The sequence below is a fragment of the Pholcus phalangioides genome, unplaced genomic scaffold (genome assembly GCF_987345545.1).
Source record: "Pholcus phalangioides strain wild (caught in Gottingen) unplaced genomic scaffold, Ppha-v1.0 ptg000010l_1, whole genome shotgun sequence".
Lineage (NCBI taxonomy): Eukaryota > Metazoa > Arthropoda > Arachnida > Araneae > Pholcidae > Pholcus > Pholcus phalangioides.
Genome location: NW_028301603.1, coordinates 32,342,303 through 32,486,481, shown reverse-complemented (window position 1 = coordinate 32,486,481; position 144,179 = coordinate 32,342,303). Strand labels below are relative to the sequence as shown.

Sequence of the window (144,179 nt, the reverse complement as noted above, 5' to 3'; positions counted from 1 at the left end):
ACTCAACATTAGTATAAAGGCATTCGTGGAAAATGTGTGTCGAGTGAATTTTGAGAAGTTCTCTAAATAATGATATTCACATGTAATTTTCATTTATCTTTGCCACATAATTTTGTGTATGATTACTTTCAAAATTAGTACTTTTTTATGATTTTGGATTTGTATTTCATAAGTTTTTCGTTCAGTAATCAGTTAATACATTCTTTTTCATTAAAGTTGTGTTTAAGTGTCTGGAAAACTATCAGGACTTGATTACACCAAGTAAAAAACTTTTTTTTAAATGTAGGAGGATAAGGGATAGGAAAATCATTTTATGCTGTAAAACCTTGATAAAGAAGCCGTCACTTGCGTTATTGAGAAATGAGACGGATTAAGCGGAGTGTCGTCAGTTTCAATGTGCAATACTGCAAAAATCATATAAATTTAAATTAATATAACATTTATTAAAATATGAATAAAAATTACAATATTAACAAAATTTACAGATTACAAAAGAAAAAAGAAACAAAATTTCTCTACCCTTTTAGAGCTTTCAGTATTTTACTTACTATTGCAAAATACATTTTTGCACTTATGATTTATACCAGTAATTTTTAATTTAGACTACTGTGAGAAACTGTTAGAATTTCAACAGAACTATTACTCATTAATTTTACACGACATTTAATTTCAGTTCTTTGAATTCTTTATCAGTAGTTCATGGTACAAATACAAGTTAATCTCGAACACAGGGATCAAATTTTTACTTGAGGGGTTCTTTGGCTAGGCAAAGAAGATATCAAAAAGTCACAACTTGAGAAAGAAATGTCTGGGTTTTCAACAAAGATATTGTTTTTTACATTTGAAGCTCCCAAATTTGTGAGGGCTCATGCAAAAATCCAGTCTAGCTCGAACAGCCCCCTAACATTTCAAAAACTTTTGTTTTTTTAGTAGGCAAATTTTCTCACTAAAAAAGTTCATTAATGTATTCCTCAATGCAATTTTTGTGACTTTACTGTTTTGTTTCTGTGCGTAAGGCTTTTATGGGTCACTTTTGAACAAATAGCAATGCCTTTTTGAAGCTCTTTCTTCAAAGGGAGTCATAGAAATCACCTGTTCTTCTCTCTCAAACTTTTCCATAGTGATGAGTTAACCAAAATTAGCAACGAGTAAACGAGGATTTTACAGCATTGTTATCTATGAAAGCTGAACTGGACTAAAGAAAAATGATGGCTTAACCATAGTGACGACTTATTAGGGTTAGATGACTTACTGAGGTTTTACTGTATATTGTGAACATCAACAACAGTGCATATTGCTCATTTTGATCTAGAGATCAAAAACCTTATATGATGTGACTGGGTTTATATTTGAGCTTATTAGTATCAGTTTTTTAATACAGTAAGAATGGTATGCTGTCATCAAATTAATGATTTTTTAATCAGAAACATGATTTCTTAGGGCTTACTTCGAATGGACATTCTGCCTCGATTCAAGTACATTTTGAGAGTCATGTGCCCACCAACATCAGTTTGTCAGATACTTGTTGAGATTTGCATCCGTATAGCTAGGCATTCTTATGAGTCTGCCAAGAAGGTAAATGATGTGTGTGTTGTTCAAATGGTAGATAATTTTCTTACGTTAAAATTGATTTTGTATATTTGAAATTTTCAATTGTGTCATCTTTGTGTAAAAAAAAATATGGGCATTTTCAGTTATTTTTTTCTTTTGAATTTCTTGAATACATTTTTCTAAATGAAAGTGTTGAAAAACTGTTGCTGTAAGAAATATTGTCTGATTAATAATTAATTTTGAGATACCTTATCATAAATTTTTATTAAATATTAAATGTGTTTTAATTACTTAAAAATTATTGATTTCGTAACTTGTATGTTGTCCAAAAAAATATGTTTTTCAGATTTAATCTGATATTTTTATATTCTATCTATTCTTGAATTTGAATTTTTATAAAAATATTCTACTCATAAAATTTCAGTATGACTAAGCAAACAATGGAAAATCTGCATTAGTTGAAGCTTCAAATCCTAATATTAAAAATTCATGATTTATACATGTCGTTTTTTTCCCTCTAGATAATGGAATTTCCGGGATTAGTGGAAGCAGTTTTTCTGAAATTTCTACCAGTTCAGTGGAACTGTGAGTAATAAGTATCATCATGAATCTCTGTTATTTTCTTATATTTATTCTTCTATTATGTTTACAAATCTGTAAATGCCATCATTGTCTAATCAGGGTTAGGCTGGATCTGTCTGAGAAAAGCAGAACCTCTGAAGCTTGAAACTTTTTTTCTTGAATAATTTCTGTAGCTTATTGTATGAGCCGCTGTGCTGTTCTGTGGTAATAGTGACAGACTTGTATTGTGAGAATCCAGAATCGAACCCCACCGGGGGTTGGCTAAAGTGAATTTTTTTTGGTTCTCAACTTTGAGGCGGGAGAGTGAGCTGATCTTGTTAAAAATGTCTCACCACAGAAAGCAACAGACCTACAACGATACTAATGTTCAATCATTGTACTTCACTTTAAATTTAAAAAATAGATGGCAGTAATGAACGATTCATGCAAAACGCTAGATGTGCATTCCAATTATTAGGTGTGTATAGTCCTCCTACCACGAGAAGAGATTTGGCTATGGCACGTCATGTCACGTCAAACGATTCTATTTCATTCTAGAAGGACAATAGCAACTTATTCTGTAATAAGTTACCCCATGGTAATAGACTGGATGCTCAGTTTGAAAGAAAGAAAAATTTATCATATGAATTACACGTTTCTGAAATTGTCATACAGTGGAACTTTGGTTTATAAGCATTATTTGTTCTGTAAATATGCTCGTAATCCATTTCAGTCAACTATCAAAACTTTTGAGACAAATCAAGACAAATCTTTTCTTCCAGTGCATTTTAATGTATGAAATGTAATGAAAAATTTTCATTATGTATGAAATGTAGTTAAATTTAATACATTCAATGGTGATACAATTTATTTGATATTATTGTTACAATATTCGCATAAAATATTTTTAAATTTCTTGTATATCTTACTAGTTTACTTCTGAACAGTTGTACTATTGAAAGGTGAATTTATTCATATTTTTATTTTGATATTTTGCCTGACAGGTAACTATCAAAGTACAAACACTGCTGACTATTATTGTCCGATGCCACCAGCTCTGAAATTGATGAGAATTATAGCTTCAGCTGACAGAGACCTAGCATTAGCATTTGTATGTATAATTTATTTTCTTATTAGGTGAAAATTATTTTATATTAAGGTGAATAACAATTTTGGAATTTTTGTCCCTGCTTAGAAAAATCTACTTTGTAGCTTGAGTTTTGATAATATGAAAACTAAGTGAATTAGCATAACACTTTTTCAAAGTCTGCAGATTCGCTTGAAATTCTGATGTTAAGACATGGGTGCACAAAAATTCTTTCTTCCAGTTTAGGTTTTGCCCAGAGTTACTCTTGCTGGCTGTATAAGCATTGAATTACTCCTTCATGGACCAGATATGAATGAAAAATACAGATGGAATTATTATGCTCATACTTGTTTTGATTGGTGCAGAGTTCTGTTATTTTACAGTGGTTAAATTAATATTTCTTTTTTCATAGGTAAAATGTCATCATTTAGGGGAATCTTTAAAATGCTACCTCACTATTGATCCTAGGTAAATCTTTATTTAAATTTCATTTCAGAAATTTTTGTCTTACCTTTAATGCATCAGTATTTATTTTTGTAAAATATAATCATAAAATTTTCGAAACATAAAAATACAAACAGAATGCATATATAAACTTTCAGTTGGTAGTATGTACAATTCTTGAACATGAACTTATATATACGTACTAAGACATTGGTTTTTCAATACAGTAAAACTCGGTTGTAATGACATCAACGATTCAGCAAAATTTTGTCGTTATAACAAAATTTGTTATTCAATTTTGTCATGCTGTTGTTGCAACTTTTTATTTCTTTTTTTCTTTCAACTGAGTTTTTTTTCAATACAGTCAAACAGTTGTAATGACATATGTTGATACAACTGAGTTTGAGGTTTTTCAAGAACCTTATGTAAAATGTAATCTGATACAATCAAATAGTGTGCATGAAGTTGTTTTATTATGATTACCATATTTGATCAGGAAAAATACGGGAAATTGGGATTCTTGCTAAAAATGTTGCCAATTGTCAGCGATATTACCAATTATTCCTTATACATAACTTTCAGTGAGAAATCGAGTGTTACAGCAAGTCTGCAGTGGTTTAAAGTGTATTTCATGGAGAAAAAATGAAAACACTGCAAATATGTGTGATTAATATTCATAGTCATAATTACCATAATATAATTTATAAATTGCGCAAATTATTATTTATTCCAGATTTAAGTAAAGCTTGTGAATTAAAGTTAGCTTCATTGAAACAGGGGGGGGGGGGTAAAGTGGAAAATTACAAAATGTTCTGTACATGTGCCATATTATCACCCTGATTATGATGAATAGTATGGAAAAACAGCAAAAAATGGGTCGTTATATCCAAGGTTGTTGCATTTTAATTGATGTTATAAGCAAGGTTCATTAACATAATTTTTTATGAGTATCAATTGGAACCTCCAATTATTGACGTTATAACTGAGGCGTCATTACAACCAAGGTCATTGTAACTGAGTTCAACTGTAATTTACTTCCACAGCTCCTTTGTCTTGTGATAATATATGCCTGTGGTGCACTCATAAAAATAGTAATTGCATAAATTGAAGGAACTCTGTTTCCTTCTAACCACAGTATAAAACAATTGAAAAGTATATCAATGCTCATGTGTGTGTGTGGAACCTAATTGGGAAGCATTATTCACAGTAGCCACTGTGTGCTGAGATATTGATATATATATCTACAACTGGATAGTTGTATGTTTTCAGATAATTTAATGAATTCAAATTTGATTCTTTAATTCCTTATGTAACAATTCTTTTGCTTTAGAAATTTATACATTTGTGATCCAAATTTGTACAATCTGTACATTCTTAAACTTTTCAGTGATAAAAAATTGCCTCCTGTAGAAGTACAGAAACTGATGATTGAAAGCCTTCGCATGTGGCATGTGTTACTTAATTATGGTTTTTGTGCAGATATATATTTGTAAGTTCTTTTTATTTCTTTTTTATGTAGTGAGTATTTGAGAAATAGAAACTATTGAAGTATGAAAGCTGAATAAAAAGGGATATTTCAGGTGCTTAACATGCAAGTTGTTTCAGTTATAACTTTTGGCATAATCACTATCAGCATTTTTCATGTCTTAAAATTTATGCAAATTCCGCAGATTATCACATCATAGCATTTAAAAGTAAATATCAGGAAACAGCATTTTTAATGTTGATGAGGAATGTATTGCAGAGTTGTGAAACTATTAAAAAATGTATACAGTGAAATCTGTCTAAGATGGACACTGTATGAGATAGAAACCTGTCTTGAACAGAATATAATCCCATTCAATGGTTAGTGCTATCATGCGCATCCTTATAAAACAGAAAACTGTCTAAAATGGAATAATATTGTTTCGTACAAGTTTCACTGCATATTTAATGAATATTTGAAATGCCCTTTATAAATTCTTTATAATTAAATATAGTTGACACTTGTTTTTATAAACCTGTGTGGATGTGAAAAATAGTTCATAAAATCAAATGTTTGTAAATGGGAAAGACATTCAAAGGTATGATGTTATTTGGGATCAGAAGATTAGTTCATAAAAACGTGCAGTTCATAAAATCGAGCGTCAACTGTATAATACATCCATTAATGCAATATAATTTGAAATAACTTGTAAATCATGAGATGCTGATTTTTAGTGATTTTTTTTAGAGATCTGTTCCCACTCCTCTTGAAGCATTTCCAATTTTGTCAGTCTCTGAGCATTAGCAATAATCCAGATGACAATATTCACAATTACCAATATGCTGCACATTTTTTGAGAACAATGACAGCTGTTGTTTCGATGGTAGGAATCGAGTTGTCCTACTCAGGGTAAGTATATTTTGTTATTACTCTGTTGTACGAGAGTTTAATGGGAAGTGGGAATTAAAAAATTTTAAGTGCTGTGAAACCTCACTATACAACGATACTTGATATAATGATATATCCCGCTACAATGATATTTTTTTCAAGGCTTGCTTGGGAATGCCTGTTAAATTACCAGCTTTCGATATAACGATCATCCCTTTACAGCGATATTTTTTCTTGGTCCTGAGAGTATCATCATATCAAGTTTTTACTGTAAATGCAATCCTTGTTTAGCATGTATGACTTCCACTGATAGCGGGAATGCAACAAGAGCGACGTGAACCTAAGATGGGTGATGTGTATGCAAGATGGGTGTCATGAGCATAACATTTCAATATTAACATGCTTAGTGTGGACTCCAGGGGTGGGGGGCAGATATCCTCTTCCTTGATGTCATTCCAAACGTCCTAAGTTTTGAAAAATTTGGCCCTTTTCAGCTCTTTCCATAATTATTTTCTTTTTTTTTCACTTTGAAACAACATGATATATCTTCATCGACATGAGTGTTTTGGGGTTTTTTTTTCCATTGACCAATAGTCATCAAAATTCCCAGAATTTGTTTTTTGTGGTTTTATTTTAGTCGGGAAAAACCTTTCTTATCGGTCAGAATAGTGGCACCATCTGTTCTGAAAATTAGAGAAATTGATATTACTAAGGGTCTGCACCAGGCATCCTCCTTTTTCAGTTTTCGAATATGGTAACCCTATGGGGGGTCTTGAAATCTTATGTAAACAGTGACCTTCTTCTTGTTTTGTGTGTGAAGTGTGCAAAATTTCATAAAGATCAGAATAAAACTGTAGATTTGTATGAATTTTATATACACACACATACTCTTCTTTATATATATAGAGAGATGTACAATGTTTACAGCATAGAAATAACAACCATGCTTTTATTCTTTCATAATGCCAATTTTTTTTTATGACAATTATTGAGATCATTAAAATTTTGACTTTTTCTTTCCTTTATTTCTCATTAGTAGTGGCTCCGATACTATTACACTGTCATATGATGATGTTGCACCTCTCCTTGGTCTAGCAGAGGCATGTCTGAGCAAATGGCTTTGGGAATTTGCCAATAGTGGGTCTAATCAGGTAATTTATTATATTTTAATATACAGTGTACTCTCAATAATCTTGTGGTGCGCTAGTCTGACCCAGCCAGAAATCCTGTGTTTTTAGGCTGGTTTTATTTGAGGATAAAAAAGGAAAACATTTCACTGCATGTGTGTGTGCACTGAAGTTTATATTATTTAAGTGAGCTTTCTCAATTAACTTTCAGTAATCTAACGATTTCTGTAATCCAGCACATCCTGGTCTGATATGTGCCAGATTAGCAAATCTAAAGCACTAATGGATGTACAGTTGAATTTCGTTATAATATACTCCAAAAGACCAGAGAAATCACTTCATTACTACAAAATTTTGTTACAAAAGATTTATAGATTTTTACATTGTTCTTATGTTGACATATCTGAGGGATTAGAAATTTTTTTGTTAAAACAAGATTTTTGCTATAACTGTATTCGTTAAAACATGATTCAGCTGTATTCGAGACTCGACTTGCTTTTTCCTATCTGAAATTTCTTTTTTATATCAAATTTCTGATGTACTGTATTTTAATTATTAATAAGAGAATTTTTGTATTTTATCAACATTTTCCTTTTCAATGAAAGATAATCAAATCTTTTCATGTTCTTCATATTAAATTCATATGATTCATGTTCTCATAATTTTCTTTCTCAGAGTGGTAGAATACTACTTGCAAGTTGTTTCGATTTTGTTTCGTCATGTTTCAAGAAAATTTCTACCCTGGTAAGACTTGCATATATTGTTCGTATCATTGTGCATATGATTGACCTGATGGAAAATTTTTCTTTCACAACTCTTGATTTGACTACATAAAACCAGATAATGTACAGTACAGTAAAATCTCCTCTAATGCTCACCTCTGTAGAATGGTAATCTCCAAACAACAGCTGCATTTTTTTGGGACCGAATGTGTTTCATAAATTTAACATTACAGTTAACCTCTGAACAACAGCCATTTTGGACATGGAGTTGGGAAAGAAAGTGCACATATCACTATGAGAAAAATAATTTCAATCTGATTTTCAGGGGAGTTCCCCCCTCCACTCCAAACTCTATGGGGGAAAAAATATGTATGCTTTCTTTTCCTGGGTATAAATGCTAGATGGGTACATTGACTGTACTGGAGAGGGAAAAAGGGCCACTTAAGTGATCTGTAGTTGTGTGACCTGTAGTACATTTAAAGATCACTTAAGTGATCTGAAAATATGCTACGGATCACTTCATTGAAATGGGAATGTGCCGCAAGTCACTTAAGTGATCTATAAATGTGCTGCAAGTCGCTTAAGTGATTTGTAAATGTGCTACAGGTACCTGAAGTGATCTGTAAAAATGTGCCACTTAGTTTGTTCCTACAAAATTAGGTTTGAGATCACAGACCACTTCAGATAACTCTAGGGGGCCACATTTGTCCCGCACATCATGGGTTGAGCGTGCATGGTCAGTTGATTGTGGATAGGAACAAAGAATTATTTGGGAGGTTGCTAGTACACCATCATGGTCCATATCAGTGTTTCTCTTCAAGTTGTTTCTGTTGGGTTCCTCCTCAGCACTGCAAGCCTAAATTTTAGGATGCCAAAATAGCACTGTAGATCGATTAGCCAATTATTATAATATAATCATTTTAATCCCATATAATTATTGTAATAAATTACAGAATCGATTACCATTTTCTGTGCTATATAAATTGCAGATTTTAGGTTTTTTTTCAGAAATAAAATGACCAATCGCAATAATGACTACTTTCCAATAGTGGCCACATATCCTCAGTCCTGTTAGTGGCAGGTTTCACTATATATAACATTCTGTGTTGTGTAGTTCAAGTCCAGGTTTTGAGATATAACACATTATTACGTTTTTGTTTGATTGTAATCAACAATCATGTGCCTACATTCCCCACTCTTTTAATACAGGAAAATAAATAAATAATCTTTAGATGAGCAGGGGTTGTAACAAAAATATCCTTTGTCTTAAGTGGTGCTAATGCTTCCCTGAGGTGAGTGATGAATAGTTGAACAATGGGATAAACACGTTCTGTTCTATCACAGGAAACAGGATAAGAGCGTGAAGAGACTTTTTTGAACAAAACAGTTACTCAAATTATGGTTAAGTGATAGAATGAAAAATTATCTGTCTAGTTGTATGGCAAGAAATCAGATTTATGCCAGCTCTTATGCACAGCTACCTATGTTAATTTATTAATAGATGAAAATGTAAAAATTAAAAAAAAAACAAAGTGTGCCAATATTCAGAAAGTCATTTCAAGAACTTGAAAATCTCAAACTTGAGACTGTTCTCTACCACTGATTCAAACAAGTTCATTAAAAAAATTTCATAATTATATGAGCCAATTTTAAAGGCATTGTTTGTTATTGCATTTCAGCTATAAATGACATAGTTTAGTATAGACTTCAGGATGTGTGAACAAAAAAATCGGCTTTCTTTAGGGATTTGCAATAATGAGATTTCATTGTATTAAAATAATACTTACAAATATATTATATCACAGACCATAATCAGCATACCTTTTCATGAAAAATTACATTAGAAATGTTCTGATCTTAAATGAAGTTAAATAATACCATATGTTTTGTTTCCTGTTCCAGCCAATGCAATTATCTTCTATTCAACACTCTGTTGAAAAAATGTTGTCATCATATCTTCATCCATTTTTGACATCTCAGAGTTTTGATTCCTGTTTATCTCATCTAAGGTGAGTTTAATGCATATAAAAAGTGCCTCTATATAAAAGAGTGCTCATATTATTACATAATGTGAACAAATGTTCATTTTGCTATTTAATTGCATGAATGCATTTTTCATGCATTTTAGAAGCAAAAGTTTTGTTAATACTCGAGAAAATGTTTTCTGACTTTATGCAAATAAATTTTTCTTTTTTTATAAAATTTAACAGCCAAAGAAAATCCTGTATACCAATACCCTTATTGAGTTAATTGAGAAAAGTGCAAAAAGTATGGACCTTGTACAATTTCATGAAGGACTCCTATGACACCTGTCCAATCAGAAAATTCCTTTCTCATCATGACCCATTGAGACCTATCTTGCAAATACAAATCTATCCAATTCAACAATATTATGCAAACGGCTCAAAAACTTGCTATGCTGGACCCACATTTTGTGCTTTATGTTTAGTCACATTTTTGCTTTACCCTAAAGTACTGTCACATGATTGTAAAAGCATGAGAAGTTGGTTATGCACTACTTTTCCTTCCTGATCCCATGCTGGTTATCAGACAGTGCATTATTGTTCTCCATTTACTCAACCAGTTACAATCCTATGACAATTTTCAGTATTTTTGAAATTGAGGTCAGAGACAATATTTTTACAACACTTTTTGACAATTGGAAACACCTTAGCAAGTTTGAATGGTTTTACTTATCAGTTTTGTATTTTTTCATTTTTTTATTGCAAATATAACAAAAGATGGTTTATAAGCACAATAGATATTTTCTCCACTGCTGATATTAACCGAGTTTGAATGTATTTTTTTCCACAGTGCCTCCTCAGTTTTACTGAGTCCTGAAACATCTGGTTGTAGACGAGATGCTAAAGTATTGACTTCTGTTGGCAGCATATTGTGGCAAGATGATCTTGTTTCTATTCTCAAAGATGATTCCAGTTTTCCGCTTGTTATTTCAGTTTCCTCGTTTATTGAACAAATAGTCAATCTCAAGCCAAAACTAGGAAAGGAAGTTAGTTTTACCTTTTTTTTTAAGACTAAAAATTGAAAAATATTTTCTCATTATATCCATGAAATCTGATACAGTAGATTCTCATTTATCCAAACATAATCTGGTATAGCTGAAAAAGTACTCCATAAAAATTTTGATTACAGATTTTTCCTTTAAATTTATGTTTTATTTTTACTCATTCCAATATAGTTATTTGCAGTCGTAACAAATTTCAAGCAATTGAAAATTTGTATTGTAGGAAAGAAAGATCCAGAGCCATATGCAGGGGGGTGTTCAGGGGCCCCATCCCCAAGCTGAATAAAAATTAGAAAAAAAATTGATGTTTCGTTGAAAAATCAAAAAGAAATACCTTTCATATGCTTACATATTAAGCAATTTTTGTTAATTTAAATGCTTTTTTGAAGGGTGGTGAACTCAAAATTTCTCAGGAAAAAACATTTTGTGCCCACCTCCAAAGGCGATCCTACATAAGATCCGATCTAATGAGAGAACATCGTGTAGTAATAAGAATAAAAATTTAGCTCCTTATGCCCCTCGGTCCTGTGAGTGTTGCATTATTGGGAGTTTATTGTGTTTCTTTGCTAGTGCAGTTTGTAAATTTGTGGTTTTATTTTAAACTGAGTAATTATTTTTTTTATGGATTCTATTCTTTTTGGTTGGAGATAAAAATCAAATGATTTGACATTAAAGTGAATGCCATCACATTTCATTTCTTTGCACATACTTATGGTTTGCTTTAAATCTTTCTTACAGCTTTCTCAAACCCTTTTAGGCCATGATAAGTTGCAGAGTTACCTGAATCTCATTACAAAACAGCAAAAAATATTGCATCACTGGTTTGACCATTTTGAAACTTACTTCTTGTGCACTTTGGTAGATCTCTCAACACATATTGTAAGCATAACTGTTTTTCCTCTCCTATTCATTATAACATTTTTTTAGCTGTACATCACAAGGTTTTTTTTCTTACAAGTTGCAAGTTAGTGATATCAACTAAGGCTAAGATATTACAAATAACAAAAATACAGTCAATTTTCAATAAGTAGAATATCTGTTTAAGTCAGTAGTTTGTAACCAGGGGCTCACAGTTCCCTGGAGGGGCTTTGGGAGGGGGGGGGGGAGAGCTCTGTGAGCTTGGATTTAATTTACTCATAAAGGAAAGAGATTTTCTGGATATTAATGCTGAGAGGAACTCTGGAATGAAAAGTTGTCTCCACCTGGAATCAAATTCAGGTTCTCTTGCAATCTGGGCTAGTGCACTAAACAATGTTCCATAAAGATATGACACTTCTTTCTTTATAACATATATAACAACATCATGCGGTGAACTTATTCATTTGTTGTTTTTACATTGCTTTGTGCTGAATATTCTTTAAAGGGGTCCCTGACCTTTATTTTATTGACGAAAGGACATTACCGGTCTTACTCACATTAGTGCCCAAGTGGCATGGTGATAAGATGCTCGTCTACCACCATGAAGGTTGCTGTCATGGTCTCAGGTTCAAACCCAAGGGGGGATATAGATAAGATATTTTCCCTAATGAGCTTGAGGTGACCACCGATCGACAGCACCTTCATTTCCAACCCATCTCATTAATGGCCGTAAATAGCAATGTAGCAATATGGCCAGAGTCTGAACTGGGTATGGATAGTTAAAAGTCCTTGGTTTAAATTGAAGTTTTGGTCAAGTTTATTCATGTGGCTCCAGAACCTTCCATGTTGTAGAGTAGTTCTGTGAGTCGAACTAACAATAACTCAAAGTTTTTTGACTGCATTTGATAATAATGTTTTTTGATGGTACATATATGTACATTAGTTGATTATGCTGAAGTTGAAAACTTGCCTCAAAATATGAGGAACTTAAGTACTTTGTGACAGCAAATATTGTTGCAGCTTCATTTACATTAAATCCTTAAGATAAATGATTTTTTTTTGGGGGGGGGGGGGATTTCATAAAATCACCAGTAGCAGCTTCAAATATTTGAAACCTGTGAAACTGTTGTGAATTTTTGGAGAAAAATAGTTGAAGGTATGTAACGAATTTTGCAGCTGTACCTTTAGTAAAATCTCAATATACTTTATATATGGCTGAAAATGTCATGGTTATGAGATATAGCTGTGTAAAATCTTTACAGAACATACATCGTGGGGGGGGGGGGGTGAATACCTGTACTAGATCAGTGATTTTGTTCACACAAAACATAATCACGTATAAGTTTCTACTAGATCTGTTGTTTGAAATAGATCGAAGAGGTAACTAATCTAGGAAAATTTGAAGTAGGAGTTCTTGCTCGGATGAATCATGATCTTATTAAAAGGCTGTTTATTTATTGCCAGTTTCAGTCAGAATCCATGTCAAGAGTGTTTTGGTATGATGTCTCCATTTACTTGCTGTGCTGCTTAAAGAAGCCTCATGGATGGTATATGAGGCAAATAATGCAGAAAGTCATATTCAATAATCAGTTCCTTGAGTGAGTGAATTGTGATTTTTCCTCTTTTTTTTCACTTTTGTGAAAGCTTTTCTTCATTTTATCAATGGTCTTTAAATTTTGTGACTGTCTCGTATCGAATTAATACTGAAATCTTGTAAATTAAGTTTGCTTTATGATATTCATTGTAAAAGATTCATTCTACCCCATTCAATTTTTATTATAGTGCAGTAGAATCAACTAGAGAAAGTATTGGTGACTCAAAGCATTTAATGAGTAGATCGGCAGTGATGAAAAGTGTTTCTGATTTTTATGCTGCTTATTTTGTATCGTCTAATGATTTAAGAGCTTCGTGGTACGTTTTATTGTTTTTTCATTAAAATTTGGAGACTTGTGGAAGCTCTAACGAACTTCTATCTCAAATTAATTTGAAGTAAAATAAGGTATTGTATTTATGGAGCTGAAAATTATGAAGTTAATACTCTTATTTATTTTGCAGTTGTTTTCTCAGAGAGACGAAACCAGATGCTGTGCTAACCCAGGCTTACGATTCTTCTGAAAGCCCTATTTGTGACCGATTTTGGCCATTCATTCCAATATATGAGTTATACCAGCAGAGTAAATTCAAGTAAGTTGGTCTGTAGTTATCTTTAATGGCATTGTGCTTGTGTAATCTGTTTTATTCTAATGTGCATTTTATATAAAAATGTGATGCTCAGAATACAGTATTGTTAATAATTCATAGTTTTTCATTGTGAAAAAATAATGTTTACTAACTGATCATTGTTGATGCTAATTTTGGTAATGGTGTTATCATTAACTAATAGTTAGTTAATAATAATCGAAATAATTGTATCAACAATTATTGTTGATACAACAAATAATTTGAGCATTGAAAAAAATTCTTGCAGTTTTATGAAGACTTCTGTTAATCACATATTTACAGTAGAGCATCGATTATCCAAAATAATTGGGGACTGGGGGTGTTCGGATGACTGATTCTTTAGATAACTGATCATTCATGGAAAAAAATTGTTCCAATGTCATAGGAGCAATATAAAACAAAGAAATAGTGACATTAAACACAAAACTGTATATATTTTATATCACGTCTTACAAATAACACAGAGAACTGACTAGCCTAGTTTGACAAGTTTAGCGTGGCCATTAAAGTAGGCCCACAGTTTAGAAAAAGTCCAAAACTTTCTTTTGCTTCACTAAATGCTCTAGCGGCTGCTAGAAGGAACTTCTACATGGCGCACAAATTTGAATTTGCCCACTGGGACGCTTTCAGTTAAACAGTGTTTCAGTTGATTGGTATTCAGATAATTGATGCTCTACTGCATTTTTATTTACATACGTTATGATAGTAATGTTTTGTTTTACAATCAATAAAAATCTTGAACATCCTCTATTAGTCAGATAATTATTACAAGAATCAATATTTTCAGGAGTATTGACAAAGCCCAACACCTTGATACAGCAGCTGCTGTGGAATCATGCTTGGAATGGATTCATTGTAGTATGATGCATCACATCCCTGTCATAAAATGCATAAAACCCGAAATCATATTTTGTCATTTGTGCTTGGTATTTCTGATAGGTACATATATTTATGTTCTTAATAGTTTTTATACCTGATGCATATAAAAATATAAAATAAATTATCTTCTGTCTGTGTATTTGTTCCCAATTCAAATCTAAACTTTCGGACTGATCTCTGCCAAATTTTGTACTTGTGTAATGTTTGAAATTAGAAATCTAGCATCTTTACAAAATATCCTACCACATTGCTCAATATTATAGGTATAACCCACTTTATGAAGTAATGAACCAGTTTCGGGCCACTTTGCAAAGAGTGTACCACTCTTCAGGTTTATTTACCGTAAAACAAGAGCAAATGAAAAAAAAATAGAAATATGTATTGGCATTTTACTTAAAGGGAGAGGAAATTCAGAAGAGAGAGGTGAAGATAGACACACAACTAATTGGTGTTTAAATTTTTACTAAACCAGTATGAGGAAAATTTGTTTGTAGTCATTATTAGAGACATTAGCTTGCGTTATACAGAACATTCTTCAGGAACGGTTTGCTGTGTGCATATTTGCTTGCAGTAATATATTCAGTTTACTTTTTTGTAATCTAAGTAATTTTTTTTCTTCACCCAAATGTAGATGGAGAACTTTTTGTGGTTCCCAAAATAAGAGATTTGCTTTCGAATTGCTTCCAAAATATCGTAGATAATCATCGATTCTTGAATTTAGTTAACTTCCATTGGAAAGACATCAGCTCTTTCGAAATAATGTAAGTTTTATTTCTTCCTCTTTTTATGACAGACTAAAATAGTGTCATGACAATAATTAAACTTAAAGGCTATTAGATAAGTTGGAAAACAGCTGTTTTTAAGCTTTCAGAACTGCAAATTTTCAGAAATTTTTAAAATTTTCGTTATCCTCTCAACAAGCTTGCATTTGTAAGAAATATGCAGATTAAAGGAGATCGTGTATCCATACATACACCTGCTAGAAGGTTAGGACTTCTGAAATAGATTGCAGAAATATGAATTACTCTTGAAAAATACAATAGTTTCCAATTTTATCCCTACATGAACGGGATGCAGGGAACATGAGCGGGAACAAAGAAAAAGAATCCTGTAATTGATTACTTCAGTTAGGTTCTAATGATCACTTAATTTTATCAGTGGTTCTAACAAAAAGTGCAAAAAATAAGAATATGCATTATAACAAGGGGCTATTACATTTCAAAATTTTTGACATGAATACGTCTTTTAAATCATCTGACAATACTGGGAGCATTCACAAACGGTTGTGTGACAAAAATCCTAAAACGCTCATATCTCAGGAAGTATTCAGAATATATCAGTGTTTTGTATGTCTGCGGGTAGATCTCATTAAGGCAAATCCAATGAGAGCAATCTGATTTTAATACCTCTCCCACTCTAAGCACCAGACTTGTGGTCAACCTTAGTAACAAAATTGTGGCACACTGTATCTTGAGAGGTTCGCACCACAAGTGAAAGCCATAGGTGTCGTCTGATAGACATTTTTGAGACACATCTAATTATACCACTTCATAGTAAATACCTCTTAGTTTTAATACCTCTTTCAGTCTTGGCACCATTCTCATAGCCCCCCTTTCATAAAAAAATTGTTTTAAACTACACTATATGTCAGGAGGTTCGCAACAAAAATAGAAGCCAATGGTATCATCTATTGGATATCCCAAAGACAAATTCGATGATACAAATTTCATTATGTCAGAACCTACCAATGCACAAAGAATGTATTCATGTCAAAACCTGCAGCCATGCCTATAACTTAATCTCCCCCAATTTTTTTTACTAGAAATTTCTTATTACTAGAAGTCTCGAGATTGTCATATCCAGGGCTGACACATTAGTTCAATCATAAACTATACAACAATGAAAAGAAATTTATGTTGATCACAGAAATATCTTTCTTATTGTGTGCAATTCAAAGGTACAAACAAGAGCAAAAAGAGTGTAAACTCTTCTTTTGATGGTGTAGTAGCTCAAAAAAAATTCATTCTTGCAAAAGCACATTCAAAAATATAATAATAATGACTTTTTCGAGCGAAAAAAAATAAAAGTATTTCATCTGTTTTTATTTGTCTTAATTTCATACATCGTAGATTTACAGAACTGGTGGAACAGTTTGAAGCGGTGTCTTACGGAGACAGTATATTTGCTGCCTTTGTAACATTCTTTTTGCAACAACAGTATCCTAGCAAATGGAAGGTGATGATTCTGGCTGATCATCCGCAGGCTACCCATTTCCTTGCTGTTCCTATGAAAAAGGTAGCTAAATATCAGGAGTATTTCAGTTCCAACATCTTTTCTTTTTTTTGCATGAACAGCATTTTTGATGAAAGAGATTTTCTGGATATTGTGCCAAGATGAAATTTGGAAAGAAAAGCTTGCTGGAATCTCTGCTGGCAATTAAACCCTGATCTTCTTGCTATCTGGGTGAGCACACTAACCGATACACCATGGAGACAATTTTTTGTTTATAACATGCACAGTAACGTGACACACTGAGTAGAGACATTGCAGCCTCTCTTAACCTCAGCAATTACCCGATTTTGCAAGGGAATTGGGTTTCAGTTCCCAACTTGTCTTTTCAGAGTCTCTGTCGGGATAATATTTCTCTCTGCTGTTATCACCTATAGGCCAATTTTCTGAAGTAAAGATAAATGGCAGTGTCTCTACTCTACATGTCTCATTAGTGTGTGTGTTATAATTAAATTTTTATCTTTGGGGTATATTGGCTAGCACGATTGCCCAGATCACAAGAGCACTGTGTTCAATTCCCAGCAGTGACTACTAACTTTTCTTTCCAAAGTTTGTCACGGCATAATAACCAGAAAATCTCTTCCTTATCGCATTTTTGTTAACACATGTGCTACTGCATATACTACTATGTTCAAAAAGTCCAGAGACTTTTTCTTATTAAGAAAGGATGAGTGCAGATAGAACCTGTTTATTTGGTGTTTCCTTCAAAGTAATTATCCTGTGCAATTATGAATTTTTTTGCATTGTTAATACAAAAATATAAATGTGGGTTTCAACCTTTTTTTATCACATCCTCCAGCTTCTAATCACATCCTGTGCTGCTCATATGGTTTCAGTGAATCTGAGAATCATTGCTCTTTAAGCAAATTCTTTATCCTAGGAACATAGGGCAAGATCAGAGGGAAAAGCTGGTTGTGGAAGTGTTGGAATGTGATGTTTCTTAACAGGTAATCTGACACCAGGGGAACTTGTGAGCCAACGTAGTGTCGTTAAAGCACCCATAACTTCAAAAGATCTGGTCGCTAGCATCCTACAGAATCATGCAAACGTTTAAAGACTCACAGGTCCCTCCTGGTGTCAGATTACCTGTCACAACATTGCACTTCGATACTTCTACAACCAGCTTATTCCCCTGATCTTGCATCACCTTTTTCTTTTTTTCTTGGACAAAGAATTTGCATAAGGGGCAATGATTCTCAGGCTCTGAAGAAGTGCAACGAGCAGTGACGAAATCACTGAAAGGCATGACAAAAAACTTTTTAATTTGCATTTACATCTTTGTATGAACAGTAGTAAAATTTCAGGGTAGTTACTTTGAAGGAAATGCCAAATAACAATTTCTATCTATATTCATTCTTCTGTAATAAAATTAGTCTTGGAACTTTTTGAACATAGTAGTGCAGTCAAATCTCATCATAACGAACTCCAAGAGACTGGAAAATTCACTTGATAGTTTCCCGTAGTCTTTTCTCCATTTCAATTTCATGAAATATAAACAATTTTCCTCTTTTTAGCTCCCTGTGCCATTGGAAAGTTATTTAGAACCAGTAGAGAAAGATGCAGAGCTTCTCCGCCAATACTTTCTAGCTTTGTCAACAGGTGTCGTTTTTTTTCCTCTTTTAATTTTGGATCCATATCATAAAGGGTGCATAGAAAAGTACATTCAACCTTAGAATAACTTGTGAACAGAAAGAGCTAGCTGCAACTCGGATAAGAACAGTATTTTTACAAAAAAACTGTCTGATCAGATGCATCAGTCTATAGAATAATAGAGAGAGGGAATGTGAAAAACAAAACTTGAATTTCAAAAATGAAGGCTGGTATTACACTATTTAAAGTTTTATAAAACTTGACAAATGCAACCAAAAAAAGCTTATATCGATTGCCTTTGCTCGAATGTAACCAATAAGCTTACGAGTTGAAATTTTCAAGTTTTGCAGATGAACATCCATAAAACTTATAGTGTAATCCCAGCCTTAGTAAAATTTCTGCCTGTTTCAATTACACTGAAAGAAATTCGCCCTATAACATTTGGATAAAAATTTCCCAAGATGTTGATGATTGAAATTTTTGATGTTCTGTATTTTTTAAGTGCTTGAATAATCGTCTTGAACATGGAGTCAAGGTCTAGAAATACAGTAAAACTTTGATTAACCATCCCCGTCCGGACCAGGGCTGTGACGGATAACAGAAATAGCTTAATATGGTACGTGATTAAAATACAAATACAACGCTACAACAGGCAAAATGCCCAACAAGGTGGCTGAGTAAAAGATGCCCATAAAAATATGGATGTCATATATTTAAAAAATACAGCAACCCAATTAAAAATGCAATTAACAAAAATTACAAACAATATATACACATGATAAAATATTATACAATGCCCATAAAGAATACTTATGGTTGTCTTAATCTAAGTATGGATAGCTTCTCGATTCACGTACAGAAACGTGATTTCACTGTGAGCTTGGGAAAAAAATGAAAATAAAATACTTTAAAAGTGAATAATACATACATATTTCATTTAATTTTACACAAAACGATCAATATAAACTTCAATATAGGGTCAGCCCAGGCAGTGGCGATATTGGAAATAGCATCCTTTATGTCGTATATCTTCCGAAATTCTTTGGCAGTCATGGCATCATCAGATGAAAGCAAGCCTTTGATAAAAGCTTTTCTGTAACATCGCTTCATATCTATTTTGAATTATACTCTGGTCCATAAGCTGGATAAGTGGAGTTGTATTTGCTGGGAGAAAGAGCATGTTATTTTACCATCATCACTTTTGAGTTTACAAAAGGGGTATGTCGGGGCATTGTCCCTTGACAGCAGTGCTTCCTGTGGGCTACTGCTTTTTGGGCATATGAGCTTTTACTTGAGGCATGAAAATGTTGTGGAACCATTCTGAAAAATTTTTTTGGTCCATCCACACACTTTCTTGGGCATAATTAGATCACACGCAATGCGTTCATATTTAAATTTTCGAAAGCACATGGCTTTTTGGATTTACCAATAACAAGCAGGGGTCATCTATGATTGCCAGTGGCATTTGCACAGACCATAGTACTAATCCGATCTTTTTGGGCCTTAAAACCTGGGGTGTTTTTTCCATATTTTTATTTATTTATTTTTGGTCATGATGCATAACAGAAACTGATGGTTAAACGAGTGAGGGTTAATCAAAGTTTCACTGTATGTAGTGGGTCTTAAAAGTCAAGGTAACTAAGAACCATTATATCTGATATCTCAGTGGATTTTTATTCAAATGTTACAAGATTAATTTTTCATTATATAAAGCCCTGTTTAATTGTAGCAAGATTGCCGACAGGAGCTACTCTAGACAAAATTTTCACCAGTGCAAAAGACCATTTCAGCACCCCTCCAGCATATAAGCTGCTCCAGTAAACGACCATGGATACTAGCAGCTGTGTTCCCAACCAGATGAAATGCATCAAAAACTATTTTTCTGTATGAATCATTCCATGTATTCGAAGTTGCTATTTTAACAGGCAAAACATTTCTTTCTAAATTTTTCTGCAATTATTTTTTCTTTTACCCCTGGGGTTACCAGATTCAAAACAGGAAAAAGGATGCCTGTGTGTGCACCCTTAGTAATGCCACTTTTCATAATTTTCACTAGGTGGCACCACTATTTTGACTAATAAAAACAACCATGTCAATGATTTTTCCCAACTGAAACAGAACCACTAAAAAAAGCAAAAACAGAAAAAATTCCGGGATTTCAATGAAAAAACCACAAAAAGCTTCTATCAATGAAAAGGCATGTTTCATAGTGGGGAAAAAATAATTCTGTAAACCTGAAAAGAAGCACAAAAGGACAAATTTTCTAATATGCAGGAAGATGCTTGAAATGACATTAAAAAAGAGGATGTCTGGCAACCCTATTTACCACTGATTTGGTTCTTTTCTTATAGCATCGCCCCATGCAACCCTAGAGCCTCCCTCGATTGCTGATGCAATGCAGGGAATAGTTCAGTTCTTGATATTAAACCCACTGTACAACTTGTTTTCTCTCCTAATAGCAAAAACAAATACAAAAATTGTACCTTGTTTTTGGGGAATATATCGGAGAAGTCTGTACTTTTTCTCTCTCATAATCCTTTGCACTGGGAAATGGAAGAAAACAAAAACTGTATGACTTTTTTAAATGGATTTTAGTAATTTCTCTCTCATTACAGGCAAAATTCCAGATTCAGTTTTCCCCCATATAAACTGATCTGTAGAAAGAGTTTTGAAAATTTCACCAATCAACATTTTTTGGTTTTGAAGTGGGGGGAAGATTCCAGATATGAATTTGAATTTTTATATTTCTCTAGAATTATTATTTTACAGACTACTATTCGTTGCATAAAAAAGGCTGCCATTAAGAATCGGCAATAAACTGTAGATCCTGGTCTAATTAGCCCTTGTGTGCGGAAAATGACCATGGTGCAACAAAAATTATCAATGATCAGTTATTTCAGTTGCGCATAGCTGTATAGCTCTCTTCATTCACAAGTCATTTCAGATCAAAGGAATTTTTTATGCAACCTTGTATTGTTTTAATGTTAAGATTCTAAGATAAAATATCCAAAGACTTTTATTAAAATGAACAAAAATTATAATTTTTCATACACAGTAGTAGACTCTCTATAATCTGGCCATGCGCTAGTCCATCATATCTAGTAATCCTGTATTTTCAGGCTGGCTTCTTTCTTGTGTGTGGAAGAGAAAAATACATTACTGTATGTTTGTGTCCAGGTCGTAACTTTGATGGGGGGGGGGGGGGGGACTCTGGGCAAAGCAGAAATTGTAAGAATTCTGACAACTAAGGCCAAATATTCTTTTTTTAGTCAGTGAATATAAGTTTCTCAAATTTTGGGGTTCAGTGTGAATGCCCCATTTGCCTATGATGGAATCGGGCATTGAATGTCTGTGCACAGAAGTTTAAGTTATTCAAATGAGGTTTTTTTTAACTGCCTACAAATAATCTGGTTATTTTGGTTATCTGGCGTAACTGCGGTCTGATACATGCCAGATTAATGAGAGTTTACTGCATGTGAGATTTCATGATGAGTCACTATTTCCATTCATCAACACGCACCTGATGTATGCTTACAAGTTTCATGTATTCTCTCATATTTCCTCAATATAGGGTTATTGAATAGCCACAGGAATCCATTATTATTCCTCATGAGTGTCCACCATCTTCATCACTTTATGTATTCTGAGCCAGATGGAAATGAATTCCAGAAAGTTCTTTCCAATACTTTAAGGAAATCAAAGCAAAAGGTATGACAAGTTTTTTTTCCTTCAATGGCAGGACATTCTCAAATACAGTTGTCTCTCCATATAATGATGAAGCCACTTCTTTGTATCAGAAAATTTGTTAAAGAGAAATAAATGTCGATGTAGAGTAAAGTAACGAAAATGTGAATGTTTTAGACAAATATTTTGTCATGCAGAAAAACCTGTTGTGTAGAACTTTGTTACTTGGAGACTACCACGGAGATTGGCAATGAAACTTAATTGGAGAGCTACTTAATGCCCTTACCGTTTTCCTAAGATAGACTTTGACGTGTGGTGGGAGCTCTTAATATTTCCATCAGAATCACTGGGTAATTAAAAACTTGTGGACAAGAGAGTTAAGCTAAGCTTTTTAAAGAGTGATAGAATGCATCTGAACAAGCGATTTTCAAACGTACAATGCCTGGTCAAAACGAAAGAGGTACTGCTACACTGTGCAATCATTGGATTCATAAATCTCTAGTTTTGCCAATTATCGTCATTTCTATGATGAATTATAGAAGGGATGGTTGCTTTCACAAACCTGGACAAGGCAGACATGCATTTCATGTATGAGTGGTGAGTTGGTGCTGCCAACTCTGGAAACTTGAAGACTGCACTGAAAGTGTTTTCTTTGACAAGATGTATGCCAGACTCACCTCATTAGAGACCAAGTGAGTATGGTCACTCATAAAGTCACATACTGTTACTCATATGGTCACCCACCCATTCACTTGTTCACTCATATGATCCCTCATCTTTTTAACTGGTCAGTCATACATTCAGGGCAGATGAAATGCCTGAAATGAAACGTTGGGGGACAAAATTTCTAGATCCCCCTTGTCAGCATCATAGAGGATACGGGGCATGCTAGGAGTGTGAGGATGCCACAAGAAATTTTTTTTTTGCACAGACAGCATTCCAATTGCTCAAAAGTTTTTCAATCTGGCATGCATCTTGTCAGAAAACATTTTCAATGCAGTCTTTAAGCTTTCAGAGTCTGCAGGACCATACATGAAATGCATGTTCGCCTTGCACTGCTTTGTGAAATCAGTCATCTCTTCTGTAATTCATGATAGAAATTCTGTGTGTATGAAAATGCTCTTACGGTTTTAGTTTTAAGTAGAGGTTGTGATCTACCGGTCGATCATGAATGACAGGTTGCCAATCGCTGCTCTATTGCATTTAAAATAGACTTATGATTATAAAAATGGGAATACCATACATATGTCACAAGAATAGTTTTGAGCCAAAAACTTGTTTTATGGTCGTCATCTCTTCCCTTCATAGAAATTTTTCAAATCTCTTATAAAGTGTTTTTTGTTTGGTGTGACATTGATAATTTTTGCTTTTTACAGGAGGTGGTGTGCTACATAACAAATTATTCACAACCGAATTTGAACTCTGAGCTTGGCTTTGATATGAACAACGAACTTAAAGTGGCCTCCAGATAGCTCTGAATAGTTGTGATCAGGTGTAAATATACATATGTACTTTTGTAAATCATTGTAAAAAAAAGGAGAGAAACTCCATTTCTGTCATATAAATATCTGTTTCATGGATACTACTAACCCACACATGCTCCTCTGAGAAATTGGTAATGAGATAATGCATTCTAAAAAAAGATTTGTTGATATGTGTGTGTGTCCCTAACATATCTTTTAATGTTTGAGGTACAGTGAAATCTCGATAATCTGCAGTGAACGGGGGAGAGAAGTACCTCGAATTACTGAAAACTTGAATTATCCAAAAAATAATAGAAAACAACATTTTAAGTGGGAGGGGGAGATACCTATTCTTGGCTGTTTCGCCCTTAATTTAATGGCTCAATTCATTAAATTGCCAAGAACCATAGCCACTTTTAAGAGAGGCTGACAGAAACTCCAACCCTGGGGGTTGGGGGATATATATGAATGTTATTTTTCCTTTTCTTCTTGTTATACATTTAGGCTTTCTTTCTTTCAATCCGAGCACAACTCAAGTCTATCACCATCTATGGGCGATTTACTACCTAGTGAGTTGTGCCGGAAGTGTAACTGTGTGTGTACCTAACAGTCTGAGTGCATATGTAGCTGTGTTTGATTCTTCAGTGCTGCCATCTATATTTCAATAGCAAAGTGAGTGATGTGTTATGATTGAAGTAGATTTGTACTGTTTGTAGGTCTGTTGCTCTCTGTGGCGAGATTTTTTAAAGGGTAGATCGGCTTGCATTCGCACCTCGAAGTTGGGAACCATAAAAAACCAACTTCAGCCGACCACCACTGTGGTGACGGTGGGGTTCGAACTCGGGACTTCACGACGTGAGTTCATCGCTATGACCACTCGACCACCACATTTAGGCCTGTAAAACATTCTGGCCTAGCGAATCACAGAAGACCCTAGTTTAGGAATCAAGATCCCCTTCAAACTGAAATTGCTGATACTGGCGGCCTTTGACTTTCGCACATAATTGGTTCCTGAAAATGTGTACAAATGTTAGATGTTCGAAAGTAGAGGGATGTAAAAAAACATCAAGAGTTGTACATGTATTTTAAAATAATTATTGCTCAGTATACATAATTAAGTTAATGAGGTGTGTTTGATTTCAGGTGTTTTCTTTATAAACTTGTCAAGAGTTAGTTGAATACACCCTTTTTTTTCTTTTCTTGATAAAGTGTTCTAGGCATGCTGTATCTTTCTTAATCGCTTTACGTACTTGAGATATACTTTCTCCATTCCGATCACATTCCTCCATGGTAGTCAAAATTTATCAAGATGCATGAAGTCTTCATTCATATTTTTGATTGTCAAAGTCTTGACAATTTTATCAGCTGCTTCTTCATCACTTCCATTTGTTTTCATTATTTTCATCGTTGTCTCGATCGTATAATATTTATGACTCTTTCATTTATTTTTGTTCGTATCCACACTGCAGTTTCTCCATTTCTCATACGTGTTTATAAATTCATAAGAGCAAAATATTTAAGCTTCAACACATAAATTGACGAAACACACTCTAATGAAAGACTGAATAAGACTGACTAATGTAAGACTGAATCTGTTAAACACTTGGACCCGCCACTGCGGCTTGGAACCCTATTGACATCACAATGATTCCGAGAAGTCTGCTACTCTAGGAAGCAGCGTGTGAATGAGCACGAGCAACTGCATGCAAGCGAACAATTTTTGCATTATCGACAAAAATCTTTAAAAAAATTGAATTTTTAAAATGTGTGAAATGTACGAAAGTCAAGAGCTGCCTGTATTCATGGGGGGAAATGAGACAAAATGAAGAATAAGCTCTTAGTGAAAAACAGATTTTGTGAAGGAATTCTGTAAAATTCCAGGACCTCAGATTATCCAGAATTTCTAAATTTCGAAACTCTACTGTACATGTATTATGTGTTTGAATTGCTACAATGTACTTTTAAAATTATAAAAAGTGGCAAATGTTCATTTGTGGGCCTACTTGCTTTATGTAGAAAGAATGATAGAGAAATGAAAGTAGCTCACATTTTTACCTTGAAATTGGGGAAAAATACAGAATCCAACTTCACAGCTAATGATCACTGTGCTGTCAATGTGGATCTAACCCAAGGGCAATGGGGGGGGGGGGGGCTATTACGATAATCGCCTAAGTCATGATAACACTATGGCTTAGGTTCATTATGAGCAGGAATTTTAAGAAAATTCAAATAGACCAAGCAGCCAATCAGAATGGTTCTTTAGACTCATGTGCAGACGCTCAGCTTCATTCTGGCCCCATTTGACAAACTTTTTTTTTCCTCTGAGCAGCCTGGAGTGAAGATTTTGTAACCAATCCAAGTGGGATTCTCGGTCAGCATAATAGTGATTATATTTATCCTTGAAGACAGTTCCCATTTTGTCCAAAACGTGTTAGGAATTTTGTAATTTTTCTTTGTTTTCCTTTTCCATTTGTTTCCTTACTTGATAATATACATAGGGGTACTACATGATGAGATCTGGTCATCAAGCTTATATTACTGGAGAGAAAATGGTGTCAGCGGTTTTCACCTCAGCAATGCTGAGAATGCTTTCCCAAACATCATTCATCAGAAGATCATGTGACGTGTTTACTGCCAACAAAATTCCAATTATTTTCCTATGGCACCCATAGGAGTTCAAAGGGAATTGAGGAAGGATGGGACCGTTTATTTTTTCTAAGATTTCACAAGTATTATTCCAGAATTAATGAATGATAACTTCTGAATAAATGAAAAAGATGATTCTGGAATTAATCAAAGTGATAATGCCAGAATCAATAAAAGAGAATTCCAGAATAAATGAGACAAATTCTATAATTAATACAAGAAATACACAATTAATGAAAGAAATAATTCCATTAATGGAAGAATTCTGGCATTAATAAAAGAATATTCCATAATTTATGAAAGAAATAATTTCATAATTTATGAAAGAATTAATTTCATAATTTATGAAAGAATTAATTTTAGAATTAATGAAAGAGATACAGTTTAATCTTTTTATCTTTAGAAGTTTTCCAGAATTTTTTAATTTTCAGAAGATTTATTTTCTAAATATAAAAAGGTGAAACTATACCTCTTTCATTAATTCTATAATTATTTCTTTGCAGTTTTTAGAGATTGAACTGCACATTTCAATTCGGAAATTGCCTGGCACGAACTGTGTATTAACGGAGTTGGTGCATGTCAATTTTCCAAAAACATTTTTCAATTTTTAAATACAGTGAAACTCCCCTAGGCAGCGAGTTTCCCTTGGAACGGACAATAGGCTCCATAGACATAATACAAAAATCATCCCCTTTCCGCGGCCACCTTTGTACATGGTCAGCTGCCACTTCCTTGTAGATAAGAGTTTAAACAAACAAAAACTTGTGCGTTTTTTTTCTTCCTAGTGCATTCAGAAATGGTAATTCTTTTTGTATAACCTTATAATCTTTATACATCAGCTTAAACACCTTTTCGGATCAATCAGATCTTTCATGTCATTGTTGATTGATCAATCAATCTTTTCATGTATGACGCTATCATACATTGGGAACATTTGCTAATAGGATGACGAAGGCTAATGCTATATGGTTGCCAGGGCCGTCTTAAGTGCACCATGAGTCCCCGGGCCAAATGATTTTTCTGTGAGGCCCTACAATTCAAATTTACATGTATGCTCCTCGAAAATTTCAACTATATCTCATTTTTGTGAGGTCCCCTGGGCCACGCTCGTGCATTAAGATGGCACTAATGGCTGCTGTTAGCTGGTGAGACAGTTAAAAAATTTTCTCCCGGGGTGACAGGGTAAACCAAACAAATATAGTCTATGATCATTACACTGCATAGGCAAAGGATGTGGAAGTTTCGGCTTTGAGGATACTTCCCTTCAGAGATTTAGCAGAACAACAGTGAGGGAGTAAAAGAAATGTGATGAAAGAACATGTACTGTACTTGTTATAAAGAAAGAACAGATCCCGGATAATACAAATTAAGGAATTGATCGGATGATCTAGTATTTCAAGTTCTGCATAAGATAATAAAACCTTGATATACATAATGATACCAAACCAAGAAAGAATATCTTTGTAGAGGAATTATATCTTTAAATCGGCAATCAAAATTATCATCAAATTTATGGTGCTGTTGGTAACTTTTCGAAATTGATCTTTAGTTTTCAGAATCATCAAAACTGCTCTTTTGAGTATTTATTCGCTGCAAAATATTTTAACTGATTAACTGGTAAAAGAAATTCAGTTAGAAGTATATTGCTCCTGTAAAGGGGGTGTATCGCACAAAAAGTAGCAATACCAAACACTTTCGGTGATGCCAACAGATAATATTATTAGATGTCCTCGGAAGAACTGAAACATGTGACACGAGTTATATATATAAAATATACTGAAGGATATTTCGAGCGAAAAAATAAATAAATAAAAGTTGAAAATCCTCAAGAAAAGAAGCGGTTTGAAAATCCTCCTAAAATTATTGTTATAGAGGGGTTTATCATAGTAAATGATACCGGTGTATCAAGAGAAGTTTAACAAACTATAGGCTGTTCTAAAAAATATTTGAAAAAATACTGTTGTACAGGAATTTATCTTTATATTGAGTATCGTTGTAGCAAGGTTTCACTGTAATGCATGTGTTTTGTGGGCATTGTAAGCAAATTGAGCATAAGATTTTTTTGTGACATTGAAAACCGTTATTTTGACATGCCCTTCGTGAAATTTGCTTTTCCTGTCATACAACCCCTATTTGGCAGTCACTTCCACAGATGGCCCTTTTTTTGCGGAACGCGAATGGACGTCTTAGAGGAGTTTCACTATACCATCAAAATTTCTCTGCATCCAAGTTTTTTTTCGTGCCTGCACTAAAAGTATTTTTTAAATATTTTAATATAAACTGCTGGTAGGCATTAAATACACTGTATTCCATTAAAATACTCTTTTCCCAAAACTGTGTTTTTTCCTAGATAACAAACATTTTTTCACACACCACTTGTTCAAATGTCTTTAAAATTTGCATCTCTCAGCGTACTGAGTGAGGTGTTATATGCTTTAACGAGAGGATTTCTTATTAAAATGATTCAAAAGACTTATGAGTAAATTTTGGTGATTTTGTGAAAGTTGCATGCTGTTGAAGTTAAAAAAAAAGAAACAGCTACATTAAAATCTTAAAAACTCTCGTTAAATTGTAAAAACATATCCACAAAATTTGAGATCCTAAAGTGAATAGAAAAGTTTCAAATGTTCCTTAAAGGCATGGGGGTTTTCCTCCATAGGAAAGCATGGGATGCCAAGATCGTGCACCACCACTCCTTAAACATGTCATATCCTCATATTTGATATTTCTTCCCTCCCTCCAGTAATATAAGCTCGATGGATCTGGTACTATGAATACCAAAGAGTAAGTAAATATGTAACCTCAACCTAATTATAGGACCCCATAACATCCAAGAGGCCATGGTTTTTCCACTGTGTCTTTCATAGAACTCCCATTGATCATTGTTTTCGCACCACGGTCATTTTCTGCACACGAGGGCTAATTAGACCGGGACCTACAATTTATTGCCGATTCCGAACGGCAGGCTTGTTTTTTATACTCGTCGAGAGGTTGGTGCGCTAACCCCTCGATGGGGGACTCCCTGAGGTAGCAATTTTTCGCTGCAGTAAAGTCGCAGTTTTTTTTTTTGTGGTACCCCTGTGTCAGGAAAGTTTTCTGACATGGACAAACCGGGTATCGAACTCGCGACACCTCTAAACATCCTTTGGTCATAGAACTCCCAAGAGAATCCTCACTGAATTCTGAGTCCAGAGATTAGATTAAATTTATGAAACTTTTGTTCAAGAAAATATGGCCCAAAAGTAGCCTTAGGTGAAAAAGGTTCAAGAAACACTTCTATACACTATTTAATATATTAAAAAAAAACAACAAATCAATAGCTAATACGCAATGCAATTCAAAAACAACATAAAAAAAAAGACTTCCATGATTAATAATAGCTCAAATTTAATATCAGTATTCAGAAGACTGGTTTTTTTGCTTCTTTTTATACAAGATCGAAACTTCGTTTCCATCGATTTCGAAATACAGCTTATTACAATATTAAAAAATAATGATTATACTAGTATCGTTAATCATCTATGCATAGTAGTAATGGTAGAAAAATTTACAAATGATATTGCATAGTTACATACACGTGGACACACACATATGAAAACTGTACATATACGATCATGATTTTGTGCACCTGAAGACGATTTGGTTTTGCGTTATTATTGGATTTTACACATTCACTTTAACAAAAAAAAAAAAAAAAGACGTAATTTTTCGTTCTAAATGATTTTTAGTTTCTTCCTTTGAGAAATTTTCACTTCCTCCATCCAATATACACAAATTCTGGAATTATATTTGTCAGATTTTTTCTTGTTTTATCGTGTTTACTTTTAGGAACATCGGTTTTTGCATATATATCTGTACACGTCCATATACCACACAATCTTACGACCAAACTGACTTATAACGAGTGAAATTCTCGTTACCATCCCCCGTAGGATATTTTATTAGACCACATATAACTGATAAAATTGTAGACTGCCATGTGTTGATAACGCACATACACACACAATTCTATATCAAGTCTCAATGTGTCCAAAAATTTTTGTTTATGTAGAAGTAATGCAGATTTTGCGTGACGTAAATTATTTCAATGCCCCCATTTTTGAATGGGATTTATGTACATGTTACTGCCAAAGCCTGAAGTGTGGCCGATTTGTGACCAGGCCAACCACTTTACGAATTTGCGAAGAGTTTTGGCCAGTCTGAATTACAGAAATGATTTAGACTTTCGCCGATCATTTCATGAGATCCCTGGCCAAAGCTCGATGTAAGATGGTTCGGTAGGCATTAAATCCATTTTTTTAATTGTCAGTGTGATATACATGTCTGTCTATACATATATATATAGCAGCTGTATTGGATTAGCTCCATGCGACGAGAGAGGAAGAGAAAAAAACTATAAAAACATTTTTCTGCCAAATTTTGGAGAGAGAAAAAAACAATTACTGCATTGTGACAGCCCTTTGATGAGTTGCCATAGCTCTGATGTAAACATAATTATCATGAAAACACAAACCAACTTGATGATGATACTAAATCGTGGATTTTGGCCAGGGATCACCAGTCACTTTGCAAACTGGCTAATTTTAGGCTTTGGCAATAACATATATACAATAAACCAGGGTCTTGACAAATCGACTCGGACACCAGGTCACTATGATGATTAAAATAAAATTAGGCGGCTGGAACAACAGAAATTTTTCAGGATTCATGCAGATGTGTTGTAATAAAACGGTTATTTTGGATGTTTTTCTTTGGGGGAAAAAATGCTTGGCTTCTATAAAGGTTGGCATTATTTTTGTAAATTTTCAATATATGGTAAGATACATACTGCTGTTCGGTGAATTATCTTTTTTTTTTATTTGCAGACCCGATTTGGCTCTAACTGCTTAATGTTTAATTCAAAGAGTAAATAAAAGATCTAATCCACATGTATATAATGAGGTGAGAGTTTCCAGTGTCGCCAAAATTCATGCAGAAATGGGCTGACCTTTTCTCGCATTTGGCTACAATTTTCTTTTTCGTTCGATCAGCCAAGTTGTAACAATTGATAGTAAATAACTAGTGAAGGACCCCCTGTCAGTGCAATTATTACGAATTTTATGAGGGGCTTTTTGATTTCCCCCTTCTAAAAACTGTTGCACCTGGGATATTTATCCTTACTAGTTCCAACCCTGTTTATCCAAATGATTATTTCGCCATTTGATAATGCAAAATCAACATTACACCACAGAATATGACAGAAGTTTTATGTTATTTGAAAAACTTTAAAACGTTCAGAAGAGAGTCCCACCCTTCACATTTAAGACCTAATGATACAAAGCGGTGCATCAAAACAAGATTAATTTCCAAACAGCCTAGCATGGCACCCAAGAGATATCAGAAAAAATTAAGTCAAAAATAATAAACAGGGCTACGATTTCTGATGAGTATGTCACAGCTTTAAAAAAAAAAAACCAGTAAGAGCCTCGAGACTAAGCACTAATAACGCCTGCAAATTTGAAATGCACATCTCGTTCCTAAGATTGCTGCAAACTTGAAAAGTTTGGAAATCAAGTGTTGAGAGATAGGCAAAGTTCAAAATCTAATTATTGCCAAAATTGACTAAAATGTTACCTTAACAAATATCGATTTCAGTGACATATTACAAACACGAGGCTGAATTCCCCGTACAACACCACCAATATAGTTTATTATAGGTTCGTTTGGAAGCTGTTTCAACGAACACGTTTTTGATACATTTGACCGATTATAGCGCTAAAAGGGTGTCTTTGAAATTAGCGGTTACAGAATTTGGCAACAATTCAATTTTTAACTTTGCCAATCATCCAGCACTTATAGCTGGGCAATAAATCCAGATATTTTGATGAAAATAATGTCACCTTATAGGATTTTTTTTTATATTTCAAGACGTGCTTAGTCTGTATGTAGGTCTCTCAGAGACATCATTCAGATAGAATTCTGATTTTTCTTCTAAAACCAATTACTCCCATTACTCAAAAACAGTTTAAGATAGGGTAAGGTTCGTAGGGTGTGTTTCATATTCCACTTAGAGTCATTTGGCAGATTCGGTCACGTTCACCCTGTATAATGTTTCACTTCAGTAAGCTATGGGGAGAATCCTAACAGTTTGTTGTTTCACCCCAGGTTTAAATGTGTGCAATTCCGCTCAAGCCCCGCATTCCAACAACAATGAAAGCATCAAATCTCAGATTTTCGAAACTCCCGGGGAGAAACAAACAAAACCCAAACATTCAAAATTCACAAAATCGATTGTTCAACTCTCACGGGGGAGGGGGTGAAATACTCCTTAGAGGCACCTAAAGCACTCGCAACAATGATTAATCGTTAATCATACTAAACAAAAATTGCAACATCACCGAAGAAAATCCACACACCATGCTATTATGACAAACTATTCATGTTTTCTGAGTTATAAAACACAATTTTCACTCAAAAATTGCCCAAATTTGATAAAAACTTAGTTGCTTGCACAGAAAATATTTAGGTGATTTTAAATTTTTTTTTGGGGGGGGGGGGACACACAACGAACCACAGAAAAAAAGCAGTATGAACAAATTGTCGCTGTACAAAAACAAATTTAGATAGTTTTGACTAAAGAAGCTAACGTTATATGAAATTGACGATATCGATGATGATAAGTACATGACTCTTAACAGAAAAAGTCCTGATTTTTCTTCTGAAAATATGATTTACGTCTATGGCATTTGATTAAGCAATAAAAAAAAAATTCAGTTTTGCACAAGAGTACTAATAGTACTTACAACTGCTATATTTGTCTCCGGGTATGGATTTTATGATAATAACTTTACGTACTGTCTGACCTCCACTACCTGGCTGGTTATTATTCGACACCTGATTCTGTGGCTGAACGACCACCTGCTGCTGTGGTGTAGTTGTTGGCGTTGTTGTTTTCTGCTTCGCCTGCTCCGCAAGTTTTGCCCGGAGCTTGTCGTGTCGTTTCGAGTGTTTCTGGAGCTTTGCCTTTTCCCTAAAGCCGCGGTCGCAGATGTCACACACAAATGGCTTCTCACCCGTGTGGGTCAGCACGTGCCTCTGGAGGTTGCACTTGTCCTTGAACCCGCGCTGGCAAACGTCACACACGAAGGGCTTCTCGCCTGTGTGGCCAAGCATGTGGCGCCTCAGTCGTGCCATCTCATCAAAACCCTCCTGGCAAACCCGGCACACATGCGCCTTCTCGCCCGTATGCGTCCGGTAGTGTTTGATGAGGTACTTCTTTTCCGTGAAAGATTCATTGCAGATGTCGCAGGTGTGAGGTCTCGGACGTCTGTGGATCTGGTAGTGCACATGGAGGCTGTACTTCTGGGTGAAGCGCTTGTGGCACGTCTCACACTCATACTGCTTCTCCTTCGTGTGGGTCACCAGGTGCTTCCTCAGTGTGCTCTTCTGGATGAAAGCCCTGTGACAGGTTTGGCAGGAATAGTTCTTTTGACCAGTGTGTATCTGGATGTGCTTCCGGAGAGTGCTCTTGTCCTTGAAGCGGCGCTCACAGTAGCTACAAGAATGGGGTTTTTCGCCAGTGTGTATGAGGAAATGGGACTGCAGGCTGCTCTTCTTCGCGAAGCGCTTCAGGCACACGCTGCACAGGTGCGGCTTCTCCCCTGTGTGGATAAACGAGTGTTTTGTCAGGGCACTTTTAGTCATGAAACCTTTATTGCAGACCTCGCAGGTGTAAGCCTTCTCACCTGTGTGCAACATGTAGTGCTTCTGCAGGTCGCACTTCCTCTTGAACTGCTTTCCACAGACGTCACAAATGTGTCCCGGTATTATAGTTTGTATTATTGTAGGTTGCTCTATGATGATCTGGGGTTCCGTCCCATAGGCCTGCTGATTGATTATGGCATAGGACTGGTTCCCGATCTGTGCCAACGTTGGGTGGCCAAGGTGGTTTATGGTCTGCGTGCCGAGCTGGAACGTCTGGTGGTCGATGTTCGTCAGTGTCTGGAGGGGCTGCTGTATATTTAAGGCTTGGTGCACGATGTGGGTGAGGGGCTGGGTGGTGATGGTTGTCAAAGTCTGGTCGGCGGCCTGCAGCAACGTCGCATGGTGCTGTATGTCGATCATGTGCTCCGCCTGTGGATCGGTATTCTCTACGAACTCCATATTCGAAGGTTCCGGATCCGGTTCTGGAACATGCTCAGGCTCAGCCTGTTCTTCGGGTTTGATTTCTTCCAGCTCCATCGTCTGCGTCGACTCTGCTTTCTTGGATTTCCCCCTCCTACGCTTCTTGCCCTCGCGATCGGCCGAGTGGGTCTGGTAGTGAGTCCGCAGCGTGCTCTTTTGGGCGAACGCCTTGTTGCAGATCTCACAAACATGATTCTTCTCGCCGGTATGGGTCAGGTAATGTTTACGGAGAGTTATTTTTTGCACGAAGCCTCTGTTACATATGTCACAAACGTGAGGCTTCATACCAGTGTGGATCAATGCGTGTTTCCGCAACGTGCTTTTGTCCGTGAAACCACGCTTGCAGACATCACAAACATGCGGCTTGTCCCCCGTATGTATCAAATAATGAGTCTGTAGGCTACTTTTCTGCGTGAACCCTTTGTTGCAGACGTCGCAAATATGCGCTTTCTCACCAGTGTGGGTGTGGTAATGACTCGTCAGCTCGCTTTTCTTGGAGAAGGACTTGTTGCAGACATCGCAAACGTGCGGCAGGGTCACTTGCGCCTGTATCTGCTGTATCTGAGCGGTCGCCTGGACAGTAGCCACTTGCTGTTGCTGCTGCGCCTGGGCAGCGTCCTGTTGCTGGGGCTGCTCGTGCTGAGGAACTTCCCTGAATATTTGCTGCTGGATATCGGGCTCCCTGTATATCTGAACGTGCTGCTGTAGATCCGCTTCCCTGTAGAGCTGGTGCTGGGGAATTATCTGCTCGTAGATTTGGGCATGCTGCTGCAAATTGGGATCCCTGTACATCTGGGTGTGCTGCTGCAGCACAGGCTCTGTGTATATCTGATGGTGCTGCTGGATCCTGCCATTGCCCAGGTCTTGATAAGTGGTGACATCTACCTGAGGCACGTAGGCTTGGTGAACATACAACGCCATGGTAATTTAAGTTGAAACCTTCAAGGTCAGCACAAAACTTCACAACACACACGTGGTGTTCACAACTAACTTGCACTCTAAGACATTATTGGGCTGGAAATTCTCACTGCACCATTGTTATAATTATGAGGATCTTGAATATTTCGCGTTCAAAACACTCACAAATGATCACAACGAATTCGATCCCAGCTAAGCGGGGAAACGGAGATTTTCCGCACAAACTAAATAAACGAAAACAGTCCCGATTCGATCGCGATTTAAAAAAATAAAACGAAATCAACAATTTGAAGTTTTTCCGATCACAACAAGCTTTCATCAACAATAAAAAGGAGACGGGAATAAACATTAGATAGTCTCAGCATTTGTACGCCATTCTCCTCACATACATTGCTATTTTGAAAATTACGAGCTGGGGGGGGGAGGGAGGAGGGGACAAAATTGGAAGGAAAAAATTATTTATGTAATATAAATTCTTCAATGCATTTAAGAATGCATAAGAATTTTTTATTGAATCGATAATTAATGATTTTATCATTTATTTTGATATTTTTTGCGTAGTCTACAACAAATATAAGTAAACAAACTTCTTTTTCCGATGCTCCATAGGAAAAGTGTGATAGTATGAACTTTATTAATTGTACTACAGAATTAAAACTGAAATAAATTTAAATCTAGATACATAAATTATTTTTTGAATTAAATTTTTCATTTTAATTTCTTTAATTCGTATTCGTATCGATAATTGTCTAATCGAGCATCACCACATTATACGCCATTGTGATCTGAAAAGCAAGTGTTACGTCATCAACTGATTTTTTTTTTTTCCTCCAATGAATGAAGAAACAGGCACAAACCACTCGAAAAGCACGTGTCCTCAGTTCATTATTTCGAACTGAGCGGTTTGTTTTGAATTGTTCATTGCGGAGTTCACATCGAAGCGTATGTGATTGAATTGAATCATTTGAAACAATGTCTATATTTACCCCAACGAACCAAATAAGGCTCACGAATGTGGCTGTTGTTCGGATGAAGAAGGGTGGTAAAAGGTTTGAAATTGCTTGCTACAAGAATAAAGTCATGTCATGGCGAAATAAAGTGTGAGTTGTGTTTTCTAACAGTTCAAAATATAACTGAATTGACATTGAGTTTATTCATTGCTGGTATCAAATTAATATTAAAAGTACAGTCTAATCCCGTTATAACGAACTCCAAGAAACCGGAGAAATCACTTCGTTATAACGAAATTTCGGTATGAAGAAATTCTGTTTCTGCATTGTGAACACATCTCGGGGATTAGAAAAGCGTTCGTTATAACGAGATTTTCGCTATAACGCTATTCGTTAAAACGGGACTCGACTGTATTCCTCAGTCTAATCGTACAAAAAAAAAGCTGTAGCTGACATTTAAACAATACACGATTAAATAGTACACGGAAATGTATTCCTGTCTAATACACAGGGTTGGAACCCCACCATCGCTACAGTAGTGGTTGGCTAAAGTTGGTTTTCTGTGGTTCCCAATTTTGAGCCGATCTTATTAAAAAGTCTCATCACAGGGCAACAGGCCCACAAATATTCTATTACACTTCACGTCTGAGATTAGAGATATTGGAAGCACTGCAAATATCAGACTGTTAAGTGCATGCGCCTTAGGTACATGAAAACCTGTGTATCTTCATCTACTCCAACATTTTTGAAAAATCAAACTAAGAATTTCAAATTCAAACAACAGTTATAGGATCCCAGGGTAAAAAAAAGACTAGGCTTTCTCAAATTTTGGATGTAGCTGTCTTTACAGGACATTCGTTCAATACATTTTCCAGAAACATACATGGTTTCGTCACGTTCATTCCTGAAATATGCCAGCTACCAGCCCACTTATATGAGAAAGACTTTGCATGTGCGGAGTTGCTAACCAGGGCCACAACTAGATGCGTGGTCACCCGGGGCAAACACGTATTTTGATGCCCCCTTGTAATTTTGAAGGAGAGGTTTCAGAATGAAATTTGCACCCCTTCGGGTCTAGCGCCCGGGGCACGAGACCCGCCTGCTCCCCCTCCCCCCAGTTGCAGCCCTGTTGCCAACTGCTATGGATTGCCCGTATTTATACAGGCAGCCGCAGTAAACTACAGAGCTAAGGGACATATTCCTAAAACTAAGGGAATTATTTTAAAAAAATCAGGTCTATGCATTTCTTAGTGTTTTACTTATTTTTCTTATATATTTTTTTCAATTGCATCAATCTTTACCATAACGGTGAATTCATATATGCATATGGGAGAGTTCGAGAGAAGACAAACAAGGAGCCTGTCTGTTTTGTCTGTGCACGGATGACAATCTATAAAGCCAGGTCTAAACCCACCTCTCTACTGGATGCACAAAAACCTATTTCGTGCAGAAACGGGCTAAAAACAGGTTTTTGGGTGGTTCAGCGCGATTGGTCTGGACCCAACTTAATTTCCATACTGCATGGTCGAACTCGCTGAACTTATGTCAGAATGAATGCTTTGTCGTAGGTGCCATAGGAGCTTTGATATGAAGAAAACAGGGAAGGGGTGGTCTAGGGTTGCTACACGTTCGTATATATGATCCACAAGGATATATGCAGGTTGGGATTGCATTGAATATTCATGAATTATTAAGTGACTCTGCTACATCGGGAGGGGGGGAATCATGTTGCTTGCGCCCTCTAAGTTCCGGTGCCAAGGAGGTGCTGTATTTAATGAACTTTCAAGAAAAAATTTTTAGTTTTTTTATTGTTCTATAATTATGTCATCCTGGAGGGGTGGCAAAGCTGAAAATTCATCACCATTGACAAGCTTCAAGCCAATGTTGGCATATCTGCATGTGTATTTGTTTCTAGCATTATATACGTTTGAGCACGGATACTGAGTCCGTACTTTAGAGGACTTTGTTGTTTCCTTGGCTTCTCCACAGTAATAGTACAAAAAAAAAACGGATTATTTGCCTCCAATATGTTAAGTAAAACTTATCCATAGAAATTTGATACCTAATTTATTTGAGTTGCTTTGAGTTATTTTTAACTTCTTTTCGTCATTTAGAATGTAAAGAAGTTTTCCCTCTGTACAACCAATTTCCGTTACAACAAAATTTTTTTAATGAATGTTAAAATTCGTAAATTTGAAATTCCTTTATAATGAAGTTTATTACGGCAGCAGACACGATGCTGTAACCATTTTTTTTTTCTGATGCCAACAAGGAACAATTCCACATTTCTAAGTGCAATATTCACTGAGATATTCAAATTTGAAAAACGGAAAAATTGTGAAAAAGAGCATTGAATGCAAACAAAATTGTTTTTCTGCATTTTGAGCTGTTTTTTCCCAAGTTTCCTCTGTTTTACAAATTCATATACCTCGGTGAATATTCACACAATATTGCACTTAGAAACATGGCATTTTTTTGGCATCAGGAGAGGCGGGGGCAACAAATTTTTAATTGTGTTTTAGGGCACACAGGGACTATAAGAAGTTCATTTTTTTTATTTTAATAACTATACAACCCCTTGAAACATGTGAAACATGAATGACATATCTGAGTACTACACGTTATTTGGACACTTTTTCTAACTGGAAGTATGTCTGTAGGATCAACAGCTGACTTATACCGGCTTTACCCCAGTTTCTTGCCCAAAATGTACTAATAAAATTATGTCCAAGAGATTAGGCTGCATCGAATTTGTAAGAATGTATGCATCCGCCATCAAAATGTTATAATTTAGTCAATCCAGTGTTCCACACAAACTTTGCCAAAGAGCCAAAGCCATGGTGCCCAATAGAATTGCCAATTTGGTTGCAACATTGCTTATGGAATCATAGCCCTAAAAAGAGGAGAAAGTTATTTTGATGGAATCTTCTATAAGTGTCTTGCATCGGCCACTGTAATCTAACATGAAGGGTTGGCATAATTCATCTGCATCTTCCCTCAGTAAAATCTCGCAAGAAGCGCTAAACTGTCCATAAGTTGTAAAAAATTGAAAAATTTTGTGAATCGACATTTCACCCTATTTTGCTTTAATACTAGTTTCGAGCGATGGTACGAATGGCTTGGAGAAGACAATGCGAGTAATATGATGAAAAACGTCACTCTCCCTTGTTAATACGACAGATACGGAACACTGGCTGAGTGAGGAGATATCAATGTTTCAGGAAAGGAAAATTCATTTCTGCACTCACAGGAACTTGAACTGTTCCTTATCTCTCGTTTGCTGGTTTTGTTTGTCTCTTTTGCCGGACAAGCTGGTAGAGCACTTCTCCGGCAAATGAGAGACCAGGATTCAGGTCTCTGAGGGCAGAGATGAATTTTCCTTTCCTGAAACATCAATATCTCCTCACTCAGCCAGTGTTCCATGTCTGCCAAATGTGAATAATGCTGCTTGCGGCCACCTATAAAAACAAAAAGAATTAGCTGTAGAGTTTTGGATTGGCAGGTGGTTCAAACCTTGATGAGGTTTTTGAATCCTATTGAATGGGAAGTGGGGGGGGGGGGGTTCTAATGTACTTCACTGCATGTCAACAGACACCCCCTTCCCATTAGCAGACAAAATGTCTACTGTCATGACATTTTAACTATATTTATACCTTTTTTTCCCCCGTGATATTTTCCTTCTAGGGAGAAGGATTTGGATGAAGTTTTGCAGACGCACACAGTGTTCACTAATGTGTCCAAAGGTCAAGTTGCTAAACGCGAGGATTTAGTCAAATGTTTTGGGAAAGACAACCAGTCGGAAATCGCTCAAGAGGTTAGTCCAACATTCACTATGGTAATATATACGGATGATTCTCATGGAATAGACTTAAATTGTGTACCCCAGTATAGTTTATATATAGTCTCTCGCAGAAGTATATAGATAATCGTTTTCCTTGAATAACGAGTTGACTGTTCTACATTTCGAACTCAAATTTTTTTCCTCCATGAACCCTGTGCTTGTAAAGTTATTTCATGAACAGAATTTTTCTCGAGAAATAATAAAAATTTAGAAGCAGCCTGTCTCAAAAGTATAAAGACGTCAGCATAATTTTAATATTTACAGTTTCACAGTCGCGCCATTGCCATGGATCGTTTGAAATACTTGACTAGGCATGCTGGAAAATTATTTAACAGTGTTTCAATGGAAATTTGACCCTTTGACCTTCCGTTTACGTATAAGAACGGAATCCAAAGAAAATGAACTTCACATAATTTTGCTACTTCAACGCCATAATACTTGAAAACTGATGACATCTTATTTATATAAATGTAGAAGTATGTCTCTTTCTGTGTGTTTTTCTTTAGACAAATCTATAATTTCAGACCGATCGTTGCCAAATTTTGTATATGTACCAAACAGGACCGGGATTGAATGATAGGCTACTTTAAAAATTTGTCAGAGCAGGACAAATGCCCAAAATGGGTGAGAAACTGTCAGGTAACACTTTGTGTATAAAAAATTGAGATATATAGAAACGTGGAACATTTGATTCATTATTCTGGAAAAACGATTGTCTATATACTTTTGCGAGACTATATGCTTAATATATTTGGAACAGAATTGTTTGTTTTTTTTCATCAATGGATTTTTTAAATTTTCTTAAAGAAATTTTCATTTATATTAACAGATGCAATTTTTTTGGCCCGAACTATACTTCAAATTTGAATTTTCTGGATGTTATGCCAGATACTGATATTTGGAAAGAAAAGTAATTTGCCTCCTCTGGGAATCGAGCCTGGGTCCCCTTGCATACCGGACACAAGTGCACTGACCAATACACCAGATACACACTTTCCATACTTTTTTATAACAAGCATTAGTAGCGTGAAGCGCTGAGTGGAGACATGACAGCCTCCCTCAACTACAGCAGCTGAAACTGATATTTGGAAAGAAAAATGAATTGTCTCCTACAGGAATTGAACACAGAGACAAATCACTTTTCTTTGCAAATATCAGTTTCGGCATAACATCCAGAAAATTTTCATTTGTTAAGAGCAGCTGTTCTCAACCTTTTTTGACTCGCGGAGTCCTTTTTAGTAAAAAAATTCTATGGCGGAGCCCCGTAGGCCCATTTTTTAATTATTCATTAAAGTTACTGATTTATTTTTACTATTTAAAAATATTTATAACTATTTTTTAAATTTTACTGTTTTTTTTTTTAATTTCCTTGAGTGGCCGCGGAGAACCTGGAGAGTGCACAAGGAGCCCCGGTTGAGAACCGCTGGTTAACAGAATTTCCTTCTCGTGTCCATATTTCAAATTTTAAGATAACTTTCTGCATTAAAACAAAAATATATTCTTATTTTCAGTCATTTATATTTTTTGGATCAACGTATTTCATCTTTTGCATAATTTTAAATATTTTTTATCAATAGTGTATAGCCAAATGAAAATTTTCCCAGCTTCCCCCCCCCCCCATTAGTGGCGTTTGGAAAGCAGACTCAAGTCGTACATAGTTGCCACCTTTCAAATTTTGTGTTCAGAAGGGTTGAAAAGAATGTAGCCATCACTTGAACTATCAAATAGAATTGTTAATTACTTCACCAAGTAGATTTATTCAGGGGAAAAAAGAGGCGAGTCTCTTTATTAAATATCCTTTTTTGGCTATTTTGTTTTGTGAAAAATAATATATTAATTGGAAATTATTTTCAATTTGTGCCCCATGTTTAGAGAATTCTATTATTTTGGAAAAGCACAAGCTTAGTTTTTGATCAGTGTTGCAAAACAAAAATGTCTTTCTCCTTTCATTTAGTAACCAGAAGGAAGGTTAACGGGGGAACCCAGATAATGCAGTTTTATCTGAAGCCTTTGTTTCAGAGTGCCTCTCCTGCTCTAGCTAAATCTGCCTTTGCCTGGGGAGCAAGGAACAGGTCAGTGAGTGACCATAAGATTGTGCAAGCATGTGAGTAACCACAAGAGTAACATAGAGAGTGTGGAAACGTGTGAGTCACCATAAGATTGGGCAAGCTTGTAAACGACCACAAGAGTTCAAGCATGGTAGTGACCAAAAGAGCGAGGTGTCAGGTCATCAATGATTGTAAGAGTGGCCTGGGGGGGGGGTCTCAGGTCAGTGCATGGTCACTCACAAGTCCAAGCTTGTGAGCAACTTGAAGACAGGAGCATATTTGGGGGGGGGGGGGGCTGTCTAAGCAGGTTATAGTCCAGGGTGGCCACTTTGCAGAATCAGTAGTCAATAAAATTAGACTAGAATGAGTAAAGGGGGCAAAATTTGTGTACCCAGAGGCATCAAAACCATAAATCTGGCTCTCCGAGGTTCATCCAAATTTTTTAGGAGCCAAACATAACTTTTTGTAATGAAAAATTGCTCTAAGTAATGCAATGGCCTTAAGTAACAGCCCTATTTCCCTGGCTGCTAAGAAATCAATTTTTTTCGTCATCCAAGGGCCATAATTTGGCAGTCACGTGTAGGAAATTTAGGTGTCATTACCAATTTTCTAGTCTCCAAGGCAACCCAGGATTTTCTCAAATTCTGGTTGTGAACATGAGCCTTGGTAATCCAAATGGCACCGGGTTCGAATTGGTATTTTTCTACTTCACTATGACAATTTCTTTCACAATAAAATGTTTTATTTATTAAAACTTTTGTTATTTTCACAAGATATTGGCCAAAGGTGAGCTGCAAATATCAGAGAAAGAACGAGCGTCACAGCTGGAATCCATGTTCAAAGATGTCGCAAACATTGTAGCGGACAAATGCATCAATCCAGACTCTAAGAGGCCTTATCCCGTTAGTATCATAGAAAAATCTATGAAGGAAGCGCACATAGCTATGAAGCCTAACAAAAGCTCTAAACAGCAGGTGAGATTTTGTTACGATGTTTGTTTTATTCTTCAATGACCATTTGACTCATAATCGCAAAATTTCATTATAAATATATCTTTGAATAAATGCAATTTTGTTTTTCTGTCAATTAAGTTGTGTTTTATTCTTCAGGCTTTGGAAGTTATTAAGAAGCTCCAAGAAACTATGCCCATAGAAAGGTCTCAGATGAAGCTACGAGCCTTCATACCTGGCGGCAAGAGCCTGCAGAACAAGTTGAAAGAATTATCTTCCGTTGTGGAATCAGTCAGTACAGAGGGTGGAAACCTGCAGATGGTAAAATTTACGATTCACCCACATTACATATGCATCCAATTTTAGCAATGTTTCTATTTGTCGCTCAATCTGTCAGATGCGAGTTGCTTAAAATTATTTTTTATTTAAATTACTTTTATTCCGTAATGTCATTTCTTTAAGAAATTCTGAATTTATAAAAAAGGGGTCCATTCATACCTGCAAAGTCCCCTGTATTTTAATGGAAGCGGTCGAATACCTTCATCTCTTGGATGCCTGAAAATACAGGCATCCAAGAATGAATATAATCATATCTTCCAAATTTTGACTGTGATTGCAAAAAAAATTCCATTTTTAGGGAAAAAAATTTACCCGGAAAATACTAATGCTTTTTTTTTAAATTTACGTTGTAATGTAAATTGTTGCCATTAGCCATGAAGCTCTCAAAAGTTGAATCTGTCAGATGACTTGTATCTGGGGTGACTATACATCCTGTTCTCAGTCAATGTCACATTTATGTGGTTAATGGGTATTTGTTGTTGTCATGATTTGATTTGAATGTAGTAATTACAGGTAATTTAACCTGTTAAGCGATGATGATTGGGTAACTTTGCACTGATTGCCTATGGCTAGCAGGATATCACATTTTTCCAAAAGGCAAAACGTCATTACAATTTTATAGAGATTTTCTTAGCACATGATATGCAAAGGAAACACTTGACTGAATATTGCAAACCCTTTTACGTATACCTTTGTAATAACAATCTTATCATACAGAATTTATGGAAGCAAAGTCATGTCTCTCATGGTGTATATGGTAGCACACTTGCCCGGCTTGGAAGAGAACCAGATTTTAATTCTGGGCAGAGACAGGAGACTTTTCTTTCTGAGTTCACCTTGGCATAATATCCAGAAAAATGTTCCGAAAATTCCTTTTATATTAGTTTGCGTATGGCTTTTGTATGGAATTCAAATCCGTGTGAAATCTCCCTAATTCCCATTCCCCGACGTTAGTAACTATGTCTTTTTTGATGTGGATACATTATGCACTGGATGGTGCAAACAATTTGTGCACCATCACCTGTTGAAATCAAAAAAGGGATGTGATGTGTGCGGTATTATGTTATGAAAATTAATCACCTACTTAACACTTGTATCTCAGGCACTAATAAATGTTAATGGCACCTACAAATAAGCGGGGCTGTTTTGAGAGCATCATGGATCCCAAAGCCATCTGATTTTTCTGAGGCCCTACCTGGTGAATTCTTGAATATATCAACCAGATCACATTTCTGTGAGCCCCCCCCCCCCCAATTTTTCTTTTGAGGCACCCAGACCATGCCTGGGTACGGCCCATGCTTATAAGATGTCAATGCAAATATGTCTTTCTCAGACAAATTCAATGATATCCCATTCCACATGAATTTGTCTCACTCTGTCTGGTACCAGATCACTTGTACTGTACCATGATTGTTGTCACATTCCCTATTACAAATACGGACCTGCCAACTCTCCCGATTTAAGCGGGAGACTCTGGATTTTTCATCCTTCCTCCCGCTCTCCGGATTTTGGCAGAAAATTAGATTTTACGTGAGCTTTCACGTTGTCGTGGCATCAATAATTACCATCGTCATTAGAGAAAACACCCATAGAGGACAGCCGTAGTCATTTCCATTGAGCAGCCGTAAGAAAAAAATCTCTGTGACCACATTTAAGCAACTGGCAAAGACGCAACTTTGTTTTCGTAGCATTTATCGACAATCATTTATCAGAGGGAAGCCCTTGGTTGCCGAAATTCCTGTATAATTGTTATTGTATTCCATTAACAGCCGCGCGGTAAAAACGTTTTTTCGTCCGCAGCTTTGTAATTTGAATTTTTTTTTAATCGTTTCTTCCTATTAAACATCTTTAGAAAGAAAATATAAAACTTTAAACTATATACAGCTAAATATAAAGCTTTTAAGAATGCATATACCCAAGATTATCAATCACTGATAGCATCCACGAAAGAAAACACATACTTTATAAACAGTATGTAGATGTGATTTCTCTATTCTGCATGGAAAGACTGGCATGGAATTATATTCTTCTCAGGGGCAATGCAGAACCTGCCTTGAGGGGGGGGGGGAAGAATGTAACTTTTTCTTAATTTATTTAAAAAAAAATTTTTTTTATGAACTTTTTTTTTGATCGAGTCTATGAGTGTCGGGGGGGGGGGTACCCCCCTCGGGAGAATCTGCAGATTTCTGGATTTCAAATGTTGGCACGTCTGCAAATACAGTGTGCCTCTCAATTTCACAGTAATCCATTGCAGAATTAATGTTGAATTATAGTGTGATTTCCTCTTCACATATGCTTTTATTGGAAATTTTGCACATGCACCTTTTTTCAAAACAATTCCGCTTTCAATTACCTAGAAGATAAGGCTGTATCAAATATATTTTACATATTTTATTTACTCTGTTAAAATCATTCTTAATATGTGTAAACATCCCGTTTGAATAATTTAACCGTTCAAAAGTATTGAATGAATCTCTTTAGAGAAAACCACTGCCTCGATTCTTTATATATTTTTTTTAAAAATGCAATTTTCTCTTCTTAGGTTATGCTGATAGATCCTGGTAACTTCAGGAAAGCTGATGAGATTGTTCGAAGTGAAACAAAGGGCAAAGGACAACTCGAAGTCATAAGCTTGAAAGAAGTTCAAGAAGGTGATGAATTGCTAGAGTAAACAACTTTGGCTGTATCAAAACACAATGCCTGTATTATACCCATGTGTGCATGTACTTTAATGTCGTTATGAGCTTTTGTAAAAAAAATCAGAGTTTAACAGGTTTCAAAATGCTAATAAATATGTTTGCATGTGATGTCAAAATATATCTTTATTCACTTGCTCGTTGGATGCATATATCTCAAGCCTTTTCAATCTTTGATGATCCATTCACTCCAAACTGCAGGATTCTTCATGAATTGTTATCAATAGATAAGTAATATTCTTTTCCGAGTGTTTTTAAAAAAATTCATTGAACAGAATATTTTTTTAGAGAAATACACAGTTGTCACTTGTATGACCACGAACTGATATCCAAAATTTTAGTTTCATTCAGTCTAGCATAGAGCTGATGGTCTGGAAGTATGCACAATAAGGTAGCTCCGCTTCTCCCAAAAAAAGCAATAAGGGGGCGCATTGGGCATTCTGGAAGATCATTCAGCACTTCTGGTCAGAGCCTGCATTCTAAATTGGAAGTAGGATAATGAAAATGAGCGACAAATTGACCATGAAAAAATGAATGCAGAACCTAGGTCTAGTATCCATCAGTCAAAGGGCAAGAGAAATTGAATGCAAAGGATTTTCAACTCAACTGGCCAGGAGGTCAAGAAGCCCCATACCTTTCTGATCTGCAGAGCTGAGTCCAATCAAGAAAGACAGCAAACCACAAACATCATCAAACAAGGGCATTAGGACAGTGTTTCTCAAGGTATGAGTCGCAGTAAGCTGGAGATATTGATTTGTGTGATTGATTTACTATCAAACTGTTCTGGGGAGCCACAGAATAACCATGAATTGGGCAAAGGAGCCTTTGTGCATTAATTTATTAACTTCTCCCCAAATAAAAACTACCTAACCGTGTCAATGCCCAATACCAAGAACTGTTATATAAGGTGGTCATAAAATAACACTTCCGATATACGAACTCCTAGCGGCCACAAAAATCAACTATCAACTAATCTAAATAAAACTCGAGATATAGGTGTTTCAGAGCATGCGTTCGAAAATGGGAAAGCGAAACAAAAATCTAGCTCTGGCAGTTACAGTTGTTACAGTTCTAGCAACAAAATTCTGTTGCTATTTTAATTTTGTTGCTATAACCGTAACTGCCATAGCTAGATTTTTGATTCTCTTTCCCATTTTCGAGAGCGCACACACATACTCTGAAACACCTATATCTTCAGTTTCATTTACGTTAGTTGATTTTTGCTGCCGCTTGGGACTCGTATATCGGCAAAGATATTTTATGACGACCCTGTACTTACGTGAGTCTAGGATAACCATTCCTTGAAGAATCGATGCAAATGCATCGTACCGGAAGGAAATCTTCAACATGAATGATCTGCACACACACACACACAACTGTGGTTTCAATACTTACAAAGCGTATAGCTAGAGATCCATTTGCTCAGGGGCCATTCAAGTATTACGTAAGCAGATTTTCAGCCATTTTTGACCCCCCTTGTCAGCAAAAGGCAGCAAAACACTGACACCCCTTTCCCCCCCCCCCCCCCCGTCATCAAAATTTTGTCAGCAGCTTAGAATATTTCATATCTTCAAAAAGGGGTGGTTGATGACGTAAGCAACCTTCAAACCCCGCCCGCCCCGTCATCAAAAGTAAGCAAATCCGAAACCCCTCCCCACAACTCGATGCTGACGTAATACTTGAATGACCCCTCAATAATGAAAAAAAGAAACATCTGTTGATGCAACATTGGTTTTTTTTTTTCACCCGGGACAAACATCCATTTTGCCCCGCTATCAGAAGAGAGCGAATTTGGCAACCTGGGGTAACAACTTTCACCAATTCCTTATACAGTAGAACCTTTCAAATTTGGACTCCTCGGGACCTAGGTGATTCTGGATAAGGGACCGTTCAAGTATTACGTCAGCAGATTTCAGCCGACCCCCCCCCCCCATCCCCCCGCGCGACGATAAAAAAAAATAAAACTTCGGAAGAAAATATCTATGTTATTGTAGTTAATTTCAATTCCATTTGAAGGCTAAGAACTCAAAATTTCTTTTAAGAAATTCATTGTGACCGAGCATATATGCTAGCCCGCGGACCGAATGTGACCCGCCACCTCAAACCTAATAACTAGAGCCCGGATTATATGCATTTGGCCTTTTTTAGTATTAATGCATAAAATCAAAGTATTTTCACAATGAGTTTACAGTTTTGAAGGTTTATATTAAGCTCGATCGATTTTTTTCAAATAAATATAGCTCAGAATATTTTCATAACATTTTTATTTTTCCCGGTTAGCGTTTATCGGTTACATACGCTCGAATGTAACCGATACGCTTATTGGTTGTATTTTTCAAGTTTTATAAAATTGCTTTATCAAACTTTTATAGTGTAATCCCGGCTTAAGGTCAAAGCGTATAGCTAGAGATCTGTCAAAAAGAGATATTTTATCTGAAAAATTGTCGAAATTGTTTTGTCACTGGTATTTAGTTACCGAGCAGCTACAGCAAAGAAATTAAAAATGTAAAGTTATTTGCACATATGCAGTATATACTGTACATATGTAGATATATATATATTTTAATTAATATGCACTAAGAAATAGAAAATATTCATTTTTAAAAACATGTCCTTTTCTGCATGATTTGTAATGCATATTTTCTCAGTTTTGATACATATCCTGGAATTTTTTAAAATTTTCCAGACATGCTTTTATCCACATTTTGGGTTTTTTGCGGTTTTCATTGCGTATTTTGGCATTTTTAATTGCACATTCTGGCATTTTTGGTACATATTTCGGAATTTTTAGTGCATATTTTGTCAGTTTTAAGTGTATATTTGCATATATTTAGAGCATATTTCGCCACTTTTTTAGTGCTTATGATCCGTGCTCTACTAATAACCTAATTTTGCAAAAATGAACTAAGCAGCACATTTTCAGATCGCTTAAGTGACCCATAACAATTCCAACGCATTTAAGCACGTTTTCAGATCACTTAATTAAGGTATCCGACTACGTTGAAAACGTCATTTTGGAAGAAAGTATTGATTTTCATTTTTTTAGTTTTTATAAAAGCCCTGTTTGTTGATTCCAAAACAGGCCTTGTTTTGTTTATATGATGATTAGAATCAAGGTCACGTTCACTTTAGTGTTGCGTTTTTACATACAAGAAATACGCGAATAAAGACTTTAATCGTGTTTTACGAAGAATGCTTTTTTTTTTTTTTTTTTGACATTTTACTTGAGTTTGTGACATGATTTTCAAAAATTGATTAATTTCATCCTTACGAAATTTTAATGTGATATTTTGCTATACATTGTTGAGGTTATGAACCAAAATCTAAGGTCTATCACATATATTTTTTGAACTACAGTGTTTTATAGATAAAATGTAGGATGAAATTTCAAAAAATTCCCACGAACATAAACATATTTTGATGTAACTTATGAGCATATCATGCAATCCTTTAAATTTTGGTTCATGACCTGCAACAGTACTAGCTAAATGCACAGTGAAAAATCACAAAGCATTTCATTAACAAAATCTTTTGCAATCGTGTTTCGAATATTACATGAATTTTGCCTAAAATTTGACATAAAAACGACGTTTTCATTGAAAATGTCATAAGTAGACAAAATTTATCACAGTTTTCACCATTTCGAGACACTTTCTATCAAAAAACGTTATTACAGTTCACTCCAGTACCATTTTAAAGAAAAGTGACAAGAAAGGTAGTCGGATACCTTAAAACACAGTGGCACAATCACAGATCACATAAGTGACCCGCGACATAGTTTCAGAACACTTAAGCGACCCATGGCTTATTTAGAGATCACTTGAGTCACATGTCTCATAGTTTTACAACACTAAGCGGCCCCCAGTGCACTGCATCTATATCCCTTAAGTTACCCGCTGCACATTCTCAGATTACCTTTACGGCACAGCTCTAGAACACTTGAGCAGCCCGTACACATTTGCAGATCACTTGAAGGATCCGCGAAACATTTATTACTGAGATTACTAAAGTGGATCTCTGTAGAGGACTTATCAATAGCAAGAATGTTAATTCAGGTGCCAACAAACTAATGAACGGTTTCTCTCGTTTTTGGCACATCGAGTAAGATGTCATTAGGAATATTACATATTTTTAAAAATGGTGGTTGGTGACGTAAGCATCATCCAACCCCTCTCCCCTTGTCATCAGAAGTCAACAAAACCGAACACCTCCCATCGATTCTGACGTAATACTTGAATGGCCCCTGAGGGAATCTTTCGGATTATGGATCGACTTTTGTTTATTTCCCATGTTCCCAAGCCTTCATTTTGAAGCAGTGGGCAGTTTATCTCTGAACACTTTGATTGCTTTGAAAAAAAAAAAAACTAATAAAGCAATCAATATACAGGGTAGTAAGACAAGTCGTTAAAGGAGACGTGACGTGGCGTGATTTCACGTCATGTCAGTGTAGTGTGTTTTGGCCTTAAGCCACATTTTAATGGCGAAACGTTGATCCTGGACGCATTCTTCCAATTAAGGCTCAATTATAAGTGCAATATTACTCAGATATTTGAATTAAAAAACGGAGAAGAGTTGGGAAAAAACAACTTTGATGAGGGTAAAAAAGCTTAGAGGAGAAATAGATCTCCTCGATTGTAAAAAGCGTTTTCCGTTAGTTTCCCCCCCCCCCAACTTTTCTACATTTTTCGAATTCAAATATCTCGGTGAATATTAACTTATAAACATGGATTTTTTTTTAATTTTTTGGCCTTAGAAGAGACAGGGCAGCAACTTTCTAATTGGGTTTTTGAGGACAGGGAGTCCGTATAAAAAGCTAATTTTCTTTTTAACTACACAACTCCTTGCAATATGAACGATGTATCTGAGTTTTACACGTTATTAGCATACTTTTCCTAACTGGAAGTATGCTTCTGGAATCAGCAGTTCCCCAGTAAAATATGTCTTAGCGACTTTTTCCTTACTACGTACCTAGGGCCGTCATTTCAACTTTTTCCGGGGGGGGGGGGCAAAGCACATATACTCAATGCATATATATATTTGTATATATATATATATATATATACCATTTTTAGTGTATTTTCAAAAGCCAGGGGGGGGCCGTTGCCCCCCCCCCCTAAAAGACGGGCTTGTACGTACCCTGTATATATGCGTGGACTAATAGATAATTTCCTTTTAAACCATAATTTCTCATTTATGTACCGTTGATCCATAGAAAAAAAATCCTCTTTTACTTATTCTTTAAATGTTTTCGTAGGCATCGCCGAAAAAAACCCGAAAAATTATTTTTTGTGTGTTTTTGAAGATCGTAAAAAGTAAATTTTCCATTTCCACACTCGTCACATAACATTCCGTACTGGTGTTCCACGTTCTAGCTTTTTGCAAAAACTTCACACCATAAAAGTTTTACAAAAGCTCTTTGATATATAACTTGAAAAGTGTTACATTCGAGTAACCAATAGGCTTTTATTGGTTGCTTTTTTTTCCTTCTTTTTTTTTCAAATTTTGTAAAAGATGTTTCATTAAACTTTTATAATGTAATCCCGGCTTAAAGTATAATGTTGCAATTAGCAGCTTATACAGTATTTGGCACACCGACACCGTTTTTGGCATGTTTGTAAATTCAGTTAGATAATCACAGAAAATGACACAGAACTGCTCAAATTCCAGCGCTAACGAGAAATTAATTAAATGAAGAAAAAGGTATTTTGATCAAAACTGATTTTTCTGACCAATAACATTGAGATACGTTGTTGTAACACACCATTTGTTTGTTTCTATTTTTCCCAGAAGAGCAAAAACCCTAGTAGACACTAAAAGATAGAAATCTCCCAATGTGATAATAAAGAGCCGCAACGGAATTTGGTGAAGAAAAAACATCAGTCCCCGGTTAGGGGAAAAATAAATTTTTGGTCCATGTGTCCCGATTATGGGTCCGTCCGTCCAAGGTAAACCACCTTGTTTCACTACTGCAAAAAAAAAAAAATTGTTTGATAGAGTGTATTCAGTCGAATCCCGTTCCAACGAATACCGTTTTCGCGAAAATCTCGTTTTAACGAACACTTTTCTAGTCCCTCAGATAAGTTTACGTAGGAACAGTGCAAAAAATTGGAATTCCTTTATAACGAATTGATTTCTCCGGTCTCTTGGATTTCGTTATAACGCGATTTCTTTCTTTCCATTATTATTATCACGAGTGCAGGGCACCGCACTCAGGGCCGCAACTAGATGTTTGGTCACCCGGAGCAAGTGCTCATTTTGGCGCCCCCTTGTAATATTGAAGGAGAGGTTTGAGAATAACATTTGCGCCTCCTCTGGTCCAGCGCCCGGGGCACGAGATCCGCTTGCTCCCCCACCCGTAGTTGCGGCCCTGACCGCACTTGTCACACACCCAAAAAAGAGCGATTCTGTTTCAATCATGGGCGGAGATACGGGGGGGGGGGCAATCGACTGATCTAATGTATATATGAATTAACATCATCATCATCGTGCCCCCCAGACTTCTAAGTCTATCTCCGCCTATGGCTTCAATATACAGTAAAATATCTCTTGTGCGGACAGCGGTGGGACAAAAAAATTCGTCCATAAAAGAGGGGGGGGGGGGTGACCGTTAATCAGGGGTTTGAAATTCATACATTTATTATATAAGGCGAAATTATTATTTTGCCATAAAAAAGGAGTGACCGCGTCTGAGGTGGGGGGGGGGGTGTCCGTTAAGAGAAGTTTCACTGTGTTGCCACGTTTCTGTTGGAAAAAACATGGACGCAAAGTTTTTCCTCAAGTTGACACGGATTTATTGGGTAGGTGACAGATAATCGAAAAGGTGGAATCAAATCTCTCACCCTTTTCAGACGGTTTTATAATTGATATTGTAGGAGTAGTTTGTTTTTTTGCACCCTGGCAGGTGTGTTTCCGTGGTGTAGTGGTTATCACGTGCGCTTCACACGCGCAAGGTCCCCGGTTCGATCCCGGGCGGAAACAAATGATACTTTTTTTTTTTCATCGAACGTTATACATTCATTGCAAACACTATATCGAATTTTTCCGAACTTCAGATACGCCAGTTGAAAACCTAGCCAAGATTCCTAAACTTTTTGGGAAACAGAAAGGGGCATATACAGTCGAATTCCGTTATAACGAACACCAAGAGACCGGAGAAATCACTTCGTTATATTAAAATTTCGCTATAAAGGAATTCCATTGATCTTATGCAATTTTATCTGGGGGTTTAGAAAAGTGTCCGTCACAACGGAATTTTCGCTATAACGGTATTCGTTGAAATGGGATTCGACTGTATATATACTGTATGTATTAACTACTGATGACCGGAAATGTCGGAAGTAGAGCCTCTAGAACAGTGTTTCCTAAAATGGGCAATATCGCCCCCTGAGGGACGGTGGAAGCTTTGGATTTAGCATAGGATTATATGTGTTGGCTTGAAAATCGGGGGGGGGGGCGAGGGCGATAGAACGAAAAGTTTGAGAAACTATGCTCTAGAACAGTGGGTCTCAAACTTTTTTAGCCCATGGTCCCCTTTGGACCATATTTTCATCTAGGAGCCCCCCCCCCCCACCTCGTCTTACCCAGGCCAACACCAGCTAGAGCAATCCCAGGCACCTCTCCTCCCTACCCTTATGTTGGACTGAGACCCTTGCTACTTATTGAATTGAATTTAGTCAAAACTAAATTTTTTATAAAATTTATAATGAACAAAATTTCTTTATAAATTTGATCGATCTCTGGAACGCCCACTTGAACGATAGGCTACTGTAAAAGCTCGTCGAAAATGGTTCTTGGGCCTCAACAACGACGTTCGGAATGTTCACCGCGGTTCCCTAACAATGCGCCTCAGACATGTTTATTCCTTTACAATGATGATTTTTCACGTCTTCAGTGCTCCCAGTATGTTGAGAAAACGTGGGCAACGCCGGTTATTATAGTTAGTTGTTAATAAATCATAATTGTGATCATAATATTATTATGATACACATTAATATATCGTTGTGACCATACGATTTTACACCCAGACCACGACCAGAAATATTTTTCCATCCATTACAAACTTTTTATTATAAATTTCCGTGTTTAAATTACGTTTTATGCTTATTTTAACTTCCGGTTTTTACTTTTTTTTAAAATTCTTAATCAATATTTTATGCATAATTTTATGTTATTATAAGTTTTTCAATGCATCTCACAATATTCTTACATGTTACTGCAATTCAAATGTCATATATACGATGATAACACATCATGAACAAATCCATGCTATGTTTTTTTTTATCGCAATTCTATCCATAGCCATAATGGAAACGTATCACATTTTATCCATTTCATACCCTTAAAATCCCTTTAATCATGTAATCTGCGCCCTGCCGTTAAAAAAGCATAATATTTATTGTTCCAAACAGTTTTCAAGACTATGCAACGAATTTCAAGGCGAGTAAAGAGTTTTGACCACGTTTTTCGCAAAACGCACCACTGTGGAACGTAACAATAGATCGCCCTCCCAATACATCACAGTGGGCCCGCACCCACACTCGGCTAAATGAGCTTACTTCTTGTGGGGGATTTTATGCATGGCTATCTCAACCAGAGCCGAAACTAAAAGCTTGGTCAGCTCAGGCAAGCACGCATTTTGCCTCCCCCCCCCCCTCCTGCAATATTGAAGGAGAGGTTAAAGTGGGAAATTTGCGCCCCCTCTGGTCCAGCGTCCGGGGCAGCAGACACACCTACTCCCCTCAATTATGGCTCTGATCTCAACATTATTGGTCCCCGGGCAAACTGATGTTCTGGACCCCCCCATAATTAGCTGGAAGTAACAGCTTATATTCACATACTTTCATTCAAAAATCATAGTAACAGATCTCTCATCACGCAAGCCCCCAATATGAGGGACCGGGTCGTGACGGCTATTTTGTTTTTTTGCACCCTGGCAGACATGTTTCCGTGGTGTAGTGGTTATCACGTGCGCTTCACACGCGCAAGGTCCCCGGTTCGATCCCGGGCGGAAACAAGTGAACTTTTTTTTTTTTTCTCATCGAACGTTTATACATCCATTGAAAACACTATATCGAATTTTTCCGAACTTCATATACGCTAGTTGAAAACCTAGCCAAGATTCCTAACCTTTTTGGGAAACAGAAAGGGGTATACACGTACACTATACTACGTATACTACACACATATATACTATATGTATTAACTACTGATGACCGGAAATGTCGGAAGTAGAGCCTCTAGAACAGTGTTTCCTAAAATGGGCAATATCGCCCCCTGGGAGCGGTTGAAGCTTTGGATTATATGTGTTGGCTTGAAATGGGGGGGGGGGGCGATAAAACGAAATGTTTGAGAAACTATGCTCTAGAACAGCGGATCTCAAACTTTTTTAGCCCATGGTCCCCTTTGGACCATATTTTCATCCAGGAGCCCCCACCTCATCTTACCCAGGCCAACACCAGCTAGAGCAATCCCTGGCACCTCTCCTCCCCCATCCTTATGTTGGACTGAGACCCTTGCTACTTATTGAATTGAATTTAGTCAAAACTAAATTTTTATAAAATTTATAATGAACAAAATTTTTATAAATTTGATCGATCTCTGGAACCTTGGCGGGCGTGAACCCATAGGAAGAAAGGGGGAGGGCTGGTCTCCCAAGAGCTGAATTATATGAGAATAATAAAGTCTTGTAAGATACGAGCCAATCCAACGAACGTAACAATAGATCGCCCTCCCAATACATCACAGTGGGCCCGCACTCACACTCGGCTAAATTTCAGTGAGCTTAATTCTTGTGGGGGATTTTATGCATTGCTGTCTCAATCAACCAACTAAAAGCTTGGTCAGCTCAGGCAAGCACGCATTTTGCCCCCCCCCCCCGTAATATTGGAGGAGAGGTTAAAGTGTGAAATTCGCGCCCCCTCTGGTCCAGCGTCCGGGGCAGCAGGCCCACCTACTCCCCCCCCTAGTTGTGGCTCTGGTCTCAACATCATTGGTCCCCGAGCAAACTGATGTTCTGGACCCCCCCCCCCCTCCCAATTAGCTGGATTAGCTGGAAGTAACAGCTTATATTCACATATTTTCATTCAAAAATCATAGTAACAGATCTGTCATCACGTTGGTCCCAATATGAGGGACCGGGTCATGTCTACATGGATCCCATGGGTTAAGATGGCCTTGGTTCTATGGACAGCTCTACTGGATTGTGATATATTAGTTATATTTTCCCCAACATATTTCACTTGAAAGCTTTATTTCTTCACAGCTCTCTGTGGACCTCTTCACTTCTCGTGGCTCTCCCCTGTCATCGGATTTTTACCCGTGGTCGCCTTAGAACAGCGGTTCTCAACCTTTTTTGACTCGCGGAGCCCTTTCAAGTAAAAAAGTTCTATGGCGGAGCCCCGTATGCCAATTTTTTAATTATTTATCAAAGTTACTGATTTATTTTTACTATTTAAAAATATTTACAATTATTTTTTTAAATTTTAGTTTTTTTAGAATTTTCTTCGAGAGGCCGCGGAGCCCCTGGAGAGTGCACAAGGATCCCCAAGGGCTCCGCGGAGCACCGGTTGAGAACCGCTGCCTTAGAATATCCCAGGATCACAAGGGGGGTCATGTTGAGAACCACCGCTCTTGAACATAGGTTCCCAAACCCATCGCCCCCTTTCTTCAAAAAATTGTTTCTTCTCACGCGTCCAACTCAAACTAACCTATAACCTATAGGATCTTATGTTACAGCTGTAGTTTCTTACGTCCCCCCCCCCCCCGGACTATTCACAATCCCCGGGCGATGTCCCCCACTTTGGAAAACACTGCTATAGCATATAGTATATGAAGTCCCCATATCGGAATTCCGATATGTCCGATATGGGGACGATATATTTTCTATATATATATTTTATATACTATAAGTCAGGAGGCGCCAACATGAAGAAAATATTGGGGGGGGGGTGAAAGTAGCTCGTCGTCCCGTACGTATACGGAACTCAAGCACGTACGCATGAAAGGGAAGGTACATTGCATTGTTTTTCCAGAAATTATTGGACCCACCCCTTACTAAATTTATTGGAGGGGAGGGGGGCAAATGGCTTCCGTCCCTAGATTCCGGCGCCTATGCTATAAGTATTTTCAGACTCGGGGTGTGTGTGTGTGCTCCGCTTGAGCTTTAAGTGGATGTTTTGATTTCTGAATCAATTCTGGGGGAACTCAGTCCCTTCCCCATGCAAAATACTGCGCGTGCTCAAGCACCAATAGCACCCTGGCTTTGACACAGCATAGTATTGCATTGTGTCAAAGCTTGGATGAGCTACGAATAATTGAAAGAGAGAGAGAGAAAAAGCCACAACCTCCCCCCCCCTCGCCCCACCCACCTTTCCCAGTAACCGTTATGGCCTTCTCTGGCCAGGCCCGCCTGGCTTCGTGGATTCCCATAAGACATTCCGATTTGAAACATAGAAGAAACTTTTTACTGATATGAACATGATTTTGCTTGTGTCACATGTATCGCTGATTACGTAGGGTTCTCAAAGTGTGCGTCGCGGTGACCTGATGGTATATTGATGTATGTCTATACGGTGGTTTGAAGAGGTTCTTCGTTAAACTATTCCTTCTTTCAAACCGAGCACAATTTGTGCAATTTACTACTGCATGAGTTGTGCCGGAAATGCGTGCTTGTATATATTTACTGTAAATAGTGCGTATATATAGTGTTTGCGTGAATTTCAGTGCTGCCACCATCAATTTTTCAAACTGTGAGTGAGAATTATGATCCTGCACCTACCCTTGGGGGTTTTGTTTTTCCACGACTTCTTTATGAACTCACACGCATTCATTGTTCATCTTCTGGTCGCGTTCCCAGCTGCATGCAATGCATCAAAAAATCACAATATGATTGAACATTTGTACCGTTGTATGTTAGCCGAGGGGTGGCCAACTTCTTTCTGTTTTAGCTGCAGAATAATCGTTAGCTGTAGCGTCGCGGGTCGCACGCATTAGGGGTGTCACTCTGGTGGCCCACAACCCTCAGGATATACAGCTTATATTTCATATGTGCACAGAATGGGGTCATGGTTGGTCTGGTGTGGTGTGTCACTCTGGTATGTAAGGCAAACTAGTAAAATGTTCAAGAACACTCGCAGCAAAGCTGTACTAGGCTTGGGTAAACGGGCATTGCCCGTACCACTAAACCACACATATACCTCGTCCATATTCCTTTGCGGAACTTCTAACGAATTGGTACATGTTGGAATGTGTGTGTTCGTGTTGTGACCCTAACGTGAAGCTTGTTTCTGTTTAATGCTTGTTATAGTGCTGCCATCTACCACATGTTTTTCGAACTATGAGTGAAGTGTAATGTTTGAAGCTGTGCTCTCTGAGGCGAGACTTTTTAATGGGGAGATCGGCTTGCATTCACACCTCGAAGTTGGGAACCGCAGAAAACCAACTTCAGCCGACCACCACTGCGGCGAAGGTGGGGTTCGAACCCGGGACCTCGCGATGCGAGTCCGTCACTATGGCCACTCGACCACCACAGCGGCGGGGCACTTACCCTGGACTCCGAGCCGAGAGGGGGGGGCCATAAAAGTTTGCATTTTACAAAAAAAAACAGATGTTTCAAAACTATTTGCAGTGCGCTCTCTCAAATCTCAACTCATAGAAATTTAAATCTACTCCCCATAAGACATAACGCCATCTACCGAATCATACTCTACATACATCGTAATAAATCAACATGCACACAAATAGAGGACATATCATTGAGAAGACCAAACGAAATTTACTTCATATACTCTCATTTAGAAAAGAAATATTTCATAAGCAAACATTTTTACTGCCTTGCTATAAAACTATTTAATGCTTTAGTGCGTTGGCAATACATAATTTATCTAGGTTTGCATCATTTAAAAAAACAACTTTTTGAATTTCTAATAACAATAGACGCTATTGATGTATATTTTCAGTTATAGAAGCGAATTATATTATTATCAATATGCCTGTGTTGCCTCAAATCAATTTTTATTCTATTAAATGCTACTGTGATGTAAACGCGTATTTCAATACAATTGTCACAATAAATTACCCAAAATCTATTATTTAACTTTATTTATTTTGTATTATAACTTTTGTGTTATTTATTTATTATTTGTTTTGTTTCTTTCGTCCTTACTTTTAATTAGTTTTACAGAAAAGAAATATTTCTCTGTACAGGCTCAGGCCTCTAGAGCAGTGGTTCTCAACCTTGTGGTACTGGTATACTTAAAGGGGGCCACGGAAGAAAATGGAGAAGGGGGCCATGACAGGTAGTTTGGAGAGCTGAGAAGAAAAATTAAGGTGTAGAGAAATAAAGTTTTTATATTAGTGACTAACACTACAGTGAGAGAGAATCCAACAAAACACCCATAAAACCAGGGCCTTCTTTAGGGCATGGACCCACCCAGGCCTTACCGCCTACATTTTGCTACAAGTTTCCTAGGATGGGGTTTTTCTCAAGTCCCCGGCGAAATTTTTCAGACCTCCTTCCCTATATGAAATTTATTGTATGAAAAACAAAAAAAATGATGAAAACCATATTAGGCCCCGTGCTGTAGCACTGTCAGTCCCACTCTTGTGAGGGGCCTCATGCCCATAAGTGACCCTACCTTATGATATTTTGTATAGTACAATTAATTTTGAAAATAAATAGGAAATATGTAGGCTGTTTATTTCCAGCTAAAGTATGGGACTACCATAGCATCACTTTGCCTATACGGGACTTAAACGCAGGAGAGGGAGGATGCATTGCATTGTTTGTTCTGAAATTATATTGGAGGGGTTCAGCCCTCTTACGAAATTTATTGGGGGGGGGGGGGCTCAAATGGCCTCAGCCCTTAGGTTCCGGTGCCTATGGTGGCAATATTATATCCATAGCCAAGGTGTGTGTCGTTATAACCGAATGTCTCAAAGTAAAATCTCAAAACATATCACCCGAAAAAAAAAAATCCCATTTTTCCACTTCACGAAAACGAGTCCAGCGGCAAAAAAAGGAACGGATTAATGGTTTCAATTCCCACCTTTTGTGTGCCCTCGTTCTTTATTTCCAAAGGGAATTAAAATCTATCGTAGACAATAGGTAGAATATATCCTTACATACCACCAACGTTCTACTACACAATAGACTCACAACACTGAAGTTTTCGCACAAAAATCCACCCCCCTCCCCCTCCCCTTACAACAGCAATCATTTCTCGTTATTTCTTTTAAAGGGAATTGTTGTCCAAGCTTGCTTTCATTCTTTTCCCTTCATCCTCAATTTTCTGGGCAAAATTTTTTTTTCTTCTTTCATTTTCTCCCCCCTCTATCATCATCTAGATAGGGATCCAAACTTAATCTTCATGTAAAGGATGATAAAAAAAAAAAAAAAAAATGTTAAAATTCGTTGAACATCAAGATGAACATCGTTTTGTGAAGCGCGAAAACACACGAAACAAAAGGGAAAAAAGAAAATTTAAAATTATTTTATTTTAACTTAACAAATAAGAGAGAGAGAGAGAGAGAGAAGGGAGAGATGGAGTGGGGGATAAAACTGAGAAAAGCAATTTTCAATTGCGACACCTAATCTGAATAATTGGCTTCTTCAGGCCCGAGCAAAAAGTGGCTTTAACATAATCAGCGCACCAAATAAACAATAACTTCGTCGCTTGATTTGAATTGCTTATTTCGTGAGAAGAAGAAGAAAAAATTGGAGGGATATAATTTTCAGTTCGTCGTTTCTTTTTTTGAATTTATTCAAATTCTTATTTTATATTTTTGTATTCTTTACAACAGTCAAGTGCCGTGAAGATGAGAAAACTGAGAACTTGATACATTTCTTAGAGAGAAATGTATTTTTTTTTAATTAACTTTTTTTTTATTGTGTTCTCATGTAAAATAAGAATAAAATACATTTATACGCCTTATTAGAGGATTTAAATTTTTTTTATCTTTACTTTTACCTTTTGTGTAATTTCGCGTTGTTTCCCCCCCTTTTTTTTTTCCTGCAGTTGCAGCAGAAGTAATTGTAATCCAGATGACAAGAGACTTCTCTACTTGGCTTGTGAAAGCCGCCCCCCCCCCCTATTTCTATTTTATTTATTTTTTTGGAAAAATATTCCAATTTCACCCACTCTCACTCTTATTGGTCATCTTTTTTTCTCCCCATTCTATTTACCCTCTCCTCTCTCTGTTTTTCTTGAACATGTGAAGTACCTTATACACATATGTTTTTCAACACTCCTTTGAGATTAAGGTGTTAATTTTCGGAACCCCCCTGAGATCGAGGGGGTGTGGTGTGTGGTGGTGGTCCCAGGTTTTTTTATTTTTTTTTATTTTTAAGTGTCTGTGTGTGTGTGTAGATGAGATGGAGGAGAAAATTGTCAGTTGTCTTTGAAATATCGTTCGTGGTCGGTTCACGTTGATCATTCCCCCCCTCGGAAAGATATGGTCAGATATGAGGTTTCCTGTGCTTCCACGAAGTAAGTCCACTCTGTTATTTTACTTTCTCGTACTGTTTTATAGAGGTAGGATCAAACTGTTTGTCCACAGGACTATCATTGCTATCGTTAACTGTAGACGTATACAGTCATGGCCCCCAGGGTCGGACTTAGGCAGTTGCGAAGGATGCGATCGCACCGGGCCGCAAAATGTTAAAGGCTGTCAGAAACTGAACTTTTTAAAACTACAACTGCTTTTAAAAGTTAGAACTTTAGAGTGCACTTGAATGAAGATCGAAGTTCTGTCGATCTATTGATGAAAAATATGTCGATTTACTAACAGGCACACATAGGCTTATCACAGTAAATCAGTGAACCCCTCTCCATCATTCTTGAATGGGGGGGGGGGGCTTCATTTTTCACAGGATCCCAGACTTTTAGCTTTGACTCCTTATATTATTGATTTTCAAGAAACTTTAGGGTTTTAGATATTGGCAAAAATATAAGACCAATACCTAAGGCCCCAGAGCAGTGTCATCTTAACACATGGGCACACGAGAGAACGACTGGAAGGGAGGGGGGAGAGGGGCTCGAAAGCAGAAGGGCCTCGCAAAATTTGGTCTGGTTGAAAGTTTCGAGATTAAGAATAAAAATCGATAGGCAGGCGCATTTTTAACCGAGTAGGGGCCTCAACAAATCACTTCACTTGTGACCCATAATGCTTTTGAGACGGCCCTGCTTCAGAGTTGTTGGCTGACAGGGCTCAGGGGCAGAGCCGTCAATCCCCAAAATTGTCCGCCGTCCGTTAACAATTCCACAATCTTGTAATTTTAGGCTCTCTATCGACCTGAACCTTCCAGTGGAAGCTTTTCTTTACTGAAAGAATTTCTTTCCTTACTGGAAGTCCTCTAACTTCCAATTAGAAAGTTGTTGCCCTGTCTCTCCTGAGATCAACATTAAAAAATCCAAGTTTCCAAGTGGATATTCACTGAAATATTCGAATAAGGACAGCATAAATGAGGGGAAAGGAGCGTTGTCCGTTAGTTTTTGCTGTTTTAACTTTTTTCAATTCAAATAAATATCTTAGAAAATATTGCATTTAGAAACTTGGAATTTTTGTTGTTAGCCTCAGGAGAGACAAGGAAATCACTTTCTAATTGGAAATTAGAGGACAGGGTAAAAATTACGCGTGTAAAAATTAAGATTTTTTTATTTTGTTACGCACTGTTTTTTCACTCTCAAACCTGGTAAAGGGCAATTTTCGAACTTCTCTTTTGAGCATTTTTTATACCCCCATACGACGGACGGTTCATGAGATAAAGGCCGCATTAGCATTTACAGGGAACCCTGTATAATATCATTAAATATTTAATGGAAAAACAAGTATAATTGTTTCTTATTAAATCTCTATATGTACGATATAATGTTTAATAATAAATTAAGACCTACATAAGTAAGCTATAGCCTGTGTGAAACTATGTCTTATAATTCTTATATAGACATTTCCCGCTTGTAACGTTTTTTAGTTACGGTTTCTTGAAAAACGTTATAAGTGGGATGTCGACTGTACCTATGATTCTATTTATTTTTATTTTCTTGGGGTGGGGGGACGACGTTGGAAAAGATATACTTATTTACAGAATTAATTTTGAAGTAATTTTGAAATTAATGAAGGAAGTAATTTTTTTTTTAAATTAATGAAGGAAGTAATTTTTTTTTTAAATTAATGAAGGAAGTAATTTTTTTTTAAATTAATGAAGGAAGTAATTTTTTTTTTAATTAATGAAGGAAGTAATTTTAAAATTAATGAAGGAAGTAATTTTAAAATTAATGAAGGAAGTAATTTTAAAATTAATGAAGGAAGTAATTTTAAAATTAATGAAGGAAGTAATTTTAAAATTAATGAAGGAAGTAATTTTAAAATTAATGAAAAAAATCATTTGTAATTAACGAAAGGAATAATTTATGAATTAATGAAAGGAATAATTTATGAATTAATGAAAGGAATAATTTATGAATTAATGAAAGGAATAATTTATGAATTAATGAAAGGAATAATTTATGAATTAATGAAAGGAATAATTTATGAATTAATGAAAGGAATAATTTATGAATTAATGAAAGGAATAATTTATGAATTAGTGAAAGGAATGATTTGAGAATGAATAAAAGAGCTAAATAGGATTAATAATAATTAGGAATTAATAAAATAAAAAATTAGATAATTAGTAATTAATATCAAATTGAAATAATACTTTAGAGTCAAATTAGAATTATATTAAGAAATTAATTTAAGAGGAAATTTCAAATAAACAAAAGAAATAACTTCTGAATTAATGTAACAATTTCAAATTTATAAGAGAACAATTAAAAAAAATTTTTTTAATTGTTTTATAACACAAAATTTATAAGAGAAAAATTATAAATATGCACATTATTTAGGAAAAGAACTAAAAGAGAAAGAAACAATTTAACAATTTAAGAATCAGTAAAAAAAATATTTTTTATGATTCAATTATTAACTGTGATTATTATTATCAATTCATTATTATCAATTATTAACTTATGATTTAATTATTAACTGTTAAATAAAAAAATAAGTGACTAAAAACTAAATTTAAAAACTAAAATAACAGTGAAAAAATTAAATAATTTTGGCGTTAATTTCAAATAAACGAAAAGAATGATCTCGGAATCGATGAAAGAAATCATTTCGTAATAAATGAAGGAAACAAACATACACACACGTATATATTCGATCATTATTTTGATGTCGCCTTGTACAGTTGGACTCGGTTATAACGAACACGATTATTACGAATTTTCACATATAGCGAAGTTTTTCCATATCCCGTGAATTTCGTATCACTTAACTGTGTTATTTCGTAATGCTTATAACTAGAGCCCGTAAGTTCAGGCAAAATGCCATAAATGCCTTTTTACCTATTATCAAACTTCTTTGGTAAAAATGCCTTTTTTTTAAAATTTTCGTGCCATAAATGCCTATTTTAAGTTAATTTCGGAAGCCATATAATCTATAAAACTTGGGTATTTTGAGCATTCAGAACTTCAAAAGAATTGCTGTTTTTAAAATTTTCCAACTCAGTATTAATTATCATCAGAAAGCCTCTCCCCCACTCCAGCCCTCACTTAACCTCAAATAAGTGATCTGAGAGATTGGTGTTGCCACGCATTAACTTCGCTCTAACCGGATGGTGTCAGACATGAATGATTTTGTTTTAGAGAAACGCAGCCCGTGTTACAAAAGCAGGGGGAAAATAAGAAATTTTTGGTTTCAAAGTCAAACGTTGACCAGAGTCGCCCCCAGGGGTGTGCGCAACAGATACGGCTACACAGGGCAACGCGTTTGAAGGAGTTTCGCATACGTGGTAATATTTCACAAAAATAGAACAAAGTAGCCATGCTTCAACTATAGAAATGATAATGATTATTCCAAATAATACAACAAATAAACGAGAATTATCCTCAACTCAAGGGAGCCCCACAGATAATTTTTTCTACGGGCTCCGCGTCTGGTAATGGTGGTAATAGAATTGGCCTAATCCTGAGGGTCTACTAACATTTTACTTTGGACTTGAAATCAATGTAACTTGGATAATAATGCAGTTATTATAAACTATAATTAAAGCAATAGACGGATTAAGTGCGACCAATTTTTCAGCTAGCTTTTGGACCCTTAATACCTTTTCTTTGTTTTGGTTATTTTTTCTTCCTTTCAAAAATTATAAATGCTTTTTTTTAGTGCCTGTTTTAGGCATTTTTAGTGCTCTTTTGCCTACTTATTTCGACCATTTTTAGTGTCTAAACTTCCGGGCTCTACTTATACCGAGCACCGAGTTCAGCAAAGTACGCCAATAACGAATTTTTAACCGGTTTTCAAAGAAAAATTTTCGAGAATTTCTTTGTATTCTTGTCTAAATCTTCTTATATAGCTGAAAATTTACCTATCTGCAATGTTTAGCTACAGCTGAAAATGTTTCTCTGTTTTTCATGGAAGACATTATGTTGGTGCGTTCTTTGGTATTTATTGTAAAAATCGTATATACTGTTCTCCAATGAGTCATATTTTTCTTGAAGAAAATCGTAGAAGAAAGAAAAGAAAGGTTATTTTATGCTTAAGACCAAAATAAGGGGCCATTCAAGTATTACGTCAGCAGATTTTTAGCCATTCTTTTTACCCCTTTCCCCCCCGTCAGCAAAAGTCAGCAAAACTCTGCCCCCCCATCAGCAAAATTTCGTCAGCTCTGCCCTCCTCCTCCCTAACGCATATTGGGATCACAGACGTACACGGGGGGGGGGGGGAATCCAGCACGATCCCCGTATGCCCCCATCCCCCCCCCCCCCAGACGATTAAAGAAAATACTTTTAACTTTTATACGTTATTACAATCAATTTCTGTTAACTTCAATGTTATTTGGAAGGCTAAGAACTCAAAATTTCTCTTAAACTAATTCATTGCGACCCCTCTTAATCCATATACGCTCAACCCATGACCTGCGGGCCAAATGTGACTCTCCACCTCAAACCAAATTTTGTAAAAAAGGGGACACTAATTGTAAATCTGAGGGGCACATTTACAGATTGCTTAAGTGACCCGTGCCCCAATTTCAGAGCATTTAAGTGACACGTGGCACATTTTCAGATCACATGAGTGATCCTTTGCACTGTTCCAGAACCCTTAAGTGGTTCGTGGCACATTTAGAGTTTCCTGAAGTGACATGTGGACAGTTTTCGAGCATTTAAGCGGCCCTCAGTGCAGTTCTACATCACTCAAGTTACCCGCGGCACATTCTTAGATTACTTGGGTGATTCCCGGTACAGTTCTATAGCACTTATGTGGCCCGCAACATATTTCTAGAGCACTTAAGCGGCCCCCCCCCCTCCACAAATTTCCAGATAGCTTGAAAGATCCGCGGAACATCTAGATATTACTAAAGGGGCTCTATAGAGATGACTTACCAATAGGGAAAATGTAGTTCAGTTGCCCCCAAACTAGGGGAGGGGGGAAAGGGTTTTTCTAGCTTTTGGCACACCCAGTAAAGGAGCCATTATTTCATATTCTTATAAAGGGTATTGCATAGGCGGAGATAGACTTGGAAGTCTGGGGGGGGGGGCAAGGCCATTATTGCTGGGGGGGGACACGATGATGATGATGTCAGTTCACATATACATTAGATTAGTCGACTCCACTTTTGATGCTGGGGGGGGGGGTGGCAATGCTCCCCCACGCCCCCTCCCGTATCTCCGCCCATGGGGTATTGATGACGTAAGCATCATTCCAACCCCTCCCCTCGTCATCAAAAATTAGCAAAATCCGACCCTCCATCGGTGCTGACATAATACTTGAATGATCCCTAACCTCCAAAATGCCTTTGCTGCATTTGCCACCAGTGAGTGGCGTCGGAGCCAGCAGGGTGCTGTGGATGCTCCCCACAGTATTTTTTAATCACGAACCAGAATTGATTCATAAATCAAAGTTTCCTACTTAAAACTTGATTCGAGCACTCACAGGTCTGAAACACTTCGGACGCCCCTGTCTGCTACTTTGCTTTAGCTAGATCTTTTGGCATGTCTCTAGGAATAGTATTAGGCCGGGCCTACACTATAAAAGTTTGACAAAAGTACTTTTATAAAACTTGAAAAACGTAACGGTTACATTCAAGCGAATGTAACCATTATTTTATTGGATGACTTATTTGGTTTTTTTTTTTCAAATTTTGTATAACGGTTGGTACTTGGAAAATATAGTATTATATACAAATCCCACCCACGGAAAAAATAACAATGTTATGAAAATAGTCTGAGCAATGTTTATTTGAAAAATTATAAAAAAAAAGTCATCGAGCTACACACACACCTTCAAAAATATGCACTTATTCTGAAAATACTTTGATTTTATGCATTTATATGCATTAATGCTAAAAAAGGCCAAAATATCCTTAAAAAAAAATTGTATATAATCCGGGCTCTAATTAAAATCATCACCCCCAGACGAAAAGCACCCGTCCCAGAACTAACATACAGTATGGCTTTAGCTGGAATGATCACTATGCTATAATGCTAATCATAGGGTGTTCATCTGAGTTGTCGATGAAGGTCTCCTTAGTATGAAATCAAGCACATCTATCCTCAATGGTTTAAGCGAGCACCATAATCCCTGCAAAAACCTACCAAGGGTAGACCCTTGTAGGGTTCATAGTGCTGCTCACTTAAACCATCGAGGACAGATGTGCTAGATTTCATATCAATCTCATTGTTTTGATTTTTTTTTTTACACTATAAATTCATTACACAGGAGGCCCCCACCAAAGACCTCAGTGTTGGGGGAGGGTAGGTTACTCCAAGATGAATCGGGGGAGGGCATGATGAGCACACCGAGATGCTCGCGGTAAAAAGGAAAAATTTTATTGTCACATGTGTGAAATGCGATCTTCAACTCTTTTTTTTTCCTGAATAGGAGAGCATTTTGTCTTTCATTTCAATATATTGTTCATAACCAATAAATGAGTAAAAATAAAATGTCATCAGAAAACTATTCCTTCTAGAAAATATTGAAAACTACAGTATTATACACACACGGTACAGTATTATATTACATATAAGAAACACGCACATCAATGAACTAGAACCCCATCCGCCACCTATCAAATAAAACTATTACGATTCTTCAATTGAAATTTAGCAACCGGATTTTAATTATTGTGCCGTGTAAAAAAAAATCAAATATGACATTAAATAATACTCTATAAGCAATAATATTAGTTAAATAATCAAGTTTGCCTCAAAATTTTAACAGTTGTTAGTTGCGTATGGTAAACTAACGTTAGTAAAACTCAGAACGCTAACTTCAACAATTATACGTGAAACCATGGATGAAATAGAATATTGGTGTGATCAATCTGCCATCCAACTGAATAGTGACAAATGCAAATTTTTATGGTTCACTAGACGTCGTAAAATACCGGACAGACGACTTCAAATTGGCACACAATCATTAAGCTATATTATAGCAAAATATTTTATTGATTGATAATGACTGACAAATATTTTATTTGTCAGTCAGACAAATGAAATGTTTGGCCTGCATTCTCAATAAAAATCTTTCTTTCTCTTCACACATTGATCATGTAATAAACAAATCTAATAGAATTATGGGAATGCTCAATCATATTACATTTCCACAGGCAAAACTTTCATTAAAGAACAAAATTAGTCTTTTTAAATCAATAATAAGACCTACTCTACTCTATGTGACTTACTAGCTTGTTCACTGGCTGATTCACCAACTCATTCGGTCCCTCACTCGCTCACGTATTCACTCACTTGCTCAATCAGTCGCTCACACATTCATTCACTGGCTCACATATTCACTTACTTGCTCAATCGCTCAATCACACATTCACTCGCTCGCTCAATCACTCACTCACTCGTGACGAACTGTTTGTCCGTGAAATTTTCATATTGGTGAATTGCGTGGCGAGATGAATTGCTGTCGGTGAATTTTCTCATGAATCGAGGATATAAGATATTCTTCGATAATGACTGATTTGCATAATTTTTCACAATATTACTTCAATATTTTCGCTCAATAAAAATCAATGATGCGCTGATTGCCAATCTCTCACGTGATTAACTTTCGGCTTAGCAGTGTTGATAAGTTTCGGTTTTACTCCACTTTGGAGAGAATGTGGTTATGGTTAATATGTACAGGTCCTCTCCGCAAAATAAATGCGTAATTCTCTCCGTAAAAATTTGGTAATTAGCAGCGTTAGTGGTTAAATAGCAAGATGAATCGGATTAGCGGTCATAATGATTAGTTTTCGATGTTTTTCGTTAATGTACTGGATGAAAGAGTGATATCGTGTGTGTGTTATCGATACTTTAATGATGATGGTGATTGTGGCTCGGTTCAACGTTTGATGAGTTGATGGTACTCATGATTCTTTTTGGTTTTTATTGTGAGCATTTGGAGCCAATGATCGATGCTTTCTCGTTAAGGTTTGGTTCCAGATTTTGTTATCAAAAGTCCGTTGATACGAAATTGGTATGTTTAGTAATACCTCGGCTAACGAACGCTTCGACTTAGGAATTTTTCGACTAACGAAGATTTCTTTCCGACATTTTTCCTACCTTGGCTAATACGCTGAAACCTCCCTTTCGAGGACGCCGATGGGACAAAAAAATTTGTCCGTAAAAGAAAGGCGATGAATCAGCGGTTTAAAACGCATAGTTTTATTATACAAGGGGGAATTATTATTTGGTCGTAAAAGAGGGCTGTCCGTTATGAGGGGTTTTACTGCAAATACGGATTTGACTAACGAACATGCTATTGTAGGGGGTGCACAACCTTGTATATATATGTTACTGACAAAGCCTGAACCCGACCAGTTCGCGCGAAATGGCTAGAGATCCCTGGCCAAAGTCCGAAAAGATAAGGTGATTCGGGGTCATCACTATTTAGCATATTTCTTCGTGATAATCACGTCCACGTTCGCTAATAGCAATCCATCATATCACAGTCACAATGCGGTAATCTTTTTTTTTTTTTTTCAAAATTTTACAGTCAGATATGACCGCTGACAGGTTACTGCTGTCAAAATTTGATAGAAAACTATGTGTCTATATAATAAATATATATAAATAATTTTTTTCTCTAAAATTTCTTTTTTCTATCTCGTCACATGGAGCTAATCCAATACAGCTACTATATATCGCCACGTATCACACGTTGGCGGGAAAAAAATATAGATTTGGCGCCCACCGGACCCTTTTTCATCAGCACATCGAACTTTGGCCAAAACTCTCGTCCAATTCGCGAATTGGCTGCATTTCGGGCTTTGGTAGTTGACATTCCGTATTTTGACCGAAGTTTTGAAATCAATAATTAAGATTATTTACATGACTTATAAATTATATCATGATAATTATGACTTAATATGACTATAATTAATTATAATCACATAAATATATTCATCACACATTATTGTCAATGAAAATACAACGACCCCGCGGTTATAGCGACTCGTTTTTTTTTCCTGTTAATTAGTGTTCTTTATAATAATTAGGGTGATAATGTTACGGTAAATATGATAAATCCATTTATTTTGCGTAATCACCTACCATTTTTGTAAGTTTGATACACTTCCCTAAATTTATCACTTTTACCGTCGATTATGCATAATACCCAAGCGTCGTCCATGACATGATCAATCGATACTAAATTCATCATATTTGTCGGTTATTATGCATAATCGACATTTCGTATTGGTAAGTGGGATAAATCGGTCCCATTTCCGTGATAACATTTTATTATCCAGATGACTATCGGAATCAGGTATAATGAACTCTGATTTAGCGAATTTTTCCGAACATCTTCGAAATAACACCTATAATTAGCTCATATTTGACGAATTCTGAAATCTGACCTTGATATAACAAACGCCTATTTGACAAATTTTACGATTGTTACGATTTACATGCAATAAATCTTTTTCCCCAACGTTAGGTATAAAAAACAGACGGACATTCCCTGGATGTAATCAGCTCTAATCTCAGCAATTTCATGAGAAAACGTCATCAGCATGGGAACAAAAGTGACGCTTGCCACCTGGCAGTCGAGCCGTTAGGAAGCTAGCCTCTCACTGTGCAGGTCTGGGTTCGAATCCCGATTCGGGCATAAAATGCAACCACCTCGGATACAACGACGAATTAAATTATTAAATTAAATTTGTGATCCTCACGTATTCCCAAGGGATCCGTCCAGGGACTTTGTTAGTAAAGTTCAGTACGAACAGTCAATAATTACAGCCCAGGTGTCGTTACAACCGAAGTCGTTATAACCGAGTTTGACTGTACGTTGGGAGTCACGCATATGCACACAACACGTTCTGCATGCGCAAATTCCTTAGAAATTTCCCAGAGAAATGTTTACGAGATGCATGTGCGGTTAAGTAGTACGGTAAAACCCCTCTTAACGGGGACACTCCACTGAAGGAGTCACCCCTCTTTTACGGCCAAATAATATTTTCCCTTGGTGTAATAAAAGTATAACATTGAAATAACTTGATAAACGGTCACCCATTTTTTACGGATGAATTTTATTTTCGTCCCACCAGTGACCGCAAAAGAGAGGTTTTACTGTACTTAATCATTTCATTAATTCACACTAGTTAACAAATTAATACTTTCTAAATCTCTTAAGCTAAGCAAATGGGTGGCTTTACTTAATGGGCGGCTTTCCTTGGTTCAGCGTGGAGTCACTTCGGTTATAACTGGAGAAACAGCGAGACACCCAGACTGACGCAAAAATCAACGTAAGCACTTCGCCCCCCCCGCCCCCCGGGGAGAGGGGGAAACCGGGTATCTCAGGTAAAACCAGAAAGGGAGAGGGGGAAACCGGGTATCTCAGGTAAAACCAGAATTTATTGATATGCCAAAGATTAAATGTAGTGCATCGTAATGAACATTATGTAAATCGAAGAATCAAATAAATCAAGTCAAAGTCAAAGTGCAACGGGCACCAATAATAAATTATAGAAAGTTGTGTAAAATCATATCACAGGAGCAATCAAAAGTTTGATCGATCAAGGATTACATGACAGAGGGGTGGAGCACCCCATTCCGCCGCTCAGACAATTCAAACGGTACTAGTGTCCTCTTGTCGAAGCAGTCGAGTGACGGTGCATTGATAACTCATGTGGCCAATCCTATCCATCCCGATGAAAATTTTACGGGAACCACAGCAAACCAACTTCACCACCACTGTGGTGACGGTAGAGTTCAAACCCGGGTTCTCGCATTTGGCCACCACCACAGTGGTTTAGTGTACATACCCACGTTTGACTGTAGTAGTCTTGAATGAAACGGTTTCTGCTCAGCTCCGCGAACCCTTAGCCCACCACCTCAAAACCCGGTACCATTGGCACAGTGACTCGAAACAACGAGCCAGTGATACCATTGCCACGACGATGTTGAGTGTAAGTGGCTGAGCAACTGACCTCCAAATGCAGAGAGGACGAACGCAAAGGGTTCGCTCACTCAAACTGCCGGGGGTCACGATGCTCGGTACCTCTCTGGTCCGCAGAGCTAAGCCAAACTAACAGGGGAGAAAGAACAACGAACCACAAAAACATCAAACGAAGACATTGGGAACCCTTCCCAGAGCTACCTAACCGTGTCAATGCCCACGACCGAAACCCTAAAAACTGTGATTCTTACCTGAATCTAGATTAAGCCTCATACAGAGGCCTTCCTTCGAGGTTAGACGCAAACACGTCTTACCGGAATGGAATCTCCAACACGAATGATTTTCAACAGACGTTTCAACACCTCCAAAATGTACTTTTAAGAGATTCCGTTTCTCAATAATGAGCGAGAAAGTAATTCATTTGTTGAAACACATTGTTACTCAACTACAGTGAGAGCGAATCACAGTGGTGCGCAAACGGTGGGTCGTGTCAATGAACTGAGGTGAGGGGGCGGTGGTCATGAGAGATTCTCCAAAATAAAAACTTACAAATAAGAAATTTTTATTAAAAAATATGTCAAAACGAAAGAATGCCTTTATTCAGCTGAGCTAATTACCATGTATCATACTGTGATTTGTTTTGTAACGTAATTTTGTCAAATTCTGCTTGTACGGAAATGACATTTGAATGGATTCTCTAGCCATGTTACTCTATGGAAGCTTTAAGATGTTTTGTAACGTGTGCTTCAAAAGGGATACACATCCGCGTTTCACGAACAACTCAGATAGTATATAGATCAGCGGTTCTCAACCTTTTTTTGATAGTATATGGATCAGCGGTTCTCAACCTTTTTTTGATAGTATATAGATCATAGGTTCTCAACCTTTTTCGATAATTCGATAATATATAGATCAGCGGTTCTCAACCTTTTTTCGATAGTATATACATAGATCAGCGGTTCTCAACCTTTTTCGATAGTTCGATAATATATAGATCAGTGGTTCTCAACCTTTTTCGATAGTATATAGATCAGCGGTTCTCAACCTTTTTTGACTCGCGGAGCCCTTTCAGTACATAACTTTTATATCGGAGCCCTGTTTGACTCGAGGAGCCCTTTTTGTATATAATTTTTATGGTGGAACCCTGTAGGCCTCTTTTTTTCATTTTATATATATATATCCATCAAATTTACTTATTTATTTTATTTTCCTTAAGTCACCGCGGAGTCCCTAAGAAGAAGTACACACGGAGCCCCGGGGCTCCGCGGAGCACCGGTTGAGAACAGCTGGCGTATGCAATAGGATATGGGGGAGGGGGGCGTATTGTGTTTGGGGAGCACAAGGAATATCTCAAAGATAAATTTTGAGCTACTAACCTTCAAAAAAAATGTAAAATTAACAGGAATGGATAAAGATAACACACAGTATATAAAAGTATTTGCTTTCTGTATTTTAATTTTTTACTAAAATATTTGACAATATTAATTTTTGATGGTCTTGGGGAGATAGCCATAAGCTACCCTCCATCTAGCCCGAGTGGCGTGGTGGTAAGATACTCGTCTACACCGTTAAGATTGCTGTCGTGGTTCCGGGTTCAAACCCGGGGGGGGGGGATATAGGTGAGATATTTTCCCCTGACGAACTTGAGGCGACCACCGATAGACAACGCTTTCATTTCCAACCCATCTTATTAATGGCAGTAAATTGTACTACAGTCGAATCCCGTTATAACGAACGCCAAGAGACCGGAGGAATCACTTCGTTAAAACGAAATTTCGTTATAAAGGAATTCCAGGTTACCTACATTGTTCCTATGTAAACTTATTTGGGGGGATTAGAAAAGTGTTCGTTATATAAAAAGAGATTTTCGCTATAACGGTATTCGTTAAAACGGGATTCGACTGTATAACGATATGGCCGGATTGGTGTAGTAGTAGTTGGGCTCCAAAGTATGCAACATACCTCCAAGAGTGACGGGAGTGATAGTTCGCCTCTGTCCCCATCAAGCGGGATGAGAGGAGGGGGGCGGGGTACCCAAAGTCTCCCATCTTCGGCTGTCTTCGTCTTCGAGCCCCGCCCACGAGAGGGAGAGAGTGGTCTTGGGTGTCAGAGCAGCATGGCTGTTTCCCTACAGAGCGCAATACACCTCACGACAGCGCTTTACGTCGGGCGTGATTGGCCGACTGCTTCTGGAGGAGTCAAATGCGTCGTGCGCCGCGGTTTTTCCGATGCTCTCTTGTGTTTTTTTCCCCTTCTCTTCAAACCGGAGCATGCGGACGACAGACTAGCTGATGCCAAGGCTATATATTAAGTATAATATAGCCGCCCTGATCTGATGCGCCACACTAGGAAAACACAAACGCGTAGCGTAATTATGTAACACGTTTCTGCCGGCGCGAAATGGTCTAATTCGGTTCACGCTGCGCAACAAACCTATTTCTAGGAAAACCCGGCTTTAGGGGCCTTTCAAGTATTACGTCAGCGAATTTTCAGCCATTTTTGACCCCCGTCAGCAAAAGTCAACAAAACTCTAACCCCCCCCCACCCCCCCCCCCGTCAGCAAAATTCGTCAGCTCAGCCCCCCTAACACATATTGGTGGGTCACTGATCATTTTTGTCGCACCACGGTCATTTTCTGCACACGAGGGCTAATTAGACCGGGACCTACAATTTATTACCTATCGACCTGGGCTACCGCGCCCCATTTGGGTGGGATCAGAGACGTATGTACGCGGGGTAATTACAATCAATTTCTGTTAATTCTGTTAATGGGGGGGGGGGGCTTCCATACACGAGGGTTCCTTATACACGATAAAATACGGTATATGTGCTAAATAGCTGAGGTAACCCTTTGAAGGGCAGATATTTTTTTCAAAAACACACAGGAAAAAATTTAAACAGGTGCGCCCACTTTGCGACCGCCCCCCCCCCCTCAAAGACAAGGTATTATATTTTCATTTCATATATTTACTCTTATCAGGACGTTTTTATTTAGGAAATTCTCTCGTGACATCTTAAATTGTCAACGTTACCCCCGAAGAAGGTCGTGGCAAACATTTTGGGAACCACTGTATCAAGGCAATAGAGGTGAGGGAGGGAAATGAACTCTTTTTTCAAATAGTCCTGTGGCGTCGCCGCCGACGTGTGGGAAAAGAAAGCCACTTCCTCAGAGCGAGGATTGATGTACGCGCTCAAAGCGCCATCAGGTGATTATTCTAGTTATTGCGCAGTTCGTTTTTCGTCATGTATATAGTATGTTGTGTGAAATAAAGTCCGTCCCTCGTGTAAGATATGTCTCTGTAACTACACGCAACCGATGCATCTCATAATTCCCGATAGTCCTATCTTAAGGGAGGCAAAATATTATCCGCCTCAGGCGGCAGAATTTCTAGGACCGCCCCTTGATTTAGTTTTATCTTTTATCGCCTGTCGGCCACCCGAATATTGCCACCCCCTTCTCCCATTGTAGTCCAATTTGCTTGACTACCTCTTTCCCCGAACTCGCCACCCTGTGCTATAATCCGGTTACCCCCCACCCCCACTGCAAGTACACAGAGTCTATAAAGTCACTCTTTTAGTCACTTACATGCGTCCACACCGCTTTGGTAACTTACATGCTTGCGCACTGTTTTGGTGGCCACTCACTAGGCCCGTAGTCAGAAATTTCGTTCGGGGGAGGGGGACTACTTTCATTTCGGGGGATCAAAGTGATAAAACAATAGATAGCCATTTCTTCCCTTTCTTTCGGTCATTTTCTCACATTTCGGGGGTGTGGGACCAGACCAAAAAGTTCCCCTCCCCCATCCCGCTATGGCCTTGCCACTCACATACTTGCACACGCTCCAGGTCACTCGCTGACCTGGTCCCCACGCTTTGTGGGACACTCTTTTGATCACTCAAATGCTTCCTCACGCTCTAAGTAATTGGTTTGCTCACTCGCGTGATTGCAAACTCTCCACGTCACTCTTTTGGTCATTCGCTGTCTGGCAAGCAGTGCCGTCTTAACACATGGGGGCCCACTCGGGCACGACGCGGGGGACCTTAAGAGAAGAGGGGGGCCTCAAAAAAATGAGATCCGGTTGAAATTTTCTAGGATTTACTTGGTAGGGACTCCGAAAAACCACTTGGCCTGGGGGGCCCATGATACTCCTAAGACGGCCCTACCGGGCAGAGAGGGATTTATTGCGGGTTATACAAATTTCCCCGCCCTTTTCCCCCTTTGCACTAATTTTTTTCGGCCACTCGTTTCTCAAATTTGCCGTCGCCCCTCTGAATTTCACCCCCTAGACTTATATCCCGCTAGCCCCCCCCCCTCCCCCTGTAGAATCACCACTCACCACTATCCCGTACTTTGCAAAAGTCATGATATACCCGAATGGTAATCCGTGATTCTAATAAGCGGCTTCTGCTATAGTAGTGTTATTAAAACGAGCTCTTTTTCAACTAACCTCAAGAAATCCGGCACACTCTGGTCTGATATGTGACGGATTAGGGAGACAGTCTACACCAGCGGTTCTCAACCGGTGCTCCGTGTGCACTTCCTGAAGCAGGGCCCCTAGGCTGGGATCTTTTACGGGCCACCAGACCAGACTTTCACGGGGGAGCCCCCTTTATGATGAATTTATAGCGTGAAAAAACAAAAAAGATTATTAAAATCCTCCCGGGCCCCAGGGCTGGAGCCTTGTCAGAGCCCACCCCTTGTGGAGGCCATGCCCAGGGGCTCCGCGGCGACTCACAAGGAAAATAAAATAAGTAAGTAAATTGGACAGGATAAATTAAAAAAAAAAAAAGAAGCCTACGGGGTTCCGCCATAAAAATTATATACCAAAAAGGGCTCCTCGAGTCAAAAAAAGGTTGAGAGCCCCTCTGGCCCCTACACTATATAATTTTTTTAATAATGAACACTTAAAAAAAATTAAAGGGGGGGGGGAAAAAAAAAGTTTCACTTGTTTCCGCCCGGGATCGAACCGGGGACCTTGCGCGTGTGAAGCGCACGTGATAACCACTACACCACGGAAACACGTCCTTAAAATGCCGTATTACTTATCACTAGAAAAATCTTCAAAAGTATTATCCAGCTTGGCATGTGAGTAGAGGGCTATAGGGTTTTTATCTCAACGCAATAGGACCATGGCCCCCCACAAGGGGTGGGCTGACAAGGCTCCAGCCCTGGGACCCAGGACAATTTTCACAATTTTTTGCTTTTTCACGCTGTAAATTCATCATAAAGGGGCCCCGTGAAAGTCTGGTCGGGGGCCCGCAAAAGATCCCAGCCTAGGGGCCCTGCTCCAGGATGTGGGGGCCCTGAATAGGACCTTGACATGACTTGCGAGTGGGAGTGGTCCTCGGAAATGCGTGGAGGCCCCCCCCCCTCCTACGGCCAGGGTCGAGATGTCTAACGTATGTATTCGTTTGTGCATTTTTGTATATTTTTCCCTTTTAAAATCACGAGGGGTCTGCACCATATAGGATGAGACGAAGGCGAAGGCGGCCAATCAATCACCCTTCCCTCCCATTCAGTGAAAAAGTAGTGTTATACATGGCCCCCACATCCTGTAACGGGGTCCCTAGGCTGGGATCTTTTCACGGGCCCCTTCTGCAGTTAATTTATAGCGTTAAAAAGCAAAAAAATGATGATAGCCATCCCGGGCCCCAGGACTAGAGCCCTGTCAGCCTCCCCTATGTGGGGGCCATCGTGTTATATTAACATAGACGGGAGCATGGGTGGAGATACGGGGGGGCGGCATGGTGGGGCATTGCCCCCCCCCCCCCAGCGTCAAAGGTGGAGTCGACTGATCTAATGTCTAAATGTACATACGAATTGACATCATCATCATCTTGCCCCCCCCAGCAATAATGACCGTGCCCCCCGCCTATGGACGGGAAGGCAGAGGCGTAAATTACCCCCCCCCCCTCCTTCACGGTGCTTTGCATTCAGGGTCTTCTTAAAAAGCATCATGGGGGGGGGGGGAATCAGAATTTTTTTTTACATGAAAGGAAAATCCCGAAGATGGGGGAGGACATGACCACCACATCCTGGAGTAGGGCCCTAGAATGGGATCATTTGCACCCTCCCCCCCCCCCCTGACTGGCCCCTTCATGATGGATTTATAGCGTGAAAAACAAAAAATAACGAAAGTCGTCCCATGCCCCAGGGCTGAAGCTTTTGCCATCCCACCCTTTGTGGTGGACATGGGGGGAGGATCATTGGGAAAAGGAAGGGGCCGGCTTCGAGATATAGAGCACACAAAAAAAGGGAGCCACGACGAGACATTTTCCAACACTGTGTGAATTTACACAGGGTTCCAAATATATTCCACTGTATTTTAATAAAATATACTTGTGCCAGTGATCGTTATACCCATGGTCCCCACAAGGGGTGAGCTGGCAAGGCTCCAGCCAGTGCCATCTTAAGGCATGGGCCCACCCCGGCACGGCCCGGGGACCTCAAGCGAAGAGGGGCCTCACAAAAATGAGATCTGGTTGAAATTTTGGAAAATTTATTTGGTAGGGCCTAAGAAAAATCAATTGGCCCGGGGGCCCATGATACTCTTAAGACGGCCCTGGACGATTTTCATTATTTTTTGTTTTTTCACGCTGTAAATCCACAATAAGAGGGCCAGTGAAAGTCCTGTCGGGGCCCAGCAAAAGATCCCAGCATAGGGCCCTACTCCAGGATGTGGGGGCCATGGTTATACCTCTCTTTAAGGAAAATTTCCCTTTTTACTAAAAATACTCCCCCACACACACACACATTCTGAAAAAAGTGTGTTGTCATCTACGGGTGGGGGGGGGGAGAAATACAAAATGTAATGGCACTATATTTATTCATTTTTTTTCAAAAAAGAAAATTTATTTTCTTTCACGAACTCTCAGAATTCCCCACAAACACGGAGAGATTTCCCCACGTGGGGAAAAATTTCGACCGATTTTCCCACGAAAATGGAAATTTTACCAGGTTTTTGACTTGCGGAACCGTTTTTAGTTTGTGGTATTCAAGCTAGATGGCAGCAGCTCAATTCACATTTTTATTTCCCCCATCGAAAGAAAATCCAGTTTGTTTTTTTAGGCGGGCATTTAAAAAAAATTATATATACAGTCGAATCACGTTAAAACGAACTCCATGAGACCGGAGAAGTAACTTCGTTATAGCGAAAATTTCGTTATAAAGGAATTCCAGGTATTTGCATTGTTCTTATATAAACTTATCTGGGCGTTCTTTGAAACGAGATTTTCGCTATAACGGTACGTATTCGTTAAAACGAGATTCGACTGTGTGGTAGTACGTACTAGAGGAGGGACTTTCAACGCATGACCCCCGAACCGGAGCTTTTTTGTCCCACCGACGAAAAGGCTAGGGTCGTTAAGAGCATCATGGGGACCTCACAAAGGGGGGGGGGGAGTGGCTGACAGGGCCTGGAACAGTTCTAATCATTTTTTGCTTTTTCACGCTATAAATTAACTACAGAAGGGGCCCCGTGAAAAGAGTCTAGCCTGGGGCGCCCGCTCCAGGATATGGGGGCCATGGGGGGGGGGGCGGGCCAGGTGATTTTTCTAAGGCCCTACCTGGGAAATTCTCGAAAAATTCACCTACTTCTCGTTTTTCTGAATCCCCCATTTAATTCTCTCGATGGCCTCCGGGCGGAGATACGGGGGGGGGCCGTGGCGGGGCATTGCCCCCCCCCCCAGCGTCAAAGGTAGAGTCCACTGATCTAATGTATAAATGTATATACGAATTGACATCATCATCATCTTGCCCCCCCCCGAGCAATAATGACCGTGCCCCCCCCCCCCAGACTTCCAAGTCTATCCCCGCCTATGTGCCCGGTTGGGCCCATGCGTTGAGACGGCACTGGAAAAGGCTTACAAGTTACAGAATTCATATATAAATGCTGAAAAAAAGAACCTCAATGAAGAACTATATTCCAGAATTGATGAAATAATTAATTTCATTGCAGGGGCGGCTCCTGAAGGGGTGCGCCCCGCTTGAAAATTCCAAGTCTCTCTCTCTCATTAATGAAATTCTTCAAATGTATTTGATGCCAACTTGCTATTGAATTTCTTTTCTTTTTTCAAATGAATCTGATTAATTAGAAAGGAAATATATTCGGAAGCATCGATTAACCCTTCAAGCGGCAAGAACGAGATATCTCGACTCCACAAAAGCCCCTTATTTCAGCATTGACAAGACAAGATGTTTTGTAAAGTTAATTTCTCAATGGAAAACTTTTCCTCTGTGCCTCTTAGTTTTGCACCTGCTGTAAATCGGAAGAAAAAGTAATTCATTAAAGAAAGATGTGACGTCATTCTGAATGAAGGGGAGTTTTGTGATTTTTAACTGCCGCTTTTAAAGGGTTAAAAAAAAAAATGTGTCCCATAAAATACGGTCAAGGGTAGAGCGGCGCTTTCCATGGATAGCTATGTATTCTCTTCTTTCTTCTTAATAAGACGGGTTTTTCTGCGCCGCGTGAAGCGAATAGGACTGTTTCGCATCTGCAGGAACGTGTAACTTTACCACGCTACACGTTTGTGTTTTCCTACCTAGCGTGGGGCGTCGTCTGCACGTCCACGTACATTTTTTGCGCAATGAAAGAGGGAGAAAGAAAGGGAGGGGAAGAAAACACAAAAGTAAAGCCGGGTTTTGCGCAGCGTGAACCGAATTAGACCATTTCACGCCGCAGAAACGCGTTGCATAATCACGCTACGCGTTTGTGTTTTCCTAGCGTGGCGCATCAGATCAGGGCGGCTATATTATACTGTAGTACAGCGGTTCTTACAACCTTTTTTGACTCACGGAGCGAGTCAGTATAAATTTCTCAGTATATAATTTCTATGGCGGAACCCTGTTTGACTCGAGGAACACTTTTTTGTATATAATTTATATGGCAGGACCTTGTAGGCCTCTCTTATTTACTTATCTATCAAATTTACTGATTCATTTTATTATCCTCGAGTCACCGCGGAGCCCTGGGAGTTGTAAACGGAGCCCTTGGTGCTCCGCGGAGCACCGGTTGAGAACCGCTGCTGTAGTATATGGTCTTGGCATCAGCTACTCCAGTGATTCCCAACGTGGGCGTTAACGCCCCCTGGGGGGCGATGGAATGTTCCAGGGAGGCGGTAGAAGCTACGGGTATAGCATAGGATCCTATGGGTTGGATTGTGTTGGGGTGCGATGGGAGAAAAAAATTTCTGAAGAAGGGGGTGATGGGAGAAAAAAATTTCTGGAGAAGGGGGCGATGGGACAAAAAAATTTCTGAAAAGGGGGCGATGGGACAAAAAAGGTTGGGAAACTATGAGCTACTTTGTTGTCTGCATGCTCCGGTTTGAAGGGAAGGGAAATAAGACACACAAGAGTGAATAGAAGATCGGTGAAACGCTCGGTGCACGACGCATTTGACTCCTCCAGAAACAGTCCGCCAATCATGCCCGACGTAAAGCGCTGCCGTGAGCCGAATTGCGTGTCGCGATGGGCGATTCCCGTTGCGCACTGCACAGAAAACCTGCTCCGAGGAAATCCCGGTGGTCATATACTATATAGCCTGAGCTGATGCGCCACGCCAGGAAAACATACTCACACACACACACACCTAAATCTACACTGCTCAAAACAATTAGGGGAGCAAGCAAAAAAGTGAAGAAAACCGTGCGAGACAGCCACGTATTGGCATACAATGGATAGTACACGCGTATCAATGCGCAATACAGAAAAAAGACGTAAAAAAATTTGGAATTAAGCTTTAATTCTTTGAAAATATGGAAAAAACATGAAAAGATGATTTAGGGCAACAATTTGGTTACATGTGAACGATAAAAAAAAGTACTGTTTAGACATGATGCATGAGTTTTAATAGGGCGTGTGGTCTCCTCGAACAGCTAAGACTGCTGCACACCTGTTTGCCATGGATGCGATGAGGTTATCGATCAGACTTTCGGGAATACTGTTCCACTCCTCAAGAAGTGCAATCTGCAAGTCTCGGACAGTAACAGGCGGCCTTGGTCGCGCAGCAATGCGTCGTCCAAACATACTCGATTGGATTCAGGTCAGGAGAGCACGCTGGCCATTCCATACGCTGTATTGTTTCAGCTTCAAGCATGTTCTCCACCAGACGAGCTCTATGCGGTCGGGCATTATCATCCTGGAAAACAAAGGAATCTCCAATGGCTCCAGCGTAAGGGATGACACGAGGTCGCAGTATCTCGTCTGCATACCTTCGGGCCGTCAAAGTGCCATTCCGAATGATATGCAGGTCCGTACGTCCGGCTATGCTGATTCCACCCCATACCATCCAACCAGCTCGTCTGTATTGTGACCTTTCACGAACGAATGCGGGGTTATTTCGAGTGCCCCTGTCCCTCCATACCAGAACACGTCGGGTGTCGCACTCCAGATTGAATCGGGACTCGTCTGTAAAAAGCACTTGGCTCCAATCATGTTGCTCCCAATCTCGATGTTCAGCAGTCCATCTTCTTCGGGCCGCACGGTGGCGTGGGGTCAACGGAATGCAGACCATTGGCCTACGTGCATAGAGCCTTCTCTCACGAAGCCGATTACGTACTGTTTGGCTGGACACCCTTCGTCCTGTTGCCAAGAAAGAGCAACCGTCTTTGCAGCTGCGTAGCATTCCCTGTTCTGTTTCGACGGGCTGTTAACCGTACATACCGGTCATCAGTTGCTGTAGTGGCGCGTGGCCGACCTTGCCCTGGTCGACGTCTAACATTTCCTGTTTCTTGGAATCGATTCCACAGCCTTGCAACAACACTTCTGGCGACTCCAACAGCGTCCGCGACACTACGTTGTGTTTGCCCGGATTCCAGTCTGCCTATAACACGCCATGCCATGGATTCCGGTAAATCACGTTGTTGAGACATCCTCAAGTCACCTTGTCTCAAAAAAAATACTGCGCAAACGAATTTCACAGTTACGGCAGTAAAACAGACGTTTCTGCAACATCCCGATTTCTGCCCTTAGCTCCTTTTTCTGGTTTTTGACGTCATGAACTTTGATTTGCATATGAAGTTTTCTTCTTCCGTTTCCTGCTAGGCTTTAAATTATGGATGATTCATTTTATGTTACTTATCGGTATACATCTTTGCGTAATTTTGTTAAAACCATGTGCTCCCCTAATTGTTTTGAGCAGTGTAGATACCGCAGTATAACTTGCTGGTCCTCGGGATCCATGAATTTTTATATTTTTTTTTGGTTCGCAATGTCTGAAAGGGTGAAGACCCCCCTCCCCCCTCCCCCCCCCCCCCCCCGCAGTGAAAAAAAGTAATCGAAACATTGATATTTTGTGTCAGTATAATTATGTCTTTTTCATGCTGGTTTTGAATTTGATGCTGTTTTTTCCTCAAGGGATGCGCCATTTCTATAACTTTCTGGGTTTTTTTTTTCTATTTGCAGTGCAATTTTTGAAATTGCTGAGAATCATCTGGCTAGCTAGCTTCGCGATTCTACATAACACGATTATTGGTAAATATGTATATATATATCATTTATGCATGTCATCATCGAACGTGAGGACGTATGTCCTCATTTTTTATGTCATTTTAAGTGTTCCCATAAAAGTATTTGAAATTTATCCATTTTGTCCTCATATTTTTCTTGTTATTTATTTATTTATACGATATTGCTTGGCCGAGGCCTATACAAGGAAATGCGGTGGTGGAGTTTGACAGAGGACACGGTTGATGTTACAAAGGAAATCTCGAAACTGTGGTGCAATCAATAATGTTTGGTGGGAGGTTGTTCCTATCGGTTATTGTTCGAGGAGAGAAACTAAATTTGTGAAACAATCTCTGCGGATACAAAATGGGTTTAAATTTTCGGGAATCGTTAATTCTATTGGAAAAGTATGAAGCTGGAATTAGAAAATTGGAAGTGTCGATATGAGAATGGCCATGAAGGATTTTGTAAAGGAAAGTTAATCTAGAGCAGTGATTTCCAAACGTGGGCGTTAACGCCCCATGGGGGCGATGGAATGTTCCAGGGGGCGGTAGAAACTACGGGTATAACATAGGATCCTATGGGTTAGATTACGTTGGGGGGCGATGGGAGAAAAAAATTTCTGAAGAAGGGGACGATGGGACAAAAAAATGTTGGGAAACTATGATCTAGATTCTAGGGCATATATTATTCCCTCACATCGCTTATTCACTCTCTCAATCGGCATAAATAGACGCACAAATCAATGTCTTGAGCTCGCCTGACAAAGGTTGGCGACGCCCCTAGGAGCCGGGACACACGCACACTTTGAGGAAACACTGCCATAATACCATGGGCTGCTCATGTCAACAAAAGACTGTTCAAGCTGGTAGAGGCTGTGTTATTGGACGTGGATATATGGTATTGGACGTGTGTAGTTGGCATGATATGGGACCCCCCACCGATAAGGCTACAGACGACTCTCTTTAGAGTGATTTCCAGCACATAAACATCCCCTTTCTAATGACTTACATCAGTGGTCTTTCAACGCACAGCCCGTGGGCCACATTTGCCCCCCCCCCCACCCGAAGCCTCTTGCCGTAGCTTGCCGATCATTTTCAGAAAATTACCCAATTGCACCAATTCGTTAGAAGTTCCGCAGAGGGAACGAGGTGTATGTCTGGTTTAGAGTAGTAGTCGTTATATGAAAACGTATGGGACCTATCCTACCTGTCGTTGTAATGGAATGGTCGCTATTACGTGGGGTTGTTGTCGTTATAACGAGTGTCGACTGTAACTTATAAATCAATGAGAGAAATAATTTCCTATGATTACTGATGGAAATTATTTCGCAATCGATAAAAGAATAATTGCGTAATTATTTGAAAGAAATTATTTCAACATGCTTTGCGAGGGAAAATAATTTCAGAATTAACGAAATAAATAATTGAAGAATAATTTAAAACGATTTGAGATGAATATTAATCTTATTAATCTCAGAATTAATTAATATAATCAATAATTAATCAAAATCTTTCCCAGAATTAGAGAAAAATATTATTTCAGAACTAATCAAAATTGAATAATTTCAGAATATAAATCATTGTCTTCAATCATTTTTGTCGCCTTTTTAACGCGGGGGGGGGGGGGGAAGGGAATTGACCCTTTTTCTATTAATGACGTCACTAAATTACATGCGTTGGTGGCCCGCGGGCTCCGTTGGAAGTTTCAATCTGGCCTTCCGTGTCTGAAAAGTTGAAGACCCTTGCTCTTTACTTGTGCTCGGGGAGGCGAGATGCTCTAGAGCAGTGTTTCTAAACCACCGGGCCCTGATATCATTCATACCGGGCCGCGAGTGATTAGCCGTTTCATTTTTCCTCATTCATTTTCCGTTGGTCGTGTGTTTGACCGGGCCTTCGACTCACAAAAATGAACGAAACCGGGCCGTGGGTTTGAGAACCACTGCGCTAGAGCAGTGTTTCGAAGCCCGCGGTCCGGTAAGCTCTGTTGCATTACCTCGTCCCGTCCAATAGGAGATGCGACTATTTCCAATTGCAATTGCTACATGTAACTGCAGCTTTGCACTCCCTTTCCGTGTGGTCCTCAGCACCGCAGGCTCTGCACAACTCTTTGTTGCACCGCTTGGCCTGATGTCCGCATCTTCTGCACCTCCAGCACCGCGGCCCGGTAAATCTCTTTTGTGTAAGTGGAAAAGTCCGGTCATACACACAACTAACGAGAAATTAAGGGGAAAAATGAAACTGCGAATCACCCACGGGTCGCCGGTTGAGGAAACACTGCTCTAGAGACGGGATTCAAGGAATACCGTCGTTACCCTGGATAACGGGAATGAGAGGAGAAAAATGTATCTGTAACTTGTGATTATATAGTTTTTCATTTTGATTTATAAGTAACAGATAACTGTATTGTCTGGTCTTTCAAGTTTTCGCCATCTACCGAGTGGACGGTCAGCTCGGGTCGACCGCGGACTTGCCGTGTCCGGCCTCCGATCCCCCAGCGGAGGACAGGGCGATAGCGGCCTTCTGGTACAAGGACGAGGAGATCATTCCTTTCTACACCGTCGACGGACGCTCGTCCGCAAACCTCGGCGAAGGCAAACACCGGCAGCTGTCCGCTCTGGGTCACCGTTCAAAGTTCAACGTGTCCGAGGCCGTCCTGAACCTGCAGGTCGAATCCAAAGATGACGAGGGTGTCTACGTGTGCAGAATCGACTTCTACAAGTCGCTAACGAAGACGTCCACGGTCACGCTGTACGTCACAGGTGAGTGAATGAGTTCGGATTTTGGGCATGGCTCCTGCATCTTGGAGCAGGTTGCCCCTAAGCTTTGATCGTTGAAAGTCTGTTTTGGGCCCCAAAACAGACTTTTCGTGAGCCCTTCTATATAGAATTTATACAACAAAAATTATGATAACTTTAACGGGCCCCAGGGCTGGAGACCTGTCAGCCCCGCCCTTGTGGGGAGGGTCATGGATTTTAGCACCCACTAAATTGGGGGGGGGGCTGCTCCACCTGCCCATGCGGAAACCACAAAAGAAAATTGATATAACTATATTAGGTCCAGCTCGTTCAAATGACCATTACCTACTAAACGCCATCTTAACGCATGGGTTCCGCACACCGGGTACAGCCCAAGGCCCTTTTGATACTCCGGTCACTTCCAGTGACCCTGCATATTGACCAATTTTACATCATTGCAATCGTTTAGTATCAATTTTACTCGACTTGTAGACAGGGCCTGTTCCTCATAAGATCGGGCCCTAGGCAAATAAGAATATTTGTTGCCCCTTATCTTTCTTTGAGGCAAGATGCATGGAGGAGGAAGGAGGCATGTGGATTGTGCCTAAAGCACAGAAGGCAGCAAATTTCGGGCCCTGGGCATGTATTCTGTTTGCTCATGCGAGAGACAGAGGCCCTGCTTGTGTGTGTGGGGGTGGGGGGGGGCATTGTAATGCGTTTCTCACAGAGTGGGGGGACTGCAATGACACAGCGTGTCTTCCATTCGTGAAAGACGTACTGGAACCCGCCTATGGATTCTTGACATTGGCAGTCATAAAATGTTGGAAGGTTATTAAGGTGGCCAAAAGTGTCTCGTATATAACGGTATGCTCGGGAAAGCGGTGCGTTGCATGGTATACGCATAGCTGCCAAGTCTCCCGAATTTTTCGGGAATCTCCCGAATTTTAGCTTCATCGTTCGACCTCCCGAAAAGTTCTTAAATCTCCCGAATTTTTACAAAAATCCCTAATTGTCCCTAAAAATTCCCTACTTCGTTATAAAAAAATCCCCAATCATGAAAACAATCACTAAGGAATTTCTTGTGGGGCATGAAGCATCTTTTTTTTCCCTTTCGAAATGACGTCACACGTCGTAAATGGGGAAATTCCCTTTTTAAGGAAGTTTTACAAACCCTCTGATGGTAACAAGAAAGTTGTTTGTCTTATCGTGCAGGAAAATGGCTTAGCAGCCAATAGTCCTGGATAATAATTGAAGATTCTAGTGACGCGCATATGGTCAAAATTTCTTTTGTTGAAGTTACGTACGTGCGATATAACAAAGCATGAAAGCAAAATGATAAGCAAAAACATATTTAATCAATTTTAAAGATACTTATTCCGATGAATTTCCTTTCATCAAACGTTCCAGAAGAGGGCCGACTTTTCCTTTTTGTACAAGTTGTGTTACGGACACAAACATCGGTAATGGTGGAAAGACTGCCATCAAGCAAGTGTCACAAAAAGTCAGTGTTCTTCAAAAATTGACGGTGTTTTCCTTCATCTTCCGATGATTTTGGGGTCATTCGCGCAGAATGTTTGTTCACAGCGTTTCTGATTGAACACAATATTTATTTTTACATCATTGAAGTTTTGGCCTCCAATTTCACTTGTTTTTTGCGTAGGAATTTTATTCCCAAGGGTTTAACTTCCATGTGTGTAAAATCCTTATTTTAATTTGACTTCAGTTTTTGAGTAGGGATTTTATTCCCTACGCTTTAACTTTTATGTTTGGAAAACCCCTATTTTATTTGGAAAAATCCCTATAGGGAGTGTTTTTAGCATAAAATACGGGTTTGCGCGAAAATCTCCCGAATTTTCATTTTCAAAAGTTGGCAGCTATGTATACGTATTCATGAATTATTTCCAAGAGCCCCCCATCACAACGTTCATTGGAAGCCCCCCCCCCCCCCAAGTAACTAACGTCCGTAGACGATGCCGTAGACTGTAGGATCAAAAGAATCCTTTCAGAATAGGATTCGGTGATCAAAATCGTTGCCACGGCAGCTCCATTTTCATTCTAGAAGATCTAATCTACATTTTTTTTTCAACTTCTTCGCGTACACGCTTTTGGCAACAAATTTGGATGATCTCCATTTGACAAATCAGCCTAACCTAACCGCAGAGGGAACCTAACTAGAAGAAGGGAAAAGGAAAAACAATAGAAGAAAAGTAAGAAATAAATAAATAGAGAAAAGGGGGGGGGGGAGAGAGAGAGGGAGCAGTATTATTAGATAAATGAATAAGGGAGTATTTTCAGTAGATTTTTATTTTCACCCCTCACCTACGTGTTCTATTTCACTCTTACATGTATATACAGCCGACGTCACTTATAAGAATCACTGATAATATTATCATTCGGGTATTGCTATTACTCTTGCAAGGAACGGAACGGACCAATACCGTAACGTGGGGAAATATTCGTTTACAGTTATCGGGGCCAGTGCCGTCTCAAGGCACGCCCCCCCCCCCGGGCACCTCAAGAGAAAATTTGCCTCACAGAAAAGAAATATGGTTTAAATTTTCAAGAATTTTCCTGGTAGGGCCTCAGAATAATCACTTGGGGCCCACGATGCTCTTAAGACGGCCTTGATCGGGGCTTCTTATAATGCTATAAATTTCAGTCGAAATTTTTTTTTTTTTTTGCGCATTCTAAAGTTTAGAACTTAATTTTTTTTCCCCTGTAAGTTTATCGTTATCAGGCTGCTAGACTATGTAGGAAGCTAGAAGGCAGGGCCGGCTCCAGGCATGAAACGAAGAGGCGGCCGCCCAGGGCAGCTTGATTACAAGGGCGGAATTTTTTATGACAGATTTATTATTATCACTCGCAAATTTTTACACATCGATATAATTTTTAAGGGGAAAGAGCGAGAGAGCAAAAATGAGCGCAGGTAAATACTACAATACTTTTCAGTGTTGAGACATGCTATTCAACTCTTCGCTATTCAATGCCTTAATTCATCGCAACACGCCTCCTTCCTTGCAGTTCCAAAAAGTGTCACCTATCTCTAGAAGGTTCCTGAAAAAAAAAAATTATGTTTGGATCCATCTCCCAAAAATTTCAGTTTTTTAATATTTCCTCAAGATTGTCAACGAACGCACTCGCCCGCACGGGGTGCAGTCGTGAATTCAGTACCATGCAAATGGTCAGGTCTTTCAATGGACGACATCAATCGCCCCTAGTCGTCTGATGCAATGTCAGCTGCTGTCGCTTCCAGTGGACGGCCGGCCTTAATCTCTAAGATAGAAGGATTGCAGAGGTAGGGTCTCTCACACAATTACAACCATCCAATATAAGCGTTAGTTCCCTGTTGTCCAAGGAAAGAATGGGGAAGGATTCAGCCGCTAAGGGCGCGATACCTTCTGCAAGTGAGGAGACTTACATTGTGAAGATTTGACGGATCGCCCTGTTTCGTACGGGTGATCCGTCACCCGTCAAAATACTCCTGAAGGGTCCCTATAGAAGAAGACCTCCTCACGAAACTTGTGACGTCACTGAAGAAGGCATCTCAGCTATAGACATTGGATATACTACGAAATGGGTGGAGATACTACAAAAGATGGCACACATGATGTGTCCACCTCCTATGTACAAAGGTGAGATGGTCTTCTTCAGTGCCGTCACGAGCTTATAGCGGAGGTCTTTTATATGCGGTGGTGGCAGAGGCGATTTCGGTAACACCGTTGCAAAAGACGGGTTTCAACCAGCCACCCCATCCAGAGAGGGTAGGCAATGGGATGAAAGCTCCCCCCTCCAGAGAACTACATAATATGGGAAACATATCTGCGCCGTAAATTACGGGGCAAATTTACGGACCTACATAATTAGTCACCTCGCCCGACACATCATTCTGGTTCCACCACGACCTTTAGAAGAGGTTTTCGATTGGCCCAAACTGGATAATAACTTTAAATGGGTGTGATTGATGTCTTTTTCTCTTGGCTTGCAGCACCAGCGCCGAAGCTGACGATCTTCGAAGGCACGAAAGTCCTGACCGGAACGGGCGGTCCCTACAAAGAGAAATCCGAACTGGAGCTGACATGCGAGTTGACCGGAGGAGACCAGGACAAGCTGCAGCTGCACTGGCTCATCGACAACAAAGTCGTGGACGTCACCTACAAGGCGACGTCGAACAGGCGCCTGAGGAACGTCCTTTGGATAAGAAGCGTCGAGAGGGAGCACTTCATGTCCGTGCTCACTTGCCTGGCCACGAGGGACAACTCGTCCTCGGGGCAACTGCTCAAGACGTCCATACAACTCGACGTGTTCTGTAAGTCACGCTCTGGTCCGAGTCCAAAAATAACTTAGTTCAGGAGTGTACACTGCCAAAGCCTCCTAGAAGTAGTGTCTAGAAGAGGCTTTGTGACACTGCTCAACCTTTTCAGTGCGTGGGCCAGATGACAGGTGTTTCGGCCGTGCTCGCTGTGGCCATGATTAGAGATACGTAAATTTTCGCTAAAATAAATTCCAAATTTCGCAGAAAAATTTTTTAAAAATCAGAAATTTCGCAAAATTTGCAAAAAAAAGTCAGATGAAAAAACTTCATTTGTTCACAAAAATGCAAAATGCAAAAAGAAAAAAAAAAAAGATTCGAATTAAAAAAATTTCACATTTGCCCCCAAGGGACAACCGTCCTTCCAGGGAATTACGGAAAATTCACCGACAACAGTTCGTCATGAAGCTACCGAGTCCGTGAGCAAGTGAGCGATTGGGTAAGTGAGCGAGAGAGCGAGTGAACTCGCTCACGCATTCGGTAGCTCGCTCACTCATCCACTCGCTCACGGTCTCAGTAGCTCACTCGCTCAGTAGCTCACTCGATCACTCACTCACTCGCTCGCTCAAGGACTCAGTAGCTCGCTTGATCACTCCCTCATTCACCCGCCCACTCACTCGCTCGCTCAAGGACTCAGTAGCTCGCTTGATCACTCCCTCATTCACCCGCCCACTCACTCGCTCGCTGACGGACTCAGTAGCTCGCTCGATCACTCACTCACCAGCTCACGGACTCGGTAGTTCGCTCAATCGTTCACGCGCTCATTCACGGACTCGGTAGTTCGCTCAATCGTTCACGCGCTCATTCACGGACTCGGTAGTTCGCTCAATTACTCACCCACTCGCTCGCTCACGGGCTCAGTAGCTCGCTTGATCACTCCCTCATTCACCCGCCCACTCACTCGCTCGCTCACGGACTCAGTAGCTCACTCACACGCTCACGGACTCGATAGCTTCGTGTCGGATTGTTGTCGGTGAATTTTCGTAGTAATGAATTGCATGGCGGTGAATTGTTTGCGGTGAATTTTCCGGACACGCCTTCCAGGAGGCCGAAAATCTTAAATACTTGGCATAGACATTCACCGTCACTGTAAAATATGTCAAGTGCGTAACATATTTGCGTATTATACGTGTATGTGATAATTATATCAATTCCATTTTTTTTCTTAGAAACATATGAAAAAAAGAAAGGATGCGGTAGCCCCCCCAGGTCGATAAGATACTCGCCTAAAGTACCAAAGGATGTTCAGAGATGTCGCGAGTTCGATACCCGGTTCGTCCTTGTCAGAAAACTTTCCTGACACAGGGGTACAACAGAAACGGCGACATGACCGCAGAAAAATGATTTTTATATTAGCGATTTTTCAGCAATTTTAGCGATAGTTGACAACTTTAGTTGCCTTTGACAAATTTATCGGCTCTAATTGGCAACTTACTTGTATTTGACAAATTTTATGGCTGTAACAGGCGGTTTAATTTTCCTTTAACTTATTTTTGGATGTAATGGGCTATTTGACAAGTTTTTGGTTGCAATCGGCAACTGCTTGAATTCGATAATTTTTTTGGCTGTGATCGGCAACTTTACTCGCCTTCGACAATTTTTTTGGCTGAGTTCGGCAACTTTTTTGTATTTGAGATTTGCCTTACTACGAAGGAAATATGGTTCAGCCTAGGCATTTACCGCGTTGCGTGTATTAATAATTTTATATCGGAACACCTTCCGCGGGACGGATGGAACCCCCATGGCGTGCCGCATTCGGCCCACGGGCGGGATGTTGTGCACCCCTGGGGCTTTTAGTTTATTAATTAAACGCGTAATGATATAATTCTGATGAATTTCCTGTCTCTGCGTTTGTTTTTTTTTTTTCCAGTGAGACCAGTCGACGTATTCGTGACGCCGAAGACACCGTCCACGAAAGAGAACTCGACCCTCACCCTGTTCTGCACAACGAGAGGGTCGAGACCCGCTGCGGAAGTCACCTGGTGGATGGGCAACACGAGACTCTACAACACGACGCGAGAGCTGAGGAATCCGAACGAGACCATCAGCACTTTGGTGCTGAGTCCGACCATGGGCGACAACGGAAAGACCGTCGTGTGTCGGGCCGAGAACTTGGAGATCAGGCACTCGATCACCGACAGCGTCATCCTCAACGTCACGTGTAAGTCGACTCCATTTTTATACATGATCTGAACATTATATGCGGTCGAAAAAATATTTCCATATGTATATTATGGAGGCTCAACTTTGTGGAGAGTGAGGACCACACCAATGGCTTGAAAACGTGTCGCGGGCAACTTAAGTGATCTGGATGGATTAAGTGATCTGGATTAATTGATCTATCGCTGTCCCGCAGTAGACTTCTCAGATCACTCAATGTGCCGCTGATCACTTAATGAAGTGAAAATGTGCTACAGGCCACTTAAGGGATTTCGAACAGCCCCCAGCAGGACAATTAAATGATCTGTTTTACGGGACGTAAAATGTGTCATGGAATTCTTAAGTGATCCGGAAACTGTCCTGAAGGTAATTAAAGTGATCTGTAAGTATGCCCAAAACCACTTAAGTAGTCTGGGAATGTGCCGCTGGATACTTAAGTCATCCATAAATGTGCGGCAGATCACTTAAGCGATCTGGGAATGTGCCGTGGGATGCTTAAGTTCTCTGGAACTGCGCGATGGGTCACTGAAATGCTCTAGAACTGTGTCGCAGGTCAATCGCATGATTTCAACATAGGTCGCATGTCACCAAAGTCGTATGGAAATGTGTCACATGGTTCAATTTTACAAAATTGGGTTTGAGGTCACGGGCCACATCAGATGCTTCGATTGCCACATTTGGCCCGCGGGATCATGGGCTGAGCATTATATGGTGTAGCTCATTCCCCAGTGGTGGACAGATAACTGTAGCTGTAACAACAGCTACTCACCGCAGATTCAGCTATCCGAAGGCAAAGCTGTTGCGGCTTCCTTAGATGCAAGTAGTAGATGGATTATTGGTACGGAAACACACTGTTAGGCCGGGATTGCACTATAAAAGTTTGATAAAAGTGCTTTTATAAAACTTGAAAAATGCCACCAATAAGATTATTGGTTACATTCTAGAAAATGCAACCAATGATTTTATTGGTAGCATTTCCAAGTTTTATGAAAATTTTATCAAACTTTAGAGAGGGAAAAAAGGGACAAAATTTTTTCCCTCTGACCAAACATTTCCCTGTGACCAGAAGAAAGAAATTTCCTGCTCACCCATTTCGTGAGCAGGGTTGCCATATTTTTGTGACTTTAAAGTATTTCAACGCACGCACCCATGAATAAGTGGGTTGCGACCCCCTGGTTTTATCAGGAAAACTATTTCACCTTATGTTTACTATCACTCTTCTTATTTGGCCGTTTTAAAGGGTCTATTCACACACATCAGAGCAGTCGCCGATGCACCTCTACGCAATTTACCAACAAGCAATTCAACGACTATGACTAGTGACTGGGATCATGAGCAAGTCTGTGAGCAAGCGAGCGCTAACTCGCTATTCATTCCTATGCTCACTTGCTCACAGATTTGCTCATTCACTCATTCCTACGCTCACTTGCATACTAACTTGTTCATTCGCTACTTCTCTGTGCTCACTTGCTCTTTCACTCACTCTCATGATCATTTGAACTTTCCTATGGTCACTTCATCATTACTGGTGGCCATTACTGATTTTCCCATTCACTCATTCTCATGCTCACTGAATTGCTCATTCATTCACTCCTATATTCACTGATTTGGTCATGACTCACTTGAATAAGCAAATCAGTGAACAAGTGAGCATAGTAGTGAATCAGCAAGTGAGCGTAGGAGTGAGTTAAAAATAGGAGTTAGGCATAGGAGTGAGAAAAAAGTACATTTTACTTGAAATTCGGAAAAAATTGGCCATAGGCAACAGGAGCATTTTTTCCAACTGAAACGAGGCAGAAGCCTCGTGGCTGCGACGAGCCGTGACGGATGTGTGGGAATAGACCTTTGTTCTAGCGCACCCTGTACATTCTGTATGTTTAGTTCCCGCTATTAAAAAATATATAAACCAATCCTTGTATATGTACGCAGTTTCTCCTCGGGTAAGCCTCTCCCTGAAGACTTACTCGGACAGTTACGTGTCTGAAGGTGACACGGTGGCACTCGTATGCAACGTCGTGTCCAATCCATTGACCGAAGACATTTCTTGGACTTTCGTCAAGGGACCTTTCTACCAACTCCTGGACGACGACGATCGAGACGACGAGGACGACCAGTGGCGTAAAGGAACCATGACGCTGGTCCTGGAGAAACTCGAGGCCAAACACAAGGGAAGCTACAGGTGCTCGGCCACCAACGCCATCGGCACGAGGTCCAGTAATTCGTTGTGGCTGGCTGTCCGACGTGAGTATCAAAATTAACACCTTCCGCACCAGTTTTTTCATTAATCTCGATGTGGTGTTGATAGTAGCGGTCATGCTCATCACTTCTCTCCTTACAGACAGACCTGTGTGCATACCCGGGCAGCAGGTCTCATACGGAGCGAGGAGGGGCGAGACCCTCAACATTCGCTGCGAAGTCGATGCCGAGCCCCCACAGGTCTCGTTCTTCTGGAGCTTCACCAACACCGTCGTCAGCCACAACAACGTCACGTTCAACAGCAGGGGCCTGCGGAGCGTGGCCACCTACAAGCCGACTCTGGACCGACATCTAGGGTCTCTCTTTTGCTGGGCCAAGAACAATGTTGGCGAGCAGAACGTGCCGTGCACGTTCACCGTCTACCTCCCAGGTAAAGCCCTATAAACCACGTTCAGGTTTACCGACGCAGGTATACCTGCACAGTTAAGTGCATGCACACTATTTAGGTATACTTGTGCAGGTATGCCTGCACATCCAATGAAGAAACCAATTCATTCAGGTGAGAAAAAACTGCACAGAGACATGCCGAATGGCCCCCTACGGTCGTAGGCAGGTGTACCTGAGCATTTCGGTGCTTACCTAAATCACGATTCAGATATACCTGTGCAGCTATGCCTATGCGTTGAATGAACAAACAAATCCATTCAGGTCGTTTGTTCAGATAGAAAAAAAAACGTTGCTCTCAGGTGCTGCTAAGATGTTTGAGAGCCCTAAGCACTTAAATGATTTTGGTGCCCTCCATACGCAGCAGTGCCGTCTTAACGCATGGACCCACCCAGGCACGGCTCGTGGGGCCTCAAGAGAAAAGGGGTCTCACAAAAATGAGATATAGTTGAAATTTTCGAGGAGCATACATGTAAATTTGCCTGGTAGGGCCTCAGAAAAATCACTTGGCCCGGGGGCCCATGGTGCTCTTAAGACGGCCCTGGCACCTGAACAAAGTGATATATCTGAGCCCCACCCCCTTCTGGCTGGAAATGCTCACCTAATAATTGGCATGAAAAATGCTCCGAAAAAAAATTCACCGAATCCTATTATTCTGAGCCTCCCGGGTGGACCCTGCCCCGTAAAAGGGCTCGGGCAACCAAGTCTGCCCCGGGGCCCCGAGAAGGCTCCCTGAGTGGACCTCCATAGGCTCTTTTCCACAAGCAGGGTCGCAACAGGGTGGATGCTTGGTCAGCCGGGCAATATCACATTTTTGTGCCCTTTGTAATGTTGAAGAAGGATTATATAAAAGTTGAAATTGGTGCCCTCTCTGGTCCGGCGCGAGGAGCACTGGACCTGCTTGCTTCCACCACTAGTTGCAGCCCTTCCCACAAGAGTAGGCAGGACTTGAAGGCCTGCAACTAGATGCTTAGTCAGCAGGGGCAAGCACGCATTTTGGTGCCAACCCCTGATCCGACGCCCGGGTCACAAAACTCACCTGCTCCCGAGGGCCGCAACTTGAGAGAAGCAGACACGGAACGACAGCTGAAGATGGTTTGCCTTTGCTCAGGAACGGATCCAGGGGTGGGGCGATAGGTAAGAACCGAATAATATTGGAAAGTTTTCCTGTCCCGTAAAATGCAGGACGATTCAACGAACTTGCACAATTCGATTTTCCCGACATATCGACCTTTATCCGCACCTGGCGGTGCCCAATACAGCCACGCAGGTCACACGGCCAAAGAACCGTCCCTGGTTAAGAGCACCGATTATGGTTTCGTTTCTGAATATGTGGACAGTTAATAAAAAGGTTTGGACAAATCCACAAAAATTTACATTCACGAATAAATACTTTTTTATGCAAGAATAGGTCACGTGGTGGTTGTGTGAAAAAAATTACATGCCTCGTCAAAATTTTTACGTTCCCCGGGCATTTCGGGCAATAGCCCTGATGGTAACATTGTCGTTTTTAGAAAGTATTGGTTGACATGTTTTTCTGTAAAAGTACGTGGTAGTTTTTAAGAGCCCCACTTTGATATAAACGGGCCAATGATAGCCAAAGCGAGAATTAAAGACCACGGTGAGAGGGGGGATTTCGCCCTCTCTTCACCCAAAATGCGATTAAAATGGCCAACGGAGATGGGATAGCATGATCAAGAGTTTGTTGTTCTATCCTTTGGTTACACCCCCCCCCTCCTCCCACAGGGCCGTCTTAAGTGCACCATAGGCCCGCACTTAGTGATTTTTCTGCCGCCCTCTCTCACCAAGCTAAAAATACCCGCCTTCAGACTACTGAAAATTGTAACCGGATCTCATTATTACGAGGCTCCTTTTGTACTTGAGGGGCCTGGGCCCATGCGTTAACACAGCACTGCCTCTTCCAAAATAAATTACTGGCTTCCACTAAGGTAAAATATTTGTACTTTTAATTTGGAGGCCCGAAAAATTATGCGACCCCGAGAAATAGCCCACTTGTCCTGTCGAAAAATCGGTGCCCCCCTCCCAACATCTTGCAGCAGGATCCATAGACTGGGATCTTTGACGGGCCCCTCTAAAGAGAATTTACGGTGGCAAAAACAAAAATACGATAGTAGAACCGTCCCTGGGCGCAGGCCCGTAGCCAGAAATTTTGTTTAGAAGGGGGGGGGACCACTTTCATTTTGGAACCAAAGTGATAGAACAATAGATTTGGCCATCTTTTCCCCTTTTTCGGTAATTTTCTCATATTTCTGGGGGGGGGGGGGCAGATCTCCAAGTCCGCTCCCTCCCGCTACGGCCCTGCGGGGGGGGGCCCAAGGCCAGTGCCTTCTTAACGCATGAACCCAGCCGGGCACAGCACAGGGGCCATGAAATGAGATCTGGTTGAAACTACGAGTGAAACTGATACGCTTATTGGTTGCAGTTCTCAAGTTCTATAAAAGAACTTTTGTCAATCTTTTATAGTGTAATACCGGACATACGATAAGAATTTTATGGGCGACTCCCTATTGACAAGTATCTTATCGGCTGATTATGCCCCCTTTCCCCTCTTCACGCAAGTGTCGTCATAATGCGGGGAGCCCACCCGAGCACAGCCGGGAGGAGACGGGGCTCAACTGTATAAAGGGGCCTCATGAATATACGATCTGATAGAGAAATTTGAAAATAAACACGCAAAAATTTGTAGGCAGGTATTTTTTTCTAGCCAGATAGGAGTGGGGGCTGAATGGCTTCAGCCTGGTTTCTTATAATTTATGTTTTTATTAATACTATAAATTTTCATTATCGAGGGACCATTGAAAAATCTGGTGTCTAAGGCCCCAACAAAGATCTCAGCCTAGCGACCCCTCTGCAGGACGTGGGTGCGATAAATGCACCCAGTCTTCCCGACTAGGCCAGTACGTCCTATAGATCTAGGAAGTAACAATTTTAAGGAAATTAAAATTAAAAAATTTAATATATACTCCAGAATACTTTAAGACATTCATTTTTAAAAATATTGTTGGTGCTGCTATCTAATGTCAGAATCAGAAGCGCCTTACGTGGTGATGACGAAGCTCAGGTATAAAAAACTGAATTCTTCATTCAGTTTTGCTCCTTATAAACACAGCTTATAAACTGACCTGAAAGATCAAACTTCCAGTTCAGTAATTTTTTCAAATCCCAAGGAGACATCCAAAACAAAGAACCTATAAACAAGCAGACGATGGATAAGATCGTAAAAAGTGAATTTTTCCACACTACACTTTATGGTATAATGTGCTGCCATCTAATGTTAAATTTAAAAGTTACTCACGTGGTGATGATGAAGTTTAAAGTAAAAAAAACTATATTCCTTATTCCACTCAGTTCCTTATAAACAAAGCTCATAAACTGAACTGGAAATTTAAACTAAAAGTTCGGTTATTTTATTTGAGCATAAGGAGACGTCCAAAACTAAGAACCTCTTAATGAGCAGACGACAGACGGTTTGCTCGGTTCCCTACAAGCTGAGTTTACAAACAGAACTGGCAGTTCGAACTTCCAGTTCAGTAATTTTTTCAGGACAAAAGGAGACGTCCAAAACAAGGAACCGGGAGAGAAGCAGACGACAGAGATTCTGGGGCTTGATTTATATACTGTTGGTGCTGCCATCTAATCTTGAAATTTCAGGCAACTCATACGATGATGAAAAAAAGAGAGTTTGTTATTTTTTTAGCATAAAATTTTTTTATTAACAAAATTGGTACATTTGCAATAATCGATTATTTTATGTGGGAAAAATAATTATTTCTTTCCACAAAAACGTTCGGACAATATGGATGATCGAACAAATAAGTGAAAATACGGATTATGTGGTCTTCAGATAGGGTTACCAGATTCGAAACTGAAAAAGGAGGACGCCTGGCGAGAACCTTAGGCAGTGCCGTCTTAACACGTGCCCCCTCCCCCACCCGTGCCCGAAGGGCCTCAAGAGAAGAGGTGCCTCAGAAAAACGAGACGCAGTTGCACTTTTCGAGAATTTTTCAGGTAGGGCCTCCAAAAAATCCCTTGGCTCGGGGGCCCATGATGCTCTTAAGACGATCCTGTCTGTCAGCCCCACCCTTGTGCAGGTCATGGAATTCCAGTACTTGATTCCTTTACTTCCATTAATTTACATTAATTAAACAGAAACAGCAAAGTTATCGAATTGCAACGTATATTTGATAAACAGATGATGATGAAGCGCTTCAAAAGTATGACAAAAATTTATGCCTGTTCGAGCCACGCCAAAGTATAAGCAGATGAACCACGCGCTAATTATTATTAATAATTTACGAATTTTGTAAAATTAATTTAAATGCCATTCCCTCTCAATGGATCGTGTTTGATTATCAACACGCTCCTGAAATAATGAAAAAAAAAATGTGTGTAATATAAAATGCGTTCTTCCTGAAAAAAATTTCCCCTTCAAGATTTATGTTCGTAACTCGAAAAGTTTGTAAGTCGGGGAGCAACTACATAACATTTTTTCAGAGGGGCCGCGAAATTCTCCTAAGTCCGGACATGTCTCCAATTTTTGAAATTATCTCAGGGAATAATGCAGTTAAAAACATGTAATTTGTTTGTTGGGCTCAGAAGAGAAAGAGCAAAAACTGTCTAATTGGAAGTTAGAGGACGGGGGGGATCGTATAAAAATTTACATTTTTTTATTTTGTGTACACTGTATCTTCATCTTCAAAACTCGTACAGGGTGATTTTTGGTCACATTTTGAGCATTTTTAAAATTAGAACCACACCACTAGGACGAAAGGTTGATGAGATAAAGGCTGTTACAACACTCCAAGAACAAACTATTGAATCTTAGAATGGCCATAGGCAGGACCGCAACTACTGGGAAGGGGGGGGGGAAGCAACAACTTTTACTGTAACTTGCTGCAGAATGAAGATATTTATTATTGATGTATATAACGTCCGGACCAGGGCAGTGGCGGATAACCGAATGGACGGATAACAGAAATCTCTTAATACATATGTACAGTAACGTGATTTCACTGCGTGCTTGGGACGAAAATGAAAATAAAATCCTTCTAAAGTGAATAATACGTACACATTGTATTAAATTTTACGCAAAACGATCAATATAAACTTCAATGTAAGGTCAGCCCAGGCAGAGGTGACATTGAAAATAGCGTCCTTTACATGTTACATCTCTTCCAAAATTCTTTGACAGCCATGACACTGCGGCGGCTCACCGAAGACTGTGGCCAACAGTCGCCAAGTGCGGGGACTGCGCGAGAGGATTTCTGAGACTCGACAGACCTGAAGATGATGCTGATTCAACATGCTATGTTCCCCCCCCCCCTCCCAGCGTCAAAGGTGTAGTCGACTGATCTAATGTATTATATATATGTATATATGCATGATTTTCGGATACATTACAATATTAGTGCGTCAAAACGTCAGAGGTGTACACTAAGGCCCTCGCCTTGTGTCACAATTGCCCCTTTGGGAGGGCAAATATGATACGCATATCTTTGTTTTTGTTTTTTTTAACTACACGAACTTAAAAATAGTAAGCGTTCTTACTTCCCTCCTAAAAGCTGAATCTAACACTATTTTTTCTATTTTGTGTTATTGGTGGTTGAGGAGAAACATGTAAAAGTTTGGTTTTTGTAATCATATTTGCCCTCTACCTGACCCCTTATTATATATATTCGTCTTTTATTTTTTTCTTCAATTAAGCGCCACCGAACCCCCCGAAAGGCTGTGCCGTTTCCAACGCAACCAACGGCGACTCGGTAGTCATCACGTGTCAGCCGGGTTACGACGGTGGTGCCACGCAGTTGTTTCACCTGTGGGCTCGAGTCCGGGACTCCTCCTCGCCTGATCCGGGACTGAACGTGAGCTCCACCTTCCCGATTTTCACCGTCAGTGGACTTCCGCTGGACACGACATTCGACATCATCATCTCGGCTTCCAACAAGATGGGATGGAGCGACGCCGTCGTGCTGGTTTACACGACCAGCGTCCATGGCAGGACCGGCAACAGAGACTCGTCCGGTAAATTACCGCTATTCGGTGACTTATTGAGAGATAATTTCTCAAGACAATGTACCCACCATTTTTGTTTCTTAGTTGAGTCTCTTTTTATTTCGCAGGGTCGAAATTCTGGAGGAAAGGGATCGCGAACTGGTTCTTCCTCTTGTTCATAGTCTTCGCATCGACAGCGGCGGCGTTCTGCGTGGCTGCCATCTATCGGAAAAGACTGGTCCCGTGCTCTCTAGGGCGAAATTACTAATGATGATCACAATGTGTTAATGATGATTGGCCACATGAAAAGGTGACGTACCACAGGCCTTATGCGGGTAGATTCAATCCCATTCTTCTTCTGTCAACTGTATGTAAGGTTACCAGATCCCCAGTAGCACAACGATATAGTAGAATATTTGGACCATATTGTTATATATATCGAAATGTCGGAGATGTTAATTGTTCAAGTCTTTAATTTTTCAGCCGAATATGTATTTGATTCCATGTGAATAATCTCTACTTTGAAGGACAGCAACTTGGGACAATAAATTATTTTAACATAGTTTGAAAAACATAGATCTATATCGTGAACCTGACAAAGATATATATCAGATACACAATATGCTGATATATCAACATATTGTGTGCCTTTAAATGAAAATTTGGAGAAAATTTAAAGTCGAGCGTACAATTTTTTGTTTGAATTGAAATTAAAAACGTTTGAATGAATAATTTTTCATATGAAATTTTGATTTTAATAGGATTGATTATGTTGATATATCAAAATCATTTCGTCAGTTATAATTGAATCCTTACTGTGTATGTTTTACATCGTAGATGTTGGTATTTTAGGATGAGCGAGAACTTATCCACCGTAACTTTAATTGCCACTTTATAATTGCACATATTTTTTAATTAAAAAAAAATTGCTCTTGTTTTTGTTGCATGTGTGTTTTTCTTAAAATTATTTATTTTTTTCTTTGATGTTTTCATTTTTTACCATATTTTTCACATATTATTTATTCTGTATTTTTTGTTTTATTAGCATAAATTAATAATTTTAAATAATTAATATACTACACAATACATTAATTTGTTTCTTGTGTTATATATAATTTTTCAATTATCTGCCTCAAAATGATAAATATGTCTCACAATTTCTATTTTGTAACTTTTGTGCATACATGAAAATGAATAAATTTGATTGAAAATACAAGTAAAAAAAATTAATGTTACTTGTAAATTAACTTGTAAATTAATGTTATAATAACATCCAGTTACCGGTGGTGTAGTGGTGGGTTGGTAAGATACGGGGTTAGAGATGGGAAGAGTTCAGGTTACATGGGTTCAAACCCGCCCACCCACCTCCAAATAATTACACTTTTTTTTTTTTTTTAAATTATTTCTTCCGAAAGGGCGCCATCTATCGTCCAAAATTTGAATTATTTGAATGTCACATTCATGATATAGATCTATTTATCTCCGACTATGCCTTTTTTAGCCAGAACGATATCGTGGCCCGATATAGATCTATATTGGAAACTGAAATTTTACGATATAGATCTATATCTTTGTGCTACTTGGGATTCTGACACTTGGAAATGAGAACGCTAGCGTCACGCACCCTAGGCAACGTCGCCTACATGTGTTCACAACAGATGACGCCACTGCAACAATTTTTTTTCCTATCCGAAACCAACCCGCATTTCATTTGCATGGGTGCCAGTGATGGTAACTCTAAAAACTGAATTCTTCGAATAAACAATTTTCTGGGGGATTCTTGGGATCGGGTCTCGGGGGTTTGGGTGGGGGCGTCCCGGGCTGTCGCTCGGGCCTGTGGGCTCCTCCTGGGGGTGGGAGGTCTGCCCGGGTGGGGGAGATGCTGCCGCAGATATCGCAGGAAACCCTGAAGACCAGGCCTTGCGCTTGCAGCAAGGGTCTTAGACAGAGGGTTGGGGGTGCCGGGGGGGGCCCCTTCCGGACAACCTCCGGTGGGCGTCCTGGCCCGGCTCCCCTGACTCTACCCAGCGCGACCCAACCCGCAAGGGTAAAAGGCTTACATCCCTGGAGGGACAGAGTCTGGGCCGTGACTGGTTTGTCAGTGATGGTAACTCGTGGGAGATTTCCCATATTCGTGGGAAAAATTGGCTAAAATTTGCCCAAGTGGGAAATTTCTTAGCATTTGTGGGAAATTTTGAAAGTTCATCAAACAAAAGAATTTTTGTTAAAAATTAAGAAATTAATGCAGTGCAATACTTTTCTGTTGTAAAATACTTGATTATGTATTTTCCCCGCTAGATGGCAGCACATTTTTTCTGAGTGCGTGGGGGAAAAATTTAGTCAAAAGGCAATTATTTGAGGGAAAGTTGGCTGGAAGAGGTTACCATCACCGATGGGCGCTTGTTTTACGGATGGTGCCTATTGACCCCTACTTGATAATACAAAACTTAATTTTTATGCATTATTTTTATACATAGAATTTACAAATTCTTATGTATTATTTTTAAACAGTAAGTACAACTTTTGACAACAAATTAGGATGATTTTTATTTGACGTTATCGGCGATAAATCTGGTAGCTTTGTTCTAACCTAACCACACGTTGGAAAAATGAAGAAAGGGCAAGAACAAAAATAGAAGAAAGTATAGAAAAATAAGTAAACAACAAAAAAAAGAGGAAAAACAGTGTAATAGATAAGTAGATAAGAAAGAATACGGAAGATTTCCCTCTTTGCAACGTCACCCTGTTTTCTTCCGCTGTTACATGTAGAAAGATACATTATATGTAGGGGAGGGGGAACTAACAGGAGTGTAGAGAAAACGGGAAGGAAAAAAAACCAGTTCCGGTTCATAAGATTACAATAAAGAATAAAGGTTCGCAATGGCGAGGAGAGAGAGGAAAGAAAACACAGAGAGCTGGATTAAATTTATTTCACACTGGCGTTTTGAGGAAATACTTTGTCGGTGCTCGTAAACGGGTTAAAGCCGTGGTTTTCAAAGTGGGGGAGTCACGGCTTCTAAGGGCAATTACCAACGTGCGTCAGGGGCGTCCCGACAAGCTGGTGATATTGAGAGCCACCCTTAAGGCCCGTTTACACACACCGCCTATGCGCAGGGCAAGAAAAATACGTACAACTGAGGTCGGTAAAAGGCAAAAAGTGCCCTGAAATATGTCTTCTGATACGTGGATTTTATAGACTCCTTTGAATGGACGCAGACCATTTCAACTTTCGGGGGTCGCCGAGAGATGTGCAAAAAGTTTGACCGTTTTCTTCGTAATTGTTTACTTAATCCGAGGTGGCCTCTGTCCGATCCTCCTCGAATTATCGAGAGACTGCCGTAACTCTCTACTTGAGTTAAAATACCACTTTCAGAAGTTTCTCGATAAGCAAAATGGATTATGGCGTGCAAAACATTTCGTACTGCCATCAGCCCGAAATTCCGTATCTACATATATAAAAAGTTTTAGGTGCCAATACTGATCAAAAAAGGTTTTTGACCAGTTCAGCAATTGCAGATCGCAAAGTTATAATTAAAAAAAAGTACTTTATTTATACAGCCAAACACGGTTAAAATGATATCGAAGATTCTGCGAAACTTTTTTGGTACAAACGATTCGTCCTTAGTAGAGCCCGGAAGTTCAGGCAAAATGCCACATAAATGTTTTTTTTTTTACTTAGTTTTAAACATTTCCGGTAAAAATGCCTTTTTTGAAATTATCGTGCCATAAATGCCTAGTTTAACAGTTTCAAGTTTATTAGTGAATTTCAGAGGCATAATCTGTAAAACTTGAATATTACGGGCATTGAAAACTTCAAAAAAAAAATCGCTCTTTTTAAAATTTCACAAATCTCAGTATTACTTATCGTCAGAAAGCCGCCTTCTCCAGCCCCATTTAGACGCAACAAAGTGATCTGAGAGATTGGTGTTGGCATGTATTAATTTTGCTTTGACCGGATGATATTAGCCGTGAATGATTTTGTTTCAGATGAACGCAGTCCGCGTTAGAAAAGCGAAGGAAAGTTAGAAATTTGTTTCTCCTCACAGGCTTGGACCTCGCTCAGGCATTGGACTGCGTTGTATGTATATAGTGGACCGATGATTGTCCGAAAAGGTCTTGAATTGGCAACATGGCTTATGGAAGGCGGAATGGGAGCAAACAGGGCTCTGGGGGCCCATGTTGTTTGGCTTTATTTTTTGCACCATAAATGCGCTGCAAACAACCATGGTTATTTATTAAACATGCTCATTTAAAATCGATTGAATTGACAAGAGTTCCCCCTCATGGGTGTGTGACAGATGCGGTCATGCAGGGCCCCACGCTTGAAGTAGTCTTGTATACGTAGTAATATAAAAATATTTTTTTATTTTCACAAAAATAGAACACGATAGCCATGTTTCAACTATAGAAATGATGATGATTATTCAAAATGATACGACAAATAAACGAGAATCATTCGCAACTCGAGATAGCTCCACAGATCATTATCCCTACCATAGACTAAAGATATAATAGACCGCGCACGCTATTCATAAAACTTGTCGAACGTGAATAAAAGATGAGCAGTATTGTCGGGGAAAGAACAGGTTCTGCGCTATTACATTTGGCTCGTTTTCGCAGAACCTAGTGATTTCGTGTTAACGCAAGGATGTTGCTGTAACGAAATTTAACTCGATCGAGTTGATGAAAACTTTCCTTCATTTTTGTTCAATGAATTTCATTCATTCTTTTGTAAAATATTTAGGAAGTATCAGCTTTGAAAAAGAAAATCAATTCTATATAATATAAACAAATATTGAAAAACGAAATTTTTTTATTTTCCAAAAGGAATAATTCCTAATAATTTAAGACTTTTGAGTTTTTAAATCCTATTATATATATAACCTATCTCTTACATATACAGCCTATTTCATTTATATTTTTAAATAATCTCTTCTGATTCACTTTGTCACTTTTAATTTCGAAAATTTATTTTAACTAGGAGTTATTAAAACATAAAAATTATCTTCCAAGAACATTAAAATTACTTTAATCATACATTTATTTTGAGTATATAATTATAATTCATCATATTATGGTATGTAATGTAACTCATTCACACTCATACCATATTCAGTCATGAAATATTTGAATAATAAGTAAAAGTTTCATTTCTAACATTTTCTTGAAAAACCTTTTATAACCTTATCCCACAAAAATGTAAACACTTACATGATATTTCTGGAATAAAATGAATTTTTCAAGAAAATTGCAAAACCTCATCGTCAGTACTTTTCTAAATTATAAGAAATGAAATTTCGTGTAGCGTATGTATGTAATAATTTAGAGTACGTAAATGTATGTTACATGTCACATATGTGTAACCTCTTCGCTCCAGAAGTATACATGTGTGAATCTTCATTTTTTTAAGGCATTAAGTAGTTTTTAGAATGATTCTTTCATTCAGTTAACATCTGAGGTACACATAGTGACTTCAGATCTCAACTCAGATGGTCCTAATAAAGATATTTACTGAAAATTAATTAATCAATTAATTAATTGATTTTTCTTGTTTTCAATTTCACACATACAACAAACACAAATTAATCAATAAAAAAATTTATTTTCTGTAATAGTTTTATCTCAGGCGTGAAGAGAAGTAAAAATACTATTTTTAGAGGTAGTTATACATTTTTATGCAAAACTGCCATTGTCTAGATTTAGGCGAGCATCTTATCGACCGGGCTACCGCGCCCAATAGCATTAACCAAAGAATTTCGACACTATTTCTAAAAAAATTTAAAACTTTGACATCTCTCTAGAAATAGCCTTTACAATAAAACGGTTAATATTATTCGTAGGCTGCGAATATAAATTTCATAATTCTTCATAATCATTCTTCATAAATTTCACCTGCGGGGTGAAAAAAAAACTCCAAAAATTATTTAAAAGAATTGAGTGAGCTTAAACAAACCTTCAAAAATATGCACTTATACTGCAAATTCTTTGATTTTATGCATTTATATGCATTAATGCTAAAAAAGGCCAAAATATGCAAATGCATATGTGCATATGCATTTGCATATAATCCGAGCTCTAGTCATCAGTCATCTCACTGGCAATTTTCGTATACGTCAGCAATCACCCTAAAGTTTATGTCTTTTGCCCTTGACAATATGCAAGAACTGTTGCAGCAACGCTTTTTCACTGCATACAAAAATTTTGTGCGCATTTGATGTGTGGATATAAATTACGTTTTTCTTTTTTTCAAAAGTTTCCGAGTTTGAGTCGAAGTGAAAACGTCGAATAATTGAGGTTTTACGTTAAATAAATGAATGAAATATTTTAACATTAAAATTTATTTGTTTTATTGTTGTTTAAAATGTATTGTTACCAATTGCCACCAAAGTTAAACGTCGTATAAACATGAAAGTCGTATAACGAGTAACGTATGAACGAGGTTACTCAGGGCATATCTACAAATGACAATTAAAAATAAGCGTTTTTAAACTTTATGAAACACAATTCAACAAACATCGCAACTGGCCTCGAGGCAGGGCCAAACTCTTCGGACATAGATTTATTATAGTTAACTCTTAATGTGTGCTCAAAATAAAAATTTTAACAAAAATTCAAATTTTTAGTTTTGCTTACCTTTTTTTTGGGCTAGAACCGTAATATTCATCCACGTGGGAAAAAAATTAATCCTTTATGTACGCAAACTCGTTCAACTATTTTACTAAAAGATTTCGAACAACTGTAGACGCGAACCGTAAATATTTTTCTGTTCAATAGGTCCAACAAATGTCGTCTGTGAATAGAAGTTTTGACGGGAGATGTGTCCTCAAGACAATACAGCGAATAAAAAAAGCTGATGTAGCCTCTTTTTTTTTCAGAAGCAGGGAAAAAAACCCCTTGATTTGTTCGGACTGGGAGAGGGAGGGGATTATTAGAGGGGAAGTGAGCGAAATCACGTGATTCAGTATACACTTTTTGGAAAACGCTTTAAACGAGAAATCTCGATGAGTATCAGTAATAAGAGTTGGCACCAGAGAGTCGCAAAATAAGTCGCACTAAGGAGGAAAACGTTATATGAGGGATCCACTGTATTTTGTACAAAAGCTTGCAACAAAGCTGTCTCACTATCATAACCCGCCCACGAGAGTGGGGCTGCAGGAGCTAAACCATTCTTGTCATTTTTGTCTTTTTTCCCACTATTAGTTCACTTTATAGAGGGGGTCCGCTGAAGAGCGCAGCCTACGGGGCCCCTGTTCCAGGATGTTGGGGGGGAGGGGAGGTTCATGTGCTTTATCGGCACCCAAAGGCACTGTGGAATACGACGTCTGTTTACGCCAATTTTCATTCTATCCTGACGTTATAGCCTTCTACGAACTGAAACAGCAGGGGTTGCGTGGTAGCCCTGAGTAGAACTCCTTAATACACTGTATATGAAGGCGTCTTAGCCCTGAGGACACTCAAAATGCTGGTGTCCTTGCACGACCTCCTATATAACCTATCTGGTTTATCTAGGTGGTCGTGGTCCTTGACGTCAGTAGCCATGACCGTCACAATGTCTTTCCTTCCTTCCTAGGAGAACGATTGCCACCCGGGGTGGGGGGACCTTTCCACGGGCCCCCGAGTCCCGGGCCCCAGGGCTGGAGCCCTGTCAGCCCCCCCCCCCATATGGGGGCCATGTCCTCTGGTATGTGAGAGGAAAAAACATCCGTAAAAGATCTTGACTTACCACTAATCTTGGACCATATCAAGGAGCTTGCAAATGCTCATTTTGGCAAGCTACGATCTTCTGAATACCCTCATCTTAGAGAAATTGTCTATTATGACCCTAGAATCCCCACAGTACACTCTAGGCCAATGGACTTGCTGAGCGTGGATTGGGTGACGAATTGATGTAATTTTCAGAACATTTTCCTGATTTTTTTTTTCAAACAATTTGTCAATGTAATATCGGTTTTATTTGATATTGGATGCTGTGATCGCAATTCAGAAGCATTTATATGTGTTTCTTTTTTCGAAATTAATAACATTTATTCATAATTTGTTCTTGCATATATTGTCTTTATTGTGCATAGCTGTGCATAACTTTTTCTTTGACGTTCTTGATTATGGTGAGTGAACTTGTTTACACTTAAATTTTGTCATGAACTAATCTTTTATTGATTTAAACATCTCTGATTAGTGTCTCTCGATTTTGTAAAGTTTTATAATGTTTGGAGTTGGGGTGGCATATCATCAGCTACTTCCCTTGGGACCCCTTGTTTTTCGACTGTGTTGTGTTTTATGTCGATGAGCATTCATTTCGCAAAGATTTGTAAACAATATTCTCCTGGCTCTTTCATTATCTACACACATACACTATACACCTTACACACATGCACAAACTTGTCTTTTTCCTTCACATACCACCCCTGGTGATCTGTAAGTCACCAGACAGCCTGCAAAGGCTGGGCAGCGACGGAAACGCTCAATTCTGGTCTGGTACAGATTTCTACGAACGAAAAATTTAGTCATTTTAATAGACCGATGCTACGCGGGACTACGTCGGAGTAGATGGACTAAACCGTTTTCTTAAATGAGGCAGGGTTTTACTTCATGAATCAACATGTTCAACCGCATTCATATTAGAAATCATGACAGGAATCGCATTTGATCTGCCAACCCGCAAAGTCGTCAATCAGCATTTAATCTGACATACGTGCAATGGTAGTAAATTAAAATGATTCTGCGCAGACCATTTAAAAAGCACTCACCCTTCCCAACATTTTAGCCGAATTCCCCCTATAAGTGAGACAACCCCTAACAAAACTAACATTGTTTCTCTCTCTCCCCCTCCTTCCCCCCTTCCAATCGACCAATCACGCTTCACCGACGGTTTTCACCTTTCGCATTGTCGCATTCATCGCAGCAAACAGCGTCTCCTTCACCCCGCTTCATTTCGCTATCTCGCTTCGCATTTTAACACTAAAAGGCCCCTTTCACACGGAGCGGATGCGGACGCGGGTCCAAACGAGCACTGAAGATGCGGACGAATCGCCCGCATCTTTAGTTCGAAATTCGTGCATATAAACTGTTTTTTCGCAATTTTTGTAATTATTTTTCTCCTTCACCCCTGATTCAGTGGCCATAGGCAGCCTAGAGGCATTCTTTGGTGGTTTAATCTAGAGCCACATAGAATATGGGAATAAAGATGTCTTCATTCCGATCCTCACAAGTAGTCGATGGGAGAAAATGTCTCCAAATATTTTCAAAATATTTTGAAAAAAAAAATCCGTCTTTTGGAAAAATATGGAAGAAAGATTCCAAAAACATCCAATGTTCGAAAAATTCAATCCAAAAACATCCAAAACATTCGATGTTCCAAAAAAAATGAAAAAGAAAATCAGGAGATATCAAAGAATTTGCAAGTAGTAAAAAAGGGGAGGGGTGGAGACTTTCAAAATGCCTGTGCTTAGAAATATTCACATCACAATTCTGTCTTAGGCCGGGATTACACTATAAAACTTCGTTTATAAAACTTGAAAAATGCAACCAATAATCGGATCAGTTCTCTCGAATGTAACAGATGTGTTTATTGGTTACATTTTTCCAGTTTTATAAAATAACTTTCATAAGCCTTTTAGAGTGAGATCCCCTCCTTAGATTAGTCTCACTTCTGAAACATAAAATTTCATTTTTTTAAGTTTATAGCCTGAATATCGATTAACATAAACTTGTAGGTATCGGGGCAACCACCAAAAAAATTCAAGTGCTAGGGTCTTCAAACGACTTAATCCGCCCCTTTGTTTAATAAAAGTATTTTTTTTAAAGTTTAAAAAAATTAACAGATTAAAAATTTAAAAAAATAACAAATATTTAAAATAATATTTCATATATTTATATTTTTTAAATAATTTTAAAAATTAGAAAAAAATTAAAAATTTTAAATTAAATTTAAAAATGATTAAAGTATGTATTATAAAGTAAAGTATTTAGTCAATTAAATATTCGTAATGAACAGAACGGCTTATAATTTTGGTCCCGTCAGTGGCCGTTGATGGCAGGTTTTATTACATAAAATTGTGAAATATGGACAAAAGGCAGTTAAAGTTGCTATATCTCCATCTCAGAAGGAAACGAAGGGATACACGTATGTAGGTACATTATATTAATGAGCAGGGACCATCATATGGTGTTTTTAAGGGTATTTATGGCAAATAATTAAAAACATTCCGTGAAAAATCACCTTCAAAAAGTAGCCAAAGATGCGGACGAATTCGCTCCGCATCCGCATCGTGTGAATAGCTCCGAATAAACCTATTGTCAAAACTTCTACGTGCGGATGCGGAGCCCGCACTTAGGGCCCTTTCACACGGAGCGGATGCGGATGCGGACGCGGATGCGGGTCCGGAAGAAGTTTTAACAATTGGAATATACTGCGCCTTTCAGACGAGCCGAAAAATCTCCGCACCTAGGAAATGTTCATGCGGGTCCGGACGTCGTCCGCATGTGTCAAAACCCAAGTGCGGGCTCCGCATCCGCACATAGAAGTTTTGACAATAGGTTTATTCGGAGCTATTCACACGATGCGGATGCGGAGCGAATTCGTCCGCATCTTTGGCTACTTTTTGAAGGTGATTTTTCACGGAATGTTTTTAATTATTTGCCATAAATACCCTTAAAAACACCATATGATGGTCCCTGCTCATTAATATAATGTACCTACATACGTGTATCCCTTCGTTTCCTTCTGAGATGGAGATATAGCAACTTTAACTGCCTTTTGTCCATATTTCACAATTTTATATAATAAAACCTGCCAACAACGGCCACTGACGGGACCAAAATTATAAGCCGTTCTGTTCATTACGAATATTTAATTGACTACATACTTTAATAACTTTTAAATTAAATTTAGAAATTTTAACTTTTTTCTTTTTAAATTTTTAAAATTATTTAAAAATATAAATATCTGAAATATTATTTTAAATATTTGTTATTTTTCTAAATTTTTTAACTGTTACTTTTTTTAAACTTTAAAAAAAATACTTTTATTAAACAACGTTATCCACGTACTGTGTTCACTCAGGGCCGGATTAAGACGTTTGAAGACCCTAGCGTTTGAATATTTTTGGTGGTTCCCTCGATACCTACAAGTATATTTTACTCAATATTTAGTCTATAAACTTAAAAAAATGAAATTTTATATTTCAGAAGTGAGACTAATCTAAGGATGGGATTTCACTATAAAAGGTTTATGAAAGTTAGTTTATAAAACTTGAAAAAAGCAACTAATAAATTGCAAGTGCAACCGATAAATTTATTAGTTGCTTTTTTAAAAGAATTATTATAAAATTTTTATAGTGTAATCCGTACTTGAGGCCGGGATTACACTATAAAGTTTTGTAAAAGATCTTTTATAAAAGTTGAAAAATTCAACCAATAGGCGCATCGGTTGCATTCAAGCAAATGCAACCGGTGATCTTAATGGTTGAATTTTTCCCGTTTTATCAAAGAGCTTTTACAAAACTTTTATAGTGTAATCCCGGCCTAAGACAGAATTGCGATGTGAATATTTCTAAGCACAGACATTTTGAAAGTCCCAACCCCTCCCCTTTTTTACTACTTGCAAATTCTTTGATATCTCCTGATTTTCTTTTTCTTTTTTTTTTTTGGAACATCGAATGTTTTGGATGTTTTTGGATTGGATTTTTCGAACATTGGATGTGTTTTTGGAATTTTCTTTCATATTTTTCCGAAAAGACAGATTTTTTTTCAAAATTTTTTGAAAATATTTTAAGATATTTTCTCCCACTTGTGAGGTCTCGACTACTTGTGAGGATCGGAATGAAGACATCTTTATTCCCATATTCTATGTGGCTCTAGATTAAACCACCAAAGAATGCCTCTAGGCTGCCTATGGCCACTGAATCAGGGGTGAAGGAGAAAAATAATTACAAAAATTGCGAAAAAACAGTTTATATGCACGAATTTCGAACTAAAGATGCGGGCGATTCGTCCGCATCTTCAGCGATCGTTTGAAAGGGTATGCGGACCCGCGTCCGCATCCGCTCCGTGTGAAAGGGACCTTACGTTTTGACACATGCGGACGACGTCCGGACCCGCATGAACATTTCCTAGGTGCGGAGATTTTTCGGCTCGTCTGAAAGGCGCAGTATATTCCAATTGTTAAAACTTCTTCCGGACCCGCGTCCGCATCCGCTCCGTGTGAAAGGGGCCTAACACCTGAGGTTGTGCCGTCGTTTTGCCTGCAAAAATTCGTTAAAGCCAGGAACCATTTTTTTAATCGTAATCGTCAAAATTTCTCTCCCGATTTTGTGAAAAAAAAAAAATCTTACAATTCATACACGCACTTACACCCTAAACATACATAACTCACTTGTCTTTCTCTTCATCAGGGGGACGCAAGGGCCCCCAACATGTACGGAGATAGATGGCCAGGCATCCACTTAAAATTTTAATTCTGGTTCTGGAAGTGAGACGGGGGGGGGGGGCGATGTGTAGAGTTCTGAGAGGTCTACTAGAGAAAGTGGTCTGTGTCTGTCTATGGAGGACTTATCAGTGGGGGGGAGGGGGGGAGCTAGTCAGGTGCCGACAAATTTCGGGAAAGGTTTTTCTCGCTTTGCTAGTAAAGATATCAAGAGCATTAGATATTTTTTGTAAAAGGTGGTTGAGGACGTATAAGCATCGTTCAAACCCTCCCCTTATCATCAGAAGTGTGGTGTTTGGTGAAGTAATAGTTTGCACAGGAGCAATCATGAGAAAAATTTCAATACTTTTCCGATGCTAAAATGGTTTTTTTTCGGCGGGACAAAATGGACCGAGCCCCACTAGGCTCATTTTTTATGAGACAGTAGTTGTTTAATGATAACGAAGCAAAATTTTGCAGAATGGCAAATACGATAAACAAACATCGTATGTCTGTTGCACGCGAGCACCCTAGAAAATAAAATGTATTGTTATTTTTTTAGAGTTCCCCTAATACCGTATAAACATTTCCTACATGAAATCTTGAAATATGACCCATTCAGTGCCACGTAAATAATCTATTACGATCATGAAATCACCTAGAGAGATTGATAACAGGACTTATAGAGGTATATATATATTGTGATGCATACATCCAATGCATACTTCGCTATTAAATTATATATATTACAGATTCTCCAATTCATCATTTACATTTTCGCTTGAAAATTAAATAAAACCTTTCCAAGAAACTTCACGATCATTGAGATTGGAAGTAACATTATGCATGAGTTCATTGATGAATAATTTTCAAAGTTCGTTAGTGTCATCTATACCACGGGTTCTCAAACTGTGTGTCGCGGCGCCTTGGTGCGCCTCCAAACTTTTTCCGGGACGCCACGGAACGGTGACAAACATTTTTCGAAAATATTTTTTGTTAAGAAGGTCTAGGATGCCGGCGGAGCTCGCGGATAAGCATTGAATAGGGGGAAAGGGATGCCTCTGGTGGAAAAACTTTGAGAACCCCTGATCTATCCTACACTAAAGTCTAAGCATCACGAAGCATCACGCCGCTGTGGTGGTCGAGTGGTTATAGTGACGGACTCGCGATGCGAGGATCTGGGTTCGAACCCCACAGTGGTGGTCGGCTGAAGTTGGTTTTCTGTGGTTCCCAACTTCAAGGCGCAAATGCGAGCCGATCTCCCCGTTAAAAAGTCTCGCCACAGAGAGCAACAGTCCTACAACGATAATTCATTCAATCATAACACTTCACTCATAGTTAGAAAAACTGGTGGCAGATGGCAGCACTACACATAACAAGCATTACAGAGAAACAAAAAAATTCACGTCAGGTTTCACTACACGTACACGCACATTCCCGCAGGCGGGGGTGAGGTGCGGGCGGGGTACATGTGTGGTGTAGTAGTAGTAGGTAGGGCCTCCAAAAAATGGCTCGGGGATCCATGATGTTCTTAAGTCAGCCACCTCGTTGGGCAATTTGCCTGTTTTGGCGTGGTATTTGTATTTGTGTAAATTGAAATTTACGAAAGGGCATTTATATATTCTGCTGTTGTCGTCTGAGTTCAATGATGAATAATCATAATTCCATGACATTATTTTCACATTTTTTAGCCCGATTGCATATTTTTATTACCATATTTCCTCTACTTCAAGAAATATGCTACATATTTAAATTTCAATTAGGCAGGAAATTGCATATGTTCGTCTTGACTACATTGCTAAGACTTTTTTTTTTTCATTTTTGCAAACTGACACTGGAAGTAGTGGTTTACATTTTCCGGATCGCATGAGCACTTGTACAGAAGTTTTTGATTGTTGATGGTCTATTGCAATTTTTGTGATAAGCCCAATTTTTTTTATTATTTGCGGTACACCACCTCGGTGGGTTTTTTTGCGTCCCGACACCCACGTGATGAATTCTTCCCAATTTTTTGCAGCGGGTTGCTTTGATAGAACATTGGTGACTGACTGTTGTGATTGGCAGTACTCACGGTGGTGACATTTCTCCCTGGTTAGGGTTGTGACAATATTTTTTTTCTCAAACACTAGCATCTTCCTCAACACCAACAGTCTCTTCTTAAAATTCTTTACGGTCTTCATGTCCAGTTTTTATGCTGACAGTCTGTTCCTGGGAGCTTGAATCGGCCCCAACTTTAATTCTGGTCAGGTTCTGGTCTTCATGAAGTTGTAATGTATGGGGTGTGTGTTCTCTATAATGTCGCTGAAATTCGAGAATCATATTTAATCTTTTATTATAGTGCCCCGCAAAGTGTGCACTCAAACTTTTCAGGCCTATACACACTTGGGGACAACCTGGGATTTTCTTTTTGAACCGAGCGTAGGTTTTGGCCCTTGATGATTGCATCGTCATGCCATTCATCAAGCTCCTTTCTGAAATCGCATTCAATGATCGCAGCGTCCCGCAAACTCATCTAAATCTATTCAGAAATCGGTCCATAATTTTTTGCCTTTGCACCGTTCTAAGGTAATTAGTAAAAAAAGACGAGGCCATCCCTTTGTTTCACCACTTCGCTTTTTCCGTTCATACCCATCCACCCTTCCCTGAACCGAAGTAGAGATAATTTTACGATTATACTTTCTTCGACTCGAAAAAATGTGGTTGCTCTTTGATTCGAACGCTAATTTTGAAAAAGGCCGTCGCTGAACCGGAAGAACATCCACACCTGGACTCGTAGGAAAGGTGAAAACTGTAACACGGCGTCCCGTGACTTAATCTGTATTTTGCAAGAACACAGAAAAAAAATACCTGCAGGCACTTATCTCTTCCCCTGTAAAAACATTTTGTATCCTAGCAAGGGACCCTGGAAAAAAGTAACCAAGGTCAGTTTACTCAGACTGTATTCAAGCAGTATCACAGCACCTTATAACGCGCCACGCCGACCCTCTCCAGTACGTTACGAATCCAAATACCCTCATCCTCCAACAACAACACCATACCAGAGACATCTCAGCATGGCGTTGCTGATACCCGGTTAAGACAATAACCAAAAAGCTTCATCTGTGATTTTCGTTCTCGAATTTTTTTTTCCCCTTAATGATACGATGATTGCTGTGCTTATATATATATTTAAAGCCCCGACAACAACAATAACTAACAAAGGAGAACAACAATGGTTTTTCGTAAGAATTGCATGGTTTTCTTTCTTTCTGTTGAGAAAAAACGACCACAACAACGAAATTCCATCAACAATGGAAGCTTGATTGTTTGGATTTCCTGAAAACGTATCAACCTAAATTTTGAAATAAATAAATAAAATGCTATATAACAAAATCGAAAATTTTTTCCCGCTGTTGGAATCCCCGTGGGACTAATTTTCGATAAGACAATTTTTTTATGACAAGCAACCCAGTTATTGTTACACCGATATTCGATCGACAAATAAATCCGTATCGGGGCCGTAACTAGGACAGGGGCAACCGGGGTCCCGATGGGTGGCTTCACAAATATTGTTTATTTATTATGCATAATTTCTTTCCCTTTTAAGGCCCCCTCCCAAGAAAATGTCTGCTCTGGGGCCTCTCGTGTGGTTCTAGAGTACGTCCCGAGGATAACATAATCTTTAGAAAATTCTGGATTTTAAAAAATTTAAATAAGCCTTGCTGAAAATGAAGCAAAATATGGGACATCTTGAACAATACAACGAACAACAAAACAAAAGTTGGATAGCCAAAATTACGATAACATCCTGTAAAATACGAGTCATATGTCCATTATTTGGGGATCCTGGTGAGCTTGATGCGCTAGCTTTGGCCCCGGATTCAGCCGAAACGGGACACCTGGATTAGCACCGTCTGGGTCAATCGGCTGGTCGCTTCGGTGGCTGAAGGGATTATTACACTACTGGGCAGGTAGAGGGGTCTTGCCTGCCGGACTTTGTGAGGTTTCTTGGTGCTGCTTCACGTTGATCTTGGATCCTGAACGCGTCTGCTCGCCTGTTTCGGTGGTGTATAGTTCCTACCTAACTTGGCGTTGCTACTAACCTTCATCGGTTACGTGTGTGCGTCCCCTTGTAAGGCTCCATGGTGGGCATGGTCGGTAGCGGCCGAACACATTAGCTCCAAAATAGGGAAAACACAAAATGCACCAAAACGTCAACGAATTGCTATGAGAGAAACTATTGTCACTAAACCCCTGCTCCTATATACTTTTTTCATTTTTCTTCCTGCATTCTTCAGATACTGATAAACCGCTGGCGAAAGTGTCACTATTCGTAACTGACAAAGCTCTCTATGGCGCAATAGGCACATTGAAATCAGTGAAGGCTCTTCGTTCAGGAGATCTTTTAATTGAAACGAACACGCCAAAACAATCCGAACTCATTCAAAAGCTCACATCTCTTGCAAACATGCCCATAACAATCAAAATCTATACTACGTTGAATTACTCACGTGGTGTCATTTCAGATACTAACTTGATTAACAGGGATGAAGAACTACTAACAGAAGAGCTGGCGTCTCAAGGCGTAACATCTGCCTAGCATATCATGAGCCGCAAAGATGGCAATCCAGCTCTATCACGTAATATAATCCTCACATTCTCATCACCAGCATTGCCGAAAGATATCAAGATCGGTTATTACAGTCTCAAAATCCGGCTATATATACTTAACCTTGTAAGATGCTTCAAATTCGGTCAAAATTCTTCAAATTTCTGCCAAAAATTCGATCACTCACGAACGGCGTGCCGAAGTCAACCCACCTGCTCAAAGTGTGGTGAGAAGGACCACATTTCGGACAACTGCACTTCAACATCATTTAAGTGCATCAATTGCGGTGGCAATCACCCCGCATTTGACAGAAAATGTCCGAAATGGAACGAAGAAAAAGAGATCCAGAAAATCAAGGTCCTTGATAACATCTCGTATATCGAAGCACGTAGTCGTATAACCTTTAATTAAGCTTCAATAGTTGCAAGATCATACGCGAATATGACAAACACTCTACCATTAGCTAAGACTAACAATGTCACCAAAGTATCCATAACAACTCAAACCGAACCCATAGCTGATACATCAACTCAAACATCATCTAACCAAACATGTAATAGTTGTGGTTGCTGTTGCTTTGCTGGATTCCGGAGGGTGTCCATTACCTCCGAAGAAGACGCGGGAAAAGCAACAGCGAACACAAAGATCTCTACAGGTACTAAACCTAAAACCATTTCTGGAAATAAAGCAAAAAAGAAACATTTCAAAACCGGATATTCACGGAAGGCAATACAGAGAGCGCTGAAATATCCATCCATGAAGAATGTGTCACTAATTGATGACAAATAAATTGGTCACATGCAGCTGGATAATAGATCCGATTCCGGTAATACTCGCAGTAAACTAGACCGGAATAAATTCAAAGACCTTGAACCGTCCACTTCTATTTAAATCTTTTATTTGTGGCCAACATGGAACATTCGTGGTCTTAGAAGGAATTACGAACATCTCAAATATTTGATCAATCAATATCATCCTGTTTGGGTGGCACTCCAGGAAACTTTAACGAAGCCCTCGGAGACATGGAACATCAGGCGACGGAATGTGTGTCAGGCTCAACGTGAGTCCTGGCACAAGTTTACCACGGGAATAAATTCATCAACTTCATCTAAGATCATTTGGGACCGGATCCGAAAAATCAATGGTTATTATCAGTCTCATCCTATCACCATTTTTAATACCAATGGCACTATCATCAGCGATGTGAGGGATATTGCAGATACCATCGCCGCCCATTTCGCCGCTGTTTCCAGTGATGCGAACTATCCCCCATCGTTTCATCGCATTAAATCATCAGCCGAACGCAATTCGCACACTTTCCGGCCTTTTACACCGGAGGGGTACAATTCATTGTTCACCCCTCATTAACTGACGACGGCCTTGCAACGAAGTTCTGACTCAGCTGTAGGGCTCCATGGTATTCCTTATTCTATAATTCGGCATCTCTCACCACAATCACTCTCACATTTGCTAATTTTGTTTAATCGGATCTGGATCAATCATACATTTCCTGACATCTGGCGAGCAGAGATAGTTCTTGCATTCCCGAAGCCTGGCAAAAATCCTCAGCAACCTAATAGTTACAGACCTATTGCTTTGACCAGTTGTCTGTGTAAGCTCATGGAACGCATGGTCAACTATCGCCTTATGCACTACCTTGAGGTTAGCAATATTTTATCGAAACATCAAAGCAGCTTTACACGGTTCAGGTCTACAACATGTAATTTGTTACGCCTTGAGACATCAATAAGACAAGCATTCGTAAAGAGGGAGCATATGATAGCTATATTTTTCGATATAGAAAAGGCCTACGACCGTACTTTGAGGCACGGAATTCTTTCCGACCTCTATAATTGCGGCTTGCGGGGCAACTTGCCCATGTTCATTCAGAACTTCCAGGCTCGCCGCATCATCCAGGTACAGATCGGAAACACGTTATCAACTCCCCAAATTCAAGAACAAGGTATACCTCAAGGTAGCATTTTAAGTGTGACACTTTTTATTTTAAGACTCAACGGGGTGTTGAACCAACTCCCGTTGTCTGTCACTGGCGCACTCTACGTGGATGATCTGTTGATATCTTACCAATCAGTAAATATGAGGTCAGCCGAGAGACAATTACAAACCGCTCTCAACAAGATCAGCAAGTGGGCTCATGATAACGGCTTTTCTTTCTCCTCCGACAAGACTGTCGCTGTGCACTTTTGTCGGCGTCATGACCTTCATGATGACCCACAATTATTTCTGAACAATAGTCAAATACCAATAATAGAAAATACTAAATTCCTCGGCAGGCATCACATTTGACAAAAAACCCACTTTCAAACCTCATATTGCGCAATTAAGAGCTCGTTGCATGAAGACGATGAGCCTCTTGAAGGTCATCTCGTCTACATCATGGGGAGCAAACCGTAAGTCGTTCCTTCGCTTACATAAAGCTCTAATAAGATCAAAGCTCGACTACGGCTCCATTGTATACGGGTCGGCACTTCGGAGCTATTTGAGTATGCTTGACCCAGTCCACCATCTCACCCTCCGGATTTGCTCTGGAGCTTTCCGGACGCCTCCAATGGAGAGCCTGTATGTCAAATGCAACGAGCCATCACTGACATTAAGACGCCAGCACAACTATCCTTGAAATATTATATCAAAATGAAGTCTTTACCAGATCATCAACTTCATCGTGTCATTTTCAATCCCTCATTTGATAGACTTTTTGCTGCTCGTCCTTCATGTGTTCCGTCTTACGGTCTCCGTATGAGGGTACTTGTAAAAAAAATACAAATAGACAGATGTCTCTCTATCATTATCATCATACTCTAGAGCCACCACGGCATATGTCATATATCGGCAGATATTCCTTAGGCACAAGGGTAGGTACAACCGGTACTTCCCCATATATACTGACGGCTCTAAGAGCCCTGGGCATGTCGGTTGTGCCTACATCTGCTGTGAGGAGACATATTTCAAACTTCCCGACACATTCTCTATTCATTCGGGAGAACTGTACGCAATCCTTCAGGTTCTACGTCATATAAGACGCAAACGCCACCGACGATGCATCATTTATATCGTCTCTCTCCGCGCATTGCAAGCACTGTGTTATTTTACTTTTCAAATTCATTCATTTATCCATGCTATTGTTTATGAACTGCATCACCTCATCCATCACGGTACCAGAGTAAAATTTTACTGGGTACCAGGTCATGTTGGAATACCGGGCATTCAGAAAGCAGACAACGCGGCTCGAACAACTAACATTGACAATAGCCTTTTGGTACCTGCCAGTGACCACTTCTCAGTCCTCCGAGAAGTGATGCATCGAGCATTGGAAGAATCAAATAAGAATTAAACTTCATGCCATCAAGCCCACACTTGGCCATTGGTGTTCGAGCTGCAGAACTAACCGAAAGGAGGAAGTTCTGCTTGCCCGGTTGCGCATAGGACACAGTCGCATCACGCAATCGTATTTGTTATTACAAGAGAGTCAACCGCAGTGCCCTCACTGTCAAAGTCCATTGACCATTGCTCATGCTTTTACTTGTTCACATCATCGTCATCATTTTACGACCGCTTTTGGTCAAAGTCATCTTTCACTTCGTGACATTTTATCTGACCATTGCGATGCATCTCGCATTTTTTAATTCATTAAAGCCATTGGTTTTTATAACAAATTATAGTTTTTTTCAATTCATGTCATTGTTTTACATTTCATGTTGCTTATAGCCATTTGATATAGCAAGCCGACGCATGTACCATCTTTACCCTTTTTTGGCAGTATATACAATGGTAAATGAGATTCTTCTGTGACGACACGAGCTTCGCGCGGATTCATATTAGAAATTATGACCGGAACTGCATTTGCTCAGCCAAGTCGTCAATCAGCATTTAATCTGACATACAAGTACGTGCAATGAACAAGTAGTAAATGAAAAGGATTCTGCGCAGACCATTCAAAAAGCACTGTCCTTTCGCAGCATTTCAGCCGAAACACCCCCCCCCCATAACTGAGGCAGGACGGGAGGGGGGGGGGTGTAGAGTTCTGAGAGGTCTATGGAGGATCTTATCAGTAGGGGGAAAAGCTAGTTCAGGTGCCGACAAACTTGGGAAAGGTTTTTCTTGCTATGCTAGTAAAGATATCAAGAATAGTAGATGTTTTTGTAAAAGGTGGTTGATGACGTAAGCATCGTTCAAACCCTCTCCTTGTCATCAAAAGTGTGGCGTTTGATGAAGTAGGGCATTCATATTCTGCAGCTGTCATCCGAGTTTCATGATGACTAATCGTAATTCCCTGACATTTTTTAGTTCGAATGCATATTTTTATTACCAGTATTTCCTTTACAGCAAGAAATATGCTAGGATTATTTATAGGACATTGATGACTGTATTTTGGACTGACTGTTGTGATTGGGAGTACTCACGGTGGCGACATTTCTCTTGGTTAGGGTTGTGGCAATGTTTTTTTCTCAAACACTAGCACCTTCCTCAACACCAACAGTCTCTTCTTAAAATTCTTCACATGCCTTCATGGCCAGTTTTTATGCTGACAGTCTATTCCTGGGGGCTTGAATCGGCCGCAACTTTAATTCTGGTGAGGTTCTGGTCTTCAAGAAGTTCTAATGTATGAGGTGTGTGTTCTCTATAATGTCGCTGAAATTCGAGAATCATATTTAATCTTTTATTATAGTGCCCCGCCAAAGTGTGCACTCAAACTTTTCAGGCCTATACACACTTGGGGAACAACCCAGAATTCCTTTTTGAACGAGCGAAGGTTTTGACCCTTGATGATTGCATCGTCATGCCATTCATCAAGCTCCTTTCTGAAATCGCATTCAATGATCGCAGCGTCCCGCAAACTCATCTAAATCTATTCAGAAATCGGTCCATAATTTTTTGCCTTTGCACCGTTCTAAGGTAATTAGTAAAAAAAGACGAGGCCATCCCTTTGTTTCACCACTTCGCTTTTTCCGTTCATACCCATCCACCCTTCCCTGAACCGAAGTAGAGATAATTTTACGATTATACTTTCTTCGACTCGAAAAAATGTGGTTGCTCTTTGATTCGAACGCTAATTTTGAAAAAGGCCGTCACTGAACCGAAAGAACATCCACACCTGGATTCGTAGCAAAGGTGAAAACTGTAACACGGCGTCCCGTGACTTAATCTGTGTTTTGCAAGAACACAGAAAAAAATACCTGCAGGCACATATCTCTTCCCCTGTAAAAACATTTTGTATCCTAGCAAGGGACCCTGGAAAAAAGTAACCAAGGTCAGTTTACTCAGACTGTATTCAAGCAGTATCACAGCACCTTATAAAGCGCCACGACAAACCTCTCCAAATACATTACGAATCCAAACATACCCTCGTCCTCCAACAACAACACCATACCAGAGACATCTCAGCGTGGCGTTGCTGATACCCGGTTAAGAAAATAACCAAAAATCAAACCATCAACCGAACCATTTACCGAAATATTAACCATTAACCGAAAATAACCATCTGTGATTTTCGTTGTGGAATCTCTTTTCTCCTCTTAATGATACGATGATTGCTGTGCTTATATATATATTTAAAGCCCCGACAACAACAATAACTAACAATCGAGAACAACAATGGTTTTTCGTAAGAATTGCATGGTTTTCTTTCTTTCTGTTGAGAAAAAACGACCACAACAACGAAATTCCATCAACAATGGAAGCTTGATTGTTTGGATTTCCTGAAAACGTATCAACCTAAATTTTGAAATAAATAAATAAAATGCTATATAACAAAATCGAAAAATTTTTCCCGCTGTTGGAATCCCCGTGGGACTAATTTTCGATAAGACAATTTTTTTATGACAAGCAACCCAGTTATTGTTACACCGATATTCGATCGACAAATAAATCCGTATCGGGGCTGTAACTAGGACGGGGGCAACCGGGGTCCCGATGGGTGGCTTCGCAAATATTGTTTATTTATTATGCATAATTTCTTTCCCTTTTGGGTGGGACGCAGTTTAGACCCCTACAGAAAGTCGCCAACTGTGGCAGCTCGGAAACGTTTGTTTACTTTCAGCCTCAACTGGATTATACTGTCTTCGCGGTCTGCTAGGGCTTTATTCCTGCTTAGTGAAATATTCTTGCCATGTATCCTGCTTAATGAAATAATATTGCCATGTTTCTGGTTGTGGTGCAAACAGAGTTGATAATTACAGGCCGGGCTCAGAAGCCCCCTTTAATGGCCGGCCTACAGGTGCAGCCACTGATTTGCATATTCGCATGCACTTGTTAGCGATTGGACGAAACGTTTTCTGCGGTAATGCATTGCTGAACTACGTGTCATTTCACTTCCATCGCGCGTTGTTGCAGGATGTTCTACTCGCAGTCGCGTTTCAGCACTGATTTTTTTAATTCTTGATGGTGTTAAATGGCTTCTGTTGGTCCGAGGCCTAGTAACTTCAACAACAGCGCATTTTGGATTATTTACGTGTTTGTGTCCTAAGGATAATTTCACGTGTTTGTGTCCTAAGGATAATTTCACGTGCATGTACCTCAAGGATTATTTCTGTTTCTAATTGATTATTGCTATGCCGTTCAGGATGGGGGGAAAAACAGGTGAGCGGTAAAAAAAACCTTTTTTTATTTCCCTTTCTCGGGGTTACATTAGACTCGACACTGCTTGGCGCCAAAACAGTGCCAAGAAGGGTGCTTATACTGCTTTTTCACCCCACCTATAGCCGAAGGCCTGCCTCCGTGTGAAGCTCGTGACGTCACTAAAGAAAGTCATCTCACCTGTAGCCATTTGATATAGCAAGCCGACGCATGTTCCATCTTTACCCCTTTTTGCAGTATATGCAATGGTAGTAGGTGAGACGACCTTCTTCTGTGACGACACGAGCTTCGCGCGGAGGCTTCCTGCTATAAGGTGGTGTTGGTTTATTTCACGAGTTACACTTAACCTGAACGCGAAGGGCTAGAATCCATTATTGGAAATATTTCCATGCCTCATTAACATAATTTTCTTTGTACACGTTGTCGAAATAGGCATTTTGATTTTCAAAGTGGAAAATTAATAAAAATAAAAATTTAAAATTAAAAGTAGTATTCCTGAAATCCCGATTATGAATTTACGGATCCCAATCGGAGTATAGCATTAGTTATCGGTCTCATCGTCGGCATAATTACTCTCTTCGTTCCGTGATGTATCAATCTCAATGTCAAGTAGCAGGGTGCGAATGAAATGTAGATCATACAAGCTCAACTCAAAGCCCGCGGGCGAAATATAGCTCTCGAAGTGATCCGATGTGTCCCGTGACCTCAAATATAATTTTAAAAAAAATGGACTAAGCGGCACATTACCAAATCGCTCAAGTAGCCCGCAGCACATGCTCATTCCAATTTAATGGTGCGCAGAACGTTCTGGATCACTTAAGTGTGTGTGTGTGTGTGACACCTTTAAAAGATCACTTAAGTGACCCGCGACACATTTAAAGATAACTTGAATGTTCTGGAGCGCTGTTCCAAATCCATAGCTGCCAAGTCTCCCGAATTTTTCGGGAATCTCCCGAATTTTAGCTTCATCGCTCGACCTCCCGAAAAGTTCTTAAATCTCCCGAATTTTTACGAAAATCACAAAAATCCCTAATTGTCCCTAAAAATTCCCTACTTCATTAAAAAAAATCCCCGCTTATGAAAACGATCTCTAAGGAATTTCTTGTGGGGCATGAAGCATCTTTTTTTTCCCTTTCGAAATGACGTCACACGTCGTAAATGGGGAAATTCCCTTTTTAAGGAAGTTTTACAAACCCTCTGATGGTAACAAGAAAGTTGTTTGTCTTATCGTGCAGGAAAATGGCTTAGCAGCCAATAGTCCTGGATAATAATTGAAGATTCTAGTGACGCGCATATGGTCAAAATTTCTTTTGTTGAAGTTACGTACGTGCGATATAACAAAGCATGAAAGCAAAATGATAAGCAAAAACATATTTAATCAATTTTAAAGATACTTATTCCGATGAATTTCCTTTCATCAAACGTTCCAGAAGAGGGCCGACTTTTCCTTTTTGTACAAGTTGTGTTACGGACACAAACATCGGTAATGGTGGAAAGACTGCCATCAAGCAAGTGTCACAAAAAGTCAGTGTTCTTCAAAAATTGACGGTGTTTTCCTTCATCTTCCGATGATTTTGGGGTCATTCGCGCAGATTCTGATTGTGTTCACAGCGTTTCTGATTGAACACAATATTTATTTTTACATCATTGAAGTTTTGGCCTCTAATTTCACTTGTTTTTTGCGTAGGAATTTTATTCCCAAAGGTTTAACTTCCATGTGTGTAAAATCCCTATTTTAATTTGACTTCAGTAGGGATTTTAATCCCTACGCTTTAACTTTTATGTTTGGAAAATCCCTATTGTATTTATTAGGGAGTGGTTTTAGCATAAAATACGGGTTTGCGCGAAAATCTCCCGAATTTTCATTTTCAAAAGTTGGCAGCTATGCAAATCATTTACGTGGCCTGTGGCACATTCCAACTTCAATGATGCGGTAAGATTCCAGATCACCTAAGCAGCCCACGATGAATTTAAAGATCAATAAAATGCAACCCACTGCACAGGTGCAAATCACTTGAGCATCCTGTGGCACGTTTATAGATCGCTTAAGGAAGCTAGGGCTCTGTTTTAGATCACTTAATTGGTCGTCCGCGCCACATTCTCACTCCAACTAAGGGGTTATTCAAGTATTACGTCAGCATGGGGGGGGGGAGGGAAGGGAGTTTCCGATTTGCTGACCTTTTGATGACGAGGGGAGGGGTTTGGATAATGCTTACATCACCAACCACCCTTTATAAAAATATGAAATATTCTCAATGGCACTGTGGTTTGTGGCACCTGAACTAATAATCTCCCTACTGATAAGTCTCCTAGAGAGTCCCTTTGTGCTGATCTCTAAATGTTTCTTGAATCCTTCAGGTGATCTAGAAATGTGTTTGGGCCGCTTAAGTACTCTCGAACGCATCATTCAAGTCATCCGTAATTATGTCGAGGATCACTTAAGTAATCTGGGAATGTGCCGGGGGGTAACTTGAGCCGCACTGGGGGTCGCTTAAGTACTCTAAAACTGTACCAACTGTCACTCAAGGGATTTCTAAATGTGCCACGGATCGCTCAAGTGTTCTGGAACTGTGTCGCGGGGCACTTAAGTGATCTGTGAATGTGCCACGGGCCTACTTGTGTTATCTGAAAATGTGCCACGGATCGACTAAATTTAATCTTTAATTGTACCATGGGTCACCTAAGCAATTTGCAAATGTGCCTCTCAGTTCATTTTTACAAAATTAGGTTTGAGGGGGCAGGCCACATCAGATAACCACACCCCCCCCCCCCGGGTTACATTTGGTCCATGGGTGAAGGGTTTATCCTTAGAGGGTAGGTGACAATAAATTTCTTAAAAGAAAATTTTGAGTTTTTAGCCTTCGAATAGCATTGAAATTAACAGAAATTTATTATAATAACATATAAAGGTATTTTCTTTAGCAATTTTGATTTTTTTTAATGATTTTTTTGATAATTTGGGGGGCAGGAGCCCTCCTATGTCCCCGTCTACAGTCTCTGATCCCACCAATATGTGTTGACTTTTGATGACGGGGGGGGGGGGGGGGAGGTCAAAAATGACTTAAAAATTGCTGATATAATACTTGAACGGCCCCTTAGTGATTCGCAGCACATTTAAAAATCACTGAAGCAGCGCGCGGCACATTCACAGACCTTTTAAGCAGTCGGAGCACATTAGCAGTTAACCACTTCGATGACAAGCTTTTGATAAGAACTTTGGATTATATGTCTATCTGACGAATCAGCGATAAATCTGGTAACTTCGTCCTTACCCAAAGCTGCATTAAGAGCTGCACCTTTCAAGCGGCTTTGTCCTTACATAACTGCGCTTTAGGAAAAAGAATAAGGGGGGAAGACAAAAATATATATAAAAAAGTAAAAAGTGTAATAGATAAGGCAGATTTTTTTCTTCGAGTTATCTCTTCACCAAGCTTTTTTTTACATGTTAACTGGTGGAGATTTTACCCCACTAGCTTTTATATTTGCTCCTCCAGTGAAGTTAAAAAATGACCACTGTTGGAGCGAAGCTCTTTTCTTGTTTTCTTGAAACAGCTTCAACTTCAAACCTTGCAAATATGAAGGTAGTTGAAGAAAAAACGTACACAAAAATATTTCGTCATTTGCGAGACCGATTTTTTATGACTAATCTTTTACTGTTTGTATTTAGATTTATTTTTGTTATTTTTTTTTGCAACTGTCTCCAAAAGTAACTCGGCATATTTAATTTCTTCACAAGTTTCACTCTTTCACAGATCCAGATTTTTTTGTCGAAATTTTCATTTTACGTTCAAGAGAGAAGGGGAAGGGAGGGGGACTTTTTTTTTCAGAAATTAAGAAAAGCTGATTTCACGCAGCCAGCTAGCAAGCAAGACACAACCAAAGGAAATTCTACTGGAAATGAAAGAACGAACTCGTATATTGTACTTACTTCTCACCAGCAGACGGCGTAAACTTGTATCCAGTCCATGGGCCCTAGCCCCTCCCCCCCCCCAACATTTTTTAAGAGCCGGCTCGCCCCCCCCCCCCAAAAAGAAAAATCCGAGTGAATATGTTTCTCACACTTGGCTCAGAAAAAACTTTTTGCCAAAAAATTTCTCTATAAGGCCGGGACCTGACTACGGCGCGGTTGCAGGCGGTTGGGGTTGGGGGGGAAAGCATCATCTATAGTTTTATTCTGTCAACGCACAGATACAACTGCAACCGCTGAGCGCGGTTTTTTCAACCGAGAAAATCCACATTTTTTTGGACGGTTGGGGTAACCGGAAAGCTGCCATCATGTATTGGAAAGGTTTGAACACCCTGATGACGGTTCGGCTGGACCTGCGGTTGCTGTCTTCCATTGCCTATTAAGTGGTTTGACAAGGAGGGTGATGGGATTTCGGATGCACTGGACAAAGGAATTGCTCTCCTTCTCAGGTTGCCATAAAAATGAGGGGAAAAGACAAATTCGAAGAACTGTATGGTGAAGTTCTATTCGACAGAAGCTAATTCTTTGTTTGGCGCTTTTGCACTGATAACAATAAAAAAACCAATGAAGAAAAAATTAAATTTTTCTAACTAGTGAAATTTTTTGCTTTCCTATATGAGCATACATTAAAACTCGGTTATAATGACATTCATAAACTAACGTGATTACGCTAAAACCGAGAAGTATATTTTAGAACAGTGGTTCTCAACCGGGGGCCATATGGCCCCAGGTGGGCCCTAGGCTATTCCAGGCGGGCCACGGATGAAAATCTCGCAAAAGGGGAGCCACGGCTACTGATACGGGGGCCACGAAGAAGTTTATGAAATTAAATTTTTTTTAGTCACTCTGATTAAAAAAATTTAATTGCAAACAAAATGCATAGAATAGCATATATATAGCATATCTTTTTCGCAAATTTTCTCCTATTCAAGTAACATTAACATGTGGAAGGAAATAAAAAAAAATGGTTCATGTAATCTCGGTGGTTTTACGACTTGGGGGTGACAGTAGGCCCTGACACAAACTGTAGAAGAGGTTTAAGCAAAATGGAATAACTGTAAAGACAGAAAATTGTGTGTGTTCAAAGACTTTTCATTCAAAGAGGGCTGCCATAAAGAAAGCAGGCAAAAATTTGTTGACCATTCATTCACATTCTTTTGAGCGCTGGTAGCAAATGTAATCCAAGAAGTAGATGGGTGGAAAAATGAAAGCTTGTAAAAAAACACCTCATCGTTCTCATGCAATTACAGATGGATAGCTATCTAGTTTAGCACAAAGCTATCTTCAGCAGTGGTCTGATGGGGAATATATTTATAAAAATCGAATAAAGAATGATTGCTCTAGGGTATTTTTTTATGAATTTTGAGGGGATGCCAATTCATTGCCTCTGCTGAAAACAAATAAAGTCGAATTCAGTTATAACGAATTCCAAGAGACCAAATCATACATTAGAAAAAATACCCACGAAATTTAGTTTTTTAAAACTACATTGCTATATAACTTAAGAAACTATAATTGCATAAAATTACTGTTGTGTCTCAATCGCAAGTGTTCATATGCCATTCCTTTCAATTTAACAGGAAAAACGTAATTTTAAACATATTTAAGACGGTCTTAACGTCATTTGGTTTGCTGATTGGTGTCTATATGCAATCCAAGAAGATAATGTATTAGGACTTCCTCTAAGATTGACACTACACCTTTAAAGTTTTTTAATCGATACTGCAATGCTTCCTATTAATTAACTGATCTACTACTTAAGCCTGTTGCTGGCCTACTACTGGCATTTGACCTTTGAAGACCAAACACACCCGCTTCCCATCTCATTGAGATATCGAAGCGTTCCCGGAGGATGGGTATGTCTGGAAATTCTATTAGATATCTTCAGAGGATAATAAATAAAAATATTACATATAGATTGCACATATAAATTCACACATAATCAATGTTCGTCAATGGACGGATCATAATATACGGAGGAAAAAAAGTCAACTATAAAATCTACATCATAATCTTCCGAAAGTTCTTGATTCCATCCGAAGATGAACACTAGCGTCCATGCGCTCTAAACAGCGTCCCTTGACACTGTGGTCATAGCCTTGTTGAGATATAATATATATAATCTCAATTTTTACAAGTTGATCAGACATTCATCAGTACGAAATGTCGATAGGCACCTACTACTGGTCTGCAACATCCCAAATAATTTCAATGCAATTTTCCTATCCTGCAAGAACAATGTTGAGGACATTAGAAAAAAAATTCTTAAAGGGCGTATGACCACATTTAAAGCAATTTAAATCCGTTTATTTGAGACTCACTGCGTCTGCTGATTTCTCAGAAAAGTGCAATAAATTCTCACGTAAGTCTTCACCTTGAAATGTCCATAACCCGAACAATGCGTCTCTTTGTATCTGTCAACCTAAAATTTATGGTTTTTAGTGTTGATAATACGCATGCAAAACCAATTCAGCGACGCGTTTTCACAATCTGCAAAAACCGCGTGGATTTGATAGTTGGAAATGATGTCTAAATGCCAAAGATTTGGAGTTCGAATCAAAATGAAAATGTCAAATAATTGAAATTGTGCTTCGTATAAATGGAATATTTTAATATTGAAAGCTATACATATAGAGATTAATATCGTGACCGTAGTCAAACGTCTCATAAATATCAAATTTTGTCATAAAACTGAGAGTGAGACGCGAATCCCCTTGCGCACAAGTGGAATTTCGAGACATTTACGCACAACCGAGCCCCTCTTGGCCATTTTTCTTTTTTTCTCCCCACCCTTTCTTCCTTTTGTTTCCTTCCTAAATTTACAAAAGTAAGAAGGACATAATCATTATAAAAAGGACCGTTTTCAGATCAAATCGCCGAAGTTCAATCACTTTAGTGCAAAAATGTCAGATTTTTTTTTTTTTTTGGGGGGGGGGGGATACAGTCAAACCCCATTATAATGAACTCCAAGATACCGGAGAAATCAGTTCGTAATAACGAAATTTCGTTACAAAGGAATTCCAGATTTTTATATTGTTCCCATCTATGTAAACTTACCCGGGGATTAGAAAAGTTTTCGCTAAAACGATATTTTTTGCCGTTATAACGGTATCCGTTAAAACGAGAGTCGACTTTTTTTCGTCCCAAACAATTTGTTTACGTGTATATGCAGGCTCATGGGTAACAGGGCGTATGGCACTTTACTGGCGGGCCGTTAGTCTTAAAGGCATACCCAACTAGAAAAAGTATCCAAATCACGTGTCCAACTCAGATATGTCATTCATGTTGTAAGGGGTTGTATAGTTATAAAGTGAAAAAAACTTTTTATACCGTCCCCGTGTGCCAAACCCAATTAAGAAGTTGTTGCTCTGTCTTTCCCGATGCCGACTAAAATAATTTCACTTTTCTAAGTGCAATATTCACCGAGATATGCGAATTCGAAAAATTGAGGAAATTTGGGAAAAAACAGCAACGGATAAAATGGCTTCCTCGTATTTAATGCTGGTTTTTTTCTTCCAACTTTCTTCGAATATCTCAGTGAATATTGCACTTAGAAACGTTGAAGTTTTTTGTTGAAGACCGGGAAACAACTTTTACATTGGGTTTTGAGGCACAGGTTGTCCGCATAAAGAGTTAACATTTTTATTTTAATAACCATGTAACCCCTGGCAACATGAATCAAATATCTGAGTTATTTGGGTACTTTTTCCAACTGGAGGTATGCTTCTAGGACCAATGGTTCGCCAGTAAAATGTCGTATGCCCCGTTACCTATGCGCCTTGTATATTAAATATAGTACGGACTGTTATGTGAAATATTGCCCTGTGTTTAAGCCATCTCGCACGTTGCTTCGTTTGCCTGCGAGAGAGCGGCCACGTTATGAACGAAAAAGCCACTTGAAGTCAACAAACTGATAATTTTCTTATTGAAAATCTAATTATGTATTTATATTTTCCGATGGGCTTGAAATCCTGATAATGAATCATTATTATGTTCACACGAACAGCTTTGTCACTGCGTACATGATTTCTCTGGAATGAATGGTTCAAACAAATATTCAATTCGGAAATAATACAAATTTCATCCAGTACAGTAACTTGATGACATTGTGCCGTCTTCAAGGTCAGAGTTGCATTGTTACATTGATTGAAAATAATTTATTCTATTTTTTACTGTATTCCATTATGTTTGTTTTTCTTTTTCATTATTTTCATAAATTAAAAATTAATCAAATTAAATTCAAACATATTTATACTTCAGACAATTTTTGAATAACTATCTTCTAATGAGAAAACGGGGGGGGGGGAGGAAGGGGGAGTAGAAAATTATTCATGTTCGTAAGAGGGGGGCCACAGGAATGAGAAATGGGTGAAAGGGGGCCATGGACAAAAAATGGTTGAGAACCACTGTTCTAGAGTAATAAATTCTGGGGTTTTTTTTTTGGATTTTTATGGGTTATTTTTCCTAAATAATAAATAGAGACTGGATTAATTATGTAATGGTTAAATAGATATATACAAGTGGGGTAGCAAGAAGAAAATTCTCTTAGTTGTCTTTTGTACAAGATCTTTTTATTCGTCTTTGGCGCCATCTATGATTTGAGATGGAAGTATAAGCGTTTATTGATTCCCTATACTCTCGTTTTCTTCTTGTTGAGATCGTTATGTAATCTGTTGTAGTCGAGATTAATTGGCTTTATCTTTTTTAATCCCTGTCGGCCATTTTACATTGCCAGGACCAGAGTTGCCAGATTGGCGGTTTTCCCGCCAAATTGGGCTGGTTCGAAAACGGTTCGGCGGGAAATTTTTTGCTTTGGCGGGTGGCGGTTTTTTGGGCGGTTTTTCCAAAATTGTGTTCATGGCGAATTTCTCCCTATTTTTCTTTGCTTGCTAGCAAAGAAGTTTTTCTTTTTCACTTCAGTCCCCACCTCACGTTGTGTTTTCTTCCTGACAAGGCAGAAAGGATGCGGGGAGGCATCTCACCCAACTATGAAAAGCCAGAACTTTCAACCACATTGCTTTTGCCACCCAATAATTGAAGGGACCGTAAAACAAAAACTTGGGAACTGTCCTAGGCTCTAGATAGTGGTTTTCAACCTTTATGATAACCGCGGCCGGTCGGTTATCATATATCCAATGTAGTATAAGGGAAGTAGTATATTGTATATCCATTGACTATAAGGGAAATTATAGCCACTACAATAGGGCAGTCGCCTTAAGGGAAATGGGAGACTTCAGTGACGTCACGAGCTTCGCACGGAGGCCTTCTGCTATAGAAGGTGTTGCTCTGACCCGACGGTTGGGAAACACAGTATCTAGACCACAGAAGCCTGTGAAAGAAACCGTAGCCTCCACAAGCGTGGAGCTAACAGGGCTCAAGCCCAGGAACCAGTTCTGTCTTAACGCATGGGCCCACCAGGGCACGGCCCGGGGGCCTCGAGAGAAGAGGGGCCTTAGAAAAACAAGAGTTGGTTGTATTTTTCGGGGATTTCCATGTAGGGAATCAGAAAAATCAGTTGGCCCTCGAGGCCCAGGATGCTCTTAAAACGGACCCAGAAGAGTAGACAAGGAGAGAACCCTCTTCTTAAATTTTTTGTTTACTAGACCGTGAAAAATCTGGTCTGGGATTTAAAGCCCATACCTAATTTTTAAAATCATTGTACCAAATTTCGTAGGCACCTATGCACAATTTGAGGCAGTGTCCTCTTGACGCATTGGCCAACCCGGGCTGTCACGGAGGTCTTGAATGAAGAGCGGCGGGGGGGGGGGGAGGGAATAATGAGATTGGTAAGTAGGCATTTGCAGTCTGGATAGAGGGCTGAGCAAAATCAATTTGCCCGGGGGCCCATGATACTTTTAAGACGGTCTTGTCACGAGTGCACCTTACACACACTCTCTCCTACATACATACATACATGTATGTAGGTATGTATGATGTGTGGTTTCTCGATGAGAACGCGAGAGGGGGAGAGAGTGTGTGTAAGGTGCACTCGTGACAGCCTCCACTCCAGGCCATCTCTGGGCCGTTTTTCCAGGAGAGAGAATGTGTAGCCCTGACTTTCGCAACTTTTCAAAGAAATCAATTTATTCGGTAAAAAAAAACCCCATATTTTTACGGAAGCGGGGGGGGGGGAGTTACTGGACTATAAGAAGAAAAGCTATAAACCCCACCTTTGCAGACTTGAATATCGTCAAACTGTAGCCCGCATGTTACTTCATAGATGGCAGCACAAGTTCAAATATTTTGGGCTACTTTTGATGAGGATTTTGGCTAGAAATTTCTTAAGGACCTGGCAACGCTGCCCAGGGTGTAGTGATGCCTCGTGGCTTGCGTCGTTGTCCAACAACAGCTGTACCGGCTGTCGTCGGAAATTTCGGAGCGAGGCGTGGTTGGTGTTACGCCCCTCTCGTTCTGCGTTTGTGCTTTAGCTTTACTTAATTTTTTTTTTCTCTCTATATTCCGTGTGATATTGCAGTAGTGGAAATTGCGGAAGAACTGCAATCGGAGGGGTTACAGGTCATCGGTATTCGAAGATTTATAAAAGAAAGAATTCCCTTACAAACTGTTCTGGTTACGATTCTTGGTAGGAACATTCCGCCGGAAATAAAGTTATGTTTCTTGATATTTCGGCCACGTAAATTTATTGAGCGTCCTAATCAATGCCTTCGCTGCTGGAGCTTCTTTCACCGCTCAAAGTTTTGTAGAGTATCATCTCAGGTCTGCAAACGATGCGGCCAAAATCATAACCACGAAACCTGCCAAAACCCTATCTCCTGCATTAACTGTAAGGCTTCCGCTCATCTTGCCTCTGACCGTCAATACCCTACTTATGTCTTGGAGTCAAAAGCATATCACTATAAAGCCGAGCATCATGTTCCAATAAACATCGCTCGAGCAAGATGCAAAATTAATTCCTCTTCATATGCTGCTCGGACCAGCATTTCCATGTCATCTGACTTTAGTGCTCTCAAGGCTGAGATCAGTTCCCTGGTCCAAGCGGAAGTGTCTGCCATTAAAGAAATTGTGCTTAAAGATCTGAAAATAAGTCTTCAGGAATCGCTGAATGACTTTATCAGAGCGTTAATTCCCGAAATAGTCAATTCGGTTAACCTAGCTGTACATAAGGTGAATATAATACCGCCACTTAATTCGAATGTGAATATGGACACTTCTGGTCCTTCGACTTCAATCAAGCTTTGCCCTCTGAGCACAATGATGATAGTGACTTTTCTCAAGATCCTGAATCGAATATTTTCTATACTTCTCCTGCGGAAAGGGTTAAGCAAAGACGCTTAGCTAAGAGGCTGAAAAATGACTCTGCCCCAAATGTTGGAACCTAGTTTTCACGTTATTTCGTTTTTGTCTCCCCCCCCCCCCTTTTTTCCCCCCTTTCGCTTAATGTTGTTTCTCGCTTGATCTTTTTTCCTTTCTCACTGTTATCGAGTTTGATAATGGTTTTTCTTTACCTCATTAAGAGCTGACAAGAGTTCAGTATTCTTATTTTTGTGATCAAATCGAGTTTGGTTTGGTTTTTTTTCCCCTCCGTTTCCTATTGTGTTTTTCTCGTTTGATATTTCCTTTTTCTTTCTCAAAAAATAAGTGATTTTTTTTCCTTCGAATTTGATGCTTTTTCCTTCTCTTCAGTTAAATATACTTTTCTAGTTAATCCTTTCCAAAAAAAAAAAAACTATGAATAATATGAATGTTAGAATTCTTCAATGGAATGTCCGAGGCATCAAGTCTAAATCAACCTTTATCAGAAATTTTTGCTTAAACTATGATATGGGCAATTCCATGTGAAACTGGACATCAAGTGTGAAAAAAAAAATTCTTCTTTATTTCAATATTTTTATATTTATAGCAAGGGTGAAACATATACTTTCAGAATAAATCAATTAAAATGCTTTTTGTAAAAGTTTTGTTCCTGTTTTTGGCAACACTTTCAGCATCACTCCCTATTAGTGATTGAAGCACTTTTTGAAAGCTCAAATTGTTACCACTTTTTTTAAAAGAAGCAAATCAGGTATGTAAATGTTGTTATTAATTTTTGTTAATTTTCTAATTTGTAATATAACTGTATCAAACATAAACCTTTCTAAACGAAAGTTTTGAAAATCAAGAGCTTTAAAACTAGGCTACACTGTTGTGTAACATCAGTCACAAAATATTCCAATTGTTTCAATTGGAATATAAAGAAAGCAACAAAAAAAGTTGACAAGTCATATTCTCCTTATTTATGTGAATAGTTTTAATATTACTGTCTAATTTTTTGAAAATATATATTACCATTTACCCAAATTTCATTTTAAATGCGTAACATCAGTCACAAAGTAAAACATCAGTCACAAAGTAAAACATCAGTCACAAAGTAAAACATCAGTCACACTTTATTTTTATTTTTTTCAAGGTTTTATTTAAGGAAGAATATTAAAATGGCCATGACTGCAGCAGAAAGACAGAAAAAAAGAAGAGAGAAATTAAGGGAGGAAGGAAAGTATGAAGAATATAAAGAAAAAAACAAAGTAGAAGCAGCTAAAAGTCGTAAGAAAAAGAATAAAAATTTATCTAAATTACCAAAATCAGTACAAGCAAAAATAAAACATGACAAAAGACAAAACATTAAAAAAAGAGTGGCAAAATGCAGAGCACTAAAACGAAAATCAGATACATCTGTAAACCTTAATTCACCCTACATCAACTCCAGTGCATTGGGAAAGGCCACATCTCGCGCTAAACGATTTTTACCATCTTCTCCTAGGAGAAAAAAAGCAGTAATAAGACGATTGTTCCTAACAGAAATAGGATTGGAAACCACAGTTGATACCTCTGCAATTGATAATCAACCAATTTCACTAACTTCAGAAACAGTCAAACATTTCTATGAACAAGATGAAATAAGCAGGCAGGCTCCAGGTCGTAAAGACATGGTAACTGTTTGTGAAGATAATGGAATGAAAAAGAAGATACAGATTAGACATCTGCAGTTTTCCATAAAAGAAGCACATGTCATGTTTAAAAAAGAATACCCACACTTAAAGATTGGAAAAAGTAAATTTGCTACTTTACGTCCTAAGCATGTACTGCTTAGTTGCAAACTTCCACACAATGTTTGTTTATGTAAATACCATGAAAATTTCATTGCTGCTGTAAATTGTTTACATAAATATTTTCCACAGGTTCCTGAGTACACATTTGATTTCCCTTCTACTTTACTCTGTGCAAAAAAATCACCAGATTGTTGGCTAAATGAATGTGCAAATTGCAAAGATGGCAAGTTATTCATGGAGTTAGTTCAAGATCACATGAAAACTTTTGATTCAATGGAAATTACTTGGCATGTGTGGAAGAACAGTCAAAATGACCGTCTAAGTAAGACTGTAGAGGATGGGACTTCAAGTGATTTAATACAGTACATTCATAAACTCATCCCAAAATTTCTTGAACATTGTTTTACAAAAAGACACCAATCAAAAATTTATAGACAACAACATGGTCTAGTAACTAGCATGTCTCCTCCCCAAAATACAGTATTACTTCAGGTTGACTTTGCTGAAAATTACAAATGTGCTTCACAAGATGAAATTCAGAGTGCACACTGGGTACAATCTCAAATAAGTCTGTTCACAGCCGCATTGTATCATTCTGGAATTATTCACCCTATAGTAATAGTTTCAGATGAATTGAGTCATTCCAAGGATACAGTGCTGCCTTATGTTGACAAAATTTTAGAAGAAATTCCAAGAGAAGTAGAAATTTTGAACATCTGGTCTGATGGTCCAGCATCGCAATTCAAAAATAAATTTATTGCTTCTGCTTTGCCTGCACTACAAGAAAAACATCATTTGCACATAACATGGAATTTCTTTGCAACATCTCATGGAAAAGGGCCTGTCGACGGTATTGGTGGATCTGTAAAAAGGCAGGTGTGGCAAGCTGTTAAGAAAAGAAGCCATACAGTTCAATGTGCGGGAGATTTTGTAAAAGCTGCTATTTCACCATCAAATGTTAATGTCTTTGAAATGACCCCAAAAAATTTAAAAGAGAGGATGGAAAAACTTAAGGAAATTTTTGAAAATGCAGATCGCATTGAAGGACTGAAAAGTTATCATTTTCTTGAAGTGGTGAATGGTAAAAGTGTTGGAAGCAGATTCACAGAACTTTCCCAAATAGCTAATCAAAGTTGCAGTATAGTCAGTCCCATAGCATCTATTGGAGACTGGTATGAAGTTGAATATGATAATAAACATTTCCCGGGGGAAATAAAATCTATTGAAAATAATGAATATTTAGTGAATGTAATGATACGAGCTGGGAAGTACTGGAAATGGCCTCAGCATGTGGATGAAATTTTCTATCCTCAAGAGCGATTGATAAAAAAATTAAACCCACCAGAAGTTGTAAATGCTCGAGGACATTTTAAATTTCAAGAATTTTTTTAGATTTTATCCATATATTACCTTAAAAGTATTTTGAAGGACTTTTAGATACCTAAGTTTTGCATACAAAAAACATTTTTCATATGTAACATCAGTCACGCAAAAATTATAACATCAGTCACACCAATTATTTATTTTTTAATTAAATAATTTCACTATTGTTTGTGATTTATTGATTCTGCACCTTTTATTTGAAATCTATTATGTACTAAAAAAAAATTAAAAATGTAATATTTAAATACACATGAAGGAGAATATACAAATGTTTTGAAGGTATTATGACTCCATGTCTTTTTTAACGTAACGTCAGTCACACCATTTTGAATGAGCTCAAAGTAATAATCTTTTTTCCTAATCTTTTCAATTTTATGTTCCTAATATTGTCTAACCTTGAAGATATTGTATCATAAATTTCAAATAAATCAAGAAACTTATTTTTGTGTTATTGCAATTATTAACTTCTAAAAAAGTTCAAAATGTAACGTCAGTCACTGTGGAATTGCCCATATGTTATGTTTACAGGAGACTTTTCTGGAACCGGAGGACCATTTTTTTCTTGCTGGTTTTCAGATTTTTAGAAATGATCGACTTCTCCCAGGTGGTGGTTTAGTGACCGCGGTGAATTCATCTCTTTCTTCATCCGTGATATGGAAAATTTCTGACCCTTTTTTTAAAATTATGATTGTTCAAGTTTTTCTAAACAATTTTTCTATGTATGTTGTTAATTTTTATCGTCCTCCAGGTGTTTTCAATATCGCTGCTATCGACAATATTTTCTCGTACATCTCTGGGAATTTCATCATAATCGGAGATTCCAACAGTCATCATCCAAATTGGGGAGGACATATTGTATCTCCTGCAGGTACTATGTTATTTAATTGGTATCTTAATCATAACCTTTGTCTAGTTCCTCCTTTTTGCCCCACCTTTTATAGCAAGGACTCACAATCTTATATCGACTTATGTTTCTGTAGCCCAGGTCTTTATAGATATATTATTTGGTCTCCCTGTGAATCCTTATTCAATAGTGATCATTTGCCAATTAAGATTTCCGTCTCTTTGAATAAACAATTCATATCTCAGGAATTCCATTATATTAAATGGTCAGCGGTAATGGCAGGTCTCTCTGTCATCCCCGCTACTAACGATTTCGATAATATTTACAATCATGTTGTTTCCATTGTTAACTCAGCTAGGTACTCCGTGTACCGGAAGAAACAACCTTGGCTTAAGTTGGATAAAGAAGGGCGTATTGCTCTTATCGAAAAAAAACGGGCTTTCCGTTTATTTCGCCGTGTGCCCTCTCAGGACAACTGGATTAAATATAAAAGATTAGCTTCTGTTTTTCGTTGCCACCTTCGCATTCTACGATTGAAGACTCTGGCTCAAGAACTTCATCCTTTTACTCAGCCCTCAGTTCTTTTTTCTGTCTTGCGTAGACACCGTTATATCGTGGCGAAAACTTGGGATGATTCCCTGCACATTTTCAAGATTGCTAATAATAGTTATGTCGATCCTCTCGTACAGATCCAATTTTTAAAATTTAACCACTTTTCTTCACCTGACCGGTCTCACACCGTAACTTTTTATGGTCCTCCTCGTGAGTTCCAGGCTTACATGGATGCACGGTTCACTTCCACGGAAAATCGTAGAGCCACTTGTTCTAGTCGCTCAGCTACCCCTGGTCCAGATGGTGCTCCATTGAAGGTGTATAAACTCCTTCTAAATAAGGGGATTGAATTTATGAATGCTTTTAATGCTCTTTGGTCTTCATCGCTGGTGCCGCCGTCTTTTAAAGAAGGACGTATTATTTTTATTCCCAAGTCAGGAAAGCCAACAACTGATCCGAAGAATTTTCGTCCTCTGACTCTTATAAACACTATTAGTAAAATCTTTGAGAGAATCATTCTTTTTAGGATCACTTGGATTGCATTACGCTTTGAGCTCTTTCCAAAAAACTTTTATGGTTTTCGACCGAAAACTGGTGCCGAGGCTACACTAGCTACATTATCGCTCTGGATTTGAGAGCTGCTTATGATTCGGTGAAGCATGATTTGCTCATTTCCAAATTAGCTCGCTTAAGCTTCCATGGAAAATTTTTAACTTGGCTCTTTAATTATCTCTCAAACCGTAAACATGTTATTCATTGGAGGGGTTCCAGATCTGGGGCTTTTGCTCCCAACTGTGGTCTTTTACAGGGATCTACCCTCTCCCCCGTACTTTTCACTCTGTTCACATTAGATATAACCTCATATATTACTTCTGGCATTAATTTCTTTATGTATGCCGATGATATTTTTCTCCAGATGAATGCGTTAGATGGGAAGTATGCTGAGTCCGGGTTGATGAACACCTTGCCTAACATTCTCAGATGGGCTGAAGGTAGTGGCTTATGCATTTCTCTATCCAAATCTCGATTTTCTATTTTCTCACGGAAACGACCTCCATACTTTCCTTCTTTCAGCATTAATGGTGAATCCATTCCGTTCGATCCGTACTTGAAAGTTCTAGGTGTTCACCTGGATTGTACCCTCACCTGGAAAAAACAATTATCATCTCTGCGTTCTAAGGGCACTCTATCTTTAAACATTTGTCGCTCCATCTCTCACTCCTCAAGAAATATTCCTTGCAAGTTCCTCAAACCTGTGCTAATGAGCATCATTGGCGGTACCATTGGTTACAGAGCGGTGGCTTGGTTTAATGCAGCCAAATCTTCTCTCACCAAGATCAACTCCATCTATAACTCCTCGATGAGATCTATCTTAGGCCTCCCTACTTCAACTCGCATTGATAAACTCAGAACCATTCTAGCCCTACCCTCCTTTCAGGATTCTATTCTCTTCAGAATTGGGTTATCTTGTATTTCTGCACAGCCTCTCCCACGCAGGGTCACTCTAACCATATGGATTCGGGCTTTCGTCGCCTCTCTCCATCTTTGGCTAGGAAAATATCACAGTTCAATAATACCATTGGTTTTTCCCATAGGTCCATGTTGCGTCCAATTTATTCCTTTTGGACGTGGATACCTTCGAATATCTATTTCATATCGGAGGGTCTTAATTTTCAAAAAAACTAAGTCTACCATCCCTTATCAAACAATATTCCAAGAGTACATTGAGTCTCTGCCACTGAATGCTCATATAATTGCTACAGATGCGTCTAAATCATCTCAAGTGGCTTGTGGAGCTTTCTGTTTGGTTACTAAAGTTATCAAGTCTTGGTTCACTAATAAAGACTCCTCAGTTTTCACTGCGTAGGCCCTTGCTATTACTTTAGGTCTCAGATCCTTCATTCAATCTTCTAATACTCCAATATTCATATTTACGGATTCCAAATCAGTCACCATGGCTCTCGACAATTTTTCTATTCATTTGTCTACGGTGACTCATCTCCTATATGCTCAACTGGTTCATACTAGTTCTTTGGTTAACAGCATATCACTAATTTGGGTCCCAAGTCATTCGGACATTGCCATTAATGAGACAATTGACAATCATGTTCGAACTGTAGCTTCTTCCACTGTTGATCTTCTACCTTCTATCCTTTATGTGGAGGACATTCGTTCTCTTTACTCTCGCCACTTCAAGGAAAATATCCGTAATGCTCTTTTCTTATCTATTCCTGAGTTTAGCTCCTTCTATAACTGCTGCCAGAACTTCTCCCCTTTTTTTTCGAATAGAAGGTTGGAATGTTTGTTTTGCAAACTCATTTGCAATAGAGCTCCCTTGAATGATTACCTCCATCGTATTAGAAAAATGGCTAACCCTCTGTGTCTACAATGCAAGATTCCTGAAACTTCCTCTCATTTTTTGTTTTCTTGTATTAGGTTCTCCCAGGTTCGGTTCTCAACTTTTAATTCTCTTTCTCCACCAGTTAGTTGTTGGTCCGAATTCTGTTCAGGCAGACCTGAGAGCATTATCTGTAGCTTTGAGAGGTTTGTTACCCTTAGTCAACGTTTCTCGTGAGTTTTTTTCCCCCTCCTCTTTCTTTCTCTCGTTTGGTTTTTGTCTTTTTCTGCCTTGGTTGTTTGGTTTCATTTTTGTTACCACACACTCA

At 38.9% G+C, this 144,179-nt stretch overlaps 4 protein-coding genes and 3 non-coding genes across 7 annotated transcripts in view; 5 read left to right on the top strand and 2 right to left on the bottom strand.

Annotated features, from left to right (window-relative positions):
* LOC149081302 (RNA polymerase II-associated protein 1) overlaps positions 1-24,042 on the top strand; it is a 50,750-nt gene extending 26,708 nt beyond the window's left edge. Inside the window, exons 14-33 of the mRNA XM_089238136.1 lie at positions 1,441-1,575; positions 2,073-2,136; positions 3,117-3,223; positions 3,612-3,667; positions 5,031-5,132; positions 5,856-6,017; positions 7,033-7,147; positions 7,799-7,867; positions 9,748-9,854; positions 10,660-10,855; positions 11,609-11,749; positions 13,193-13,326; positions 13,511-13,639; positions 13,784-13,912; positions 14,736-14,887; positions 15,459-15,588; positions 16,957-17,122; positions 18,631-18,715; positions 22,278-22,414; positions 23,767-24,042. Coding sequence (XP_089094262.1) covers positions 1,441-1,575; positions 2,073-2,136; positions 3,117-3,223; positions 3,612-3,667; positions 5,031-5,132; positions 5,856-6,017; positions 7,033-7,147; positions 7,799-7,867; positions 9,748-9,854; positions 10,660-10,855; positions 11,609-11,749; positions 13,193-13,326; positions 13,511-13,639; positions 13,784-13,912; positions 14,736-14,887; positions 15,459-15,588; positions 16,957-17,122; positions 18,631-18,715; positions 22,278-22,414; positions 23,767-23,862 — 2,412 coding nt within the window. The 3' untranslated portion in view covers positions 23,863-24,042. The remainder of the gene's footprint in view (positions 1-1,440; positions 1,576-2,072; positions 2,137-3,116; positions 3,224-3,611; positions 3,668-5,030; positions 5,133-5,855; positions 6,018-7,032; positions 7,148-7,798; positions 7,868-9,747; positions 9,855-10,659; positions 10,856-11,608; positions 11,750-13,192; positions 13,327-13,510; positions 13,640-13,783; positions 13,913-14,735; positions 14,888-15,458; positions 15,589-16,956; positions 17,123-18,630; positions 18,716-22,277; positions 22,415-23,766) is intronic.
* Positions 24,043-29,869: 5,827 nt separating this feature from the next.
* LOC149081301 (uncharacterized) lies at positions 29,870-35,966 on the bottom strand. The gene has a single exon (XM_089238135.1). It carries the CDS (start codon positions 35,581-35,583, stop codon positions 33,268-33,270), a length of 2,316 nt encoding a protein of 771 aa, XP_089094261.1. The 5' UTR covers positions 35,584-35,966; the 3' UTR covers positions 29,870-33,267.
* Positions 35,967-36,460: 494 nt separating this feature from the next.
* Sbds (SBDS ribosome maturation factor) lies at positions 36,461-46,515 on the top strand. The gene is made up of 5 exons (XM_089238134.1): positions 36,461-36,680; positions 40,215-40,344; positions 43,193-43,393; positions 43,529-43,690; positions 46,251-46,515. Exons 1-5 carry the CDS (start codon positions 36,553-36,555, stop codon positions 46,377-46,379), a joined length of 750 nt encoding a protein of 249 aa, XP_089094260.1. The 5' UTR covers positions 36,461-36,552; the 3' UTR covers positions 46,380-46,515.
* A 6,794-nt stretch (positions 46,516-53,309) lies between these two features.
* TRNAV-CAC (transfer RNA valine (anticodon CAC)) lies at positions 53,310-53,382 on the top strand. Its single transcript has one exon. It is a non-coding gene; the product is annotated as a tRNA-Val (tRNA).
* A 1,962-nt stretch (positions 53,383-55,344) lies between these two features.
* TRNAV-CAC (transfer RNA valine (anticodon CAC)) lies at positions 55,345-55,417 on the top strand. Its single transcript has one exon. It is a non-coding gene; the product is annotated as a tRNA-Val (tRNA).
* A 6,401-nt stretch (positions 55,418-61,818) lies between these two features.
* LOC149081296 (neural cell adhesion molecule 2-like) lies at positions 61,819-102,403 on the top strand. The gene is made up of 9 exons (XM_089238314.1): positions 61,819-61,889; positions 84,236-84,304; positions 86,700-87,038; positions 91,000-91,320; positions 93,194-93,484; positions 95,413-95,724; positions 95,822-96,109; positions 101,848-102,165; positions 102,264-102,403. The coding sequence occupies exons 1-9, from the start codon at positions 61,865-61,867 to the stop codon at positions 102,401-102,403; spliced, it is 2,103 nt and encodes a 700-aa protein (XP_089094440.1). The 5' UTR covers positions 61,819-61,864.
* On the bottom strand, positions 77,782-77,854 carry TRNAV-CAC (transfer RNA valine (anticodon CAC)). Its single transcript has one exon. It is a non-coding gene; the product is annotated as a tRNA-Val (tRNA).
* Positions 102,404-144,179: the final 41,776 nt, after the last annotated feature.

Bases quoted from the DNA above. Each gene is read 5' to 3' on its own strand.
- LOC149081301 (XM_089238135.1), bottom strand. From the start codon at position 35,583: ATGGCGTTGTATGTTCACCAAGCCTACGTGCCTCAGGTAGATGTCACC.
- Sbds (XM_089238134.1), top strand. From the start codon at position 36,553: ATGTCTATATTTACCCCAACGAACCAAATAAGGCTCACGAATGTGGCT. The intron at 40,345-43,192 runs GTTAGTCCAACA...TATTTTCACAAG, and splicing joins AGTCGGAAATCGCTCAAGAG to ATATTGGCCAAAGGTGAGCT. The intron at 43,691-46,250 runs GTAAAATTTACG...TTCTCTTCTTAG, and splicing joins AGGGTGGAAACCTGCAGATG to GTTATGCTGATAGATCCTGG.
- LOC149081296 (XM_089238314.1), top strand. From the start codon at position 61,865: ATGAGGTTTCCTGTGCTTCCACGAA. The intron at 61,890-84,235 runs GTAAGTCCACTC...TTCTATTTGCAG, and splicing joins GTTTCCTGTGCTTCCACGAA to TGCAATTTTTGAAATTGCTG. The intron at 84,305-86,699 runs GTAAATATGTAT...TGGTCTTTCAAG, and splicing joins TCTACATAACACGATTATTG to TTTTCGCCATCTACCGAGTG.